Source organism: Myxocyprinus asiaticus, chromosome 39 (assembly GCF_019703515.2).
Source record: "Myxocyprinus asiaticus isolate MX2 ecotype Aquarium Trade chromosome 39, UBuf_Myxa_2, whole genome shotgun sequence".
Taxonomy (NCBI): Eukaryota; Metazoa; Chordata; class Actinopteri; order Cypriniformes; family Catostomidae; genus Myxocyprinus; species Myxocyprinus asiaticus.
In genome coordinates, this window is record NC_059382.1 from 28,086,395 (window position 1) to 28,205,232 (window position 118,838).

At 38.2% G+C, this 118,838-nt stretch overlaps 3 protein-coding genes and 1 long non-coding RNA gene across 6 annotated transcripts; 2 read left to right on the plus strand and 2 right to left on the minus strand.

Annotated features, from left to right (window-relative positions):
- Window positions 1-2,227: 2,227 nt before the first annotated feature.
- On the minus strand, window positions 2,228-47,623 carry LOC127429546 (striatin-4-like). Of its 2 annotated transcripts, XR_007895305.1 has the most exons (19): window positions 47,174-47,623; window positions 33,704-33,807; window positions 33,274-33,350; window positions 29,444-29,522; window positions 29,160-29,348; window positions 28,772-28,949; window positions 26,473-26,629; window positions 23,087-23,188; window positions 22,682-22,800; window positions 22,242-22,417; window positions 21,967-22,014; window positions 20,783-20,904; window positions 16,367-16,534; window positions 16,095-16,235; window positions 15,617-15,715; window positions 7,633-7,719; window positions 7,284-7,464; window positions 5,687-5,764; window positions 2,228-5,640 (listed from the first exon to the last, which is right to left on the minus strand). XR_007895305.1 is itself a non-coding variant. In XM_051678658.1 (18 exons), exons 1-17 carry the CDS (start codon window positions 47,465-47,467, stop codon window positions 7,295-7,297), a joined length of 2,310 nt encoding a protein of 769 aa, XP_051534618.1. In that variant the 5' UTR covers window positions 47,468-47,623; the 3' UTR covers window positions 2,228-5,764; window positions 7,284-7,294. The 2 variants fall into 2 exon arrangements, 1 of the variants encoding a protein (XP_051534618.1); XM_051678658.1 differs by having other exon boundaries at window positions 2,228-5,764.
- A 6,415-nt stretch (window positions 47,624-54,038) lies between these two features.
- LOC127429558 (ribitol 5-phosphate transferase FKRP-like) lies at window positions 54,039-59,980 on the plus strand. 2 transcript variants are annotated; one of them, XM_051678676.1, is made up of 2 exons: window positions 54,039-54,110; window positions 54,634-59,980. In XM_051678676.1, exon 2 carries the CDS (start codon window positions 54,929-54,931, stop codon window positions 56,537-56,539), a length of 1,611 nt encoding a protein of 536 aa, XP_051534636.1. In that variant the 5' UTR covers window positions 54,039-54,110; window positions 54,634-54,928; the 3' UTR covers window positions 56,540-59,980. The 2 variants fall into 2 exon arrangements, with proteins under 2 accessions (XP_051534636.1, XP_051534635.1); XM_051678675.1 differs by having other exon boundaries at window positions 54,104-54,183.
- On the minus strand, window positions 58,168-75,049 carry LOC127429556 (neutral amino acid transporter B(0)-like). Its single transcript, XM_051678673.1, has 8 exons — window positions 73,935-75,049; window positions 63,584-63,626; window positions 63,426-63,488; window positions 63,129-63,295; window positions 62,360-62,593; window positions 62,010-62,204; window positions 61,763-61,897; window positions 58,168-60,717 (listed from the first exon to the last, which is right to left on the minus strand). The coding sequence occupies exons 1-8, from the start codon at window positions 74,483-74,485 to the stop codon at window positions 60,480-60,482; spliced, it is 1,626 nt and encodes a 541-aa protein (XP_051534633.1). The 5' UTR covers window positions 74,486-75,049; the 3' UTR covers window positions 58,168-60,479.
- Window positions 75,050-87,596: 12,547 nt separating this feature from the next.
- On the plus strand, window positions 87,597-95,331 carry LOC127429598 (uncharacterized). The gene is made up of 4 exons (XR_007895322.1): window positions 87,597-87,867; window positions 91,228-91,359; window positions 91,562-91,995; window positions 94,980-95,331. It is a non-coding gene; the product is annotated as an uncharacterized LOC127429598 (long non-coding RNA).
- Window positions 95,332-118,838: the final 23,507 nt, after the last annotated feature.

Genomic DNA, 118,838 nt, shown 5'->3' on the forward strand with positions numbered 1-118,838 from the left:
AACGGGTATATAAAACCATGCATTCAATGCAAATATTTGAGAGCTAAAACCTATAATGAAATTAAAAGGGTTTGCTTACTAAAGCAATATGTTTTTTTTTTTTTTCGTATTCATTGTTCCCTGCAAAATTAGACCTTTGTACCAGACTTTTTTTTGTTTTGTTTTTTATGGTGTTGGGATTAAAAGCATTACACTGAGGGCTTAAGGAAGAAATGTTTCAAGAAAAAAAAAAAAAAAACAATCTGCTCAGGCGAGTCAGGTGACTTGAAAAACAAGACTAAAATAAAGGGGTCATGTCATATGTTTTTTAACATTTCATTAAACAGTCATAATTTTGTTTTAAATGGCCTCACTCTGACCTTTACAATTAAAGGGACTTATTTTGCAGCTGTGCATTTAATTAAGACTTCTATGTAAACACCCTCTTTTATGTCTGGCCAATCGCATCTTATCATGCATGTTTATTTAAAGGAATGGAAAGCCACAGTTTGATCAGAATTGTGTTTTATTGTAATAAATTTAGGAAAAATATTTTTTAACAAATACACGGTCATGCATGTATATGGGAGAAAAGAGAATGCCGCTAACACAGCGCATGTTAATGCATGTACTGTTTTCAAGTCATAAAGGGATTGTTTACCCAAAAATGAAAATTCTCTAATCATTTACTCACCCTCATGCCATCCCAGATGTGTATGACTTTCTGTCTTTAGCAGAATACAACAGAAAAGCAGCTATGTAGGTCCATACAATGCATGTGAATGGTGATCAGAAGTGAAAGTGGAGATAGAGTAAAAAAAGGACTTAAATTTTGGTTTGTTTCTCACCCACACCTATTATATTGCTTCTGAAGACATGGATTTAACCACTGGAGTCGTGTGGATTACTTCTGCTTCCTCTATTTGATTTTTGGAGCTACAAAGGTCTGATCACCATTCATTTGCATTGCATGGACCTACAGAGTGGAGATATTCTTCTAAAATCCTTTTCTGTGTTCTGCTGAAGAAAGTCATACACATGTAGGATGGCATGAGGGTGAGTAAATGATGAGAGAATTTTCATTTTTGGTGAACTATCCATTTAAGCAGCTTTCTGCTGGTCATATTGTCAGTCTCTTTTGTTTTTAAGACAAAATCAGAACACAGACAACTTTTGGACAGCGAGCTGATCACGAGAATGTATTTATGGAAAATTCTTGTGATCACTCACAGTTGGTCGGGAGGCCTCTTGGCCAATGATCAGGTAATTTGTGCACCTTGTCTGCATTCTAGTGTAGTATTTGTGCTGCTACAAGATGAGAAACCTAGTGCAATGTGAGCAATACAGCGATTCGGGTAGTTTGACAGTATAAAACAACACATGGTGTCAGGTTAATAAAACAATACATGCCTAAATTCACTGCACAAACTGAAAGTTGAGGCAGGTAATTGAGAAGTGTTTATAATTTTGATTCTTTAATTTATTTTTAAATAAGCCTATTGCCTTTAGTTTACTTCACAGCCGTGAACCATGATACTTGTTACTATTAGTCAGTGGCTGGTGGAATTAGGGGATCTCATTCTAGAGAACATTTTATTGGACAAAAACATTTATGTCCACACAAGCAAGATTTTCTTGGAAGACAAAAACTACATTTGAAATGTGTTCATCCGCTAAATGTTTATTTTGCAACATTTAGGTGTACACTAGCATATAAATTCCATCAAAGCTAATAGAAATTAAAAAAAAAAGAAAAAGAAAAAGAAAAAAGTTTGATTACATGGTGTCTTTAAAATTGGACTGAAACAATTGGGGACCTTGTTAAAATTACAACTCCAAAGGATCCTTCGAAATTGTATTACTTCAGAGAGAGTCTGCATCTGGGCGGGACAAACACACATTGTTGACATGTAAATATGTCAATGGGTCCATCAGACCTTAGAAAGTTGTGGTACTTCAGAACGAGCCATTGTGCAGCTTAGTTTCAATAGATGACCTCATTGAACAGGGACGTTTTGACTTCTGAAACCTGTTTACACTTAACTGTTCTATTTCAAAAGCTCAAGGAAAATGTTATTTCTTACTAAATGATCCCTAATTATTTGGATTCTCTTTAACTCCCTATTAATTTACAGTATTTAGAACCTCAATAAAAAGATCACTAATCCAAAGAAAATTGGTCAAAAGTTAAACCTTCTGCATATTCGTATAAGCCTTCTCAGACAGTCAAATTTAGATGAGACAAAAATGAAATGTCTGTACAAAATTGTTTTTATTTGTTTTTTTTTTTGTTTGTTTTTTTTTTTTACATACAACACATGACCTGCAAAGGAAAGAAAAAAACAAGAATAAGGAAAAGGAAAAGATGAAATTTGATAGGAGCTAGAAAGCAGTTCAAATATATGTATATTAAAACAAAAATAAATAAAAGGCTGGTCTTTATATCCCTTGTAGTTAGAGGATATTGTTTGAGTACAGCTTACTATGATGTACAAAATATCACACAGTGATAAATTGCTATTCAAAAATAAAAACACGTAACAAAAAGTAATTTTACCTTGGCTGTGGACTGATTTTTTTTTTTTTTTTTTTTTTACAATTTCCATAAGATTTTCTGTTTTTTAGGCTTTTTCACAATCACAAACAAGTCTTAAGCCTAGTAAAAAAGGTACTACCATCTTCTTACACCTTATTAGTAATCATAATGATAATATGTCTAGTAAAGAAAAGCAAATAAGTGAAAAAAAAAATGGGAAACATACATTTTGCATTGGCAGCTTGTCAAACCAACTTTTTCGGTTTCGTTCTTTTTACACTGATTCGCCCTCTCTCTGTAAGGCATGTGTTTTGACGTTGTAGTTTAAAGACTCATATTGCATCGAGGGGTGTGGAAAAACTGGTGTACAACAGAGACAGCAGGACTCGTCTAAACACCCATGCAATCGGCAGTCTTTGGAAGAGGACTTAATGATGCAGCAATAAATGGATGAACCATATCCTACACATGCAGTGTAGCATAAAGCAAACTGTTAGTGTGCAGTGTGAAGTTAACATGAAAAGAGGTAAGCAGCAAAGGATTATGGGATGCCACTGAACAGTTATGTGTGACATTCACTGACTGGGTAAGTACCCCAAAACAAATCTGTGGCCTCAACCATATACAAAGAAAACAAAAGACATACCTATGTCCAAATAAAGAATGCTTCACCCAAATATTACGTTATATTATTATTTTTGGGTGGACTATTCCTTTAAACCACTCCAAGAGGTTTCGTAGATTTGCGAACTTGCAAATCAAACCTGCTTTTCTCGCTAGACACCAGACGCCCCAAGTGGGAAGTCTTGTTTTCTATGTTGGATGAATGGGACAACTTTAGGTGGAGCTGGTCTTGTTAAGATCTGAAATGTCTCCATTATGCTAGAGCGATCTTTATGGCGCTCAACCCATCAGTCTTTCCATCTCTTCTATCCGTCCTTCTGGCCATCCATCTACGACCACAGAAATCCAGTAAAAGACTATTATAAACCTTGTAGAATGAAAACCTGCTAATATGTGATGTGACCTTTGATCTCGAGAGTTCAGAGCAGAAATCAAGGGAACTGAAGTTCAGATCTGGCTCCAACTCTTTAATCACCTTCCATTGCACCTTGACTAAAGCTGTTAGGTCCATCAAGCAGACTTTGGAATTTATCTCCCTCCAGTTTCAATTTTGCATCTTGATTTCTTGGGTAGTCATTAGAAAGCAACTTCACTTATCTGAGCTTTGTTTGAGCCGTTTTATCCAAAATACACTGAATAATCAATCTTGCCTTCGCACAATCCACAAGATGCATCTAATGGACTCTTTGATTTAGTTTCCCTACAGTTTCCAGTGTTGCATCTTGATTCATCGTTTAGTCAACAAAAAGCTGGGAGCTCTGCTTTCTCTGCACTCAAAGAGCCCATCTTATCTTTGCTTTTAGTCGTTGTAATCAGAATATCCTGAAACATCTTCTATATTGTCTTGGCTGAAGCCACAAAGTGCACCAAATTAACTTTTCCCATTTGTCTCCCTCCAGCTTGAGTGTTGCATCTTGATTTCTTGGAAGTCAACAGAAAGCTGGAGCATTGCTTTCTCTGCACTTAAACAGCCCATTTGAGCTTTGCTTTGAGCCATTTTACTTTGAATACCCTACAAAACCTTCTATCTCGCTAAAGCCACAAGGAGCATCAAAATACATTTTTGAATTTCTATCTCACCCGTTTGGGTACTGTGCATGGATTCCTTGGGTAGTCAATAGAACGCTGGGGGCAATCTTTTTCCTCACTCAAAGAGCCAATTGGACCTTTGCTTTGAGCCAGTTCACCCAGGATACCTCTAACCGAGACAAGCCTCCCACTATAGACACCTCTCAAAGTCCTGGATCACACATAGTGCACTTCTCAGCAAAAGAAGAAAGACCCAGAGCTTGAGATAATTGACATCCCAAGAACTCTGCAGTTACAGGATACTGATTTTATAATACAGCTATACACTGGAATTTGTAATGGGATTTGTAAAAACACTGGAATTTGTATTCATGTTCTTTGGCGACAACCCAAGATCCTCTAGAGTGCATCTGCTTTGTTGGACTTTATCGTCTTAAAAAATACCCTGACAAAAGCACTTCAGAATTCTGAAACTCTAGAGACATTGGCTGTAACTCTGAAATGCCAAAGAACTGTAGATTATGACTCCGAGGAACGGCAGGCATCAACCGAGATTTGATGCTTTCTGACCAGCAATGTAAACAGGTCCCTGATTCAGAAGAGATCTTAGCACCAAGATTGTGAGACAGTGTGCTATGTTCAGCACATTCTGTTTATATACAGAAAGAGTTTGAACTCCTGTGCACCCAACTGAAGATCTTCCAAAAAATTCTTCCGACTGATCAAACACTAGAACAAACACACTACTTGACAGTTGTTGAGTATTACAGATGACTTCACCTGACCGGATGATGTATGATGACAGTGATTACAAAGGCTTGTGTGGACACCGTCACAAACGCACACATGCAGGTACTTGTGTTTGGTTTTAGTTCATGATATACAAATGAAATGCAAGGATGTGATTATGAAACTCTGAAATACTAAGGCTCTTAGCTGTGAAGCTAAAGGTAAATGCTAAATAAAGAAACTCATCTAAAGTAGTCTTTGGAATGAAATGCATCAATCACCCCACGTTACCAGGCAACAGTTACGCGAGGACATTAATTCACAGATTAGCACTAATGCAATTTACATTGAGAAAATGTTCAGGATTGGGTAATGTCTTGTTTACCGAAAGCCTTCAAATCCTCAACTTAAACCATGCATGAAATTAAATCTAGGGTGTGTGTTGTGTTAAGGTGTGTGTTTGCATGTGTCCATCTGTCAACAGAGTGGACATCCATCTCTACACACTGTGCAGAGTCAGAAAGAAATTACATTTAATAGTGTTGTCTAACAATGTAATCAGGACAAGAGCAGCAAAATCATTAGTATTAAAAGAAGTACAATTCATATCACAATGTGAGGCATTGATAAAAGGATTATGGGTTATTGAGTTCCATGCCTTTAACACAGGCAGTGATGTGTAGAACATTGTTCCTTTCAAAGTTAGTGTGACTGTGTGTGTGTGTGTGTGTGTGTGTGTGTGTGTGTGTGTGTGTGTGTGTGTGTGTGTGTGTGTGTGTGTGTGTGTGAGAGAGAGAGAAAGAGTGTGCGCGCATTGTTGGATATTCGGTGTTTCACTCTTTTGGCCCAGTCATGAGGGTTGCTCCCCTGGAAAGAGATAAAGCAAAAATTAGCTCGCTGCTGCAGATATTACATGTTAACAAACATCTGTATGTACATACAAATACTAACAACTGCTAAATTAAAGCTGATGTATAACTTTTTTGGTGTTAAAATTAATTAATCAACTTAATACGCAGAGTTATCTATAAATAAGCAATTTGCAGGTTGATTTCACCTAAAAGCGCAAGCACTGCAACTCTTTGGCACTGTTAAAATATTGTTTGTTTAAGCATCACGACCAGTCCTACACAACAACATTGACTGGAGCTATCCGTTCAAGTTTTTTGTGATCTGTTTAAAACTGATTATATATGTAATTCCGTGACACTGTTGGTGCAGGCATTATATTGACATTATACTGTTTTTAGTACCACTAGACAAACTATAAAAAGAAATCATTATTTTTTTATGTATAATATTTAATACATTAGGCTTTAAAGGTCATTATCCTCCTGAGGCCCAGCAATGATTTTTTGTGTAGGACATTTGTTATTTAAGTTTTTCTTAGCCCATGCATGCTATAGTGGTAAATCTAGGGGTATTATCAGAGGACTCCCTGGGCTTTTCAGAGATACCAAATGTTTGAGAGTTTGGCCATGACAACATCCTCTCCTTGGTCAATAAATATGGATTGAAATGTATCACAGTTCAATTCAGCACATCAAATACTAATAATATATATATATATATATATATATATATATATATATATATATATATATATAAATAATGCACCAAACAGTATATTGACATTTAAAAAAGGGAAATTGAAAAACTTTTTTTCCCTGGGTCTCAGGAACTTATGGTAAGATGACATCATCGTAGCTTGTAATGTAAAATAATCTTCAAAGAGATCTTTATAATGACAGAGCAGGCTGCGTATATGACAATACACAGAAATACAGCATTAGTTCACATCTTAAATATATCTTCTAAAAAGTATGTCAGAATTTTCAAAATTCTACTTTTTTACAGTGGGTGTGAATCAGTAATGCTGATTGAGAGATATACCTCAAAAGCCTATTGTATCATATTTGCTACATGTAATTTCAACTGGCTTTGTCAATAAAATAACATACGAAATTTTAACCAAGTACAAGTTGCTTATATTCATCAAATACTAATTTTAAAATATCAGTAACAATATTACTGTTAATTTAACTTATTAAAATAAGCTGTAATTTATCCCAACATAAAAGTCCCTTTTCGTGCAAGTCACCATTTTAAATGGATCGATATAAACATTGAAACCACTTTTTTTTTTCCACAAATAACCACTAGATGGTGCCATAAACATGTGAAAATTACACACCATATGGTTTTTGGCTTTACAGCTTGAAAAGTGAGTGAAACAAGAGCCGCCTAACATTGTGTATTATATTTGATACACAAGGCATTACAGGGTTAAAAACATTTATATAAATATATTAAAAAATGAACTTCTAACACCTGTAACTTGTACTGATTCTTAATCCAATTTTAAGATACGGCAGAATGCGTTTACCGGTAAGGAAATCAAACAAAAATTTTGGCGAGCGCATCGGCCCCAGCGCTGGCGATGAAGGGCTGCGAGGGGTGGAAGGCCACATCATGGATGGCCTCATCATGCTTCTTCCTGTGTGCCGTGATCTCCTGCACACACGTGCGATTGTCCAGCATCCACAAGCGCACAGAGCAGTCATGACCTGAGAGAGGAAAAAAAACCAAAGATATAGATACAGTGAGTGAAAGTGTAACTACAAGCTAACAAACCATTCCATGCGAATGGTTTCCATTGACTTGTTCAGTTGGCTTGTCGTTTATCTCGCTGACTTCATACACTTGAGAATGCTTGCGTGTGTATATTTACTTACTGCCGGAGATGAGGTAAGTGCCTTTAGGGTCTGTGGTGAGACAGGTTACAGCATCCAGGTGAGCTACCATGGAATGAATCACTTTCCCTATGGCCACAGTGAGACAGAGAAAAGGAAAACATTGTCATTTTTTGTTGATGTCATTTTTTACTGTTAAAATATTTTCTCAGGCATACACACACTAGGTGGTGCTATAATTAGTACATTTATGTTTCTGCTAACAACTCTGGAACCTTAAGGGCTAGAATAAAAATGTAAACAAACCAAAAAAAAATCTGTCTATAATATTTCTCCACAATTTTAAATTTTTTCGAAAAAAGCTCCAAGGTCCGTGTGTCTGATAGGAATGAAATTTGGTATACATCATCTACAGACCAGAGTTTCCGCTAAGAAATTTTGGTGCCAGCCAATGTGTCCGGGAATGATAAGGTTTGCTGGACAAATTGGAGAAAATCCGGTCATCGAATTTCGGTGTTTATTTTGCACTGTAACGCGATGGACTATGCATAATAATGCAATATAATAATGACACAATCAAGTCAAATGAATGATAATGTTTGTTCATTATATCTGTTTTTCCATTCAAAATGTTATTTTGTTAATTTTTTACGTCCGTCATGGAAACAGCATCTAATTTAAATAAAAAACGTTCAACAGGGAGCAAAGCGGGCGATCAAAAAAACTAAACTGCAATTTGCCACATATTTTCGTTTACAAAGAAATATTAAAATAATTAATTATTAGGTTATGTCAATTAATTTCGCACCTAGGCTAATTTTCATTGGCTCTTTCTTTTTTGACTATTTTCCTCCGACTTTTCGTAGCACTAAAGTGTTTTGCTGCCAAAGTGAAGTTAAATATGTCCAGTGTTTCAATACATCTTGACAATCACATAAGCCTGATGCTTATGTGAAAAAACACCTCCTCTAAAACATGGCAACACAAGGCTGTTTTAATGTTGTAGGCTAATTCTTAAGTGAGAAGCTTCTCACTGCAGGCACGCAAGGCGGGAATAACGATTGGTTTTGCCAGTGTGCAGGATACAACGCGCTGTAGTGCGGACTAGGACTTCGCAAGCTCCGGGGAAGTTTAAATCTCAGTGGCACCCAAGCGCTGTTATCACTGGGATGACGGCACGCTGTGCACTTGTGGCATCAACTAAAGGGGTTGATGACCATTCATGTTAATATTTTCACCGGACATTGTGTCCAACAATGCTTGAATTGGTCTGACATTAGGATACGGTCAAAAACCGCTAATTACCGGCTAACAGAAACCCTGATACAGACCCTCGTGAAAAAAGCTATAAAATAAATAAATAACAAAACAACTTTATTTGTCAAAGTAATTTGGAGTAACAAGTCAGTGGGATTTTTGGATGTAGCCAGATTTACATATTGACCTGTATCTTCTTAATGCAAAGTCAAACTTAACTAAACTTTGTAAATGTTGACAAAGAGATTTTTAAGGATGTATGCTAAATTTCATTCAATTCTGTCATAACTGCAAATGTATCCTTAAAATTATGATTGAACAAAATCAACAAAAACGGCCAACAGTAGCCAATCAAATTTCTGTGTACCTAATCTTATGCCATAAAGTGGTGCTATAACATGCTAATTTACGTTTATGCTAATAACACCAAAACCATAAGGGCTAGAATAAAATACTGTATTTTCTCTGAATTCTTCAGTGTCCCAAATCAATCTGGATTTCCATTTCTGCTAGGGGTGCAATGGTTTATCGTGACACGATACATCGCTGTTCAAAAATGTGATGATGTGCATCATGGAGATGGGCCATTTTTGTTTTTTTCTATTCTATCCAATACATGCGATGTCCTAAGCCTACGTAACGTGGTCATACAAATAGAAATCGCTTCATTGCAAACTAGGAGTTCTAAAATATGATTGCAATTGAGTACAGCTGAAACTACGGAAAATGAAACCAGCAGCGGAAGAGGGATCGAATGCCCGTTTGAGGAGTGTGATTTGCTCTGTGTAAGAGAAAATTAAAGTTTACAAAGGTTTGATAATGACATATTAATCTACTGTATATAATGCTGAATATTATGTATTATAATGCTATGGGGGAATATAATCCTAATGACAAATGTCATGTCTGATATGATTATCAGTAAATTGTTATTATTTAAGTGGATAAGCATGCACTTCCATTAAATATGTATTTTGAAAATAATATTTAGATGTAATCAGAGACGATGTTATTTAAGAAAAATACAATGTTAATTTAAAATATTTTAAATGGATGTAATAAGTGACAGTGTGTAAGCAGCATATGTACAGTTGAAGTCAGAAGTTTACATACACCTTAGCCAAATACATTTAAAATCAGTTTCACAATTCCTGACATTTAACCGTAGAAAACATTCCCTGTCTTAGTTCAGTTAGGATCACAACTTTATTTTAAGAATGTGAAATCTCAGAATAATAGTAGAGAGTGATTATTTCTTTCATCACATTCCCAGTGGGTCAGAAGTTTACATACACTTTGTTAGTATTTGATAGCATTGCCTTTAAATTGCTGAACTTGGGTCAAATGTTTTGGGTAGCCTTCCACAAGCTTCTCACAATAAGTTGCTGGAATTTTGTCCCATTCCTCCAGACAGAACTGGTGTAACTGAGTCAGGTTTGTAGGCCTCCTTGCTCGCACATGCTTTTTCAGTTCTGCCAACACATTTTCTATCGGACTGAGGTCAGGGCTTTGTGATGGCCACTCCAATACCTTGACTTTGTTGTCCTTAAGCCATTTTGCCACAACTTTGGAGGTATGCTTGGGGTCATTGTCCATTTGGAAGACCCATTTGCGACTGAGCTTTAACTTCCTGGCTGATGTCTTGAGATGTTGCTTCAATATATCCACATAATTTTCCTTCCTCATGATGCCATCTATTTTGTGAAGTGCACCAATCCCTCCTGCAGCAAAGCACCTCTATAACATGATGCTGCCACACCTCTTCTTCACGGTTGGGATGGTGTTCTTCGGCTTGCAAGCCTCACCATTTTTCCTCCAAACATAACGATGGTCATTATGGCCAAACAGTTACATTTTTGTTTCATCAGACCAGAGCACATTTGTCCAAAAAGTAAGATCTTTGTCCCCATGTGCACTTGCAAACTGTAGTCTGGCTTTTTATGGCGGTTTTGGAGCGGTGGCTTCTTCCTTGATGAGCAGCCTTTCAGGTTATGTCGATATAGGACTTGTTTTACTGTGGATATAGATACTTGTCTACCTGTTTCCTCCAGCATCTTCACAAGGTCCTTTGCTGTTGTTCTGGGATTGATTTGCACTTTTCACACCAAACTATGTACATCTCTAGAAGACAGAATGCGTCTCCTTCCTGAGCGGTATGATGGCTGCGTGGTCCCGTAGTGTTTGTACTTGCGTACTATTGTTTGTACAAATGAATGTGGCATTTGGAAATTGCTCCTAAGGATGAACTAGACTTGAGGAGGTCCACTAATTTTTTCTGAGGTCTTGGCTGATTTCTTTTGATTTTCCAATGATGTCAAGCAAAGAGGCACTGAGTTTGAAGATAGGCCTTAAAATACATCCACAAGTACACCTCCAGTTGACTCCAATTAGCTATATCAGAAGATAATTGTCTAATTGCCTAAAGGCTAGACATAATTTTCCAAGCTGCTTAAAGGCACATTTAACTTTGTGTATATAAACTTCTGACCCACTGGAATTGTGATATAGTCAATTAAAATTGAAACAATCTGTCTGTTAACAATTGTTGGAAATTTACTTGTGTCATGCACAAAGTAGATGTCCTAAACGACTTGCCAAAACTATAGTTTGCTAATATGAAATCTGTGGAGTGGTTAGAAAATTGGTTTTAATGACTTCAACCTAAGTGTAAGTAAACTTCTGACTTCAACTGTAGCTAACATAATTCTGTATTTTCAGAAAGCAGAATTATTAGCTAATATTTCCATTTGTTGTCACCATTGCCCTGTTCTGGGCTGATTTTTAGCCCAATTACATCTCTGATAGATCATTTAGCACTTTTAAGAACAGTAATTTTAGCTACATTTTGAAGGAAACGAACTGCATATGTCTTTAAAGTAAAAAAAAATTCATTGATTCAGGCTTAGTTTAAAGAATCGTGAACCAAACAGTGAGTTCAGTACATGAACTGAAACAAATCGTGATATGAGTGAATCATTACACCCCTAAAAAAAAAAAATTGCAGAAAAAAATTATAAACATTCCTTCACATTTGCTTGGACCCCAATATTTGATGCTTGCGGCTATAATTATATACAGTATATATACATATATAGTAATGTTATATATATATATATATACAGGTGCTGGTCATATAATTAGTTGATTTATTTCACTAATTCCATTCAAAAAGTGAAACTTGTATATTATATTCATTCATTACACACAGACTGATATATTTCAAAATGTTTATTTCTTTTAATTTTGATGATTATAACTGACAACTAAGGAAAATCCCAAATTCAGTATCTCAGAAAATTAGAATATTGTGAAAAGGTTCAATATTGAAGACACCTGGTGCCACACTCTAATCAGCTAATTAACTCAAAACACCTGCAAAGGCCTTTAAATGGTCTCTCAGTCTAGTTCTGTACGCTACACAATCATGGGGAAGACTGCTGACTTGACAGTTGTCCAAAAGACGACCACTGACACGTTGCACAAGGAGGGCAAGACACAAAATGTCATTGCAAAAGAGGCTGGCTGTTCACAGAGCTCTGTGTCCAAGCACATTAATAGAGAGGCGAAGGGAAGGAAAAGATGTGGTAGAAAAAAGTGTACAAGCAATAGGGATAACCGCACCCTGGAGAGGATTGTGAAACAAAACCCATTCAAAAATGTGGGGGAGAACCACTACGCACAGACGTATGCAAGACATGGGTTTCAGCTGTCGCATTCCTTGTGTCAAGCCACTCTTGAACAACAGACAGCGTCTGAAGCGTCTCGCCTGGTCTAAAGACAAAAAGGACTGGACTGCTGCTGAGTGGTCCAAAGTTATGTTCTCTATGAAAGTAAATTTTGCATTTCCTTTGGAAATCAGGGTCCCAGAGTCTGGAGGTAGAGTGGAGAGGCACACAATCCACGTTGCTTGAGGTCCAGTGTAAAGTTTCCACAGTCAGTGATGGTTTGGGGTGCCATGTCATCTGCTGGTGTTGGTCCACTGTGTTTTCTGAGGTCCAAGGTCAACGCAGCCGTATACCAGGAAGTTTTAGAGCACTTCATGCTTCCTGCTGCTGACCAACTTTATGGAGATGCAGATTTCATTTTCCAACAGGACTTGGCACCTGCACACAGTGCCAAAGCAACCAGTATCTGGTTTAAGGACCATGGTATCCCTGTTCTTAATTGGCCAGCAAACTCGCCTGACCTTAACCCCATAGAAAATCTATGGGGTATTGTGAAGAGGAAGATGCGATATGCCAGACCCAACAATGCAGAAGAGCTGAAGGCCACTATCAGAGCAACCTGGGCTCTCATAACACCTGAGCAGTGCCACAGACTGATCGACTCCATGCCACGCCGCATTGCTGCAGTAATTCAGGCAAAAGGAGCCCCAACTAAGTATTGAGTGCTGTACATGCTCATACTTTTCATGTTCATACTTTTCAGTTGGCCAAGATTTCTAAAAATCCTTTCTTTGTATTGGTCTTAAGTAATATTCTAATTTTCTGAGATACTGAATTTGGGATTTTCCTTAGTTGTCAGTTATAATCATCAAAATTAAAAGAAATAAACATTTGAAATATATCAGTCTGTGTGTAATGAATGAATATAATATACAAGTTTCACTTTTTGAATGGAATTAGTGAAATAAATCTAATTCTAATTATATGACCAGCACCTGTACTAGTGCTGTGAGCGTTAACGCATGCAATTAATTAAAAACGTTTAACACGTTAATTTTTTTAAATTGCGATTAAGACGTACCGATTTGACATTAGATTCTGACATTTTATTCAGCTCCGTGTGAATTTTAACACTATTAGAGGGTGGGGCCTTTACAATGTGTTTAGTGGGGACATTACACTCATATACACACTAAAAACAAACACACAACAGCGAGTCCATGCCAATGATAAAGTGCAGGAGAAAGAATCTCTTATAAAACTAATGCTGAAGGGACTTCACGTGTCCTTTGTTAGTCAGCATTTTACCACATAAGCATGTCAATTCTTACAAGCCCGCTGTGCAACTAGTTTTTCTCCCTGTTGACGCTCAAACTTCATTAAATTCCAACTTTGTACCCGTTGCTGCCGAGATTTTGAAGTGTCAGCTAATGATCACCGGACAGTTCCGATGAATTATCTTTATACTGGAAGTGCCACCGCTAAAAGCAGAACAAAATGTGCTTTTCATATGGAGTTCAATGCAGTGCTGGATTCCCTGACACGAATCATGTGCATTCCATCTGAAGTGAAAAGACAGCCTGCCGACTGATTGATATTAAATGGGGGTTTAATGCGCATTGCAATGAATACTAGTTCTTTCAATCAGTCAACATCCCAGTTAGACTTTGGGAAATGTTTAATGTGGCTCCAACTGGAGATATTTTAGTGAATTTCTGTCTTTATACTGTGGAGTTTGGAAAATGTTAATAAAGCATTTTTGTGGGGCCTGGGTAGCTCAGCGAGTATTGACGCTGACTACCACACTGGGGTCGTGAGTTCGAAACCAGGGTTTGCTGAGTGACTCCAGCCAGGTCTCCTAAGCAGCCAAATTGGCCCAGTTGCTAGGGAGGGTAGAGTCACATGGGGTAACCTCCTCGTGGTCACGATTAGTGGCTCTCGCTCTCAATGGGGTGTGTGTTAAGTTGTGCATGGATCGCGGAGAGTAGCATGAGCCTTCCACGTGCTGGGATTCTCCACGGTGTCATGCACAACGAGCCACATGATAAGATGTGCGGATTGACTCTCTCAGAAGCAGAGGCAACTGAGACTTGTCCTCCACCACCCGGATTGAGGTGAGTAACCGCACCACCATGAGGACCTACTAAGTAGTGGGAATTGGGCATTCCAAATTGGGAGAAAAGGGGATAAAAAAAAATAAATAAAAAAAAATAAAAATGAAGCATTTTTTTTTTTTCATACTGTCTTGTTTTGCTCTATTGTGTTATTCTTTCCAAAGAACAAATAAATGCATTATGAAAGGAAATTATGTAAAAGTATATATAGAGTAAAATTTTACTACTTTTAAAATCTCCGATTAATCGCGATTAAAAAAATTATCTACTGACAGCCCTAATATATATATATATATATATATATATATATATATATATATATATATATATATATATATAAATTCTGTTTGGTGCCACAGCTCTCAAATCTTATTTGCATTTGCATACATTCAAATATGATGCTAGCTATTATTGAGCATAAAATGTTCAGTGTATAACGATTTAAATTTCAGCTTTTTCATCACACAAAGCTGAGAAAGTGCACCAGTCATATACTTCTGGGTAATTTTATGGTGCTTTTTGTCCTTTTGGAGCTTGACAGCCTCCCTCCCGTATCACTCTAAGGAACTGACCACCTGGGATATCCTGCTAAACTTCTTTTGTGTTACACAGAAGAAAGTCAGTAATTTTTGGGTTGAACTATCCCTTTAATACAAATTCAATACACACAGTACAAAGTAGTACACAACTGGGTTCCCTTTTCAGAAGTGTCTCTTCTACAGCAGCTAATCCTTGACACTGAGAATGCTGTTCACTTTCTTCAAGTGGTGAGTAAAAGTTGGTGTTTGGCAGATTCAATCAAGGCTTTTTATAAAGGAGGTGCTACTGTAACTGCTTTGAGCGATCCATTGTGACTGCGCGGTCGAGGGGTCAAATGGCTTTGCTGGTGTATTTATAGTTCAAACAGTGCACAGTGGGAAAATAAGTGGTGTTATTACTGGCCTTGGATATCCCTCAATATTGCTACTAGCTCTTGACACACACACAAACCTGTTTTGTTGTCCAGGTAGCGGATGGTGCGATTCTCGTGGGCTGTGATGGAAATCGGTTGGGACGGATGGCTGACAACGCAGTTAATCAGCTCGCTGCCTAGAGGGGGCAGAAAATACAAACAAAATATATTACTTTACATCATCACACAAGGCTTTGTTCACACTGCAGAAAAAATTTGATTTTCGCTTTTCCACCCACATTCGTTGTCACGTCGCAAACTTACGTAGGTTCACCATTCATGAGAATTTTGCAATGGATGGTTCGCCATTGATTGTTTTTTCACGAGGGCAGTATCTGAATCTGAAAACATTTGTCAAGCCATTTCCAAATTGTGTGAGCAATAATAAAAGTGATGCTAGCCTTAACAAACACCACTACTTACTAGAAAACATTATAGTACCAATGTGGACTGAAAATTGCTTGAACAAAAGGGGCATTTTGCTGGACACCAATTTCTGAATAAACTGGTGTTTACCATCCTTAGCCTGGGTCTCCAGAACCATGATGCTTTGCTCTGTGTTGAGGTCATAAAGCAGAGTCTCGCCCCCATCGAAGGACACCACGACCTGAGACGGGTCAGTGTTTACAAAGGCAACCGAGGAAGGAGTGCCATGTTCTGAGAATATGAGAAAGAGAGTTAGATACACGAATATATAGTATTAAGTCATTTATTACGTTTCTCTAAATAGTTTCCCATAATACTAAATACTGTCCAAACACACACAGCCAAATTCTCTCTACTCCCACCTTTCTCCTTGTTGAAGACAGACACACATGGAGAGGAACTGTAGGGGTCCCAGATCCGCACAGTGCCATCAGCTGAGCACGAGGCCAAACGCTTCAGGCTGCAGGAGTAGGCCAAACCCCACACTGCATCCTCATGCCCAGACAACGCGCTGCTTTCTACACCTGGATCTGCATGTACACACCAAACACATTCACTTAGTCTAAATTCTCTTGTGTTGGCTTATTCATTTGTAGGCAGAGCGGCCTCCAGTGGATTGTCATAAAAAGTGTAAGCTCCCAACACTGTTTTTGAGTGACATCTTCAGATTTAACACTGTGAGAAAAAGAATCATTTCATAAATCCTTATTTTTGCACTGATTGATAAACATCCTTAAAACAAGATACTTTTCCTTGAGAAACAAAATGACAAGGTATTGAGTCTTGTTTTAACATAAATATCAGATACAATTTTGTTGGATTCATGTTAAAAACAAGAAAAAATTTTTGCCAATGGAAAACAAATAAATTACAAATAAATTCAAAGGGAAAACAAGTTTATTTCTACTACCCTGCTAGCAATTTTTCTTTGTTTTAAGCATTAATGTCACTACATTTTGTTTGGTTTCTCTGAAAACAGTATTTTAAATCTTGTCATTTTGTTTTTTACTGAAAAACGAAATACTAATAAAATGCTGATTAATAAGATGCTTTTGCAGTGAAGACACTAAATGCACATGTAATTTTACAGAAATGGTTTAACACCTCCATTAGCAGTCAATGTACAGTATTGTATAGAGTTCCCATTTTTTTCCGGGGAAAAAAAATGTTGCACCAGAATAAAAAAGTCACACCTGATCAAAATTGCATTGTTGAGAGAAAAAAAAAAAAAAAAGAGAGAAGTCGTATCTTTGTATAAGTCGCACTGACAGAGAGAGGTTGCATACGGCAGGCATTAGGAGCCGGGAGCAGCTTCCCTTCCCTTAAAGGAATATTCCGGGTTCATTATAAGTTAAGCTCAAAGCTCGACAGCATATGTAGCAATAATGTTGATTACCACAAAAATAAATTTAGACTCGTCCCTCCTGTGAAGCTTATAATTTTATAAAAGCACTTACAATAATTCTTCTGTCAAGACTCATGTATTATTTGAGCTGTAAAGTTGTTTAAATTGTGATTTTTACAGTCATTTTAGGATTTTAGGTTTTGTTGACAGTACATCGTCATGGTAACGAATTTGTAAAATTGGCTATAACTTTAAACAGAAAAGGTTAGTAAGTGATTTTATCACACTAAAATCATGTAAACATGCATACTGTTTACATCTTGTGGCTACATTTTTGAAACAGTAAGTATTTTGACGTTAAAAATTGGCCCCAATCTCTTCCATTCTAAGTGCCTCACTGTCACCCAGATATTTGCTATTTTTAAAGAAAAGGAGGGATGAGTGAAAATAAATTGCGTTAATCAATATAATGCTACAAATCCTGTCGACTGAGCTTAACTTGTATTGAACCCGGAACATTCCTTTAAGAAGATTACCTCAATCTTAACGCATCGTTTCACGCAGTATTTGGCCTTGTTTTAATCGGGAGCATTTGCTTTGAGTAATCACATGTTACAGTTTTTATATACAGAAAAAAAAAAAAAACTTGACAAATAAGCCACATCTGCAGTGATGGGCAGTAGCTTCGCTACAAATAGCGAAGCTATTAGCTTAACTACATTTCTGAGTAGCGAGACGGTAGCTTCGCTAGTTTTTAAATCAAGTAGCTTTTTAGTAGCGAAGCTAAATTTTTGACTGGGTAGCGGCGTAGAGTTGAGAAAAGCTACACCGCTACATCACGCCTTGTTACCCGGTGTTTACTATCGCCAGATTTGAATCAGAACTAAAGATGTCCGATCACAAATTAATCGCTCATCTGATTCGGTTCTTTAAAATTAATTGGTCACATGTGATAGGAAAGCAGTCTGAATCGGATCGCGATTCACTCTGAATGACTCAGAAAGCTTGCGCTCGCGCTGCAGAATCATTTGTGCTCGCTCTCACAAGCCAATAAGCTCATGGAGTATTTTATAACACAGAAAATACAGATAACGCTGGTAGCAGTGGATCTACAATCAATGGAAACAAAACCTGCAAATGCGTCCTATCATTTGCCAGTGATGAAGAAGGTCTTTATAAAGTTCAACACGTTAGCAGCTTGTAAACAACTTCTGCAGGTAAATACATTTTCCAAACAAAAGAGTATCAAAACACGTATTAGCCTACACAAAAACATACATTTAGCCTCTGATGATATAACCTGCAATTCTGTGTCTAGCTGCTGTATTTCTGTATTGTATAGATGAATAGTATACTGTATGTTCTGTATGAGTTTTTATACAGGAATGTGCTAATTAAATTATGTTTAAATGTGTATGGGTTTGTAGAGGTAGTAGTCTTAATCTGAAAAATAAAATGTAAAAATAGTGACTTTAAATACTGAACACATGGGTTTGTATAAGTAACATGTCTAAATATAAATGTACATGTTTTTTGTTTTGTTTTGTTTTTTCCGTGCACATACCGGTACGTATGTATACACCATACTGTATACCTGTATACTGTATTGCACTAAACTGTAATATACTGTACCAAGGCTTTGATAAACATCATGTGAATACGTCTTTTAGATGCTTTGTCCATGATGGTATGCTCAGAGCATCTGCGGTTGAAAAAAAAAATATGAAGTAGCTTAAATGTAGCAAGCTACTTTTGGCGTGTAGCTTGTAGTGTAACTTGCTACTCTCTCTGAAGGGTAGCTTTTAGCTTTGCTTATCTAATTTTTCAGTTGAGTAGTTTGTAGCTTAGCTTGCTAAATTTTTTGAGTAGCTTGCCCAACACTGCACATATGTTTACAACATATTTGAGAAAACCAATATGCCTGTTGTATTCTATTTATTCATATACATTAGCGACTCTTTATCAGTGGATATTTCTCATATTTGCAACCCTAATTATCCGGTTCACTGACTGAATGTTTATACTACAAGTGTGATGAAATGTCGTTTTGTGGGCATGTGAGGAGTTGTGTTTGACAGCTTTCTAGAGTTTATTAGAACAATAATGTTATGATGGACAGAACATTTAAACTGGTTGCATAAAGTTCATTGTAAAGGCAAAATATTCTGTATAGGCTACTTTAAAACGCTACTAACATATCTATGACTGATATTTTCATCTGTTTGTGTTTTGGTGTGCAGCGTGGTTGATCGGCTGACATCAATCACATATACATTATGTTAATAAGTCGCTTCGAATTCTAAATAGCAGGACCTTTCAGATAATGAAAAAAATAAAGAAAAAAAAAAAAACACCACTTATTCAGGAAAATATGTATTTTGAACAGATGGCTGCTGGTAATCGCACTAGGGATGTTAAATGATTAATCGATGACCGATTACTTGTCATTAGTAATTTGATTGATTAAGCTTATCGACCGTGGATTAATCAATTTCAGCACAAATGCATTCAGTAATCATGCTAGCAGACCTTGAAAAGACTGTCTATTCAGTCATCCGCTGCTAGAGGGAGCACTGCTGCTTGCTTGCCATCTTGTCCACAAAACAGAATAAGAAACGGACAAGCATCCTCTCTTGTAAGATGAAGCAGGCTCAATGTAATCAATCGTGGAGCATTTTCTCTGTAGATGAACCTTATGTTTTGTTCATATACCTTGATAGTGTGTCAAAGTTCGTGACAAGAAGCACTGTTGATCCGTCGGTCTCCTTGTGTCATCCCAACCTTCAATTACGTCAGGGATAGCAGGAAAACCATGAAGGTACATTTACCGGACATCTCAGAAGAGAAGCGGTATGTCATGTAGGCGAATGTGTTTACGCAGCGTGTTATGATTTGACGTAATTTCAAATAAATAAAAAAAAAGTCCAAAAGCCCGAAATATCCCACAATCCCACAATGTATCTTCTATACAAGTTATTATTAACAGTAATTCATTGACAATAATTAAACAATTCACAAATTCATACTAAACATAGCCTAAATGTATTAAAATACACTGAACTAAGAATACTTTAAGAGGAAAATGCCAATACTTGCATTTATTAAGTGTAATAATTTAAAGAATTTTTTTAAACAGTAGGCTACCTGCTCATATTATCTGGAGTCCGCCATTCGCGGTTTTTTGGTATTAACGTTAACAATAATTGATCTTTAATTTCCATGACAATCTATTACGAAAATGTCTGAAAATTGGCATCCCTAGTCGACACATCATTGCGTGTCACATGCCACCACCAATCACACGAGACACACAGCTGACATAATTTCTGGAATGTTCAAAGGAGCAATCTGACAGTGCATATAAGTGATTCAACTTTACAAAAACATGTGTAACAAAAATGCAAATAGCAAGGGAAGTATTTGGTACACTTGCCGTAGTTGTCATAAGGATCCACATTAAGATCTGGAATCTTCCAGCCACGCACAGTTCCATCCAGACCACCACTGAAGCACGACTCCCCTTCCTCCCCCATGGCCAGAGACAGAACAGCACCACTAAAAACCACACAAAACACACAAAAATACATTAAAACCACCACTTCAAACTTTTACAAAAAGGACAGTTGAGTACCAAGGTAAAATAATGATATCAGACAGTAATACCATAGTTTGATTAACATATCCATATATCATGATACTGTGTCATGGTTCCGGAAGTATTTTTCCCATTAACTTTTTCCATAGGGATTTCATAAAATACTTCATAAAAGAGTTCCGAGGCATGAACGAAACCAACCAGCTCCGAAATAAATCACAAGATTGCAAGCTTGGATTTAAAGGACAGAAGTATTCAAAAATCAGACAAAAGGCTAAGGTACAAGACAGTGTACTTAAAAGGTATAGTCCACCCAAAAATGAAAATTCTCTCATCATTTACTCACCCTCGTGCCATCCCAGATGTGTATAACTTTCTTTCTTCAGCAGGACACAAATTAATATTTTTAGAAACATTTCTCTGCTCTGTAGGTCCATACAATGCAAGTGAATGGTGATCAGAACTTTGTAGCTCCAAAAATCACATTAAGGAAACAAAAGTAATCCATATGACTCCAGTGTTTAAATCCATATCTTCAGAAGGGATATAATAGGTGTGGGTGAGAAGCAGATCAAAATGTAAGTCCTTTTTCTTTACTCTAAATCTCGACTTTCACTTTTATATCTGAAAGTCACATGTGGTGCCTATTAAGTTTCACTTTCACATCTAAAAGTGAAAGTGGAGATTTAGAGTAAAAAAGGACTTAAATATTGTTCTGTTTCTGTAGTCGTATGGATTACTTTTATGTTTCCTTTATGTGATTTTTGGAGCTACAAAGGTCTGATCACCATTCACTTGCATTATATGGACCTACAGAGCTGAGATACTCTCTAAAAATCTTAATTTGTGTTCTGCTGAAGAAAGAAAGTCATACACATCTGGGATGGCATAAGGGTGAGTAAATGATGAGAGAATTTTCATTTTTGGGTGAACTATACCTTTAATATATTTAATGAGCGAATAAACTACAAGCTTATTATTTCATTTTCAATTGGACCTCAAAACAAACTAGTCCCACTCACTTGTGTGCTCTGAATGTATAAATGGGCTCAACGTCCAGCGCTGCATTTCTGAAACAGCAGAAACCAGACAGGGGTCCACATTAACAAGGCAAGAAAGAGAACTTGGTGAATAATTCATGCACCAATATTTCTAAGTATACTTTCGCAACACACCTACACAAACACAATGATAAAGACATAATGGGAACACAATCCAATATAGATCTTTTCAGTATTGTTTCTGTGTTTTTTTCTGGTTCTGGAAGAAAGAAGAACACTTGGAATGTGGCTCGTACTTTTTGGAGTGCATGGCCTTGTTGAGGTTCCACAGCTTGAGCGTCCCGTCCTCAGAAGCGGACAGCAGTACGGCCTGACTGGGGTGAAAGGTCAATGCTCGGATGGCGTCGAAGTGGCTTCGCAGTGTGAAGCGAGGGTTCCACGTCTTCTTGAACTCCTCTCGACTCTCCTGCAACTGAGAAGAGAGGAACAAAAGGAGTAAAATTAGTAGTGCCCAGCACAGTGTGGTCTACTAAATACTACACATTTTGACAAATGTAACAGATCATCCAAGAATTCAATGCATACAAAAAATTCACACAATTATGCACTGTATACATACTATATACTGCAGAAAGAGTAAAAGTAATATGATAGCTAAAGCACACATTTCTAATGTACAAACAAACTCTCAAACAGTAGTTGGGCAGGAAAGACTACCAGTACTTATAACACTAACGTCAATGGTGAGGTCATTGTCATTGGCAACAGTAAGGTCAGCCAGCTCTCCGAGGTTCATATCCCCTCCTCCGACTGCATCTAGTATGAAGACATCAGATGAGAAGCCTAGAGCGCCCCCTAGAGTACAGATATACACACTATTAGAACAACAACTAGACACTAGAGCAATTACTCTGCTCTATCAATCACACTGAAATTGGTATATTTAGCACAGATATACAATAACATAGGGCATATGAGGACAGAAGTACACTATTATCTTAGATGAGCACTCTCACACTTCAAAGTTTTCCACTGAGCAAGACAGTTGTCATAAAACAGCTCTCAGTGCTAAGTTCTGTGTGATCTTTCATAATAAAAAGGGCTCAGATTGGGTTACAGCCATGCATTTAGAGGATATTACCCTCACTGGAGCGCGCCTGGCCTGGGATAGAAGGCGGTGGAGTGGGTTTGGGGGGATAATCCGACATAATGCCCTGCAATTTGTTCCGGCGGTTCTCTGAACCTGAGCAGAGGAAGTGAGAGGAGTAAAGAAATCAGCCGACAGATCTCAAAATCGGCCGCTGCATGTCATTCACCCTGTGCTCTGATTTCAAGTTTGGAAGAGGTTGAGAAAATGTCAGGGAAACAGACAAGCACGTAGTGACGTTAGAACCAAACGGCAACCCTGTCAAGAGATTTTATCGACAGGAAGTTTCAAACTAAAGCAAGTTAAAAGTAAACAATGAGTGGTCACAGCATGATGATAAAGGGAAACTCTCACATCCACTGACAAAAAACACGATGAGAGAGAACTTGCATAGTAATACTTATCACCATCAAAATTTACTAAATTCTTAAAGGAATAGTATACCCAAAAATGAAAATTCTCTCATCATTTACTCACCCTCATGCCATCCCAGATGTGTATGACTTTCTTTCTACTGCAGAACACAAATTATGATTTTTAGAAGAATATCTCAGCTCTGTAGGTCCATACAATGCAAGTGAATGGTGACCAGAACTCAAAAGGACCAAAAACGGGGTTCGTACAGATACTATAAAGTGAAACTCAAGGACTTTCACTGACTTTTCAAGCACATTTTTATTTGTTTTCAAGGACTATGCAAGTGATGTCATTCATCAAACTAATTCTTCATTTGTTAATTTAAAATAAAAAATACATATTATATTTATTCAGGTGAAATTAAGATAAAAACTTAACTCAATGAACATTCAACGCACTGCACTGTATAGTGTGTATAATGAGCTTTCTGCATGTTTCTTGATGTAAATTCAGCAATGGCGCACAAAGCTGAATAGCGCTTCCAGAAACACTGTGGGGGGAATTCACTAAACAGTTGTGGCACTTTTGCGTGTGGTACTCTTATTCACTAATCACCCGCAATCAGTGCTGAAATTGCACTGCGTCTTCAATATTTAAATGAAGCCATAGGCATTCCTTTCCATGCAAACATGCCTCCTTTCTATGTAAATTAGGCTCATTGTAACTTGCGCTTCATTCAGAAAAATTGCACGGTGCAATTTACATCTCGCTATTACAGCCAAATGAAACAAGGCGGTAAACCAAATTTAGTTTAAAAGAGATGTTTGTGTACATTTATTAACGATTATTTCAGCAGTAATTCATCAAATAATGATTAAATGATGGAAACGAGCGTTATAACCTGTCATGTATTCAGATGTGCAGTGCAGTTGAGCACACTTTCGGCATGTTAAAGAGATGATGTGTCTGTATCACAATAGTGGATTAATGTTGTTCAGTCCTGGCACAGTGTGTCATTTCAATGTGGTCAGCTGCGTCCTCCGCTGTATAGCCTGCAGGATCAGAATTGCGTGTGCAATTTGCGTTCAGCATAGATTTTGTGGGTGCATTTGCGCTGTTGCCTGATCTGCATAATTCCTTTAGGGAATGGGGCGCTAAACCAGCACAGAGAGCACGTGCTAATTAATAGCACATTTACCAGGTGCAATTCATACTTAGTGAATTTCCTCATGTGTATTCCGTCCGCACCAGCGGAAGAATGCCCGTTTGAGAACTGTTAACGGAACCGATATTTTTTGGGGAACCGCATCTGAATGAGAAGCATACAACAAACACAAAGAGGTATGCAATAACATATTCATCAAATAAATTCTTTATTATATGATTCATGACATAAACAGTGTCTGTCTGTGAGAGCGAGAAGCGGGAGATGGGGGATGTGGTGTTTGTCTTTAGCAGTGGTGTCTTTCTGTAACAGGATTGTATCCGTGGTTTTCCAAAAATAAATAAACACATTCAAGTTATTTAATTATTTCTGCAACATATATAAAGTTGTTGTTTTTACAATTCAAGCATTTTAATCACCTCTTGGTAAAAAAAAAAAAAGACTATTCTCAAGGTCTTCAAGGTCTTAAATTAAAAAAGCTAAATACAAGTATTTTAAGCACCTTGTACGAACCCTGGCAAAAATCACGTAAAGGAAAAATAAAAGTAGTCCGTACGACTCCAGTGGTTAAATCCAGATGTTCTGTAACAATATGATAGGTGCGGGTGAGAAACATAACAATACTTAAGCCCTTTACTAATCTCCACCTTTGACCAGCCCCGACCAGTATGTGGCTGAATGTGAAAGTGAAAGTTAAAGTGGAGATTTAGAGTAAAAAAGGACTTAAATATTGATCTGTTTTTCACCCACACCTATTATATTGCTTCTGAAGACATGGATTTAAATACTGGTACTTATGGATTACTTTTATGCTGCATTTTGGGCCTTCAAAGTTCTGGCCACCATTCACTTGCATTGTATGGACCTACAGAGCTGAAATATTCTTTGTGTTTTGTAGAAAAAAGAAAGTCATACACATCTGCGATGGCATGAGGCTGAGTAAATGATGAGAGAATTAGAATTTTGGGGTGAACTATCCCTTTAATTTAATGGTGCACAAAATGTATTACTCATTAAAAAAGCTTTTTCACAAATGAATTAATAGCATTTTAAAAAAATATGTTTAAAGGTGTCATGACATGCCTTTTTTTTATATATATATTTTAATATGTTCCTTGAGGTTCACTTTTAGTATTAGTAAAGTTGTTGCACAAAAAACTATAAAAATTTTCCACCCTCATTCTGACCCTCTGTCTAAAACACTCGGTTTTGGTGCTACTTCTCCATTAAGAACTGACAGTAAACGCCCACCGCTATGATTGGCTCTCTACTCTTGCTTGACCTGCTCTCTCATTGCCATCTCACTGCTCACCGCTACTGGGTGGGGCTACAGAAGTGATAAGGTAAAGTAGGCGTTGATGTGTTGTGGAGGCGGTCAGATGCAAATGTCTACCACAGTGTGACATCACAGCGTTGAGGAAGTAGAGAACGAGTCTTTTTTGGCAGCTGGATTTCAACAAATGCTCTTTTCGCAGTGAAGAGGAAGTTTTGAGTTCTGAAACTTACAGTATGTTTTTCTAGTACAATGACCTCTTATATGTGAAAAGATCAAGGGAAATGTGATTCCTCATGTCATGACCCCTTTAAAATGATGTACTGTACACTCACATAAGATTATTTCACATGACCAACCAAATTCTGCTCACTTTGTCACAATAAATCTGTTATTAGACACTTTCCCGGCTGACTGCAAATAACGCATTTCTTCAAACGCTTTTGCATCATGCTGCATCCACACTACTAGATGTCAGTGTAAGTCGATGATAACTGCCATATGGGACAACATCACAAACAAATAAAATGAGTGCACATTTATTAAGTTTAAAAAGAACCATTTGTGCCATAAGGCCCTCCATACCCAGTTCCCGTCCATCTCCAGAGATACGGGCCTCTCCTGCCCCTTCTCCCTCCACTCCCGAGGCCAAGAAATCAAACTCGCCCAGAGCGTCCTCAGAATCATCTTCATCGTCATCATCCTCAGGGTCAAGATCTGTGGTCATTGGCTCTACACCTATCTGCATGCATACGGACAACAACATCAGTAAACTGAACATAATTTTCAATAGCGTGACAGTAGCTCTGCATTGTGACAAAAAGCTGTTCACTTTTTAAATTTCAAATTGTATTTTGCATGCAGCTCTATGGCCGAGCCAGCTCAGGCAATAATAAATCACGCTTTTCTAAAACAGTAACACTATAATAACTACGTGGTATATTATATTTAAGCATTAGTTCATTGTTAATTCAGACATAAATCGTCATTCCTACATTGTTAATACATTAATAGAGTATATACACGTAGTATGTTATTCATTTATATTTTCTGTAGCAAACAATAACATATACACTCACAGGCCACTTTATTAGGTACACCTGTACATCTATTTATTCATGCGATTACACTGCTGCCACATGATTGGCTGATTAGATAATGTATAAAATCATGCAGATATGGGTCAGGAGCTCCAGTTAATGTTCACATCAACCATCAGAATGGGGAAAAAATGTGATCTCAGTGATTTCGACCGTGGCATGATTGTTGGTGCCAGATGGGCTGGTTTGAGCATTTCTGTAACTGATGATCTGGGATTTTCTCTAGAATTTACTCTGAATGTTGTGAAAAACAAAAAACAACCAGCGAGCGGCAGTTTTGTTGACGAAAAACACCTTGTTTATGGCAGAGATCAACAGAGAATACCCAGACTGGTTTGAGCTGACAGAAAGGCTACGGTAACTGAGATAACCCCTCTGTACAATTGTGGTGAGCAGAATAGCATCTCAGAATGCACATGTTAAACCTTGAGGCGAATGGGCTACAACAACAGAAGACCACGTTGGGTTCCACTTCTGTCAGTCAAGAACAGAGAGCTGAGGCTGCACTGGGCCTACCATCTGCATGTCACAGCAGAAATCGAGATTCGTCAGACCAGGCAAAGTTTTTCCAATCATCTATTGTCCAGTTTTGGTGAGCCTGTGCCCACTGCAGCCTCAGTTCCCTGTTCTTAGCTAACATTAGTGGTACCCGGAGGGGTCTTCTGCAGCTGTAACCCATCCACCTCAATGTTCAATGTGCTGCATTTTCAGAAATGCTTTTCTACATAGCACTGTTGTAACCTGTGGTTATTTGGGTTACTGTCACCTTCCTGTCAGTTTGCACCAGTCTGGCCATTCTCCTCTGACCTCTGTCATTAACAAGCTGTTTTCATCCACAGAACTGCTGCTCGCTGGATGCTTTCCTTGCTTCTCTTTACACTCTAGAGACTGTTGTGCGTGAAAATCCCAGGAGATCAGCAGTTACAGAAATACTCAAATCAGCCGTATGGCACCAATAATCATGCCACAATCGAAATCACTGAGATCATATTTGTTTTCCCCATTCTGATGGTTGATGTGAACATTAACTGAAACTCCTGACGCATATCTGCATGATTTTAGACATTACACTGCTGCCACACAATTCATCAATTCTTTGTAATTTTTTATATATTTATTTAAAATGTTGCTTTATCCTTGTGCCTCTTGGATAATCAGTCATACGAATATTTTGTATATTATTTGGATGAATCTGTTATTCGTTTTGAAGTCATTATTCGTGCCTTTCCGAATAAGGTATTCGGCTTGGGGCACATCCCTAATATACATATATACTGTATATACACTGTGTGTGTGTGTGTGTATATATATATGTATATATAACAATAAAATATAAATATAAGCAGTTTAATACTGTTTTTTTTATCTTGTTAACCATCTCTAATATATTTCAGTTGATGCAAACATATGGTGAAGAAGTGTTTGAGAAAATTAACAAGGCGTAAATCCAAAATTAATAAAGAAAATATTTAAACATTGACATATGCAATGAATTGGACATATTAAATCTTACTTTATGTGTTTATAATGGTTTACTATTAAGACAATGCTTAATAAAGGTTGTAATAAAGCCCACTAAGTATTTTCATGACCAAATATAAAGTGAGAACCATAAATGCCTAATTAACATTTATTAATGATCCATTACTCTGAAAAGTTGAGAGGGTTATGTGATGGCCATGGCCAACTTAGAAAGTTACAGAAATTACATACAAAAATGTATGTTGTTGGCAACAAAACAGGATCTGTGCATGAGGGCCTTATCTGTATATAAACACACTGACCTTGCCCTTGGACTTCTTGTTTTTGCGGTGTCCGTCGATGCAGTCTGTAGTCATACCCTGGAAGTCTTCCTCTTCATCACTGTCATCCTCATCATCGTCCTCACAGCCACGGAGGAAAGGAATTTTATCTAGCACAGAGCTGCCCATCCGTTCTTTAGAACTCTCTTTCCCAGCACGCCTGAAAAACACATTCAAAACAGAGTATAAGACAGAAATGAAACCAAATCACACAAATTCAGCTGGCATTTGAATACAGATTCTTCCTTCAAGTAAAACTGTATTTTGGAGTTTGTCAAATTGTTTTAAGAGGTTTCTCAATTCATAAAGAACACTACATTTGTATACTGGGCCTTATTTAGACTGACAATCATGTCTGTGTTTTTCTAACCGTTTAATCTGCTCTTCTATCTGGCGTACTAGTAGTGATTCTCCTCCACTGCGGGGTGGTTCTGGTTCTGCAGGCGGTTCACTGGGAGGATGTCCATTAGCCTCTGGACTGTTGCGACCCAGCAGGGAACGAACACGTTTGGAGCGCATGTCCAGGATGGTGTCAGAGTAACCCACCTCTTCCAGGTACCTGCTCATGTACACACATGTGCACAGGGTTAGCTTATTTTAATAAGTAAATTTGAGTTTGCAGGCAGGATTAAAGACTAAAAAAAGCATGCTGACTTGCGCAATAATTGACGCCCTTCTTTCCAAGGCATCTGATTGGTTGGCTCAGAGTCTGAATCTGCAGGTCCATTGGGTACTGTAAGAAACAAAGAATGATGTCACTAAACCTACAGAAAACATATAGCTAATACACGAGATGCAGCACTTGTTCTCATAAACAGGGTTCCCACACCTTTTGACCAATGAATTTCCATGACTTTTCCAGTATTTCGCAATTGATGGAATTTTTTTTATAAAGTTTAGACTCATTAAGAGCAATAGAGTGCAACAGCGCCTACTTTTTCAACTGTCTTGGCTCCGGAAGTATTTTAACATAAAACATTTTCCATAGGGATTTCATAAATTCCTTCATAAAAGAGTTCTAACCCATGAATCAAACCAACCAGCTCCATGGAAAATGTCTCCATTACAAACTTTGATTTGAAGCAAACAAAGTATTTGAAAGGTGCACTCAGTAATTTTTTCCTCATTAAAAAAGATATACTCCTAAAGAAATTAAGTGTAATTTTGAAATACATGTATAAACTCACAAGAGATGAAGACATCAGTCATATCAGTTACCATATAAAAGCTGTTTTATGCTACATGGAGAGGGTCCCCTTATGGGGGCTGCCATGTTAGAATTACATGACCAGTCAAATAATACTTGCTTAATCTCAGTAACCACCCTGTAGTTTGACTCCTTTCACTCATGGATTAAATTAATCATGGCTGATTGTGAATAGTGAATTTTTACAATAGCATCTGCAACTGAAAACTAAGTCCAAAACAACACAAAAAGTCACTCTTAACGTCTTTTAATGAGGGCATGAACTACAATCTTAGTAAGCATTGCGAATTACGTAATTGAATTAAAAAACAATTACAAAATATATATAAACTTAGAAACAAAGTTGTTCATAAGTATACAAAATATTCAGAAATATAAAAATATATATGCATAGTTTGAGAGCGTAGGGAGACCGACTCAATTGCGTTATGGAAATGTGCGGTTGCTGCAGAGCTCTTTTGGCGCGCTTTGTTGGCCGCAGTTCTCCGATTGGTGAATCCTTCTCTTCAGGATTCATGGGTAGTGTAGTTCTTAAACAGGGATTCCTCAATAGAGCTATTCAGCCATGACATCAATTTATAGGTGAACCAAGAAGGCAAATTCGTCACGGGTTCCCTCTAGATTTTCGAATGGGTTGTTAATTGTTCGCAAATTGACAAGTCTCAAATGATCCTTGCTCTTGAAGGACTAGGCTGTTTTTGGAGGCTCCCTATACACTATGACATGATTGCCTCACCTGTTTAACATCTCCTGTTTCACATCGCCTTGTTATTTCAACTCGTCAAAATGTTATTAGTCTTAAATTGCCCCTGTCTCAACTTTTTTGGAGCATGTTGCAATCATCCGATTTAAACTTACTGTACATTTTAAAAAAAACTATAAAATTCACAAGGTAAAACATCATATAATGTTTAGTTGTAGTGCTTTCAATATATTAAAGGGTAAATATTATTTACAAATCACTCCTTTTTTCATACTGTCCCAACTTTTTCGTAATTGGGGTTGTACCCCAAGCATGTGAGTGAACGTGCCTGACGAAATAGTAAACTACTGAAGTCCTTCTCTAGCAATATACTTTTTTTTAAAACACGGTGGCTTCAAAATTCATGTTTTGTGTATGATTGTTTGTAATATTTATTGTAAAACAAAACGCCCAAGTATCTTCAAGTAATGCTTACCACAGACATTATTTTACTCATAAATCCAAAACTGCCATTATAAAAACCCATAGTAAACTCCTGAGAGAACCTATGGCTTGAAAATGCTTATTTTCTTCTAGGCCTTTTAGACTAAAACCTGAACAGCTCTAATAAAAAGTTTTACATTTTTTTTTTTTTTTTAAATGAAGGTGAAATATGCAGACTGATGGATTTAGCAGAAGCATATACCACCAATTAATAACCTTGGGGCTCACGGTAGGTCTGTTTTTATACGTTTATAAGTTACCGGGCCCTATGCCCCAAGCACAGCGCTATGCGATACATCATAAGCGCAAAGTCAGTGGGCATGGCCATGATGTTTTGAAATTTTCGCGAAATCATGCGTTAAGTCTAGGCACAAGTGGTTAGGTGAAATCGTGCATGTAAAGCATGAAAGGTTTTGGTCAAGTACAATTTTTTCTGAGGTTCTTCTTCAGTTATAGCACTGTCACAGTCCTATAATATAATCCATTCCCTGTCAAGCAACGTCGATATAAATGAAGACAACACATATATAAGAAATTGGTAGTGTAAATGAACTGTCTGAAATGCATTAGAAGAATAGAATATCTTACGTTCTTTTGCGTGATAAAGTCCTTGTTTGAACTCTATCTTGTTTTGTCTGCCATCATTTCAGCGCTATGGTGTTTAGCAGTGAAATACTACCAAGGATGTTTGTGTTTTCTCCTCCCTCCGGACTGCGATGTATGTGTTCTTTATTTATCGGCCTTTTTCGTCTGCGGCCTTGATGGTGTTACGGAACACTTGAAACATGCTTTGCTGCTCTCCTATTGTTTATTGTTTTGTATATATAATATATATTTGTTATATGTTTCTCTATATAATGTTGTAAGTTTAATATCTGTACAGTGTCCTTGAGCTCTGGAAAGGTGCTATAGAAAATAAACTTGTTATAATTATTAATCATTTTGATCTACTTACACACAAAGCATGGCTATTTTAAAAAGTGATTGATAAGCTCTTAATATCATCTGCTGGTAAAATCTCCAAACTGCAAATGCAGAAGCTGAGTTTATACTTTGCGTCGAGAGAAGATGTGGTTCTCAAACATCTTAGCGCAATGACCTATTTCTCAGGAAAATAGGATATTGTGCTTTGTGCCACTTACACCCACAGTTTGCGCGCATACACCCAAAGATAGCGCAAACCCTCCCACCCATGGCCACTTGCACTTTGCGCTGGCACAAAAATTGCGCTTAGAATGAGCGCTCTCACAAAAATGGGATATAACGCAGAGCACGGTCTTTGCGTGTAGCACTGCGCTTACCGCGATCACGAAATTAGAGCCCACCCTTAAAAATAAATTCGCCTTTGGAGAGAATTTATGTTATTTTGGAACCAGACTGTGGCTCTCTTTTTCTAGCCAATGAAATATTTTAGATTGGAGTTTAAGTACAAAATGTTATATTTATATAACATAATTTCAATGATGTAAAAACATCTTATTAATATCCAGACTTGTCGGGGGCCTGGGTAGCTCAGCGAGCAATGACGCTGACTACCACCACTGGTAGTCGCGAGTTCGAATCCAGGGTGTGCTGAGTGAATCCAGCTAGGCCTCCTAAGCAACCAAATTGGCCCGGTTGCTAGGGAGGGTAGAGTCACATGGGTTTTCCTCCTTGTGGTCGCGATATAGTGGTTCTTGCTCTTGATTGGGTGCATGGTAAGTTGTGCGTGTAGAACGCGGGCAATAGTGCAAGCCTCCATACGCGCGGAGTCTCTGCGGAAACGCGCCCAGCAAGCCACATGATAAGATATGCAGGCTGACTGTCTCAGAAGTGGAGGCAACAGAGATTTGTCCTCTGTCACCCGGATTGAGGTGAGCAACTTTGCCACCACAAGGACCTAGTGAGCATTGGGGAATTTGGCATGCCAAATTGGGGAGAAAAGGGGAAAAACTTCCAGACTTTTCAAGAATTTTAAAATTCCCTGATATGTCCAGGTTTTCCATGAGAACCCTGCATTAAGCAAGGCATGACTAATATGTTTTGGTAAATATGGATCAGATTTCACAGATATAATACAGTGTGTATAATGGTTTATTTGCAGGTTGTTACTTGTTTCAGCCTCTGTCTCTGGTTTCTTCTCTCCAGGACTCTGGTCAGTGCTGCTTTTTAGCTTCTGATGTTTGGCCCTGAGATAAAAAATAAAAAAAAAAATAAAAAAAAGAAACACCAGGATATAAACGATTAACATCATAGCAACTGCTTGCAAATGTCCTCAGATCTCACAATGAAGAGACTGGCAGCATAGGCTTAAATAAGCCAAGCTTCAGATTGCAGCCTGGAAAACATTACTCAAAAATCCAGAAAGCATTTTATTTGTGTACAAACATTTAATAAATTAAAAAGCCACAAAACTCCAATTCTCCAATTGTTTTTTTGTTTCCAATTCATTACGAGAGAAAAAAAAGTGCTTCAGGGTAGCATAATCTTTCATATTATCTTTCAAAAAAAGACGCTTGTGTGTGTGTGCACGTGCGCTCACCTCTCCTGTTTCAGTGCATATTCCAGCATCTTGATTCGCCTCACCAGATCCTGCTTCATGTTCTCCTGACCTTTCCTCTCACCCTGCAAAAATGCCACTTGAGCCTGAGACACACACAGACAGAAGACAGAGAGAGAGAGAGCTATATAAACATGGTACTGATTAAAAACAAGATACATTTGAGCGCAAATTAAAGGTTACATATCCCGATTCTCAATGATTTCACCACCACTGATGACATTCTGAGGGCAAGAGTTAACTACAGGCCTGCAATTCCACAACCTTTATTTCAGACATCTTCTGACCAGAGCCATGAAAACCAAACAAGTTGATGGCAGAGAAGCTGAAAAACCACAAACCGGTCATTTCCCACTCAGCCGTGGTTGTGCAGAGTGAAGGAAAAAAAAAGAGGCGAAAAACAAATAAAAATGGACGTCTAACACGTCCCCTAGAAGCCACTCAAAAACCCACATCAATCAGAAGCGCTAAATTGCAAAGTCAGCGTTCAGGGAACTAAAAGTGTGTATGTGTTTTTAGGCAAGTGAGTATTCTGATCTTATTATTTTCATGCACATTTTCCAACTCCAAACCATATAAACTTGAATGCTTATTGGATTCAATCATTTTCAGGTGGTATGTATTTGTGTAATGAGTGAGGGTGTGGTGAAAGTGACTAACACCTTATATCAAGGTGTGCATATTTATTAGGCAGCTTCATTACCTCAGGTAAAATGGGCCAAAAAAGAGATTTAACTGACACTGAAAAATAAAAAAATTGTAAAATGCCTTTCAGACAGATGAAACACTCTTGAAATAGCTAAACCATTGAGGCGTGACCACCGGACAATCAAACGTTTTGTTGCGAATAGTCAACTGGGGCGCAAAAAACGCATTGAAAAGAAGCACAAATTAACTGCAGAAGACTTGAGAAGAATTAAACGTGAAGCTACCAGGAACCCATTATCCTCCAATGCTACCATATTCCAGAACTGCAACCTACCTGGAGTGTCTAGAAGTACAAGGTGCCAAGTGCTCAGAGACATGGCCAAGGTCAAGAAGGCTCAAACATGACCACCACTGAATATATTCACAAGTTGAAGCATCAAGATTGGGCAAAGAAATACATGAAGACAGATTTTTCAAAGGTTTTATGGACAGATGAAATGAGAGTGACTCTAGATGGACCAGATGGATGTGCCCATGGCTGGATCACTAATGGACAAAGGGCACCACTTCCAGTCAGGTGCCAGCAAGATGGAGGAGGGGTACTGGTATGGACTGCTATCATTAAGGATGAGGTAGTTGGACCTTTTTGAGTTGAAGATGGACTGAAACTCAGATGGACTGAAACCAAGTCAAACCTACTGCCAATTTCTGGAAAGTACTTTCTTCAAGCAGTGGTACAGGAAGAAGTCCTCAGCATTCAAGAAGGCCATGATCTTTATGCAGGACAATGCTCCATCACATGCATCCAAGTACTCCACTGCTTGGCTAGCCAGCAAGGGCCTCAAAGATGCCCAAATAATGACTTGGGCCCCTTCCTCACCTGACTTAAATCCTATTGAGAACTTGTGGGCCCTTCTCAAATGTGAGATTTACAGTGAGGGAAGACAATACACCTCTTTGAACAGCATTTGGGAGGCTGTGGTTGCTGCTTCAGCGAAAGTTGATCGTGAATAGATCAAGAAACTGACAGACTCCATGGATGGAAGGCTCATGGCAGTTATTGAAAAGAAGGGTGGCTATATTGGTCACTGAATATTTTTGAAAGGTCAAAATGTTATTTAATTGTCATTTTGTGTTACTTATTTGTTGCACCTACTCTAAAAATGTAGAATAAACAATTGAGTTGGGAGAATTTTTTTTTTTTTTAATTTAGTTGCCTAATAATTGTGCACACTAATAGTTGCCTAATAATTGTGCACACACATATATATATATATTCCCCTGAGAAAGACCAAACTCACTTTTCTTTTGTTAAACATTCAGGTTTGAGGTTCAATACCATTTTGAATTGACTGAGAGCATTGTGTTTGTTCAACAATAAAATTATATTCCTGAGGAATATAATTTGCCTAATAATTGTGTACGCAGTGTATTTTTTGGTGCCGAGAATGTGTGTACAAGTGTGTCATCAACTACACAAAAGTTACAACCTAGAAACCCTGTCCTCAGGTAAAGAAAGACCTAAAATAATGCAAAGGGAATGGTGTTGGTCAACAGCACACAGGTTTGTACAGTCATATCCTCATTTTCAGTTAGCTACACACACCCACACAATCAGCGTACCACATGAAACACATTATAAACATTATAAAATATAGGTTTATATTTATATAATTTGATTCATTTGCATTGTATGGACCTATAGAGTTGAGATATTTTTCTAAAAATCTTAGTTTGTGTTCTGCTGAAGAAAGGAAGTCATACACATCTGGGATGGCATGAGGGTGAGTAAATGATGAGAGAACTTTCATTTTTGGGTGAACTATACCTTTAATGCTTATCATTGATAACTATTATTTATTGTTACATAATTTTATATGCATTTGTGTGTGTGCATGCGTTACATAATTTAATAATTATTCATTTAAATTATTATCAAATTTTTATAATTTAATGTTTATAGTAATATACTGTTTTTAACATATAGATCTTGAGTTTTTTTGTGCAATTAAAAATGAGCCATATCATATAAGCCTGTTATCATTTCACTCTTAAAAAATTAGGAATTTTTGTTTAGTTGTTAGTCGTTAACTGAAAAAGTACAGAATGCTTCCCTTCTAAAATGAAGAAGTGATGAGGTGTGCCAAGCCAACAAAACTGAAAATTCCCGGAAAATTTCTCTATTATGTCTTTCTTACCTCTTTCTTACAACACTTGTTTCCAAATCACTCCCTGTCTCCAAGGCTGACTGCCAGGAGTAAGTAAAGCATGACAAGTTGACACAGGTCTTCATGGAGACCGGCTTGACTGTGGTTGCCATGGTGTAGGCAGGAAACCTGTTATGGCAGGTCTTTAGAGCACTTTGATGACATTTTCACAAAGGAAAGTAATTGCCTATGTTTTAAACCTTTGATGCTGGGATGCTTGTCACATAAAAGCTGAGAATATGACATCATCGTCAAACAAGGAAATAGACAGCTTAGGAAATTAAATTACACCTTTAGAGACAACTATTCCCAATCCACTTAAAGGAATGTTCCGGGTTCAATACAAGTTAAGCTCAATCCACAGCATTTGTGGCATAATGTTGATTACCAGAAAAATTGATTTTGACTCATCCCTCCTTTTCCTTAAAAAAAGCAAAAAAAATCAGGTTACAGAGAGGCACTTACAATGGAAGTGAATGGAGCCAATTTTTGGAGGGTTTAAACACAAAAACATGAAGCTTATAATTTTATAAAAGCACTTTAATCCACAATAATATTACACATTTTATTATTAAATTGTTCTGTATTCTAATATAATAAGAGTTATTATCAAATAATATTTTTTTATCCTGTAATGGTTTCACGTTTCAATTGGTTACTCTACAGATAACCTATATGCATTTTGCAGCGGCGCTGCGCCACTGCTGAATTATGAGCGCCGCTGTTGGGATTTCACATGTTCATTTAATATTCTTGATGCAACATAACGCTTGCCAGCCCCAGTCAGCTGTGTGCTTTCTACACTGTGCAAGAGACCCCACCACAAAATATCTAAACTAGCTGCAAACTTGCAAATTTGCATGCACATGAGCTTATGATTCGCCACAAATGTTTGCCAGAAGTTTGCAGCTCTTAACCGGTAGTTGTGAACCTCCGGCAAACCTTTGGCAACAATGGACAATTTGCCGCAAGTATGCCGCAAAGCTCATTTGCATGTGAAAATTATCTGAGGTGAATTTGCGGCAAGTTTAACATTTTTGTAAGGGCTAAACACACTCACTTCAAACTCGCTTCATTTCAAGTGGCCTGCGAGCTCATTTCTCAAACGTAGGATGGCAGGGGATCGCAACGCTTCACTGAACAATCAGTTAGTGCTTTCCTCGTGAAAATAAATGAGCCTTCCCCTGTCATCTGTATGTTTTGGAGCGCATTTTGCTCACTTCAAAAGCGTAATGAAACAGCGCTAAACGGGTCAATTATCAAAAAGGATTAATCAGCACGAGGGCAGAGCAGGTGCAGTAATTCACGGACTGGTCTCAACCGCACAGACTATTTTAAATGCACTTGTGAACCAGTGAGATGTGCGGCGGGGATCGCGAAACCCGTTTGAATGCGGCACAGAATTGTCTGTTGCAAAACTCTTATGTCTTGGTGATGAAACTAGTTTAAAACAAACAGCCCCAACATTCTAAACAGCACTGGCAAAGAAAACAGGAGAAAACATTAATTCGAAGGCTTTTCAATTCTCAAATCACAACACTTACAAAAATGTATCATGGATTTACTGCAGTTACACTAACTGTACTATATTACCTATGGTAGTTGTGGCAGTAAAACTTTGTAAATGTATTTTGACTGCTGTTTTCTCATTACAAAAATGCCATAGTTCTTTATATAGAAACCATAGTTACTGACCATGGTAGTGAGGAGCCATGCATGGTTTTACCTATGGTTACCATGAACTATTACAAATATCATTGTTAAAACTAAGGATGTTATGGAAGAACTATGGTGCATTTTCATAATTATGGACCAATCTATCAGTTTTCCATCAGTGTAAAATCTGTGCTCATGTAATGCTCTCTGATTGTAGGAAAACACAACAGCATCGCTGCTGTTAAAAATCCTAGGGGAAACACTGATGAGTATTAACCTGTTGATGTGACCACCCCCCCCTCCCCTCCGAACTGATGTCACTTTGCTTAAAATTAGTTCACATATACTATATAGTCTAGTCAAAAAAGAGTTAATAATGTTGATTATAAAGATGTATAATTTGTCAACATTATGAACAATTTTGAACAGCACACTATATGGTAAATGTGAACTAATTTAAGCAAAGTAAAGTCAAACTCATGGGTGAGGTCAATGAGCATTAACAGGTTTTTAATAAATCAAAAGAAAATGCAAAATGTAGTCTTTTTAGAAGCTCATTTGAGGAAAAAAAAAAAAGGTGCTTCGGGTTGTCACAGATACAACCAGTGGAGTAAGTTCAGAGTCAAAATGGGTGTTTTAGGTTTAGGAAGGGGTCGGTACTACCACACTGACACATTAATATTCTTGTGACTTCCTACGGGTGAAAACAGTTCAAGGGCAGATACAAACTCACTCTCTCTCCTTTAACACTCCTTTGAGACTCACTTTAACAAGTAGAACAGCAGACTGTTTCTGGGACAAACCATTTTTAAGAGTATGTCCTCTGTGAACTTCTCCATCTTAAAATTTGAAATTAAGTTTTTATTTCACTACTGGTCTGTTTTTGTCCTTAATTCTAAGATTTACCAATGAGATGCTTTTAAAAGCACCAGAACAGGATGACAGGCTGTATGTCTATACTGACTTAAGAAGTTGACATAGTGAGACTACCTGTTGTTTGACAGTGTGGCTCTCTCACGTAAAAATTACAACACACATGAATGATATTTCCTTTTCTGAATGTGGCAGAGCAGCATCTAACTATAAAATGATGCAAGAGCCTTAATAATATAGTATACAGCTAAACACCTGTTGAGCTACTGTTTATCACTGCGCATAACTCGAGGCGGCGAACTATTCTACTACTTAGTTTGTGTGTCAGGGACCTTCTAGCAGAACAGCGTTAAAAGAAATAGCTCATTCAAAAAGGTAAATTATGTAATAATTTACTCACCCTTATGTTGTTCCAAACCCATATGACCCATGATAAATGAACCTAAATAACGCATTGAAAGCCAGGTGTTCTTTACCAACGTATCAAATTACACAGGCAGCAAAGTACGCGCACTGACAGAAGACGTTTAATTGCAGGTAGCGAATATAATGTGCATGGTGGGTAACTGCAAGACGTCTCGGATTCGGAATGACACAAGAAATGCTGTTAGACACACAGACACGTGCTTGAAGAAACACATTTTATTATATTTATAAGAACAGATGACAGAAAAGACATCTATGCGCATGTATGACGCGCTGTTTGTACGGAGGCGTGCAGTCTCGTGGAACACATGTATTTAAAGGGTTCTCACTCTTTCTTTGTTTCAATCTTCTGAAAATGTTTTGCAAGAATAGTATCATCTATAAGAATGCTGTAAATGACCTCGAACATCTCAGCTCAGGAGGTGCTTTGAGTTCAGTTCGCTTTATTTCCACAGAGCAGATCGTTATGAGCACAAGTCAGCAGGGTCACTTTATATATAGCCTATACATCTGTGATTAAATCATAAAATAATACAAAAATATGTTCACCTCGAACCATGACTTATATTTCAGTGATTATCATCATTATAATTATTACGTTTACATTTAGAATTGTTAATAGATCTTAATTTTTATTAGTAATTGTCCACCTGTTGTCATAGATGGATACTTGTGTGACGGTAAACAGAAAGGTGGTTATTTTTTAATTTTATTAAAAAATTTTGGACCACTTCATTATTTTAATAGCTTTTTCATTTCGTTTGAAGTGCAATTTCACTTTTTAAATAAATGAATTTAATTTTCAATGCAAAATCACTAAAGCAAGAATATTCACCGATCCCTCAGCCGTGGGGTGACGATGTAATTGGATATTGTGATATATATATATTTTTTCGAATAAAAATATTGTGAAAATATTTCTTGCATATCGCCCAGCCATAGGAGGGAACAAAATGAATTTATTCACACATTCAAAGTCATTACCCTTCCAAAGCAGCTAAACTGGGTCCTGGGATGAAAGGTAATAAAACACCAACATTAAACCCGCAACAATCCACAATACGTATTGTATTTGCCCAGACAATGAAATACCCGACTGGTAGCCCATGATGTAGAGAATGCACAGATGAAATTGGTTGGGTGCCAAAGAGATGTTGCCCTTCACAGCTGTTGAAAAGCCATCTTTCAAAAAGTTGAACACCAAACATTTTAATTGCACTTCAGCTTTTCAGTTTCATTTGAATTTTTAGTTAAAATAAATAAAAAATAAAGTTCAAAGTTTGAAATCAAGCTGCGTTGCGTTATTGTGTAGGCTATTGCTTAACGAAAATTACCCCATAGTACCACTTAACGTCCAACCAGCAGTAAAACCAGTGTTAGTCGTTTTGAATGATAACACCGCACCGGTGTGAAAATTATGATATTGTGGCAAGTCTACTAATACGTTAATTTTAATCGACTGATTGAGTAAACTCGTTCCCTCAACTGAATTGAGTAATGGCGTCTCCGAAACTTGTGTAATTATGTTCACTTAACTTTGTGTTCATGTAAAATGAACTTAACTGTTTAAGTTAAGGTAAATGGATGCAAGCAGACTTAAAGGGATAGTTCACCCAAAAATGAAAATTCTCTCATCATTTACTCACCCTCATGCCATCCTAGATGTGTATAACTTTCTTTCTTCCACTGAACTCAAATTAAGATTTTTAGAAAAATACTAGGGCTGAGCATCAGGACAATGTAATCAGATATCGACGATGTCTTATAAAGATCCCGAACATGATCGACAATATCGGGAAATGGCAAAACCATGGATCTGGGAAGTCACTAAATATATTAAACAGTGGCCAGGGTGTGAAACTAGCACCCGCCAAATGCAACGAGGCTGAATCCAGTTCGCGAGCTCCTCGTCCAAATGTATTTCATGCACGGGTATTTTGTTCCTCTACCCGCAACAGGCAGACAACCTGCTGCAAGACATCTTGGAGTGACACATGACATACGCTTGAAGAAACACACATTATTACATTTTTAAGAATAGACAAATGTGGGGGGCCTGGGTAGCTTAGCAAGAAAAGACACTGACTACCACACCTGGAGTTGCAAGTTCGAATCCAGGGCGTACTGAGTGACTCCAGTCAGGCTTCCTAAGCAACCAACTGGCCCGGTTGCTAGGGTGGGTAGAGTCAAGTTGAGTCAACCTCCTGGTGGTCGCTATAATGTGGTTCTCGCATTCAGTGGGGCGCGTGGTGAGTTGTGTGTGGATGCCTCGGAGAATAGCGGGAGCCTCCACACGCGCTAGGTCTCCACGGTAACGCGCTCAACAAGCCACGTGATAAGATGCGTGGATTGACATCTCAGACGCAGAGGCAACCGAGATTCATCCTCCGCCACCTGAGGCAAGTCACTACGCCACCACGAGGCCTTAGTAGAGCACATTGGGAATTGGGCATGCCAAATTGGGGAGAAAAGCTGTCAATAGCTGCGTTTCCATCAATGCTTTTTTTATGCGCATTTTAGGATATCACATAAAATCTGCTTGATGGAAACACCAAGATGCGAATAAAATCTCCAAAATGTGCATTGAAATCATATACGCACGCTTTTACATTTAGGATACATTTTTTATTCGATAAGAAGAAATGCGCATAAACTATGACGGAAACACATTTACCAAATAAACTCCTATTGAATTTAACAGGAATACAAGATGCACATCAAAAAAATAATGTGCATGAATAATTCATTCATAACTGGATGAACCAGCAGACCAATCATCGCAACTGAAATGTTGCCCTGGTCATTCTGAAATACTGTTGTCCTAAAAATCCAAAGCCTACATAGAGTTTGCAGAGCAAATAAGTTAAACACAAACTTGTGCTGTCATTTCCAGTCATTTCCGCAAGTATTTTATTAATAATAGAGTCACACAGTCGCTACAATTTCCCCAGAAGTGACAATTTTGTTCTTTTGAATGCAAGGGATGGAAACGCGGCTTTATCCGCACACTGTTTTTGAGATATTCAGATCTTTCGCATAAATTAAATTCACAACTTGGATGGAAACATAGCTACTGCTTGTGTCTGATTCGCTGTTTGTTCAGAGGCATGAAGCACAAGCCTGTCTCGTGGAACAGGCGCATGTAAAGAGTTTTCACTCTTTTTTTCTCTGTTTCATTCATCTGAAAACTGTTTGCAAGAATAATGTCATCTGTGAGAATGCTGCAAATGATCTCTGATCATCTCAGGAGGTGCTTTAGTACATTTTATTTCCATGCAGTTAGAATGCATTGTGAACACAACTCTGCAGGTTCAGTAATACATATCTTTGTATTAAAGAAACAAAGACGAAAGTGAATAAATCAAAGTAATACAAGACATGTTCACCTTGAACCTAAAATTTAGTATCATTTTCTTTTCTTTTGGAAGCAATAACTGTATTACCAAAACGCAATTCAAACACAAATTCGACAAGAACACACATTTAGCAGCATTATTTTGGGAGCGCAAGGGAAATTATTATTTTGATTATCATTGTCTTTACAGTTATAATTGTCTTTAGTTCTTAATCTGTAGGCTATTAGTAATTTTCCATCTGTGTTGATGGATGCTTGCGTGACGGCAAATGGATCCATTGGAGACGGTAAATGTTTGGATTTGGGGAGGTGGTTAAATAAGATTTTATTGCTTTTTTCGTTTTGTTTAAAGTGCATTTTGAATTTAGAAATGTCTTTTGTTTAAGTTTTTTGTGTTTCAATAAATGAATTACATTTTTAAAGCAAAATCAATGAAGCAAATAAATTTGCAGGTGGGTTGACGACGTAATCGGATATCGCGATATTTTTTAAGGCAATTATCGCTAAAAGAAAAAATTATATATTGCCCAGCCCAAGTCCATATATTGCAAGTGAGTGCGTGCCAAAATTTTGAAGCTCCAAAAATCACACAGTCAGCATAAAAGTAATTCATAAGACTCCAGTGTTTAAATTAATGTGTTCTGAAGTGATATTACAGGTGTGGGTGAGAAACAGATCAATATTTAAGTTATTTTTTACTTTAAATTCACCTCCCTGCTCAGTCAATCTCTACTTTAACTTTCACATTCTTCTTCTTGTGTTTTTGATTCAAATTCTTCATGCATATCACCCCCTTCTGGGCTGGGAGAAGAATGTCTAGCAAAAAAATAATAATAATTTTGTTCTGTTTCTCATCCACACCTATAATATCACTTCGAAGATATGGATTTAACCACTGCAGTTGTGTGGATTACTTTTATGATGCCTTTATTTGCTTTTTGGAGCATCCGAATTTTGGCACCCATTCACTTGCATTGCATGGACCAAAAGAGCTGAAATATTCTTCTAAAAATCTACATTTGTGTTCTGCAGAAGAAAGTTAAGCACATCTGGGATGGCATGAGGGACGGAGATCACTCTTATGGTGACATCACACAAAACAACTATTTGCAACAAAACAACATAAATAATACTACAAAAGAGCTAAAAACCTCTTTGAATTCTTAATAACTATATAAATGCCCCCATAATTTCCCTTTAACCAAGGAAACATAATTAATGCAAGTGCAAGGGATTATGGGTATTCCCCATTTCTTCAATTTTGTGCTCAATCGTTAGTTATTAACAATTAAAATCTTAAGTCTATAGATTTTTCAGATAAATCAGTTCAATGAACATAGATATGAGTTGAGTCCAAAACTAGACATTTCAAGTAATGTTTAATTAAGACAACTTCATTTTTCCAGTAATGACAACATTAGGGTTAATTATCTTGTGCAGCTCATTAAATCACATTAGAAGACCAACATAAAGATCAGGCCTTTCCTAGCAAACTATTTTCCTCTGTAAACCAACTGCACTTTAGAGGATGCCATACCCATGCAATCCTGTCCTGCCTGTCACAAGAGAAACACAATGGCACAGGTGCTCCACATAAAAACATCATGGACGTTCCACAGCAGGGAAAACGGAGTAGGCGAGCTGCTGTCACTACAACTGTCCCTTACCATCCTTTTTATAGGCCAAATAAAAAAATGTGTGTGTGTGTGTGTGTGTGTTACATAGAAAACAAAGCAGTTGGTCCCTGAAGCCTGTGCACATAACTACGGGCACGTCCAGAAGGGGCCTGGCATAAGAACAGACACAAGTTGTTCATGAGAGCCATAGGGCCTATCCTTTTATAGAACACACTGGCAACTTCTTATGTAATCCACAGGCGCTGTTTGAATGGGGTCACTTAATTGCAAAGCTTTTCCAAGGCCAAGATTTCCTGCTAACTGGGCCAGTGAACTCCAGACTCAAAAAGATGGTCTAAGCAAATGTATAACGGGCTAATCTCTAATTCTGGGTCAGAAAAATGTTCTCCCCTTTCTAATATGTTCTTGAAGCGTGTACAAGCTATCTTAATAGATTTTATGTGTCCAGGTTTTACATGGATGAAAACGTATGCATCACTCATGGACATTTAAATCAACCTTAAAGGAAGAGTTCACCCAAAAATGAAAAATTCTCTCAAGGACCTCTTCAATCTCGTGCCGTCACAGATGTGCGACTTTCGCTCAACTGCAGAACACAAACAATAATTCCTAAAATAAAAAAATATCTCAGCTCTGTAGGTCAATACAATGCAAGTGAATGGTGACAAAAACTTTTAAGCTCCAAAAAGCACATAAAAGGCAGCACAAAAGTAATCCGTATGACCCGAGTGCTTTAATTAATGTCTTATGAAGCGATACAATAGGTGTATGAGAGAAACAGATCAATATTTAAAACTTTTTGTAACTGTTAACCTTCGCTTCCTGCCAGATCTCCTATGCGCGTCTACAAGAGGGTCAGGTTCACACGGCCTCTCACGTCACGCAAGCATGTTAGCATGTACACGAGAACTGATGCGTGCACGAAAAATACGAAAACGCAGTGCTGTTTACAACAGAGAAGGAAAGCTGTACAGAAGTATCGTTGATTTTGCTATAGATTTGTATCAGTTTCTTTTTCAAAAATGGTGTGTACATGTGCTTAACCTTGATGCCTCAACCTACAGAAAGGCGTTAGATTACGTCCTCACGTGAACATGCCAACACACTTGCGGGACGAGAGAGGCCCCTTGAACTCGACCCTCTTGTGGACGCGCATAAAAGATCTGTCCGAAAGCTAAGATTAATGGTTAAAAAAAGGTTCTAAATATTGATCTGGTTCTCTCATACACCTATCATATCGCTTCAGACGACATTAATTAAACCACTCAGGTTGTATTGATTACTTTTATGCGCTTTTTGGACCTACAGAAGAGAATTTTCATTCTTGGGTGAACCATTTCTTTAATGTACGAATTTCACTGCATTAGATAACAAAACAATCAAACCAAGGGGCATCTGCAAACAAATGATGCTTTTCTCAGAACTTCCATCACTTTCCTGAGCTACTTTTGTGGTTACTTCTAACCAACTGGTCTCAAGTTCATTTTATGTAGATTTATAAGGCAGTACCCCTCAAGTTAACACAGGTGTCCATGCAAAGTAACCACAGGTGTAGTTCAGCACATTAACTCCGAACGTGTTCCACTAATGTTTGACAACCAGAAAAAGTCCCAATACTCATTTTAATTGTGAACATTTTATATTATTAATCATTTAAAACCTAACAAACTTATTTGTATGACATGTTGTTTGAAAAGAGTGCTTGTGCTAACTTTCTTTAAAATAAATGCCACTTAGATTGATATTTTGCAATGCAATGACATTCATACATTTTTACCCTTGGCTCAGTTCTCCAAATATTGGTGCCACGGTGTATTGCAATGCAATAAATCCAAGTAATAGCACTAAATGATGAAACTGCTTGACATCTGCTATTGTGGAAGTACTAAAGGGAGCCTTGGGGACCAAAATATGATTAAAAAAATAAAATAAACAAACACACACACACACACATTGGCTCCTTTAGTGGTTGGGGAAAAAAACACTTGCTTGAATACTCCTGCAGGACGTCATTGCATGACTTTTGACAGAAGCTATACAGATTACAAACGCAGAACTCAATCACAGTAGTGGTCAACGGGTCACGTGACGCCACAATGTCAATAATTAGAACGTTCGTTTGAAATTTAAATTTGAAATTTGCAATAAACGTCGCCCAGACTTTTAGAATTATTATTGAGACTTCGCTGATCCTGGAATGCCTTTATTGTGATTCTTTTGTCCAGTATTTAATGCTAGGGATGAGAAAGATGCAATAATACGCTGTAATGCCGAGAATAATAGAAAATAATTTCAGTGTGAATGACAGGATATCAAACCCCAATGTAAACCCAATAAATACAAGTAGTGCGTGTGTATATGCATCCATGGGTGGCTAAAATCACTATTCCCGTCCAAGTAATAAATCTACAGACACTTGAGTTGGGAATGTGTTCCTGATTGCCTTTAAGCATGTATTATGGTGTGCAATATAATTTTTGCGATCATGATGGGCAGCTGCTTGTTTTCAAAGGTTACATTCTGAGCACTAATACCAGGCAATCGTGAGATCGTGACTTCTCTTAAGTCTTATCTTTAAACGTGCTCTTTTCCCTAAGGAATTCGTCTGGAAGAGACCAAAACAATGGAGATTAAAGGAAACCCTGCTTACCCTCAGCTCGTCTCGTTCGGCTTCCCAACGGTATTTCTCGGCCTGGAAGCGACTCCATTCATACTGGATAAAGTGTAAGATCCCGGGCAGCGAGAGGCCCGCTTCGCCGTCCTGCGTTTCCCGTGTCAGGGAGGATCCAGCCATCGCCCCGGACGCGGCGGCGGCGGCTGCTGCTGCTGCGGTGGAAGCGGGACCTAGCACAGCCTTCGGGCCGTTCGGATTGCGCCCCGCTCCGCTTCCTGCAGGGCTTTGATTTGTTCCGCCCGCCACCCCGCCGGACCTTTCCCCCTCCATCAGAGCGTTGGAGCTGTCGCTGGAGCCAGGAGGTGGAAAAAACAGCGAGAATTTGAAGAATAAGCCACCACGTTACTTGCAATTTCCACCGAAGCCCTCTCCCGTTTTCCTTCTCGATACAGATAGGCGAGTACTCACACATACAGAACGGTGCCAAATAGTGATCCACTGAATGGCTGCTACGAGCTTACAACTGTTGCTTATGGGACTTAAAGTTTTCTTCCTCAAGGGGGCGCAACGCGGCTCAGAAAGCCGAATCTTCCCTTGAGCTGTATTCAAATCTCGGGGCAGTTTTTGTCTAATAGGAGATATTTGTACACAACAAAATATAATCTTTTAAATCCAAAAAATTCACAGTTTTGTTTCTGTCGTAAATGAGGGAAATCCGCTTCATAAATTTCTCTACATTTTTTAAATTAGTATTTAATCTGTGATTAGTCCATCCTGACCAGCGGTGAGAAAAGTTACAGTTTTCACGTGAGCATTCGGAACGCGCTACCTGATTGGCCGGTGAAACGTTTAAGGGCGTTCACGTCATGTCGGATTTATTATTTTATTTTAAACATAGCATAGCACATTAATATGTTATACCTATATTGATATTACAGTGTAACAGGGGAATTGAAAATTCTGTCATAATATTTTATACAGGCTTTGGACTTTTTGTTTTTTAACAGTCTTATTGAAGACACATAGCAGTCAAATTCAAAAGAAAACACCTTTATCATAGGGGATGATTTTATAAATTTTTGCTTATGTTTATAAAATGTTGCCATTAAAATAAAAAGGTTAACAATGAAGTCTTTGTTACTTTTGTTTTCATAGAACAAAATCACATCCTTTAATGTAAAACAGTAGTCAGCTTTCACTAACTTAAAGATAAATTCTGCCAGTTCAACACAAAATCTGTTGACAAATTTACAATCAAAAAACAAATGAGTCAACAACTCTTTCTCACTTTTACAAAAGCAACATAAATCATCAATATCAGTATATCTTGAAATTAAATATTTAATAGGGTTGATGGTATGCAAAATTTTGAAGTGTACTTAATTATTAGTACAATATTTAAAGGGGATTAACCAAGCACTCTTCCAGCTAGTATTATCAATTATAGAACTCCAAAAAAAAAAAAAAATTCCTCTAGGAAAATTTTTATTTATTTTGTTTTTGAAGAATATGACAAATATGTTTGTTATTGCATTTTTTCTCAGTTAGTTCAACACTGTCTAATATTAGTTTTGGTTTTGTCACTGTTGGAGAGCTATAGCAAATATGACGTTTGACAAGCTGAATAAGGGTTAGAGGAATAGCTTTAATGACTAAATTAAATTCCTTAAAATGTACAGGGAAACTGGGATTAAGCATGAATTGTTCATAAGTTAAAAGATTCCCATAATTGTCAAACATTTTCATAATATGATTAATGTCTCTGTTAAACCAATTTCTTAAAAATAAAGATTTATTTGCAACAGTTATATTAGAATTATTCCAAATGAAGGAGGTGTGAGGAGAGAAATTGTGAGAGTAGCAAATTTTCCAAGCGAGAAGAGCTTGCTGGTGAAATTTGGATAATTTGAGAGGGATTTTTAAATATTATAGTCACATGTTAACAGAAATTTTAAGCCACCTATTTGATTAAAGAGGCTATGTGGGATGTGGTTCCAAAGGGAATTAGGGGTGATCAGACATCTTTTAAGTCAACTGGTCTTAAAAGTCTTATTTACATTGTCAAAATAAAGCATCTCCAGACCCCCTTCAGCTTTCTTATTAGTAAGTACCCTTTTCTTAAGTCTTTGGGATTTGTTTTTCCAAATAAAAGAGTAGAACAAGTTATTAATATCTTTACAGTTAGAATCTTTAACATATAATGATAAAGAGGGATAAACAAATCGAGATAAGCCTTCTGCTTTTGATAATAAGACACAACCATAAACTGAAAGATCACGTTGTAACCAACAATTTAATAATGTTTTTGTCTTTTTTAATATAGAGGAAAAATTTAAGTTTTGTCTTTCTAGAACATCTTTTGTTACAATAATTCCTAAGTATTAGACAGAGGGTTTCATTGGAATGTTCATAATAACTTTATCATTTAATCTGTGTAAAGGGAGGATTTCACATTTTGATACATTTAAAGTTAAACCCGAAGCCGTTGAGAAAACATTAATAAAGGAAATAGCACTGAGAATAAAAGATACGTTTTTTAGAAATAAAGTTGTGTCATCTGCCAATTGGGATATCTTGAGTTCTTTACCAAAAATTCTGAGACCTTGAATTTTATCATTATTAACAATACCAATGGATAATAATTAGACTACCAACAAAAATAAAAAAGGGGAAATTGGACAACCTTGACGTACTCCACGATTAATGAACCTTTTAGAGGTGGAAGTATTAAGTATCACAGAACTATTAATATCAGTGTAAAACATTTTAACCACTTTTTAAAAAATTATTCCCAAATCCAAAAAGCATTATAGTTTTAAACAAGAATTCATGTTCAATCATGTCGAAAGCTTGGTAAAAATCCAAAAAGAAAATGATAGCACCATCTTCTACATTCTCAGCAAATACTAAACAATCCATCAGCAAATACTAAAGTAATTAGTTTATAATCAATTGTTAGAAGAGAGATCGGTCTCCAATTTTCTATCAGATGTGGATCTTTATCTGGTTTAGCAATTAATGAAATGATACCCTATTTCATAGTAGTAGTCATTTCACCACTATTAATACATTCATTATACATATTATAAAGAGGATTTTCAATCTGTTCCCAATAATGTAAATAAAATTCTACGGTCATCCCATCTATACCCAGTGCTTTCCCTTTTTTCATTCCAAGAAGGGCATCTTTGATCTCTAGAGAGGTTATATTTGATTACGTCATGTCGGATTAGACCTTTTTCACAGACTGTGATGACGCGTTTCCGCCATATATAGCAGCATAAGTCTCGCAATTTTTTATATTATACATTTTTTAAATATTGAGTGTAAGTTTATAACATTATGCTTTGTGTTCTATTACCCTGGAATTAGTTTAAAAAAACGAATTACCACAGCTGCAAGGGGTTTCTATTACAGCTGCTGAGAGAGTGACAGTAAATTTGGCATCTTCTCCCATTTTACTGTCTTAATCTACCACTCTCTATTTTTTTCTTCTTCTGGAAAGTAATTCAAATGCAATAGTGGAATTTTTCTTTTGCTCTAGGAGCAAATGGGTAAGTGAAAATAATATTTGCTGTGGTTTCCCATTCACTGCTGATGAAGTTTACACTGCAAACGTTTACTTCCAGAGTGTGAAAAACGTCTATTATGCTGCATTCCATTCATCTCGGAACGTCGGATTTTCCAATTTCCTACTGGGAAAAGTGCAATGGAATGCCACTTGAAGTCGTAATTCTAACTTGGAAAGTCGTGCAGAAATTTTTAAACTCCGATTTCACCGAGATGCAGGTGTGTGAGACGTCACACAAACATGTCAGCACCCAGGAAGATGTACAAAATAAGTGATAAACATTCACTTGTATTAAATGATATCGATAAATGAGTCATAGTTCCTACATTACATATTATTAAAGCGTGTTTAACAAATGTTAGCAGAGTAGCAGGTGTTCAAAACACGGTAAATTATACTCTCTTTTGATAATCATACACCTGTAGCACAAGGCATGCTATCGTTGCATATTGTTTCTGAATTGGGTTGCCTGGAGACATCTCTGGTGACAGTCAAACACCTGCTAATCTAATGGGATCGTTGCAGTTTTGTTTCTTTAAACGTCATCTTCCGATCTTGCACTGGAATGCATATGGCTGGAGATCGTAGATATCAAGTAGGAATATATCCCACATCAGATTAGAATGGAACGCAGCATTATTATGAGATGGGAACTCGGAGCCATTCACGTCCTCAGACCTCGTAAATTATTCATTTCTATGGCAACACATAGAACGCTAAAACGGCTTTGTTGTAGAGAACAGTCAAATATTTATCACTTCATTAATTCACCTCTATATGCCTTTGAAAAATGTTTCTGAACAAAAATAAATGCTCCAGGCATCAATGGCATAATAAAATAGCGTATTAAACAGAAATATGTTCACTGCATTCAACGGTTGAGGCCGCTGCCATATTGGTTCTTTTCACATGACGTCACGACTGTCAAGTCGGAGCTTTCATAGAATTCAGAGTTTACAACGTGTAATTCCAACATGTAGTGAACGCACCGTGAGTGTAGGGTTAAGCTTTCTTCCAATCTGGTGTTGCTTTTCTCATGAATATTAAGGACTCTTACACTGCTATCCTATGTTTCGGAAATTCCCCTGCACCAGCGGTCTGAGGAAAATGAACAAATGATGACAGTGAAGAAGTAAAACAAAAAAGTATTACTTAAATCTATTGGGGAAAAAAAGAAAAAAAGAAGAAGAATAAAAAAAATAACTTAGACCTTGTATCTGGCCAATCAGAGACAATGGGTTGATGAAAAGCTCACATGGAAAATTCATCTGGAAAAAGTTCATCAACATACTTCATTGTTTGTCAGGACAGGAATGGGGAGCAAGTAGAGCATCTCTGCAAAATATATACTGGGCACTCATGAGGTCTGTCTTTGATTTAGAAGAGCGCCATCTCCACTCCTCTAAATCTGTTTTTTTAACTGTTCCTCAGACTCGTTTACGCTGTATGGGTGACAGGGCCTTCTCTTCTTATGCTCCGAAACTATGGAACTCTCTACCCTTAGAACTTAGAGAAGTTCAGTCTTTTAGTGAATTTAAATCATATCTTAATATTTATTTTTTCTGGGAGGCTTTTAATTGATACTATTGCATTCAATTAATTTAATACTATCACTTTATTTACTGTGTTTTATCATTAGTTGTTTTGAGATGCATGTTTTATCCATTTGTATTAATCTCTGTATTTTTATATTTTATTTTTATTTTTCCTTTCTATGTAAAGTGCCTTGAGAGGCCTCTTTAAAGGCACTATATAAAATAAAGTTTATTATTATTATTATTATTATTGATTATGGATGTGTAGCTTACATGTCAGCAGCAGAGTCAAACCTCAAGAAATTAGATGTGTTACAAGCTGAGGTCCTGAGAACCTGTAGTAGATCATTCAAAATATCTCCAGTATCAGCGATGCAGGTGGAAATGGGAGAAATGCCTTTAAGAATCAGAAGAGTGAAGTTAATGCTGGCATTCTGGGTTAATCTCCAGGGACAATGTGATACACATCCTGTCAAAAGTGTTTTAAAAGACTGCTGGGAACATAATGAGACAAATTTTTTCCAGTTTTGGGTGGATAGGTGATGCGAAGGCAGGAAACCTAGGGTTACACCAATTACAGTACAGCCACACAGTCTCAATTTCTTCCATTCCTATCTGGTTATTCCCCTTGCCAGTTGTTGATCTCAATGTACAGCAGGAATTGAAGGACAAATCTAAACAACTTCCAGTATGGTATATGGTCCAGAATTATTTTGAAAAGCATTTTTCAGAATCAATGTTTTTATTCACAGATGGCTCCAAAAATCCTGATTCAGGGTGTGCAGGTGCAGCAGTATACATCCCAATGAGTGAGTCTTATATTAAGAAACGGGTAACTGACCATTTGTCAGTATATGCCACAGAGCTATTGGCAATATTATTGGCCCTGCAGTGGATAGAGCAGAAGGAAATAAATAACACCGTCATTGCATCTGATAGCTACTCAGCACTTGCAAGCATAAGATCTGGCAGGTCATCATTTAGGACGGATATTATCAATGAAATATTCCTTATGATGTACAATATAAAAGTTAAGGGGATATATAAACGCTTCCTTTGGGTTCCTGCTCATGTTGGTGTGGAGGGAAATGAGCAGGTGGATATTCTGGCCAAACAAACTCTAAGAATTAAACAAGTAGATCTACAAGTCCCATTAAGCAAAGCTGAAGCTAAGGTACACATTAGGACATATGTACAATCAGTATGGCAGAAGTATTGGGATGACAATGAAACCGGAAGACATTTATATAATATACAAAAACATGTTGGTGCTGGGAGGGAAGGAAATATCATCACTCATCTGAAAATAGGTCATACTGGACTTAATAATACATTGTATAAAATAGGCAAACACCCAACTGGGAAATGTACATAATGCAGCCAACCAGAAACAGTCGATCGTGTATTATTTCATTGTAGGAAAAACAATACTGAGAGATATCACCTTCTTCAGTCACTAAGGAAGGCAAAACATCATGACTTTTCTTTATCAGATCTCTTAGGGAAAATAGCTGGCAAGATATATGATGACATTATTAAGTTTATAAAAGAAACTGAATTAGTTAAAAGAATATAGTTGTTGTTGTTGTTTTTCACCTGCATAATCCATATACCACACTCCAGTCCAGTCGGTGGCGGTAATGCACCTATAAGCTGGTTTGCCAACCGCCAATAAACACCAAAGAAGAAGAAGAATCAGTGCTAAGCTAAGCCACGCCTATTTTAGAGTCTCAATTCATGCTCATACCGATTCTACCCTCTTGTTCTAGTACTATGAGATTGATCGAGGCGACCCAATGGCGCTAGCTTCCTGCTACATTGTGCGCTGATATTCAGCTTCCTGTGCTCATTTCCGAAGCAGCATTGGGTAAGTGGCAAGAATAATTTGCAGGTAGCAAACAATCTGCTGATGAGGGACATACAGAATCAACCGTAAAATGGTAGTTTTTAGTTTTGTGAATTATACCTCTTTGCATAATAAGGAATCGTAAAATCCCGCTGCTGTGTAAATATGTATACGATTTAACAAAAGAAAGGCTTATTATTAACATTGGCTGCCGAGATCTCAATTAATCTGTCACTGTTGACTCTATTTGGGTTTAACTTTGTATGCATGCTCTATATATGGAGGCACTGACTCGATGAAATATATGAATGTAGCTTATCAATAGCGCATCTCTAATTGGAACAGAAGCATTGAACATCTCCATACGTTTCTGTGTCATCTTTGTTGGCTAGACTTAAAAATGTAGTGATGGCTTGGAATAATTGGCCTTTAGAAACTCAAAAAATAAAAAAATAAAAAGCTTTTTCAGAATTCTTTGACTTTGAAGAGCTCCAGTTGGAATTGCTAACATGTTCTTGCTTTATTTTGTGTCTGAACGTTTCAGCATTTAACAGACTGGTCGAATATGGGATCTTCCTGTCAAGATTTTTTCCTGGATGGAATCAGCTGACACAGGAAGATGACAGCGGGAACTGATCTGAAATGAAGCCTCTACATAACAATATTTACTTCCCATCCACTTTCCACCTTAATTTATTCTTGGCCAGACCAGAATGTTAATGTTCAAGATTTCAGAAATTGTGACATGCTGTGATAATCAAGGTTGTTCATTCTCTCTCTATTTTAGATTTTGTCACTTGGTTTCTGTGTCATAATAGCGTTTACCCATAAGAGCCACAATGCGTATCAGTTTTTGTCAGGCTCTGTTAACTGGAGCAATCGTTTTGAACTTGCTCATCCTATATTATGTGTCACGGGCTCAGCAACAGATGATGGAGAAGCGTCGAGAACAAGGGAAGGGCTTAAAGAAAGCCTCTTTGCCTGTTTCAGGACTTGGCGCTATGGGTAGTCTGGTAGGTGGAAGTATGGTTGGCGGCGTTAAAGTGAGTGGCCTTGAGGGCAACTTGCGTGGTCCCAGGGTGACTATCCTTGTTCGCGAGTTTGAAGACTTTGAGAACTATGTGGTTGATGTGGCACGCTCCTTTTTGCACCAAAGACCAGAGTTGCCCTTCCTTGCAGTGTCCGATACTGCACCGTACCCTCCTCTGGCTCTTCCTGAGGGAGCACGCCTCCTGGTGTTGTCTCCAAGCCCTGACCAGCCTCCACAAACTCACCGGCCTGAGTTCAATGTGCAGACGGAGTTTGCTTTGTTGGTTCCAGATGGTGTGGAGCTGGACCATGGCCGACAAGTGGAGCGGCTTATCCGGGAGCTAGAAGGGGAGGGTGGCGGGCCAGTTCGGCTGGTTGCCGCCCCCGTGCTGACCCGCTCGGCAGTGCAGTGTCTGCACCTGCGAGTTAATCTTCGAGAATGGATGGCCACCTACACCCCAGGAGCCTCTGGGAGCAGTGGTAGTGTCTGCACAGCCCTGCAGGGCGATGCCGTGGTTCTTATCCGTACCGAGGACCTCTTCAATCTCTCGGTTCCATTAGGGCGCCCCCTGATGTCTTCCTTGTTTGTACAGACGTCACTGCGGGGCTGGAAGGTCAAGCTGCTTGAAGGACCTTCGTTCTCTGCTAGTCATAGACCGCTCTTCAGCTCGGCACATAATCAGTGGAAGGCGGATAGTCGCTTGAAAGATGCCACCAATCACCTTATGCGCAGTTTCGGCCTAAAGCGCATAGTGCTGCCTGATGGCCGAGATCAGTGGTTTGGTTGCAGCAAGGAGACGCCGCGATGCTTTGGGACAGTGCGTGATGACACTCCTGAATACCTCTACCTAGAACGCTGGACTCCACCTTGTTGTTTGCGTGCCCTTCGAGAGACCACTAAATATGTTATCAACATCTTGGAGAGCTCTGGTGTGCGTTACTGGCTGGAAGGGGGTTCTTTGCTGGGAGCTGCCCGACATCAAGATATAATTCCTTGGGATTATGATGTGGACTTGGGCATCTACTTGGAAGACGTTCCGAATTGCGACTACCTGAAAAGCCTGGACTCTGGATCACTGGTCGATGCTAACGGCTACGTATGGGAGCGAGCAATAGAGGGCGATTTCTACCGCGTTCAGTACAGTGAAGCTAACCATTTGCATGTGGACTTGTGGCCATTCTATCCCCACAATGGAGTCATGACTAGGGACACTTGGACCGAGCACAAGCAAGATGTGGAGTTCCCAGAGCACTTCTTGCAACCTCTGGTGCCAATGCCGTTCGCCGGCATCACTGCTTATGGACCTAACAACTGCCGTGCCTTCTTGGAACTGAAGTTTGGGGAAGGGGTTATTGAGAACCCTCAGTATCCCAACCCTGCCAAGAAGAGGCTGGACAGGAGTCGCACGTTAGGACCATAGCAAACAGTAACGCTGAAGATGTGCCACAATCACACAACACTGAATTTCTGACTTCTGAAACCTTTTATCATTGTAAACTTTGTTGAGAATCACTATCAGGCACAATGTCTCGGACTGTATCTGAACACTTGAATGTCAGTATTTCTTGCCAATTGTATTTATTTGTGTGTGTTTGCTTTGGGGAGTCATGACTAAATATACAATATGTAATAATGCTAATAAAGTCTGAGAGTATTTACATGTAATAGTGGACACTGCGATGTCTGAGGAATGCCTCAGTGACTTTAAAGATCAAAGCTTTTGCAATAATACCTCCATATTAACATCCACATTTTCTATGGAAATTTTATGGGAAAGAAAAATAGAATTTTCAAATTGAATGGCGAGCAACAGTCCAATTTTAAAGAGTTTGCGGTTTGATGGTAGAACTTAACATTTATTCAAGGTATGGATTTATGTTTGTAGGTGCATAAGTGACTCATTTAATATGCAACCCAGACAAACTTAATGAATCATGAACTTTGAAAGGACTGAACTGCTTTTCAACTCCACTGGCATAATGATCATTATTATACCACAATGGACTCTTCTTTTTTTTTTTTTTTTTTCCATGTGTGGTGACATAGGTATTTTCTGATGTCAAGTTAGGTCACTCTGACTTTCATGATTTGTTTTTAAACAAAAATGGTATTACGGTTTTAACTGGGGTAAAAAAAACTGCTACGCATGCTGTTGAAAAGAAGCTACTGTTTTAGCACACATTCACTTTACTGACTGATATTTGCACAAGTAATTTTGTGTTGATTATTTTGACTGAATACTTCAACCAGTATGGTCTTGTAAATGGCCTTTTCCTCTGTTCTTTTTCTATTTTATTTTTTATAAAAATGTAAGTATGTTCTACCATAATAACCATATTATTGTCAAGTTATTTGACACCAAGTGTTACTCAAATGTTATTACCTGTGTTTAATATAATACAAGTATATAAATGATAAATTAAGAATATGATTCAGTTCTTTAAATGCTTCAATGTTGAAAAAACTAGCAAACTAGCCATGTGACACAAACCAAATGTCTTACCACTTGCTATGGTGTCTCTTAACATTTGTCAGTCTCATGTGACAATCTCACTTGTCTGGAAATAATCACAGCTGAGTGGTAAATTGACTGTTCATTTTAGAAAAATACAGATGTTGCAGACAAGCACTTCCAAATGTTTAATAGACCACAAGGTGGCTCAGTAAGCTATGGAGTAACATTCAGAGATGTTAACCAGTTTGTTTTGTACAGTATTGTTACCAATCAAATATTTGAAGCCTCTCTCATTAAGATGTATACATTTATAAAAAAAAAATGTTGTTTGTATTGTCAATTATGTTACAGCTTTTTCAGTGCATTTAAAAATGCATTCTAGAGTTTGATATACACAAGTATCATTCTGATTGACTTAATGAATAAACCCCTATTGGTTGGCTAATGGAAAATATCTGCCAAAGGCATCTTCTTAACATAAAATGATCTCACCCTATAAACAAAGAAATTTAGTTGCAAAATCTTTTGCCACCCAATATACACCTCATTTTATGATTTGAACTGACAAAACAAAGAGAACATGCCAAACTTGATATATTTAAAAAGATTTTATTCTGCAGTTAGTGTGGAGTACAATCAATGGTTCTCTTACCAGTACACTTTGGCTCCATTGATGACATCATCAAGCAACCATTTATGACAGTCACCCATAGACCTCACACACAGACACATATACGCATCACTCAAGCAAGTACACTAACACCACTTGGAATGATAAGCCATTGCAGTATATTGCTTACTATGGGCTTATTAAACACATTTAAACAACATATCTTAAGGAGTGATTTCAATTACAAACAAATCCTGTGATTGGAAATAGATTGAGCACAAACTGAAAATGAAATGTGACTGTTAATAGTGCAGATTATGAGCACCAATCCCCTCCCACCCCCAATGAAAATGTCAAGAAATTAAAACGGAACAGAAATAGTTTCAGGTTTGGTCCGTTTTAAATCGCTTAATGGCAGTTCTAAATCAACAAATGGAAAGACAAATTGTTAGTGACTCCTGAAACAAATGGGTTTCTATGTGGTTTCTCATTATCAGTATGTTTAAATGAGTGATATGTGGTCTACATACAATAGAAAAATGATTTGCTAATTTCTCACCCTGTCGTGACATCTTTCTTCTGCTGCTGTTTTTTTTTATATTATTCATTTACAAAGCATCTCTATAAAAATGTGCCTAAGTAATTCAGTCCAAGTACAAGTTGTACTATTAAAACAGTCAACCAGTAAATGGTGTTCACAGAACATATTGTACACGATTCCCCCTTATAAAATGAACTAACTTTGGAAATGTCCAACATATTTGTGCTCCTCTGCAATTACATAAAAAAATACCAACAGTCAACAGGTTGTTCAAAATCTTCATGATTATATTTTGTAAAAGCAACTAAAAATACTATACTTCATTGCCGTCTATATTACAAATAAAGAGGATTATTGGAACTGCATATGCAAAAAGCTTGATTTTTATCCTAAATTCTATGCCAACACTAGACAAAGCATATTTAACAATAAAAATAAAAAACACTAAACATTTAGGTTGAATACAGTGCTCCTACACCAAATGAAAAACTTGCCTGACTTTATTCTAGTTTATTTACAGCTTCCATTTCTCAGTTCCAGCCCATATTCAGATGCACATCTATGGGTTTTCCACTGAAACCGATCATTCAGGCATTGCCTTTTTCAAAACTGAGCCGTTTATACCTCTCAACAGAAAATAGTTGCTTATCAACCCGCAGAACAGCGCATAGTGTATCCTCTCACCTGCAGGCTACAAGGTTGTTTCCACAACCTTATCCAAACAGCCTTGGAACTTAAGACACAAGGCATACTTTGCACGTGACCCATATTTTATCGTGCTGCTTTCCTTGTCTGACCTTCGAGCGCAACTTGACCCTAAAACGAAATGCTATCTGCATAAAGACAAAGAAGAAACTTGAAAGTACACAGCAGAGGGCAAAATGTCAGTTCTAAACAATCTTTTAGCAGTCAAGGTCAAAGATCAGGCTACCAACTCCTTTCTATAGTGTCTTCTATCAGCTAGATGGACATTTGAGGTTGCTTGTTTTAAGGGAATCAGGTCTCCATGAATGAGGTATTTCAAAGCGGACTATTGGAACATCAGGCTATCTAAAACTTATTTGGTGTGTTTTAGGACCGTGACCGATGCTGAGGTTCTGTGTGTGTACTTTGGCTTACAAGGACCTAATTTGAGTGGGAACGCTGCAGAGAGAATTCTGAGCGTTTTAATAGGGAGCTAGGGGTATAATCAGAACAAGAGGGCACTGAAACTATTTAGATAAAAAATAAAAAAGAAAAAAAAAAAAAAAAAAAAGCACAAAACAAAAACACAAAACAAATGAAAAACAAAAACAAAACAAAAAGACAAACAAAACAAAAACATACATCAAAACAAAACAACCTAGCCTTTGAAAGGCCCGAATGAGCTGTCTGCACCCACATAGATGTTTTTTTGTATATATAAAAAGGAGTATAACGAACATAAAAAATAAAATTAAAAAAAGGCTTAAAAACCAAGAAGCGACAGTACAAAATAAAAAGATACTACAATTTCCAAACTATCTGACCAGCATCTAATAAATAATTGTTCAAGCATTTTTCCAAGGTCCTCTATCTAAATCTCTGTGCATGTGCTTTGGCAGACTCCATTCATAAAGAGTTGGGTGTCGAGGAAAGTCGGAAGGATATAATCTTAGTCTTGTCCTAAACTAAACCTGCATCTCTCCAATGGCCTCCGTGTAGATGCAGAGGTTGATTGCGGGATGTTTTGGCAGGTAGGGAAGGAAAGTTTGTTAAAAAAAAACTGTGCAAGTCTACATGACGGACTCCTTTTCACAAGGTTTAGGTCCGGCGACCTCCTCCAATTCAACGTTGTCCCGTTTCTCGATAAGCGGAGAACTTTCTGGCTTCGACATGGTGTCTTCTTCCTCCACCCGCACCTTTTTGAGCTCCGTCCCCTCATTTTTGCTGGCTGTGCGATCCACAAAGTATTGCAGTAGACCTGCTCCATAGGCGTCACCTTCAACGTTGATGACGGTACAAGTACGGTCACTAAATGATAAAAAAAAGAGAAGATATTATCTTTGCTGTTTACATTTTTAAGGTGTCCTTCCTCCTGTTCAGCGCACTTAAATCAGTTCTTAATCACTCTCATCTAAATATCTAAAGGTTTATCTAGAGATCGACCAAAATTGTTAATGTCCTATATACAATACGCAGAATTATATATCGAAATAAATTATTAAAATATAAAACAACTGTAATTATATTATAATAGTAATATTTTTAATTATTAAATAATAATAATTGTTTATTATTATTATTAGAGGAATTATTTAGCTTAAAATGCAACGTGTCAAGCATTTCTGTTACATAACTCAAGCATGCATTGCTTGTAATGTTATGTAAAATTTTCAAATAATGTATGTAAACAACCCTACATTTTTTTTTTATTTTCTCCCCAATTTGGAATGCCCAATTCCCAATGCGCTTAAAGTCCTCGTGGCATAGTGACTCGCCTCAATCCGTGTGGCAGAGGACGAATCTCAGTTGCCTCCGTGTCTGAGGCCATCCATCCGCGCATCTTATCACGTGGCTTGTTGAGCGAGTTACCACGGATGTGTTCTGCGCATGTGGAGACTTCACACTATTCTCCGCGGCATCCACGCACAATTCGCCACGTGCCCCACTGAGAGCGAGAACCACATTATAGCGACCACGAGGTGACTCTACCCTCCCTAGCAACCGGGCCAATTTGGTTGCATAGGAGACCTGGCTGGAGTCACTCAGCACGCCCTGGATTCGAACTCGCGACTCCAGGAGTGGTAGTCAGCATCAATACTCGCTGAGCTACCCAGGCCCCCAATAACCCTAAATATTAACAAAATATGACTGTAATTTTCCTGCCATTGTTGGCTGCTATTCCTTAGAGACTTACCAGATGACATTTATCGGTAGACCCGAAATCAAAACACAATAGAGGAAGTAGAAAATCTAAAAATAACAGACCAACCAACCAAACTTGTCTTCCCAACAATACTAAAGCTTCACCACACCATCCTTTGACTCACAAAAAGCATCAAAACCAATTACTTACACAAGCCAGTCCACAGCCAGGATGAGGGAGATGTCGTTGGTGGGAAGTCCTACTGCTTCCAAAATGATGGCCAGTGTCAGCACGCCTCCAGCAGGGATACCAGCAGCTCCCACACTGGACGCAGTCGCTGTCACTCTGAAAAAGGTTAGGGAGAAAAAAAAAATTCAGCCCAATAAGTCATCTGCAGGTCACTTTGACTAGCAAAAGGAGAGTATGGAGGTGTTTTACAGACATCCAATGAACTCACAGAATGGTGATGACTTGGACGAAGTTCAGCGGGATCTTGTTGAGTTGAGCGATGAAGACCGCAGCTACACACTGGAAGCAGGCGGCTCCGTCCATGTTGACTGTAGCTCCGATGGGCAGGATGAAACGGCTGATGTGTTTGGACACACCGTTGTTCTCTTCCACACACTTCATCATTAGGGGCAACGTGGCAGAGCTGATCAGAATAGTTGATGGTTATTTAATTCTTGCTTAAGCTTACTTATTCAGTCAATTTGTTTCTTTTTTACCCTCAGATCCAAGCAACATAATTGGGGCTATCAAAGTTAACAGCTGTGCAAAGGCTATGAAGTTATTCAGACATGTGTTTACCTAGAGGAGGTTCCGAAGGCGGTAGCCAGTGCTGTGACCAATCCCAGCAGGAACGTGTAGGGGTTCTTCCGAGTGATAACGAAATAAATGAGCGGCAGCACCAGCAAGCCGTGGATGGCATGGCCAATCACGCAGCAGGCAATGTACTTCCCCAAGCTGGCAAACAACAACCCCACATCCTCCATTTCCACAATCTTACCGGCAACCAGGAACATGATACCCAAAGGTGCGTACCTTCAGGCAGGAGGAGAGAAAGAAAGAAAGGGATACATGGATATGTGAGACAAAAACAAAAAAACAAAAATGAATGGATACAAAAGATGTGAGATACTACAATCCACAACTCAGTATGCAAAATCTGAATTTCAAATGGAACAAACAATGGAAAAAACAGGCAGTAAGTTAGCCAAGTCGAGCTACAGTCTTTATCTGTCTGTCCAATTATGCATGACACAACTAGCAATTGAATATTTAAAAGCAAGGATGTCAGCTGAAGAAGTGCCTGTAATACACATTGCGCATCATCTCTGTCTTTTGGAGCACACTCATAAGTTTGAGGCCAATTGTGGTCTGATTAACATGTATACATGTTGGGCGAAGCCGAGCTACAATTGCATTTAGATCTGTTAGTCTGTCACAAAATTCGACTGGTACCATTTCGCTGGACTAAAGCATTTACACAACAATTAACTGTTTCAGTCCAACTGAAATCTATCTTTAAAAGTGCATGTGAACGTACTGACAGAGTGAGGACATGATGTTCCCTTACCACATGATCCAGGAGACCAGCACCATGGTGGCCTCATTGAAAGAGCTGAAGAACTTAATAAGGATCTCTCCTTCCTCTCCAAGTTTCCTCAATGCCACTCCAAATACCATGGCAAACACGATAAGTCCCAGGATGTTCATGCCATCCACATCTGAGCCAACTGGAACCTACACACACACAAAAACTCACACTTAGTGATCTATATCCACAGATAACTATTTATTATAGTATGAAGTTACTATAAATAACGATATAGTTAAATTATTACTAAAATGAAGATTATTTAGAAAATGGCACCTTTTCCAAAGAGAAGTTGGTCGAGTTGGTGTCATTTTTCACAAACTTGTAACCTGTGGCATACTGTGATGGAGAAAAATTTTATGATTGGCAATCTAATAATCACACACATCATGCATAAAGCACATAAAACTTTGAAAATCTCCAATAGCACCCACCGACTGAAAGGCAGCAGCTACCAGGTTGGAGGGGAAGATGTTTCTGCAAGACACAGACAAGGAGGAGTTATCTTATACAATTTCAAGAGAGACATTCAACTTTTAGTTTCAGGCCCAAAACACCTTTTTTTTTTTTTTTTGAAGGTGCAATACATTTGACGCAATATGTGAATGCACGAATGAGATTTGGACACTGCAAAAATCACTTTCAAAACAAGTATTTGTGTTTGGTTTCCAGTAAAAATATCTAAACATTCTTAAAATGTGATTTATTTACTTGACAAGCAAACTGGCATAAGATTTTAAGTCTTGTTTTGAGAAAAATCTAACTGAATTTAGTGAGATTTATGCTTAAAACAAGAAAAAACTGTTTGCCATGGGGTAAGAAAAATGAACTTAATTCAAAGGGTAAACAAGATAATTTTTCTTACCCCATTGGCAGATTTTTTTTTTCTTGTTTTAAGTCTAAAGTTCACAACATTTTTCGATTTCTCTTAAAACAAGACGTAATATATGCCATTTTGCTTGACAAGTAAATAAATCACGTTTTAAGAATGTTTCAATAATTTTACAGGAAAACAAGAGAAAAATACTTGTCTTGAAAATATTTTTTTTGCAGTGGAATCATATAACAGAGATATACTCTAAGGTTTCCTTTGAGGCTTTAAATACATGTTAAAAATATTGTTTTTCATATCATTCATATCAAAATATTTCCAGAAACATTTCTTTTTGATCAACTTTAGTCTTGGTCCATTTTACAATTACACTGTTGTTTTTGGAACCCATCCAACCTGAATAGCTATTATATATTATATTATATTATACTATATATGCAATAGTAAAATATTTTGGTCCTAAATTCTTCACTTTCACACCACTGAATGAGACACACTAACGCGCCTTTCGTGGCATTTTTAAAATGGTATTGGAATTTGAAGTGTATAATAATTGTGATTATCTTAACCGCGATCAGACGATTATTGATCATCGCGACAAGCCTATAGTACTTTTATGTTGCTTTTTCGTCATTTTAAGAACTTGACAGCCCCACAAAAGGGTGAACTATTTTGTTAAACTGCTCAACTACGAGGCCTCAATCATTCAAACCTTGGAAAACACAAAATAGTGCCAGGAGAAAAGGTCTTTCCCCCCAGAAATATCAGTTATCCGTGTGCAGCCAAGGGCATTTTTTCAAAATGTTCAAAGCATTAAATGAATTCCATTCAAAGATTATTGAATGAATGGTAGTTATTTCAAAACTAATCCTAGCCTTAAGGTTAAATTCAAGAAGTTGAAGTTCTAATCTCATGATGACCATTCAAATATTACAAACAAGGTATTGCGAGAACAAAGATTCAATTCTACCCCTTATACATTTATCCTACTGGCAATAAAAATCCTCACATTCCCAGCCAGCCAATCCCTGAGCAGCCTGGCCTCACGAGGTGCCTCATGTGAAAATAACTTGGCAAATTTAGTCAGATTATATCCCTTCACTAATCCCAATTCCACAACCTCCAACCCCTGTAACACAGTTCCCTCAAATGAAGAGGAACTCGAGGGCACTAGGACCAGTGTGGTGATGGGGATTTATGAACAACACTGAATTCTACTTTGGGATATTCCAGCATCCCTGACCTTAATATCTTCCGCTTTAAGAGGAAGTCTTCACTCTGATGGAATGATAATCCCTGGAATCATTTACCTAACAATGATAATATGGTGCCTTTGCCGCCTATTTCAAGTGGAACATTTTCAAGAAATGTGAACCAACCACCATAAACTAATCGGACTTTAAACATGCCCAAAAGGAGTCTGACCAAAAATTTGCTGTAATCTCCTGCTGACACTTTAAGAAGCCTTAAATGTGTGATGAGACACTAATTATCATATTAATGCCAGAGCCAGATGAAACTGGAAAACCGGGAGAGGATCTCTGCTTTGCAACAGGCAATGTCAAAGCAGGTCATTACCTAACACCTGCATAGATGCCAGGGGTCTTCCCCCTCATCAAATTCTCCTTCGTCTGAACATTCATAGAACAGTCAGCGCCAGGGCCGATCATTTCCAGACACTTTCACAACTGGTTTTGCTGTTGGACCCAGATTTGACATTAAACATTAAAGGCCGAAACATACTCTGCAAGCACGTGAAAGCAGACTAGAGGTCGACCGATAGTGGATTTTGCCGACAGACATAGCCGCTACCATAGTCCAAAATAAAAGAAATCCCAGATGTACTTTATTTAACCAAAATTTAAATAATAATCAGAAAAAAGATTTGGTGCACAATGCAGGATTTTAACTATAAACAAGCCCAAAAAACACCGGGGACTCTTATTTTGAAATGATGAAGACTTGGCTCTGTTACCATGCTCTGTATTTGCATATTAAGCCAATTATTTATAGCCAACATATTCACCAGATGAAGGGTTTTATATATACAAACTGTATGTTTCACCAGATGAAGTTTAATGAGGAATAAGGTTTATTATTAAGGACATTAAGTTGGAGACACTACATATTAGGGGTGGGCAGTGAAGCCATTAACTGTATCTGTTCATATGACAAAATTATCCGTATCTGTCTCTGTATTCGGGTAGAACCGGGTGTGGGAGGGGCTTGAACCGTAAGTGCGTCAAAACTAAATGAAATGCCCATTACTCTTACATTTATAGTTTCTATTAATAAAATATGCCTTGTATATGCCTTTTCATAATAATATCCTAATAATTATCCTATTTTAATACTTTTTTTTCTTACCAGATAAAAAAAACCAGATGAAGGCGACCGGAGACGGCAGTTTGAGAGAGAACTACAGGCAGCTGCCCTGTATGTGTTTATGTTTTATCATTAAACTTTATTTATATTGTCAAGCCGGTTCTCGCCACCTCCTTTCGCTTATAACCCCTTTACACAGATAATTACCTTAATTGCTGATGTGGACATAAATGTGGTCAACTTTAAGAGACGGATAGACGAGCTCCGACGTGAAATCATCACTTCAGGTCAGGAATTTAACATCGCGCTCAGGTTTAGGCTACAAATGAATACAAGGGAATCACGTGTGAATAGTGTGATACATAAACATAGACATTTCAAGAAGTGGAAAGTGTATATGATGTTGTATCTTAGTTAATGTTACACTTGACAAGCTCCAGATGTGCACAATTATCAGAGACCACAAAAGGAGTTGAGACCGCACCCGTCCGATCTGAAATCACACCGTGCGCATTTCTATTCACTACACTTTCGAAATATTGGGTGCACAGATTCATACATTTGTTGTCATTTTGGATATGTTTATTTAAAATGTCACTTTATCTTTGAGCATCTTGGATAATCAGTCAAATGAATATTTTGTATATTATTCGGATGAATCCGTTATCGAGTCATTATTCGTGCCTTTCCGAATACGGTATTCGGCTTGGGCCACATCCCTACTACGTACCCCGATCAGCCACAACATTAAAACCACCTGCCTAATATTGTGTAGGTCCCCCTCATGCCCCCAAAACAGTGCCAACCTGCATCTCAGAATGGCATACTGAGATGATATTCTTCTCACCACAATTGTACAGAGTGGTTATCTGAGTTACCGTAAACTTTGTCAGTTCGAACCAGTCTGGCCATTCTCTGTTGAACTCTCTCATCAACAATGCGTTTCTAGCCGCAGAACTGCTACTCACTGGATGTTTTTTGTTTTTGGCACCATTCGGAGTAAATTCTAGAGACTGTTGTGCGTGAAAAATCCCAGGAGATCAGCAGTTACAGAAATACTCAAACCAGCCATCTGGCACCAACAATCATCCATGCGTTTATCTAATCAGCCAATCGTGTGGCAGGAGTGCAGTGCATAAAATAATGCATATATGGGTCAGGAGCTTCAGTTAATGTTCACATCAACAATCAGAATGAGGACAAAATGTGATCTCAGTGATTTGGACCATGGCATAATTGTTGGTGCCAGGTGGGCTGGTTTGAGTATTTCTGTAACTGCTGATCTCCTGGGATTTTAAAAGTGTTTTTTATTTTGCTATCCTAACCATGCAAGTATGTGGTAAATAGCATTTTATTTTTTGATTATATTGTTTTCCCTGCTGTCCGTGACCCTATCAGAACAGACTTGATACAAAACCAAATTTCCCCATGCGTCACATTGTCAGCAAACTTTTCATTTTCATGTTACCTGAGATACCGGAGAAAAAAAGCGTAACAGCGCTGGTGAAACCAGTCTATGTCAGTGAAACATTTGGTTAATGGCACTCAGGTTGTCACATTTTCAAAACAATACAGTTTCAGTGCTGGCTGGGCTGAGCATTTTCTGCATTTATAATTCTGGGTTTACAAACGTCATGAAAGAAAAAATGTGTAGATGTTTAATGACTCTCTGACTCAATACATTCCACGTGTGGCTGTGAGGCATGACGGAAATTCCTGCTCTCAATGGCATGTCAAACAGGACCTGTAAGAGTTTATTGTGTATACACATGAAACGTGGCACACCACACACCTTTATCAATGCTTTCTTTACAGTCTTATCTCAATTCCTGTATTAACTGACATACAACAGCTAGTAGTAACTACACTCTGAGTTTTTCCTCAAATGTCTTTCAAAACGTGAGGGTACAAAAAAACAATGTATTTACAAAGAAAAGTGTGGCTTAAGGCCAAAGTATACTTTGGTTTTCCGCATGCTGCTACGTCTTATGCACAGTGCGCAACACAAATTTAGTCATTAGCACAGTATGTCCTAGGTTAACCGATATATCGGCACCAATAGTTGCTTTTTGCCAATCAGTTATCGTTTTTAAGTAGATATAGGTTAATCAAAAGTTCTGGAATATCAGACAATTATGACCAGTGATCACTTTTGACATATTATTGATGAATTGCTGCGCATACAGTATTTATAACTCAGTATGACAATGTTTACTTCATAGTGTTTATGTTGTAATACATTGTTGATGATTGTAAGAGTGCATGTTTGTTTCCCTAGCGCATTTGTGTGAGCAGCTGGGAGCACATATATTTCAAAATAAAGTGTATTTTGGGCTTTTCATTGTTAAAAGCATGTTGTCTGCACATGCCTATGTCTGTACTAAAGAGTATCACAAAGCAGTCGTAGTGTGCATGTGTCGAATGAGTCCATACAGGCTTCTAGCCCAAAAAAAAAAAAAGTGTACTTTAAAAAGTCTATAGCAATCCACAGTGAGCAACAGGTAACAGCACACGGAAAAACAAAGTGTACACATGTGTTGTTTTGTTGTTAAACGGGGGAAGAGGGCTTGTTCCACATATGGCCTGATAAGGACATGAAACAGCTGATAACATGCTAAAACAACTGTAAACTTGAATAGAAAAAAAATCAAAGTGTAGGCCAGCTAAACAAGTGCCTCCTTAAAACCTATATGCTACTGAGCAAGCATGCTGTACATGCCAGCACCCGCTGTTTGTTGACCCTCTATAGAAAGGACGTCCAACTGTGCACTTAGTAGAGTGTGAAATTAGGAAGGCTCCATGGCAGTCCTTGCCGTTCTAAGGTAGCATTTGGTCAAACCGAGATAAATAATGGTCCCTTGAGAGAGGAGCCTTTTGATGAATGACACAAGCCACCTAATTAACACTACTTCTATTGTGTACTATGAATGCATGTCTGTGTGTGTTTGCATGTGTATGTTGCCCTCATGTGGCATTGGCTCATTGACTTCCCCTGGAGATGTGGCCAAACATGACAAAGGCCACAAGTATTTCATTTCAGCTTTAAATTAAGGGTGTGACCACAGCAAATTACATTCACCCAGGGTTTGCAATGCACAAAACTGGAAACAAAATTTTAAAAGACTGCCTTTGAATTGGGATGATGAACTTCTGGATTCTGGAGAACTGGTAATGACGCACCAAATGACAAAGAACATGGAAACTAAAATTAGTAGCCCCATGTAGAAGGTGTAAATAAATGGCTGTTACGGTTTAAATTTAAGGAAAAAAAATACAAACGCAATTTTAGTTGAGAACGTCTCAGTTATGTACGTAACCTTGGGTCCCTGAGACAAAGGGAACGAGACATTGCGTAGTAAGAGTCCCTTCTTACACAACCTAGTTGAAACCTTTCTACAATAACGGCAATATTCTAATATTGGCTATGGTGCTTGAGCCCCACCTGTTTTGGCGCAAAACTGTCCACTATAATAACAGGTGCACAAGCACCATTTCCTCAGAATTTCTGACTGAGAACAAGGAGGGCATTGCTCGTGCCACAAGAACTCTGAGTCTTGTAGTGCGGCTAGAGTTCGCAATGTCTCATTCCCTTCTTCTCAGGGAACAGATGTTATGTACGTAACCGAGACATTCCCTTACGACTCAGTACACTCGACATTGCATAGTAACGCATATGGGGAACAGAATCCCATCATGCCGCACTACACGACTTAAATTCCCAGAGAGGAAACATGGCGCTGCAGTCTTGTGGGACGGTGACCAACATAAGTATGCCGCAGTGAGTGATCCTCGTGTTGGTCAAGAGGGGAGCACTCATAACGAATATGAACTATAGTCATATATTATGAATTAACTCCTTATGAACCCAGTCGGGAAGGGAGTTATTTATAATGAAAGTGCTTGTGACTTTATGGTAAATTATAACAGCCTGAATGCAGGCGGTTGTGTAAATGATGGGGAGCCCGTAAGGGCATACATATATATATATTTGGCCAATGAATAGCAAGTGCTCTAAACAGAGAGGACTTGTGAAGAGACGTTACGTCTAGGTTGTAAAACCTTGCGAATGTGTTTTGAGAGGACCATCCTGCTGCAAAACAGATGTCTTGTAAGGACACACCATTCGTCCATGCCCATGAGGAGGCCATGCCTCCAGTTGAGTGTGCTTTAACACCAATTGGGAATGTCTTACCCTGCAACTCATAAGCCAGGGCAATCGCATCGACAATCCAGTGAGAGAGACTTTGCTTGGAGACGGACATTCCTTTTGTGCATCCTCCATAGCATATAAAGAACTGATCAGACAGTCTGAACTGGCAAGTACACTCAACGTATGCACGTAGTGCCCGCACAGGGCATAACAAATGCAATGATTGCTCCTCATCCGAATTAAATGGAGGGAATAAGGCCTGAAAGTAAAACACCTGCGCTTTGAAAAGCGTGGTTAGGACCTTGGGTCCGTAGCCTTTCCTGGGTTTGACAGTGGCTCTTGAAAGACTGGGGCCAAACTCCAGACATGGATTGTCGACTGGTAGTGCATGCAGATCACGTACCTGTTTTACTGAGGCCAGAGCCAGCAGTAGTGCGGTCTTAGCGCAGAGCATGCGCAAATCAACAGAGTCCAAAGGTCGAAGGGTCTCCTGAATTCCGCCTTGGCAGTTTATATATGCCACAACTGTCATGTTGTCTGAGCGAACCAGGACATGACAGCTCGCTATTTCTGACTGAAAAGCCATTAAGGCTAGAAATAGAGCCGATAGCTCTAGGTGCCATGTGACAACTTGCCCCAGTGCGACACCACGCTGGTAAAACGCAGGAGCTGTCCATGGTGCTAAAGCAGCAATACAGTGATGCGCATGTGCCCTTGGCGCAAAGCATGTTGTGGCACACGGCGAGTCAGCCAGCACTGAAGAGGTCTCATGTGTAAGAGACCTAATGGAATGCCGCCGCCATAATTCCCAACGCTTACTGAAACAGCTTCAGTGGAAGTGTTCTCCCCAGTTTGAACTGAGACAGACACTGTAGAATGGCTGAAGCAGTAAGCCTCTGTGCTGGCATAACAAAGCCTCTGATTGCGCCAGTAACAGCCATCGTCGAGGTAGTTCAAGATGCGTGCGCCGCTCAGTCTCAGAGGGGTGAGAACCACATCAATGCACTTTGTGAATGTGCGAGGAGCCAGAGACAGCCCGAAGGGCAGGACTTTGAATTGATACGCTGTTCCCTCGAACGCGAATCTCAAAATCATCCTGTGATGTTGTACAATTTGGATACGAAAGTATGCATCCTTTAGATCTATCGACGTAAACCAGTCGTTTGGCCGTACATGTGATAAGATCCATTTTGAGTAATCATTTTGAATGGGCGCTTTATGAGTGCGCGATTTAAATGTCTCAGATCCAGGATTGGCCAAAGTCCACCGTCTTTCTTTAGAACAAGAAAATAACAGCTGTAAAACCCTTTTTGTGCTTGACAATTTGGCACAATCTCTATTGCGTTTTTCACGATGAGATTGTGTTTTTCGGCTTGTAACACTGGCGCGTCCTCGGGTGAAACCATGGAAGACAGAACGCCGTTGAAACGGGGTGGCTGGCGTGCAAATTGGATCATATAACCATGTTCGATAGTTTTTGCACCCATTCTGAAATGCCCGTTAGGGCTCGCCACGCATCCGCGTAATGGGATAGAGGGCAATTCGGTTTGTTTACCGTATGATATAATGCATCGCTCACGATAGGGAAGCGGTTGCGCATAATGTGTGTGCTTTGAAGAGGAAAAGGCTTCTTTTTTGGGAGTGTGTGAGCATCTCGTGCATTTGCAACAAATGCTGTATTTTTTTTTGCACTTATTGCATTTTTTATTGCATTTATTTGAGTGTAAGACACATTACTACGCATTGTCGAGTGTACTGAGTTGTAAGGGAACTACCTTCTACTTAAAAGTTAAACTGTAACTTTATTCAACATTAAAGTTATAAAAGGTCTCAAGGCCATTATAAATCATGATTTGGTGGTGTAGTTCCTGGGTTACTTGGGACTGAATTTGCAACTTTTGAGTTAAGTAGCTTAATCACAACCATTATTCTACTAGTCTGCAATCAGTAACTGAAAACTGGGAGAGAGGGAGGAATGTGCAATTAGGGTATATTTGTGTGAAGTAGATGGTTTTTTTTTTTTTTTTTTTTTTTTCATATTTATATGCTCATATTAGGTAGTAGTTGTGAAGATGTTTACAAAGTACTATTATGGATTTTGTGTTGTTTTTGAAGGCAACTCAGGACAGAATGTTCTCCTATCATTCTGACAAACATGTGGTGAAATTTGACCCTTTTATGGGACAAATCCAAAAAACCCATCCCATAAACTTTTTACTCCTTAGATGCATGGGATATTTGCCTCTGTTAAAAAAAAAAACCACACATTTTCCAAAGAATCAAGTATCTCTATAGAATATCTTTTCAGGTGTATTACAATGTAGGCCTACATCTCACTTTATCTCATGCAACAGATCACCACCCACCCTTAATAAGTCATAAATTAGTTCTCCCTGCCTTTTCTGTGTGTCTTGTTTAAATAATTCAAGAGAGAATAAACAGCAAGAGCTGTTCACTCAGCACAGAACATCCTCTTCAGAACGGATTATATGAGTCAACACGCGACGGGCAGCTGATGCAACTGAAGTGTCAGCTTGCAGCTATGCAGATCAACGTCAAGCCGACCCCGAGTGTCACCATTTCCCGCATGCGGTTTACACAGCACCCGGAGTTCAGGAACAACTGTCTACAACTCAGGACGTGCCTCCTGGTTTCTCTGAATGAATACACGTGTATCACAGCAGATATTAGTGGAATTAAATAAAAAAAATATAATTTGTGAACACGGGTTTTAAATGTCGTTCACACCGAACGCGTCAATACGCTTAAACGCTAGACGCAACGCCACGAACGCAGGTGTCTCGAGACGCGTTTTTAACAGTTGACGTTCTTTTCAACGTAGGAAAACAATGGAAAACAGCGCGAACGGACGCAAAAACTATATATACACAACAAACGCGTAGTTGCGCTTAAAAAAAACAACCGCAGCGACACGAACACAGAAAAATGTGTGTGTCTTGAGACGCGTTTCTAACCGTTTTAACTTTACATGGCGTTTAAAAAACGCGGCGCTCCTGAGCGAGACGCGACGCAGCGGTCGAAGCTATATGGAAGGACGCAAAAACGTGTTCGGTGTGAACGGCCCCTTCGTGAGTAGTTCTGGCTTTCTGAAAAGATATTGGAGACTGTTTTGATTCCAGTTTAGCTATAACTAACGTTGTGGCTATATGTTTGTACACCATTTCCTTTTGAGTCTAGTTACACAAAACGTAAAAATATAAAATTAATAAATAACCCATCCTTGTTCGTTGACATAATTACTTAATGTTCCTTTCCTCCTCCTTAATAAGGAGCTGGATTCACTTTAGCGCGTTAATAACAGTTAACAATATACAAGTATTAAAAACGTGGCGGAGCGAATCAGATACATAATGTGAACACGTGTTCATAAGAATGAGCTGACGTAACTTTAGCATTACGCACCACACCGCATATAGGTTGCTGTTGGGGTACTTCTAACATTGTGCTCTCAACTCACCTTATTAAGTCTAAAAACGAATCCATGACTTCTTTAGCTTGGGGAACATTGCTGTCGTCCTGTGTGTTGAGTTGGGATATGGAGTTCCCGTCACTTGAACCGGGCTGTATGATGAAAGCCATGATCACGCCGATGGTGGAGGCGATCAGAGTGGTCACCAGAAAGAAGAGCATCGCCCAGCCGCCTAACTTGCCCAGGGCTTTGGGGTCGATGCTGGCCGCCCCTGACACCAGGCTGCAGACCACCAGAGGAATGATGATCATCTTGAGCAGGCGGATCAGGAGCTCACCGGGGAATCCGAAGTAGATGACCTGCGTCCGGCTGAGTCCGGCGCTCCGCACGCCGAGCCCGATGAAAACGCCGATGATGACAGCAGACACCGTCAGGATGACCAGCAGATTAGCCATGGCGATCCGTTTCAACCTCTGAGCGGTAGTCTCCGGTTCACTTTTCTTGCGGTCGCTCAAGCCATTGGCGAGGGTCGGGTCGTCCAGGTGCGCTTCCCCGTTGGAAGCCTTTCCATCTTCTATGCAGATCTTTTCTTCTGCCATTGTGTGATCAGACAGATTTTGGTCCAGAAGGACTCCTGAAGTTGAAGGAGTGGATGTAAAAGCTTGATGAGTCTTTGGTGCCAGCGTGGAAATGACTATGCGAGTGTGCGAAAAAACGCACAATGAAGTATATTGGAGGAGTTCCGAACGTCATTGGGAGGAGCGTGAATGCAAATTAATTTAAGGCGGACTTTCACGTAGGGAACATATATATTATGGAAAACATAGCCTATATGCTACTTATCTGATATGATGTTCTCTTGAGACCCAGCAAAAAATCTTTTGGCATTTAGATACGGTATATAATATAGAATATATAGTCGATGCAGTAGATATATAGTAGCCAATATATTGTAAACAGTGGCCCCAAGAAGTATTTGGACACACATAAAAATGAATTAATATTGTTGCATTAGATAACAAAATATCAAGTACCAAGTTATATTTATTTTAAAGGAAGTTTTAAAAGCAAAAACAAATAAGAAAAAATATCAAATATAAAATATAAAGCAACTGATAGGCTATCTTGTTCAAAGTTAACATGAAAAGTATTTGAACACTTTGTCCACACAATGTCTATATTAATGTTAGTGATGGATGTGTTTGGAATTATTTAATCACAATCATTTATTAACGTTTTCAGCAAATAATTGCTGTAAAAGCATTGTCAGTTTTGCTACATAGTTCATTTCAATAAATAATAAAAGTACTTAATTGACACTTTCCTTGCTTTTATTGATTAATTAATGTATTTAACAAATTCATTCATTTATTTCTAATGTAAAAAAAAACAAAAACATAACTGAGTATATAGAGGGGTAAATAAAAAAAAACTGCTTACATCAAAAAGGTTCTTCATAGCACTACTGAGGTTCTATATAACATTTTCAAAGCATGGTTCTTTATGGAACCTTTAAAAAAAAGGTTCTATTTAGCGCCAAACTGGGTTCAGCTATCTGAGAGGAAGAACACTAATAATCTGGCACTATTTAGAACCATTTTCCTTAAAGGTATAGTTCACCCAAAAATGAAAATTCTCTCATCATTTACTCACCCTCATGCCATCCCAGATGTGTATGATTTTCTTTCATCTGCTGAACACAAATGAAGATTTTTAGAAGAATATTTCAGCTCTGTAGGTCCATACAATGCAAGTGAATAGGGTCCAAAACTTTGAAGCTCAAAAATCCTAAAAAATGAAAAGTAATCCATATGACTTGAGTGGTCAAATCCATGTCTTCAAAAGCAATATGATAAGTGTGGGTGAGAAACATTAATATTCAAGTCCTTTTTTTACAATAAATCTCCACTTTCAAACAGCCCTCCTAAGCGCTCTTCTCTTCTAAGAGTTCATCTTTTGTTTTTGCCGATTCTCATTTTTTGTGCATAGCGCCACCTACTAGGCAGGGAGGAAAATTTATAGTAAAAAAGGATTTAAATATTGATCTGTTTCTCACCCACACCTATCATATCACTTCTGAAGACATGGATTTAACCACTGGAGTCATGTGAATTATTTTTATGCTGCCTTTATGTGCTTCTTTGAGCTTCAAAGTTTTGGAACCTGTTGACTTGCATTGTATAGACCTACAGAGCTGAAATATTCTTCTAAAAATCTTCATTTGTTTTCTGCAGAAGAAAGAAAATCATACACATCTGGGATGGCATGAGGGTGAGTAAATGATGAGAGAATTTTAATTTTTGGGTGAACTATCCCTTTAAGAGTGTGGATAATGTGATGCACTACACTTGTGGTTACTCAGCTAGGACACCTTTGTGAACTTGAGAGGAACTGACTTCATATATTCCCAAAAATGATCTTTAAAAAGAAATGCAAAGTTAGTTCTGAGAAAAAATCTAGCGAAAATGGCAAAAGAGAAGTTAGTTCCAAGAAAAAGTTTGCAATCATTCTTGCCTGAATGACAGCTTCTGAGCAATTCTGAAACTTTGTATTGTGACACTTTTCATGCCACTATACCAGGGGCGGATCTACCGGGGTGGCATAGGGTGGCAAATGCCACCCTAAGAAAAAGCATTGCCACCCCTTCTGCTACTCCAACATAAGTATCCAAATGTATTAAATATACTGTAAATGTAAGTAAATTATAGTTGATGTTGACATTGTGTAGGGGTTTATTCATGTCAAACTGCATAAACTCTCATGGAATGCACAAATAACTACAGACCCATAGTGTGATTGATTACAGCAGCAACCAATCCTGTGATTGTTTACAGCAACAGCCAATCGCAGCATCGATCAGTTGCCTACCTACTGTTGCAGCGCGTGTACAGTGTTTGGGCTCTCGCGGGTTGATGAGCTTATCTCCTCAGCAACAATGACCACATGACAAATATGTGGAAAAAAAGAGGTAAAAGATACATTTCTCAGTTGTTTCCAAGTATTCACTGAATAATTATTAAATACTTTGCTGACAGTTATGGGTTGAGACTGGTGAGACATGTCCTCACCACTTTTTGAAATAGCTGTATGTGTATAATCCAGATGAAACATCTCCAGTTCTTGAGTTGGAGTTTCTATTTCATCTGTGTGTGTTTTGATTGGCGATCCGGCGCTGGAATGTGTTATTTTGAACGTTATGAATGTGTTTGTTGCGGCTGTTATCAGTGTTGTTTAGTGTCTGCAGTTTTTCCGCAGCTCGCGCTCTTTTCCGTGTCCCCCATTGTGATGACCTTCTCAACCGTATTGTTTGTGTGTCTGTAGTGTATGTGTGTGTGTGTTGTCTTTTTCTCTGTCTCTCCTTCTCTCTTAATCACTCACAGGTGTGATAACCAGGTGAGCTGACTGTTGATCGGGTGCACTGGTGCACAGTGTGTTTCCTCCCTATATAAACTGAGTATTTCACGGCTGGGTTATGCTATGGGAGACGGTTATTTGTGAGCTGTGGCATCTCGTTCACGGGCGCTCAGGCGTATATTGAAATTTTTCCGTGTTCCTGCCGTTGGAGCTAAGAGTTTTTGGTTGTTGCTGTCTGAATTTCGGAGTTCGCTGATTTCCATATACAGAACTGTCAATAAATGTGTCTGTGTTACCGCTACTCTCGTCTCCCCACATCTGTTATTGCATTTTAAAAGTGTAACACCCATCCACTGACGTACAGATGCAGTCTTGTTTTATTAAAATAAAAGGTTTTATTTGGGCGAATTAGAATTCAAAACCTCTAAAAACTAAAGGCAAAAAGTTACCACTAGATCAATCAGTCATGTTCTTAATCAAAGTGCTGATCTACATATTCATCTGATTAACAAAATCTCAAGACTGATAGTAGCATTTGTAGAGATGAAATATTATGTGAAATATTATTTGGGTGCTTGAATCGGTCATTAAGAATGACTGTTGCTCAAAACAGGTAATTTAAAAGAATCTTTTACTGTGCATTACATTATTAATATTCAAGTTTTTCAGCAATGCCCACCACAGTACAATTTTCTGTACAGTTTATTTTTATTTAGATCTAACTTTGTGTTAATCTTTGTTTTCAAATGTATTATTTCAGCTGTTACAAAGGTGATAGGCCTACAGGACTTTAGTAACAGAACATGGGATATGAATGCATTTTCCATCCATGGGTACACTTTACAAAGGTGGTGACGTTTAGTCCAGATTGCCGGTTCTATACGTGAAGCTTAGGAACATTTAGAATTTGTTGATGTGTTTAATAGACAATGTCTTTGTGCTCTGGAGATATACATTTTGTTGCTTATTTTTTATTGTGCAAAAAAAAAAAAAAATCAATAGCAAAATGGTTACTATGTGTGGTTCCTGTGGAAATGCAGTTGTATTGCAAATTCATGGACATTTGTAATTTGATAGTGACTCCAGTTAATTAACTAGTACTTGTTGCAATGAAGCTTGGAAGCTTAATCCATAAGAACTACGCATGGGCGCTTGCTTTGCCTCTTAGTCTGCATGCCACTGTCTTGCCACCCCATAAAAACATTTCTAGATCCGCCCCAGCACTATACCTTCCCAGGTAGTATCACTTACTGTATGTTGTAACAGCAACGAGACATGATTTAGCCAAGAATATTACTATTACAGTGTCTGAGCGGTCAATTTCATAGTGTTGCCATTGCCAACGGTCAATATTCAGAAATATTTCACCACTGAATTCCATGACCAATGACCAATCAGAATCAAGCAGTCCAGAGAGCTGTGTAATAACAACAGTTATTTCATCAGCACAATGAATGGTGACATATTTCATACGTTTTTTGGTTGCGATGGGGATGTTCAAAAATACTGAAAATATAAATCATAACTACCTTGAATCTACACTATATTGCCAAAAGTATTCGCTCACCCATCCAAATAATTGAATTCAGATGTTCCAATCACTTCCATGGCCACAGGTGTATAAAATGAAGCACCTAGGCATGCAGACTGCTTCTACAAACATTTGTGAAAGAATGGGCCGCTCTCAGGAACTCAGTGAATTCCAGCGTGGTACTGTGTTAGGATGCCACCTGTGCAACAAGTAAAGTCGTGAAATTTCCTCGCTACTAAATATTCCACAGTCAACTGTCAGTGGTATTATAACAAAGTGGAAGTGATTGGGAATGACAGCAACTCAGCCACGAAGTGGTAGGCCACGTAAAATGACAGAGCGGGGTCAGCGGATGCTGAGGCGCATAATGCGTAGAGGTCGCCAACTTTCTGCAGAGTCAATCGCTACAGACCTCCAAAGTTCATGTGGCCTTCAGATTAGCTCAAGAACAGTACGTAGAGGGCTTCATGGAATAGGTTTCCATGGCCGAGCAGCTGCATCCAAGCCATACATCACCAAGTGCAATGCAAAGCATTGGATGCAGTGGTGTAAAGCACGCCACCACTGGACTCTAGAGCAGTGGAGATGCGTTCTCTGGAGTGCCGAATCACGCTTCTCCATCTGGCAATCTGATGGACGAGTCTGGGTTTGGCGGTTGCCAGGAGAACGGTACTTGTCTGACTGTACTGTGCCAACTGTGAAGTTTGGTGGAGGGGGGATTATGGTGTGGGGTTGTTTTTCAGGAGCTGGGCTTGGCCCCTTAGTTCCAGTGAAAGGAACTTTGAATGCTTCAGCATACCAAGAGATTTTGGACAATTCCATGCTCCCAACTTTGTGGGAACAGTTTGGGGATGGCCCCTTCCTGTTCCAACATGACTGCGCACCAGTGCACAAAGCAAGGTCCATAAAGACATGGATGAGCGAGTTTGGTGTGGAAGAACTTGACTGGCCTGCACAGAGTCCTGACCTCAACCCGATAGAGCACCTTTGGGATGAATTAGAGTGAAGACTGCGAGCCAGGCCTTCTCGTCCAACATCAGTGTCTGACCTCACAAATGCGCTTCTGGAAGAATGGTCAAAAATTCCCATAAACACACTCCTAAACCTTGTGGAAAGCCTTCCCAGAAGAGTTGAAGCTGTTATAGCTGCAAAGGGTGGGCCGATGTCATATTAAACCCTATGGATTAAGAATGGGATGTCACTTAAGTTCATATGTGTCTAAAGGCAGATGAGCGAATACTTTTGGCAATATAGTGTATCTTTGAGCCCTTCAGAATATCTTTCATAAATGTGATTATGGTATCATGTGCCCCTTTGTATTATGATTGTGAAAGAAAGAGAAAAAGTCAACCCAGTCTTAAAAAGAATAACTGACCCAACCTCCATACAACCAGGCACTCAGCTTTGCCAAGAAATTTGTTTGCAGAGTAGAAAAAATGACAATATCTCATTATTAGCAGAAACCTGGTCTTTGTTTTTGCCTTGACACCATGAGTAATGAAATATTCTGAAGACTGAGAGCTCCGCATGGAGCCAGAATCATTTCAGTCAGCTTATCCTTAATAAACACAACCCCACATTTTCTTCAAATTTCCATGTATCACATTATGGGAAACCCTTCTATGTTAACAAGTGCAGTCCACGCTCTACAAACAGTGCTGGTGCACCTATCAGGGCTCCCCTTTTGAAACCCAAGTGTCTGCTTTCATAAGGTTCATCTGAACTGTGTGAACCATATTTGAAAGAAGCACAAGGTTTTTTGTGCACTAGTCTGAGAGAGAGATTTGAGTGCCAAAAATCTATACAGCAAGAGGGGGTGAAGTGAGGATCACTCGAAGCAGGGGGCTTCCACTCTGAAAACACAGCGTTTGCTCAAACACCGGCTCTATCCTGTGTATGTGTCACAGATGCCGCAACCTTGCGACCTGGATGCTCCTGAATAAACATCGCTGCCCTGTCTGGCTCCATATAGCGACCTCCTAGAGTTAACCAGCTCTGGGGCTTATTACATTCACAAAGGGATTGTACAGTAGAACTGGACAAAATTCCCAGGTGTTCTACTGTATATTGCATTCGTGAAGGATGTTGAAGGGTTTTCTGTGCCACTACTATGTCATCTTATTGAACTACTTTGAATGTTGCTGAGTCATTTTACAACTGTAGTGGCATTTCCATCTCAAACTTTTTTGAAACTGAAGCTTCAATCAATCATGCATTAAACTTACTGTGCTATATAAATCTACAGTATATGTTCTTTCATATTTCATACAAGGACATAGTAATTTATTGTAGGATTTGAAACATTTATTGGCTAACATGGTCTTTTTGGTGTTACATGTTATACCTAATTAAAGGCAAAAAATAACTAGTAACAAAAATGGATCACAAAAACTAAAATGTTAGCGTGGATCATGATATGTGTTAATTATCAATATTATAAAATAAATGTTGAGTAACAACCTATCATACAGGGTAATAGGATTTTCACCAATAAATAAATAAATAAATAAATAAAAATTAACGCTTTTAAAAAAACTCTTGTTTTTTGTTTTTTTACTTAAAAAGTAAGTGTTTGTGCTGCCTTACAATTAGTAAGTTTTTGCCAACTTAAGAGGGAAAGTTGTTTAAACAGAACATAAAGTTGACTTAAATCAATATAACTTGTTAAATGAGATTAATGTCTTTTTAATAAACTTGACTTTCTTAGTTCAAGCAACTTCATTACAATTCAATTCAAACTGAAAATAGAAGTTCAATTACCTATATTATCATTTAATATTACTGATGATAATCACAGAAGATAGGACTATCCCATTTTTAGAAGCGAAATAAACCATTTGGTGTTATGATCAGAGACCAATGTCTTATCTTAAGCTTGTCAAGGACCTTGTCCTCAACACATTACATGCAGATCACAATAATGTGATAATCTTAAAACATATCACTGAGTAAAAAGATGAGCTTTGAAGTATTGCTTCATGACAAATAACTGAAAGTGACAACAAACACAATGACCAACAACATAAATAAAAGCAGCAAAAAGTAGAAAAACATAAAGACATAACACTGCAGTTTGCATAATTTATTCATGCCATGTGCATGCTTTTGAAATATATATATATATACATATATATACACACACACAGTGTTGAGAGGGTTACTTTTGAAACGTATTCCACTACAGATTACAGAATATATGATGTAAAATGTCATTTGTAACGTATTCCGTTAGATTACTCAAGGTCAGTAACGTATTCTAATTACATTGGATTACTTCTTCAGCACTGGTAGATTTTTTCACTTGTTCTGATTATAAAACTCTGCCAGTACAGTAAGACAAAATACACATGTTAAAAATACATTCTCTGAAAAACCTAAATATCTCATGCAGTGTTGTTTCTAAATCAAGATTAATCAGATTAATCTTGTTTTAAAGATTTTTAGATATTTTTACAGGGAAACAATACAAAAATTATTATCAAGAATATGATTTTTGCCCTAATATCAAAGGTCTTACTAGAAAAAAAGAAATTATGATCCAACGTGAATTTTCTTGATAAAAAACTATGATCGTGCCTGGTAACGTGCATGTAAAATGGCTAGAAATAGCATTTTAGCTTAGCGTAAAGCTGCCAATTTACACAAGGTTTATTTCTATTTCTTCTGCTCCAAACTTACTTCAAACTTACTTCTCTGTCTGCTCATATGAATGTAACACATCATAAGAAAGTGTTTCACCGCTGTTCAAATGCACTTTGGATCGCATCATTTATATGTATAAATGTTTTCCATCTAAAAGGACTAAATATTAAATGAAACAAATGACAATAAAATGCAAAGTAATCTCTTCAGTAATCAAAATACTTTTTGAATGTAACTGTATTCTAATTACCAATGATTTAAATTGTAACTGTAGTGGAATACAGTTACTTATATTTTGTATTTTAAATACGTAATCCCGTTACATGTATTCCGTTACTCCCCATATATATATATAAATATTTTGCTACCTTTATTTTATTTTATCCTGTAATAATGTGTCTACACATAAGAAAGAAGTGACAATTATTTTCATGCTGTAAAACACTTTCAGAATTTAAATAATTGTAAATATTAACAATACAGCCATTTGTACCATACCAAGGTACAGTTAAGACAATGTTATAAAACATATGTCATTTTCACTATGAATTGTGTTAATGGCAGTTTGCTATCTTTAAATGAGTGACAGCATCTGTTGCTACAACTGTAGAATCACCCTGCCATGTATAACCATTATTATTATATTTCACAGTCTGTTAAAATGTGCCCAGCAATATGTGTTTGTGCATATCAGTGGGCCGTTCTCGTCCTACTCATGCTGCCGTTAGGTGCAGTACTGGCAAAACAAAGTGTGCAGGGTAAAATAACCTGAGAGTCACATGGCCTTTTAAAACAGTGAAAGGAAGAAGGCGCCACACAATACAGCAGGTTTTCATGTCATGGGAAAGCAAGTCCAGGCATAGAGCTTGTGAATTAAAGCACCAGAATGGCATCGGTGGAGAAACCAGATACTGTACATTTATCTAAAAAACCTGGCACCCTTCTTTTCGTTCTCCTGGACCGTTCCCCTGTATAAAGTTGACATAGAGACTGTATTGTTAGGAGAGGTACAAGATAGCACCTGAGAGAACTACAGTACCAGTGTAAGCCAAAGAGTAGAGGACTTAAAAGGCAGAGCAGGTTATATATGGAGATGTGTGGCAACATGTTCCCTGGACAGCATGAGTTGAATGTTGTTGTGGAGTCTATATGTGTTTAAGAATTCCATACATCATAGAATCACGTGATTTTAAAGAGCGTTGTACTATTCTAGTACTCAAAACATTCCAGTCAATCAGAATGCCCATGTCACATCCACATGTAAACAAAACAAAATGGCACCATGACTCAACAAGACAATTGAATTTTCTTCAAACATAAAAACCTTATGGTAAGATTATGTATTAACTAGCATATAGACATTTAAATGATATCAAATGGCATTTCTCACTCAAGTTGTATAAATAGCAAATTAACTTAGCAACTACATTGTTAAAAAACACAGCACTTCACAATTCACATTTAAGCTATGTTTTATCTTGTAGAACAAAACATGAAAGGTACTTATACATAAAAACCACTTTCTATAAACTTATTGGAAATGCTGGCACAAAAATGCTAATTCTCTTCCAGGCTTTGTTTGGGACTACAAACCACCTTTATTGAGATGTGGTAGCATGACTTGCATTGTTCCTTGGAATAATCTTTTCTGCTTGTATTATTCTCAATTAGATAAAAGTGTCTGTTAAATTAATAGTCCCCTGTGAGAGTTGGCCTTCTCCCTGAAGCCAGACAATGTAAATTGCTGAGTCACCCTTACTGAGCTGAATCAACTGATATCTCTTTCATTTACTAAGCATTTTTGGCACATAAACTATTCTGAATGGAGCTTATTTCAGAATTATATTTAATTTAAGACTCAGTTTTGATGTCTTTTACTAAAGCTGAGCCAATGTTACATAATAATTTATCTTTTGCTTGTCGGTCAAGCTACAAATTCCATCCAGTCATGCCAGAAAGTACATTCTTTGTTTTGCATTCTTAACTTGGAGACCCAAATTGCAGAAAAAGACATTACAAAATCATTTTACAACACAAAGAGGGGCATGTGGCTCAATTTAATAACACGCATATTATAAAAAATTGCTGAGTCATGGCATGTTTTACACCTACACCCTACTGGGCACTTCCACCATTATTGACCAAGAAAACAGATACAGATAATTGAGCATATGTTGGCCTTTGTGACTAAGTTGCCACAATGACACCTGCCATTAAATGGTCTATTAAAGACCATTAAGCAAAATTAAAAAAGTTAATCAATTATGAAGCACAAAACATCATGAAACAGCAATAAATGCATATAATATAATATAATATAATATAAAACCATTGTTTTAGCCAACACATTTTTGTAATTAATAATTTAGGCTTTAAATGTATTATAATTAAAACTCATATGACACTATGCCCCAGTAAAATTTAACAATTTGCCCCAGCCTGAAATGTTTGTAAAATACCCTTGTCCTGAAAACATAGTACAAACTTTCAGTTAAAATCTACCTTCATTATATAGCTGACACTTGCCTGAATATATGCCAGTATGGTTTTATTGTGTTCACTTGTTTACCCAACAGCTATAAGAAAAATATGTATATATTGGAATACTGGAATTTTATTTTGGATCTTCAAAATTAGAATTCTAATTTAATTGGGTTTTGAACTAGGTGTTTGAAACCAACATACAAAACCACTCCTAAACGCATTAAGGCCCATCACACTTTGTGTGTGTGACGTCATTTAGAGCAAAATCTGGTCAAAAAGAAGGTGTTTTTGTGTTTGTTTTGGTGCAAAAGCTTGCCTTTCAGGAAAACTTCTTACCGGCTTTTATACACCTTACTGCCATTGGTCTACGTCATCGGTAGGTGTGACCTGGAGCTCCACGAACTTTGAGGCGACAACACGTTTATGCTGCGTTCCATTTGTCCAAGTCGGAGCTCGGGACTCTGATCGACGTCATATCCGTAAAAAAAAAAAACAAGAAATCCGAGTTGGATGCGTTCCTTTTACACACAACACGACAAGTCGGAAAAAAAGATGGACGCCTCCAGGAAAGTAATTGTTGCACTAGCTTTTGGAGTACAGAGAGCTACAAAATAATTATGCCCTTCACCTAAGAGACCTCAAGGAAGATGACAGAAAGCGGAGAAGGTATGTTAATGTTTCCACATATTTGATTGTATCAAAACATGTTAACAACCTTTTAATCGAACCAGCGGTGTAAACAAAGGGCAATGCCCTATGGAAGTACAAACGTATATTTGCAATATAAATTTGCCTAACTGTGTTATGTGTAAACTGTTTTACGGTTTGCAACGTTAGGCAGTGTTGTTGTAGCAACATTGACCATTGTTCTTGTAGCAGCAGCGACCTAGCCAATTTTAGCTGTACCAGTTTATAAACAACACATTACACAGTAATTCACGCATAACAGGATCGTAGCAACATGCCTATAGGCAACGGTAATACAGTATTGTGTATACGACTTACTAAATTGGACACAAAAAAGACAAAAGTGCTAAAAAAAAACTTTAAACCCACAGCATACTACAGTCGATGCTCTTCGCAGCCATCTTGCTTTCTGAACTCGGGGTCCTCTGAGTTCGTCCGACTTTCTGAGTAGGAATTCCGACATTGGGGGGTGTTTCCATTTGTCAGTTCCGTTATCGGAACTCAGAAAATAACTCGGAGCTCCGACTTCCGAGACAAATGGAACGCGGCAAAGGTGGGAGTTTTTCGTGATGGGAGAAAGGTGCCATTTGTTGTTCCTGGCAGGGTATTCTGCCTTACAGGCTCCATATGATTAGGATAAGGGTGGGTGCGGGGTTAGGGAATCTGCTGCCTGCCGTGGCCCCATTGAACAATGGGCTACCTTTTTGCTTGGTAGATTTACAGTGACACCTAGTGGTGTGGATGCAGCATCATTCAAAATCAATAGTTACTGAAATTATTAGAGTCCTCATCTCATGTGAGTGGTCATGATTTTATCCATATGTTTCAAAATGACTTAATTTCTTTAGGAGTAAAACTTTTTTAATGGGGAAAAAAGAGTGCACTTTTAAGATCAGTCAACATGAACACACCAGCGTGCAGAGTTATTAGCGAGCTGGTGCAAACTTACCTGCATCTGTACGATCGTTCGTGTAGAGACATTTTGCAAGAACATGTCAAGTGATTTTTTTGTTTATTTAGTCATCCAAAGGAATCAAAACTACTCAAATTCTCTTTAAGTGCGCATTCACTCATGTGCCATCTGCAGCAAATAGCCACACATCGGCCAAAAGTAAGATGAGGCCAAATTAAGAAAGTGCCTATCATCATTCTTTCATCTGTATTCTGCCCATTAACACTACACAACCATCTCTGCAGGAGTATCAGGTCATTATAAATTACAATACCACAGTGTAATCGGTGCATATTATGGCCATATTATGGAATATTAGTGCGTTAGCGTCATGAATGCAAAAGGCAAACATTACAAATTACACATTATCTACTGCATATTTTATTTATATCACCACTGAGTGGTTAAAACAGCTTCTTTTACTGATCTCGTGTAAATTACACTCAAAGAATGAGGCTTGACATAATTGATAACACATTTTAATGTCATATTAATTGTTGTTTATATGTAGTCTTGAGCATCCTCATATTTAAATGCTTCTCTAAATGCCTCCCCCAGCGGTGTGGCTGGTGTCTGAATATTCACAAACAGTATGTTGTTACTCAGCTGTTTTAAACTTCTTTTGGCTCTGAGCAAAGAACGAAGAACCACTTCACTGTGAGTGTGCTGGGGCCATTTGTGCAACTGGACTTTTGTCTCTTTACTGAGATGTAGCCCTTGGTGACAACTGTTAAGTGTCCAAACATAATAGATTAATTGTGATTTAAATGAGTGGCATATCTATGTACATCCTTAAATGTGAAATCCATTAATGTAATCACATTTAAAGCTGTTTGGTTTCTGATACTGTATATGCCTGAGAGATTGCGGCTTTCCTCAATATGTTGGATATTACCCACATGAGAGGTGCTGCAGTCCCCTAAATCCAGTTTAATCTGGCCTGAGCTGTGCTTGAACAGCACTCCGCCCAACAAATTTACACGCTGTAACCAGACTCCATCACCCCTTGATATGCGGGTGTATGTACCGTATTTCACTTCAGCAGAACACCAGTTGAATATGGGTCTAAATTAAAACAGGATATTTGATGAGATGACATTATTTTAGAATGCAGTGACGGGAATGTTATCCAGGAACTGATACTAACATGGAAATATAGAAACTGTCCAGCAAGTGTTTTCAGAAGGAAACTTCCAACAGAGACAAACTTCCTTATGGCCTACAGTTATTTTCGTGGTGTTACTCAAATGAACAATAATCTGAGAGGGAAAAATACGAAACCATATAAGGCCCAGTTGCTTTGCAGGACTGATTTTCTTTCCTCTCCTGAAGTAAGTTAATGCCTGACGCATGTTTCTAGTTCATAATAAACCATCTGCTGAAGTCACTGTTTTGGTGGTCTGTTTGAGCCAGAGGGTGTGTGTGTGTGTGTGTGTGTGTGTGTGTGTGTGTGTTTGTGTGTGTGTTTCCCTTGTTTTGATCTGGTTCATGCTTAATAACTTAAGAATAAAAAGCTGACATAGGCACATAAGTAACTGGCAAATGTTGATGCTCCTTTATTAATAACTATGTGTTTGTTCTTTGTTGTTGTTAATTTCTCTGTTAGTTTTCTATTAGTGACCAAAGTGTAAGGTCCATTGGAAATGCATATGTAAGGTTTGTTGTCACTTTTTTGTCTGTTTGGTTGCCTTTTCAGATGTAGTTTGAAAAAATACTGGGGAAAATTACTATTGGAGAATGCTGATAAAGCACTTATGATAATCACTGGAGAAAGTTAAAATAAAATATAGAATAAATATAATTAATAAATACATATATTACAATAAATAATACATAGATTTTATTTTATTTGTTAATCAAATAAAATTAACAAAACAATTTGTTATTGTATTTATTTATTTAGTATTTATTAATTGTATATTATATATTCAGTACCTGTAATTAAATTAATTAATACATGAATAAACAAATACTAGGGCTGTCAATCTAATGCGTTTATTTAGTGTCATTAATTGTATAAAAAATAAAGTGTAAAAAAAGTAACGCCATTAATCATGTCCCCTGACGCGTATAAAAAAATTCCGTAATAAAAGTACTGATTTTCTTACCATACGAGCAATTCAAGCTTGAAGTACATCTTTTTTTTTGAGCCCTGTCAATAGATGGCAGCATGCCTCAATGAACCTCACAGTGCAGCCACTTAATGAGAACCACTCACTGAGGAGAAAGCACAACAGGTGGGCGAAGCACGACAGAATACAGGAGTCCTGAGATGTGATTTTTCAAAGTTTCCGCAACTTTTAACCTGACACAACACCCTAAAAATGCGCCATTTATGATGCTATATACCAGTGAAACACTTCAAGCGCATCCTTCTGAGGCATGCACATGTACATAGAGTGACAATTAAAAATAGCGCAGAAGGAACGCAAGAGTGAGTACTGTAAGAACAGGACAATATCCATGCAAAATAGATTGCCGTCAACTGTAGGCTTGTGCTATGATATGGAAATAAAACAAACAATATAGAGTTCTTAAGCCACTTTTTGTATTGCCTAATCAATGCTTTATTCATTTGCCACAATAATGCAATTTATTTCAAACTAAATTTCAATCCGTATTATACACTACCAGTCAAAAGTTTTGAAACACTTGACTGAAATGTTTCTCATGATCTTAAAAATCTTTTGATCTGAAGGCGTATGCTTAAATGTTTGAAATTAGTTTTGTAGACAAAAATATAATTGTGCCACCATATTAATTTATTTCATTATAAAACTAAAATTTAATTTTAAAAAAAAGTTTTTGAACTTGGACCAAATAATAAAGAAAAGCAGCCAATAAGTGCCCAACATAGATGGGAACTCCTTCAATACTGTTTAAAAAGTATCCCAGGGTGATACCTCAAGAAGTTGGTTAAGAAAATGTCAAGAGTACATGTCTGCAAATTCCAGACAAAGGGTGACTACTTTGAAGATGCTAAAATATAACACAGTTTTGATTTATTTTGGATTTTGTTTAGTCACAACATAATTCCCATAGTTCCATTTATGTTATTCCATAGTTTTGATGACTTTACTATTATTCTGAAATGTGAAAAAAAAAAGAAATTATAATAAAGAATGAGTAAGTGTTTTAAAACTTTTTGAAGTGTATACTTATAATAGGCCCTGCATATTTTATTTATTATAAATGTCTGAATTATTAGGCATTATTTATAAGAATTATCTTTATTTGGGGGCCTTTCTCAGCAAATAATGATGTATGTGATTAATTGCGATTAATTGCGATTAATTTGATTAATTAATCGTCATGTCATGTAATTAATTTGATTAAAAAAAAGTATTAGGGCTGTGAATCGATAAATTGTTTAAACTAATTAATCGCACATTTTTCTGTGGTTAATCGTGATTAATCGTGATTTAATTATGGTACACAGTACATTACAACAAACATTAAAACAATCATAAATCATAAATATATTTACTTTATACTTTGTCTCAGCGAACTTGCAAGAAATTGGTTAGTCATCATTTATTTTAATTACTTAAAAATATGCACGTTAAAGTTTTTTTTTTTTTTTTTGCGGATAGAGTTATTTAGACACATTAAAATTAATTAGACACAGGAATTAATCTTTTATACAAGTATGTGTATACGTGCCATAAAATTTAGATTTTTAATAATAGGTTCAAATGAGCAGATGAAACTTTCATTGACAAGAGAAACTTAATTGTACATTGCCAATGTATTTTTAGACACTATACCTGTACATACAGGTATAAAACATATTGAATGCTGAAGTTTAATTTGCTGAAGTTTAAAATCTCAAAACTATTATGTTCTCTGGATACCATTCAGTCTCTACAAGTATACGTGGCTGCAACTTGCTGAACGACCAGGTCCTTTTCAGTCTGTATAGCACAGTATGCGCACGTGCTGGATCTCCCTCGGACGGTTTTGCTTTTGAAATGGGTTCCGATGAAAGTCAGTGAGCATTTTCGAATGATGTGAAGAGATACAGCAGATTGCCTGTGTCCCCCGCTCACTTGCAAATGAAGAATCTTTATTTTTGTACAGTAAATGCGCTCCCGTGTTTATTATGAATGGGACATGCAATGAATAAGCATGCACTGCTTCACATAATCAGTTTCTGTGCTAGGATGTGCAGTTGGTAAAGCATGTACCTTCTGAAAATATATGTATGCCAATGTAAGCCACAGAAAGTGGGGAAAAACATTAGTGAAGTTTCACCAATTGTTGAAAAGTGCCTGCGTTTGTTCCTGCCAGGCAGCAGATGCCCCCACCTTATTCGGAGCCTGTAAGGCTGAGTAGCCTGTCAGGAAAAACTCTGGACATCTTTCTCCTATCGCGTGTAATTTCAGGAAGGAAAAAATAAAAACGGATACAGCATTAATTGTGTTACATTTCCCAGCCCTAATTTTAATTGATTGACAGCCCCAATAAATACATAAATAAAAAGTTTACAAAATGGCTTTTGCACAGCAGTATTTCGAGACAAGAACTAAAAAAGGTATCTAGGTATAGGGCTGCTGTTGTCCCACACACATGCCACTGTCTATTTTATTACTGCTGATAAAAATAGTCTTTGGCTACAAATGTATTTCATTCTGGTCTGTCTTACACCCCCAACCTCTCTTCCTCTCTCTCCACTTTTCTTACTCCTGCAGGCTGTCAGGATGAATTACCCGATGAAGGTCACACTATTTATCACTTTGTTATCAGAGATCACTGGCGAATCTAAACAGTTGTAATTTGTGATGTAGATAGTGTTGGGTAGACTACTTCTGAAATGTAATCAGGTACTGATTACAAATTACATGACTAAAATTGTAATCAGTAATGCAATCTTTTAGATTACACCTTTTAATCAATCTATTCTGATCAGATTACTTTTGGATTATACTCATTGTATGTTTTGATGAAAATCTAATCTTTTTTTATTTATTTTTTTTGTTTATCCTCTTTTCTCCCAATTTGGAATGCCCAATTCCCACTACTTAGTAGGTCCTCGTGGTGGCGTGGTTACTCACCTCAATCCAGGTGGCAGAGGTCAAGTCTCAGTTGCCTCCACTTCTGAGACAGTCAATGCGTGCATTTTATTACGTGGCTCGCTGTGCATGACACGCGGAGACTCACAGCACTGGAGGCTCATGCTACTCGAGATCCACGCGGAGCTTACCACGCGAGACAGAGAGAAACATTAATCATGACCACGAGGAGGTTACCCCATGTGACTCTACCCTCTCTAGCAACCGGGCCAATTTGTTTGCTTAGGAGACCTGGCTGGAGTAACTCAGCACGCCATGGATTCGAACTCACGACTCCAGGGGTGGTAGTCAGAAAATCTAATCTTTAATCATAAATGTACTATGTAATCAACACTCCTTTCATCAAACATTAGCTACTGCAACTAAGAGATTGCCGCTGGTTGAAAGGTAATGTAATCAATATGTAATCATGTAATCCATAAAAAGTAACTGCAATCTGATTGTGCAATGGTGTGAATGGTGTCAGTCAATACCAAGGCCAGAAACTAATGCATATATGCATTGTTCATTTATATACTTTTCTAACTAGACAGTAATTTCCATCAACAATGTACTGTAAGATTTAGATAATGCATTTCAGATGCATAGCTCTCTTTCTAGGTATCATTAAAGGTTGCGCATGTCATGTCATGTTGGCTTGATTAAAATTCTCTGCATGCAGATGCAACATGCATGGAGGAACGTCATTGATCTCTTTGTCCAGCCTAGGTGTTGTCCAACTTGGACACAGGGTCAGCTTTTCTACATTGTTGCCTCCATTTTGCACGGTCTGCTGCATCCTCTTTGTTGACACTGGCTGCATGCATGTCTTCCTTTATCTGATCCAGCTATCATTTCTTTGGTCTTCCACGCAGCCGCTTGCCTTCTGGGCTGAGTGCTAGTGTTATTTTGGCCACTGAGTCTTCACTATTTGGTAGCACATGTTCGTACCACCTCAGGTGTGCTTCCTGCATCTTTTCTCAAATTGGGGCAACACCGAGGGTCTTCCGTACATGGATGTTTGTAAAACAATCAAGCCTTGTCAGCCCAATTGACCACCTAAGCATTCGCATTTCCATGGCACTCAAGACTTGTTCATGTTTCTTGGTTATCGGCCAACACTCTGCTCCATATAATGCCAGTGGTCTGATGACAATTCTGTAGATCTTGGATTTCAGACGTGTTCGGATCTTGCGTCACAGAGGACTCCAGAAGATTGGCACCATTCTACCCATACTGCATTCGCTCGCATTCGTGCATCTCGTATTGTGTCACCATCAACTGAGACATAGGATCCAAGGTATATAAATTCTGTTACCTTGTTAAGTTGTTGTCCATCTACATAGATGGTGCCATCTGTCAAGTCTCCACATTTGAGTTACTCTGTTTTCTTGATGTTGAACCGCATCCTATATTCGCCCAGTCTTATCTTACACGCCTGAGCTCATTGTTCTAAGACGTGTCACGTTTTGTCTGCCAGCATGACATCATCTGCGTAGAGAAGTGTCCATGGGTGTCTGGTTTGGATCGCTGTATCCATGCAGAGTATGAACAGCAGAGGCAATAGTGCAGACCCCTGTTGGACTCCTACCTTAATGTCAAAGGTTGGCGAGACTCCTGCTGCATACCTGACTGCACTGGTGACATTTTTGTATGGCAGTTGGATCCATCTGACATATGTTTCCAGTACTCCACGGGTTCGCAATGACTTCCAGATCAGCTCATGTAGTACACGAAAGCTTTCTCTAGGTCTAGGAAGGCCAGGTGGATGCTTTTTCTCTTTTCGCAATGTCGTTTCATCAGTAGATGAGCTGCATGGATAGCATCTGTTGTCCCTTTACAAAGCTGCATTGAATTGCTGCGATGATAACAATGTCCCTGATGCGCTTGTCCAGTACTCATTTGAATATATCTTCATTGTGTGGCATAGGAGGTGGATAGGCCTGTAGTTGGAGCATTCATTGACATCGCCTTTGCTTTTCCAAATTGGGATTGTGGTGCTGGTTAACCAGGAGAATAGTGCTTCATCTTCATTAGTAATTTTGTTGAACAAAGCTGCAAGGAATTCTGCTCTTTTTCTCCCCATCAGTTTCCATATCTCTGCGGGGATGTCGTCAGGCCCTATGGATTGGAATGTCATTGATCTCTCCTTACTTAATTCAAAGCAGAGCCATTTGAGCCCTCTGCGTGACATCTACAGCATGCATGTCTATGGCTCATACCACAGGTGCATCTTATACATTATATATACAATATTTTTACACTTAAACCACACGTATGAATTTCGTTGCATTACATTATAAAATAATAAATGATGCTTGACCCTTTCTCAGAACTAACCACTTTTCTCAATCATTTTTATATTTACTTCTAGCCAGCTGATCTCAATATGATATTTATAAGATGTATGAAGTCAGTTCCCTGCAAGTTCACACTAGCAGCCCTTGCAAAGTAAACACAGATGTAACTGATCATATTAACTATGAACATGTTCCATGAAGTTTGACAACGTTAACATTTGCCTTAATTTTGCACATCTATTGTTTTATAACTGAATACCTAATAAACTTCTTTCTTTCTTTAAAATAAATAGCACTTATAGCACTCATAATTAGCACTCATAAATAGTTCAGTTTGCTATTTTGCTATTTAATGTGATGGCATTCAAGCATTTTTAAAGGGATATTTCACGCAATAATGACAGTTCTCTTATCATTTAAGTGAATGGTGGCCAGAACTCTGAAGGTCCAAATCACATAAAGGCATCATAAAAGTTATCCATAAGACTCCAGTGGTTTAATCAATGTCTTCTGAAGTGATCCAGTCAGTTTTGGAGTCTTTCAACGTGCATCTTGCCACTGCAGTCTCTAGGCACGATCATGATTTCGAGTTCGATTACACTCGCTATAGTGCCATCTAGCACTTTAGGCTGATGATGTCAAGATTTAAACTGAAAAAGGAATTACATTTTGGTCTGTTCTCACCCAAAACTGATTGGAGTTGTTTGGATTACTTTTATGATGCCTATTCGTGATAATTGGACCTTCAGCATTCTGGTCTACATTCACTTGCATTGTTTGGACTTACAGAGCTGAAATATCCTTCTAAAAATTTTCATTTTTAGAAAATGAAAGAAAGTCATACACATCTGGGATGGCATGAGGGTGAGTATATGATGAGAGAATTTTACTTTTTGGGTGAACTATCCCTTTAAGGATAGCTTTAAGTGTCCAAATATTATTTGGGACCACTGTATGAACACAAATGCATGCAAAACACAAAAATCTTACTCCTTCCTTTTATTCTGTTACAGTGCTCTCAAATTTTCTTAGAACTTAATGATCTTCTCTGTTTCCCTCACAATCTCTGCCTTTCTCTTATTCCACACACAGTGGACATCCTGGCTCCAAGGGTATCTTTCATCATCCCAGCATTTGCCCAGAGTGATCTGCCAATGCCAAACCAGTGTACTAAGAGAGAACTCACAACAAATTCCAGAACGCTTACTTGAGCAAATGTAATTTGTGGTAGAGGGAAGCAGATCTATAAAAGCACATGGATCTAGGGAACAAAACCTTCCCAGAGGAAGTCACATAGAAATATACAGTTGTTGCCGTGTTATTGGGCCACAATAGAAGCCACATGATTGGCTGAAAAAAACACACCCACACTTTCATACCTCAGCCCTCATCCTGCAGGATCATATTTCATCTCTCATAGACTCATCTCTCAAGTTTAGTTTAGTTTCAGGTTTTTTATATATATATATATATATATATATATATATATATATATATATATATATATATATATATATATATATATATGTCAGGTTTACCAGTCTATGGTTGTTTTGATATGACAAGGAAATGCAAAGTCAAGTAAAAGTAAAGTTACAAATGTAAAGTCAAGCCTCCACTTAAAACATCCCAACTGGACTAACTGATTAAAGCCACAATTGAATGTGAAGCATACAAAGCAAGAATCAGATGACTTGGAGAAAGACATTGCATTACTTTGACTAAATTACAATGATGTGACTTGATTCAAGGCACTATAATTAGCAGAGATGTAAAAGCAAGAAATGGGATCTCTTTTTTTTGTCACATGCATAATGGTACACTTCAATACAAAGGCAGTTCATTATATGAAAGGAGAATACAGTATATGTAAATGAAGATTATTTATGTACAAATAAGTAAATAAGAGATTAGAAGGGAAAATGTGCATTTGCATAGAATAGAATAGAGCAGAATAGAACAGACTGGAACTGAATAAAATTAAATAGAAGCTTTTACTTATCCTCTTGACAACCGCAACATTAAGATTTATTTATTGTCACATACTGTAAATTGTGAATGCGACATTAATCATATAAAGGAATAAATCTCAGTTATCTACAAAGTAAAAACTTTAAATTAATAAATTAACAATACAGCTGTTGGCCCAAAGACCTCCATTGTAAGTGCATTTCTGAAGTTTAAGATACAGAGTTTTGCGACACCGGCCCGCTTTCTGGCACTCTCTCGTGTTAAAGACGTGAAAACATACGTTGTGTGGGAGAGCTCCCGGTTTTGTTCATTGTTTGATAATTCTTTGGGTAAATATAAAATTTTGCACAAAATGTTAAATTGCATTAAAGATGTGTTCAGAAGAGTCATATGTATTTAGTGTTTGTTATGGATTATTTTTGAAGGATGCATAATGATTTATAGCCCAGAGTGTTCTCCAAATAAGTTAAATATGTGTTATATGTGAAAATATGAGAATTTTATTGTTTAAACTGTTATGTATGTCCTTAAAGCCTGGTTAAAAATGCATAAAATGCTTTGAATGATTTAAGCATGTGTTAAATGTATAAAATGCTGAAGCATGTATTAAGGTGATGTAAGCTGAAGTATATGGGTAGGCTAATGCCCAGTTTGTGTTTTCTTTTGACATTAGCCTCTACCATATTTCATTGAACCATATCTCTTTTTTGTGTTTCATTTTTTATTTTTTTATTTTTTTTCTTGAATCCCCCCCCCCCCTTTTTTTTATTTGGCCCCATCGACTGCTGTATTCCTGTTAAATAGTGAAACTTCTATTCCACTCATTCTATGATGCCAAAATATTGCTCTGTTTATTTTATAATATATTTTATAATTTTATAATAACAACATAATAACACCATGTATATATTACAAACCCTAACACAAGGTTCCGTGTAGCAAGCTGAGGTATAACCGAGTCCCAACTCAGACGTTATGTTCTAAAACAGAACCCACTTGCACAATAACTGCCCTCTCATCTAACTACTGTACACACCAGCTGCATGACATAAAACACGGCTCTGCAGAACAGTAAGCATGTCCATGTCAGTGCCTCTAATCATGCACACAATGACACACACAAAACACATATGAATTACTCACTTGTATCTGTCATGCGCACGAGTCACCTCCAAACACTCAGCCATCAATCAAACTCCCTCCCCTCTGTCTTTCTCTCTGATACGGAAGCCCTAAACCGCAAGGTGAAAATCACTAGGTGACTTAAGGTAACTTAAGTAATTGAGTGATAATATGTAGTTATCTTCATGTGTGTGTTTTTTTCTTTTTCAAATTACATTGTGTGATATGTCTGAGATGGACAAAGTTACAAATTTCCCAAAATTCCAGTTTCTGTCTGGTTAGCACTCATCATATTGCCTCACCATCTACACTAAACCCGAGCTTTCAGGTCATGGGAACCTTATGAAACACCTTTTTTTTTTTTAAGGACAGTAATATCTATAATGCAATGACTAAAACACCCAGTGCTACAGCTAATAAAGTCAAAAGCTAATAAAAACATGAACTTAGAGAGACGCTCTGATTTAATTTATTGTGTATTTTTTCCACGGCCCTGGGGATATGCTGTGAAATGAAGAACTAGGCTGTCTATGCTCCCAAGAAATCCACAGGTGGTCAGCTCCTACCTTGCTAGACTAAAGAGACAATTGCCTGGCTTTTGAAAAACCTGGTGAGTCATTATTGAGTTCTTAAAGTAAGTAAAATAACTTCTATAGCATCAATGCTATAATTTAGTTTGATTTAGCATCAATGCTATAACTTAGTACTGCTTTGAATAAATTCCCAAAGAGTTGTTCGATTACTGACCTTTCCGTTGAATGATGGTGTTCATGTCGTTGATGCTGCTGGACTTTTGGTTCATGCACAACACTTTATAGCATTTGTAAATGATTTGGCACAATTTAATGTTTCCCGGGCCACAGGGAAGCTTAGCTAACTCCGCTAACCAGGGGGTACTTACACTTGTTTTTACTCATTGGACAGCTAAACAATCATGAAAAGACAAAGTCTAAATGCCCTCCAAGATGCATTCAAGACAGATAGCAATCCGATCACACAAACCATATACAGGACGCGACTTGGACAATTGCAAATATATCTGGAGTTTCAGGTCACATATGTAAACCCAACTCATGCGGAGTACTGCAATTCAGCATTAGCATAATCACAGAAGCAACACAATCAAGGGAAATCTGTGTGCCAGTTCCACATTTTTTCTACCTAAATTCAGACCCAATATGCCGAGTTCAGCCATACAAGGGACACTATGTGACGAATGTTCATTTCCCAAAAATTGCCGACACTGTGCCTTTGACGTTACATCTCTTTTGATCTCCGGGTAGCGAGATACTTCATTTGCAAAGAAGTAGGTGAAAGAACACATTTTGGTATCAGTATTAGGGTTTAGGGTTAGGGTTCGGACTATATTAATGTAATAACTACTTAAATATTTCTGAAAATCAGATACGCTGGCCGTTTTGGTCTCAGTACTGTTGCGTATTCACATGACTATAGTTCCAGCTTCAGCCACTGGGGGCTGTACAGAAATTCGTAAAGCACAGAATGTTTTTAGACCAATTTTCCTGTGATATAAGTCTAAAACAAGAAACAAAAAAACAGAATACACACAAGGTCAGTAAAAGAAGCTGTTTTAACCACTCAATTATGATTTAAAATAATGTATATGCAGTAGATAATGTGTAATTTGTCATGTTTACATTCTGCATCCATGGTGCTAATGTGCTAATCCTATAACATGGTCTTCAAAAATCTCTTTGCACAAACAATGTAGCTAAGTTTGCTCCAGCTCGGCAACTCTGCACTCCAGCGTGTTCATGTTGACTGACCTCAACAATGTGAAGAAATCAACTGGAAAAAAGATTTTGGCAAAGTACAGAAGGTGGAGCACCAGCAGGGTCACACTCGCCAATGACGTGAACCAATGGCAGCAAGAAGATATTTAGCATCCGGTATGAAGTTTACCTGAAAGTTTGTGCTGGCAGGCTGTTTCGAACCACCTCAACAAACTCAAAAACACCTTCATTTTGTCCAGATTGTTTTCTGGAACACACGTTCTTTCTTCAATTTTGTGACTGGTATAGTGGCGCCTTTGCTAATGATGGCTTGATTGCAGTCTAAACTAACTGTTAAGACCAAAGTATACTTGGCGTGTCCATGTTGCTAATCATTCCGCAAACAGTATGCGTGACGTTAATTTCGTCATAATCCTGTCCGCGCCGGCCAGATTTTCTTGACTCGCAGACGTGGTCATCGTCTATGCACATCATCGGCGCATGTGTTGACCATTGAGTCTACTATGAGTATCACAGATAAGTTGTAGTGGGCATGCGTCAAATGTGTTCGTATTCGCTCGGGGTCAGGAGAGTATACTCACAAAAGCAACGTGGTCGACCAGGCATGAGGTGATCCTGAACACACAAAAACGAAGTATATCTGGGCCTTTAGTTATTTTTGTTCTAATCTTACTACAGATCAATTTCTCTTTGTGGCACAGCACTTATGGCACTTTTCCACTTCGACTCTGCTCACTTTAATTTTCTGAGCTTGCTTTTCCACTGCAGTTTAGTGTCGCCTCAACGTGGGTGGGATTATAGGCTGATCGCCATAGTTGTGCTGCCTTTACTGCCGTGACATAATCTTAAACGCGACACAAACATTACTGACCATAAACAATAACACGACCGCTAGCTGTTAGCTACTAGCTCATTGTGCTGCATAAAGCAGTTGTTGCATGGTGACAGTGTAACAGTTAAATTGGCCTGGTTGTTTTAGAAGCAAGCTTTCCAGTAGCTGGTCAACTAAATAAAGTGAAGCTTTCAAAAAGAATATAGAGTTAACGTAACAAAACGTACCATCTTCCATCGTGGACCCCAACAATGCCGAGTCCAGGGCACTCTCCCTCCCGTTGCTCGCCGGTCTATTGCCATAGATAGCGTCCATTTGGTCGAACCACTTCCACTTTCTTCTGTTTGACGTCACATTTAGTATCGACTCGGCTCGCTTGGAACCTTGACCGAGGTGGTACTAAAAAAAGTACCAGGTACCAGGTACTATCCACAGTGGAAAAACCCCAAAAAGCAAGCAGAGTCGAGTTGAGCTGTACCGTGCAGTGGAAAAGCCCCATTAGATTTGTTAGTATAAAGAGATGTGTGCGAGAGACTAAATGCATAAACCCTGATAAGCCTTTGATAGGTCCCCAAGAGAACAATAATACCGATGTATTGTAGCAGAGTATGATGGTATCTCTCTGTCTCTCCTGGAACCATATGGAATCTTAATCCCCTTATTCAAGGCACCTGGTCAGATGTGATTGCAACTGTTGCTCCACTAGCAAGTGGCCCAGTTTCCAGCACTAATCCTGGACTAATACTAGCACAGCTGATGTATAAAGGCCTGCAGGCCTAAGCAAAGGGAACTCTCTGGCTGAATCAGGGTGTAAACAGTGTGATTTATACTACTTGTTACATGTAGGATTGTATGATATCAGTCAGATCAATCTGGGTAAAGCCCACCGCAAATTGTGCCACAAAAGTGACACAACTGTTTAGTGAATTTGCCCCTTAGTATTTAAAGACAAGCAAGAGCATGAAATAGACTACAAAATCTTTTTATAATAACTGGAATGTTTTATTTCGAAGATGTAGGAAGAGAGGAGAACAGAGGAATGTTAGCATGTGGGAAGCGTAATAGTCAGAGGGTCATAGACGGGGTCAGTCTGTCTGAAACTCCTGTGTGAGATTTGCTTGGGGGAAGGTGCTCCACTGTTCTGTCCCATGAGAACCTGTACCAGCTAACCTTCCATTAAAACCCACAGAGAATATGAAATTGAACAAAATTTCACTTACTAAACCCTTGCCATTTATGTGGGCAATAATCTGTGGGTTTTATGCTCTGAGAATAAAGGCCCCCAAGTGTTTTCTAGAAGTTTTCTACATACATACACTACAGCAGCTTAGTGAAATTTGGAAATATATTGGTCACTAGACAAACCTTGCAAATTCAACTGGAGTTTCTTTTGAAATATTTACTTGAAATGCTCCAAGCAGACATGGATGATGAACTATAATATTAAGCCAGACTTTTGGATTAGGACTCTTTGATCATTTTACATAATTAGTCTGATTTACTAAAATATTTAAATTTATTTAAAGGTCTAAGCCAAATTACTTGTAATTTTGAAGAGAACCCAAATTCAAATACAACAAGCTTTGTGTGCCTTTGTTTTGCAGTCAAAAGAGAAAGTGAGGCACTTAAGTAAAGAGTTAAAAATGATAAAAGAAAAAGGATGATGGATGTGGAAGATGATGGTTTCATTACACACACGCACGCAACCACGCACACACACACCTAGAGGAGTTGTGAATTACTTTGTCTCTATTATAAATTCAGTTGTAGCATAGCAGTATTTCATATTTTCATTTTCATTAATGATTCATATTATGTTTAATGGTGGTGGGGATTTTGATTCATCCCACTAACTCGAGTCTGTAAAATCTGTTCACCAAAGAGAATTGTTTACTGATTTGTTCAGTCACCATTTCTGCAGATTACATCTTTACGCCAGTTGGCGTACAATTGACAACTTATACGGTAACTTTCTTAATAAAATTTTAAAAAGAGGTCACGTGACGCCATGCAAGAAGCAGATGTGTGAGCGACGAGCTCTGTGCACTTTGCTACATTTTTAATTATTTTCATGTTATAATCTGGTCAAATTTGATACACCCAGTTACACATTTTCTCTTTGAGGCAAAATGTGGCAAAGAAGTCAAAATCTTTGGGCTTTGGAGACATTAAAATACACTTACGTGTTCAGGATGAAAGCCCCAACAGGCCTACAGACCGGGGACTCGATTTGAATGGCACGGTGGGAGAGGTGATCCAGTGTCAGTTGTCCAACATGTCGGTGATGCTGACAAAGGTTCTTGCTGACTTGGAGGATCTCACTGTAATACGTCGATCGATTACAGCGATGGAAATAAAATTCTCTGAGTTAGTTACAAGAGTGACTGATGTTGAGAGACGAATTGATTGTATGGAGTCTTCAGAGAGGGAATTAACTGCTAATCTGCCTGCGACCAAAGTTGATTTGGAACATCTCCTTGAAAAGCTTGAAGATCTTGAGAATAGAAGCCGCAGGAATAACGTTCGAATTGTTGGAATTCCTGAGTATGAGGAGGGCAGAGATATGGTGAAATTCCCTGATGAGCTTTTCCCGAGTCTGCTCGACATAACAGGCCATAAACTGGAAATCGAGCGAGCTCACAGAGTCCCAGCTCACAGATTTGCTGAAGGAGAAAGGCCCCGATCAATCCTGGCCAAATTTCTGAGATCATCCGATAAAGATCTTGTGTTGTGCCAGGCGAGGAGCAAAGGGAAGCTTTCTTGGAAGAACCATAATATTTTCTTGTTCCCGGACTTTGAGAGTTCGACAAGAGAGAAACGCGATTGGTTCAAGGAATGTAAGAAACTCTTACATCAGCGAAAGATCACTTTTGCTCTGATGTTTCTGGCCAAATTGAGAATAGAAACAAAGGACAGTCGCAAAGTATTTACATGTCCCAATCAGGCAATGTCTTTTATAGCCTCAATAATAAACCACTGGGTGTTTCTCATGTGAGTGGGTCGACTCACTGTACTTACTCTGGCTTTTGAGGAAGCTGGGTGTCATTTTGGTTTCTTTTTGCATTGGCTCCGCCGAGCGGCTGGAGTTTGTTTTGTGAATAACACTTTTCCTTAAAGAAACTATTGCATTGACGAAAGATTACTTTTGCATTGAAGTTCCCGGCCAGTTTGAGAGTGGACACTACGGATGACCGCAATATATCTACATGCTCACACAAAGGATGTCTTTTATAAAGTTGACGGATTGTGTAATCATGGTATATACTTTTATGTGGCCTCCGAGTGAATTGACTCGACCATCCGGGGAACCGGGATGCCGGTTTTGTTTCTTTTTGTATTGGTTCTGCCTAGCGGCTGGAGCTTGTTCTATTGAATAACACTCCTTTGGAACAGCTGTGGATTAATCTGTTCGTTCTTTGTGCTTATTCCTCCTGCTGGCTGGAGTTTGTTTTGTTGAGTATTTTTACGGGACATTGGAATGATTACGTCATCCGCTGAACTCATGACAGCTGGCTCACTGAAAATTCATTTGTCTGTCCGAGGAATCTGAACGGTTTTATATCAGCTGGAATTTGTTTTGTGGAAGATCACACCTTTGAGACAGTTCTGTGAATGAATCTACACGTTCATTCTTCCTATTGGCTGGGGTTTATTTTACAAATTTGTGAGGCAAAATTGAGCAATCCGATGGCAAAGTTGTCGTGGGGGCTCGTGGGCATTCATGGACCTTTTGAGTTTAGAGGGATTGTTGCCGGTTGGCGCTTTCAGAATCAGAATCAGAATGAGCTTTATTGCCAAGTATGCATACACATACAAGGAATTTGTCTTGGTGACAGGAGCTTCCACAACAATACAAAAACAGCAACAAGACTTGCAAAAAATTGAATAAAATATAGATAAATATTGAAAAGAACAAAGTATATATAGAATACACAATAGACACACATACACACATACATATACATATACATACACATACTGTATATACACATATACACATATATGAATCTATATACATACATTTGCATACATACCTACATACACACACACACACACATATTTGTAGTCTTCTGATGTCTGATTTTGTAGCTGAACCAAACCAGACAGTAATTGAAGTGCAGAGGACAGACTCAATGACCGCTGAGTAGAACTGTATCAGCAGCGCCTGTGGCAGGTTGAACTTCCTCAACTTTTGAGTTTAGAGGGATTGTTGCCGGTTGGCGCTTTCAGAATCAGAATCAGAATGAGCTTTATTGCCAAGTATGTTTACACATACAAGGAATTTTCTTGGTGATAGGAGCTTCCACAACAATACAAAAACAGCAACAAGACTTTTAAAAAATAATTAAAATTGAATAAAATATAGATAAATATTGAAATGAACAAAGTATATATAGAATACACAATAGACACACATACACACATACATATACATATACATACACATATATACACATATACACATATATGAATCTATATACATACATATGCATACATACCTACATACACACACACATACACATATGTAGTGCAAATCTAAATACAAATCGGTTATGTACAGAGCAAGGGAATGTAATGGCAGAAGAGGTAGGATGTGTTGGTTAATAGAAAAAGACTAAGCTGTGTATTGCACATTAATTATGCTCAGAGCTCTGAAGCGTCGGCCAGAAGGCAACAGTTCCAAAAGGTAGTGGGCAGGGTGAGTGGGGTCCAGAGTGATTTTTCCAGCCATTTTCCTCACTCTGGAAGTGTATAGTTCTTGAAGGGGGGGCAGGGGGCAACCAATAATCCTCTCAGCACTCCGAACTGTCCTTTGTAGTTTTCTGATGTCTGATTTTGTAGCTGAACCAAACCAGACAGTTATTGAAGTGCAGAGGACAGACTCAATGACTGCTGAGTAGAACTGTATCAGCAGCGCCTGTGGCAGGTTGAACTTCCTCAACGGGCGAAGGAAGTACAACCTCTGCTGGATCTTTTTCGCAGTCAATGTGTGTCTCCCACTTCAGGTCCTGTGAGATGGTAGTGCCCAGGAACCTGAATGACTCCACTGCTGCCACAGTGCTGTTTAGAATGGTGAGGGGGGACAGTGTTGGGGGGTTCCTCCTAAAGTCCACAATCATTTCCACCGTTTTGAACGTGTTCAGCTCAAGGTTGTTTTGACTGCACCAGACAGCCAGCTGTTTAACCTCCCTTCTGTATGCAGACTCATCGTCATCTCAGATGAGGCCGATGACAGTGGTGTCATCTGCAAACTTCAGGAGCTTGACAGAGGGGTACTTGGCGATGCAGTCATTGGTGTAGAGGGAGAAGAGTAGTGGGGAGAGCACATATCCCTGGGGGGCACCAGTGCTGATTGTACAGGTGCTGGAAGTGAATGTCCCCTGTCTCACAAGCTGCTGCCTGTCTGTCAGAAAGCTAGTAATCCACTGACAGATGGACGTGGGAACAGAGAGTTGGTGTAATTTAGTCCGGAGAATAGCTGGAATGATGGTGTTGAAAGCCGAACTGAAGTCCACAAAAAGGATCCTTGCATATGTCCCTGGTCTGTCCAGATGTTGCAGGATATGATGCAATCCCATGTTGACTGCATCATCCACAGACCTGTTTGCTTGATAAGCAAATTGAAGGGGATCTAGAAAGGGTCCAATGATGTCCTTCAGGTGGGCCAACACCAGTCTCTCAAATGACTTCATGACCACAGACGTCAGGGTGACAGGTCTGTAGTCATTAAGTCCTGTAATTTTTGGTTTCTTTGGGATGGGGATGATAGTGGAATGTTTGAAGCAGCATGGGACTTCACACTGCTCCAGTGATCTATTGAAGATCTGATGAAGATGGGGGACAGCTGGTTAGCACAAGATCTAAGACATGCAGGTGAAACACCATCTGGGCCCTGTGCTTTTCTTATCCTTTGTTTTCGAAAGACGCTCACATCATCTTCACAGATTTTAAGTACAGGTTGAGTAGCAGGAGGGGGGAGGAGGAGGGTTGCAGGAGGTGTTGGTGTTTATGTGAAGTGAAGGTCAGAGTGGGTGTGGGGTGTGAGATTGGGCCTTTCAAATCTACAGTAGAACACATTCAGGTCGTCAGCCAGCTGTTGGTCCACCACAGGGTTGGGGGTAGGAGTCCTGTAATTCATAAGTTGTTTCATGCCACTCCACACTGATGCAGGGTTGTTAGCTGAAAACTTGTTTTTCAGCTTCTCAGAGTATCTTCTTTTAGCCACTCTGATTCCCTTATTCTGTGTGTTCCTGGCCTGATTGTACAAGACTTTATCCCCAACTTTGTAAGCATCTTCTTTGGCCTGACGAAGCTGCCTGAGTTCCGCTGTAAACTGTGGTTTGTCATTGTTAAATGTTATATAATTCCTAGTAGGAATGCACATATCCTCACAGAAACTGATATATGATGTAACAGTATCTGTGAGCTCGTCCAGGTCTGTGGCTGCAGCCTCAAAAACACTCCAATCAGTGCAGTCAAAGCAGGCTTGTAGTTCCAGCTCTGCTTCGTTGGTCCATCTCTTTACAGTCCTTACTACAGGCTTAGCAGATTTAAATTTCTGTCTGTAGGTTGGAAGAAGATGAACCAGACAGTGATCAGATAGTCCCAAAGCTGCTCTAGGAACAGAGCGATATGCATCCTTTATTGTTGTGTAGCAGTGATCCAGTATATTTCTGTCTCTGGTTGGGCATGTAATGTGCTGTTTGTATTTAGGCAGTTCATGTGTGAGGTTTGCTTTGTTAAAATCCCCAAGAATAATAATAACTGAGTCTGGGTATTGTTGTTCTGTGTCTGTGATTTGATTAGCCAGTTGTTGCAGCGCGGCATTTAAACATGCATTTGGCGCGATATACACACTCACCAGAATAAACGAGGAAAACTCCCGCGGCAAGTAGAAAGGCTTACAGTTAATAAAGAGCGCTTCCAAATTAGGACAGCACATCATCTTTAATGTTGTTACATCTGTATACCAACTTTCATTGATGTAAAAGCATGCTCCACCGCCTCTCGTTTTCCCTGTTAACTCCGCGATGCGATCCGCTCTGAACAGCTGAAATCCCGGCAGATGTAATGCACTGTCCGGAATGGCTTCCCTCAGCCAGGTTTCTGTGAAGCGCAAGGCAGCAGAGGTTGAAAAGTTCTTGTTTGTGCGGGTGAGGAGATGTAGTTTGTCCGTTTTGTTAGGAAGAGAGCGGAGATTTGCAAGATGAATGCTCGGCAGCTTTGTTCGAAAGCACTGCCGACGGAGCTTGACCAGTGCGCCTGCTCGTCTCCCTTGCCTGCGTCTCATAGCGCGTTTAAACAACACAGCCACGCCTCTGACTAAAATGTCAAACAAAACGTCCGAATATTCAAAATCCAGGAAAAGATTGACTGGTATATGCTGTGGAATGTTCAGCAGTTCGTCTCCGTTAAAACTATTAGATTACTAAACAAAAACAACAAAACAATAGAAGCGCTCCACACCGAGGCGGCCATCCGTGGCGCCATCATGATGTAACCTGCGTGGGGTTAATGTACACTTTTTCTTTTTTCTGTTTGTTTTGTTCGGGGGGAAGTTCGGGGTTTGATTGTTTCACTAATGGGGAATGTGGTCTGTATAATTTTGTTTTTGACACACAATTAATTTTTTCTACTATATCAAAATGTCAAATGTTAATATGAGTGTACTATCTCTCTCCAAATGGAATGTGAATGGGTTGGGGCATCCCATAAAAAGAAGGAAGGTTATTACTTTTCTTAAACGTAAGAAATATGAAATAGTGTTTCTTCAAGAAACACATCTCTCCCCACAGGAAGCTTAAAAATTTGGGAAGATATGGGGTGGACATATTTTCTTTAGTGCTGGCTCAAGTAAGAGCAAGGGAGTCATTATATTGATTAATAAACATCTACAATTCAAATGTCTCAAACAGACTAAAGATAAATTAGGGAGAGTCATTATTGTTTTAGCCAAAATTCATGGGCAAAGGTTGATTTTGGCTTATATTTACGCACCTAACGCTGATGATCAGGGCTTTTTTATAGATCTTGAAGGAATGTTGCAAGCCGCTGGCACCCCTCATGATATAATATTGGGAGGAGACTTTAATCTTTTGATGGACTCAGTCCTTGATCATAGTGAAGCAAAAGTGTGTAAACCCCCTAGAGCAACACTGACGCTTCACAGGATGTGTACAAGTCTTGGTCTTACAGATATTTGGAGACTTTTGAACCCATCTGGTAGGGACTATACATTTTTTTCATCAGTCCATAAGATTTATTCTAGAATAGATTTTTTTTTCTGATATCCAAATCTCTCATTTCATCTGTTGTTGATTGCTCAATTGGAAATTTCTTAGTCTCAGATCATGCCCTGGTGAGTTTAGAGGTGTTGCCATATACAGAGAAAAAGAAATCATATAGTTGGCACCTTAATGTGTCCCTTTTGCAAAATCCTGATTTCCAACAAATGTTAAAGACTGAAATCAATGTTTATATGGAGACCAACTAATCCTCAGTATCCTCTGTGTGCGTGGCTTGGGAGGCACTTAAGGCGGTTCTTAGGGGTCGGATCATACAGTATGCCTCATTCACCAAAAAATCCAAAGCACAAGAACTTGTGGAGTTGGAAGGAAATATTAAAAGTGCAGAGGCAGAGCTGAAGCACCGTATGTCATCTGATGGCCTCAGAGAATTGACCCGATTGAAATATAGATATAATACTATTTTGTCGCGGAAAGTGGAGTTTTGGTTATTCAGGGCAAGACAGTCATACTTTGAGTCGGGGGACAAAGCAGAAAAACTTTTGGCTAGATATATAAAGCAGAGAGAGTGTTTTCTACCATTCCCTCTGTGAAATATGCGGGTGGTGAAATATTTACCTCGGCCATTGATATTAATAATGCTTTTAAAGAATTCTACTATCTCTATAGTTCCACGTCTTCGTCTACTGATGAAGATATTAGGAACTTTGTGGAACCATTAGATCTTCCTAAACTGATGACTGAGCAAAACAATTCTCTTGATTCTGAGATAACCTTGGAGGAGCTTGATGAGGTAATTAAGGCCTTTCCTACAGGCAAGGCTCCGGGACCTGAAGGCTTTTCCTCTGAGTTTTTCAAATTTTATGCTACAGAACTGGCTCCACTTTTGTTAGAAGTTTATACGGAATCATTAAAGAATGGAAAGCTTCCGCCAACCAAGACACAAGCCCGGATCAGTCTGATTCTTAAAAAGGACAAAGATCCAAGCAGGTGTAAAAGTTACCACCCTATTTCCCTGATCCAGTTAGATGTATCGATTAAGTAAAGTAATGACATCACTTATACATATAGATCAGGTGGGGTTTATTCAAGGCCGTAGCTCTTCTGATAATATTAGGCATCTCATCAATATCATATGGTCAGTAGCGAATGATCAATCTCCGATCGCTGCCATCTCATATGATCTTGATATGGTAGAATGGGATTATCTTTTTAAGATTTTGGAAATGTATATGTTCGGGAGTACATTTATTGGTTAGATTAAGTTACTTTATAGACACCCTGTAACAGCGGTACAAACAAACGGATTAATTTCAGATTATTTTACTCTGGATAGGGGCACCTGATAGGGTTGCCCTCTTTCCCCATTATTGTTCTGTCTTGCCCTGGAACCATTAGCAGCCGCGATAAGAAAGGAGGATGATTTTCCAGGGGTGATTGCGGGAGGTGTGGCGCATAAGCTTCTACTTTACGCAGATGATATTTTATTATTCGCCTCCGACCTTACTAGATCTATGCCTTGCCTCCACAGAATTATTAATACCTTTTCTAAGTTCTCAGGATACAAAGTCAGTTGGTCTAAATCTGAAGCTTTGGCTTTGACAGCGTACTGTCCATTAATGGCCTTCCAGCCGGGTGGCTTCCAGTGGCCCTAACAGGGAATTAAGTATTTGGGAATTTTATTCCCAGCAAATTTGTCTGATTTAGTCAGAGTTCATTTTGATCCCTAAATAAAAAGGTTTTCGAATGATGTGGACAGGTGGGCTTCATTACATTTATTGATGATTGGGAAGGTTAATGTTATTAAAATGAATTGTATTCCAAAATTCAACAACCCGCTACAGTCTCTCCGTGTAGATGTCCCCCTCTCTTATTTCAAGCAATTTGATAGCATAGCAAAGTCCTTCATTTGGCATGGTAAGCATCCCAGGTTAAATTTCAATAAGTTACATAGGCCGATTGACAAAGGTGGGTTAGGCCTACCCAAGATTTGTTTTATTATTATGCATTCAGTCTTAGACATTTGGCTCATTGGTCACTTCTACCTGAGAGAGCCCCTCCCTGGTTTTGTATTGAAAAGGACGTTCTTGCCCCTATCTCGCCACTGCAAAGCCTTTCGATTAAACTAGCCGGAGAGGTTAAGTCGCACCCCGTTATTTTGCATTTGCACTCGATATGGACAAAAGTGTCCAGAATGTTTAATTCTGATATTTATTTAAACGTAGCCTTGAGCATATGGCTGAACCCTAAACTATGTATTAATAAGTCCCCTTTCTGTTGGTCAGATTGGATTGTGAGGGGGTTTAATACACTTGGTGACCTATATGAGAGTGGAGTATTGAGACCTTTTGAAAATTTAGTTCAACATTTTGCCATTCCCAGATCTCAGTTTTATAAGTATTTACTCTGCTGCGCAACCTTTACTGCTGCGCAGTACCTTTACTGCCCCCCCCCAGTGCGGCAGATACTCTGGGAGTGGCGATTGCTGCTTTTGGGAAGGGTCATGAGGCATCAGTGTATTACTCCCTGCTAATTCAGAGTCTGGGGGACGAAATTTTTAATTCTCTCAAAAAATTATGAGAGAAAGATCTAAACTTGACATTGAAGGAGGGGGTGTGGGCTAGGATCCTAAAAAATGTCAAGTCTGCATCTAGAGATGCAAGGGTTCACCTTATGCAATTTAAGATTTTACATTGATTTTATTGGACCCCCTCCAGATTGTATAGGCTTGGTCTTAAAGACACACCCACCTGCTGGCCTTGTCAATCAGAGGTTGGAGACATAACTCACGTCTTTTGGGGGTGTGTTGAGATCCAGGAGTTCTGGTTGAAAGTTCAGAGTCTTATATGTGATGTATTGGGCACTCGGCTTTCACTTCGCCCCAGACTCTGTATTTTGGGCGATGGGGTGGTCATCGACGTTGAGAATCGGCACATAAAGGGTTGGGTCCTAACGAGCGTCATGATCGCCAGACAGGTTATTTTAAGGGGTTGGAGGTCGGTTGGAGCGCCCTCATTTCATGAGTGGTGCTCGGAGATGGGGAGAGTGGTGGCCTTTGAGGAAGGGATGTATAGAAGGCTGGGAAATCTAGGGTTATTTGATAGGAAATGGGGCAGATATTTGGCCTTTTTGGAAGGCTTTTGGGGAGGGGTAGTGGAGAGGGATCTCTAGTTTTAAATACGTGTGTGCAATTTGATTGTTTTTTGAAAATATGCTTTTTATTTATTTATTTATTGCCTGTGATTGTTTTTTTTTTTTTTTTTTTTTTTTTTTTTATATTTATGACCACTGGGGTGAGTGTTTGTGTTGGGTGGGGGTGTTCGGGGGTAAGGGTTTAATTGTACATAATTTGATTCTGCATTTTCTGTGATGTTTATTTAATTTGTTGAATGGAATCAATAAAAATTGTTAATATATATATATATATATATATATATATATATATATATATATATATATATATATATATTAAAAAAATAAATAACCACAGTGCAGGTAGCAAAATATACAGTCAGTGATTGGTAATCTTTAATAATATGGAAAATTGTCTTTGAAATTTGACATCCTTGAAATCACCTTTCCTTTGCCGGTAATTATTTGATATGTCTCCACAGCTTCTTTTTCTTTGATTTTCTGAGCTCTTATGTAGCTGGTGGTTGTAAAGAAACAACACAGGATACAAAAATGTATTTTTGGTATTTTATTCTGACTGCTGTTTAAAAAAAATAAAAAAAATAAAAAAACAGCGGTCGAAGCGGGCCGCATTGTGTTTATAAAAAAAAATGAAATGGTACAACAACATTCGGTAGAGGCTAATGTCAAAAGAAAATACAAACAGGGCATTAGCCTACCCATATGCTTCAGCATCCATCACCTTAATACATGCTTATATCATTTACAGCATTTTATGCATTTAACACATGCTTAAATCACTCAAAGCATTTTATGCATTTAATACATGCTTAAATCACTCAAAGCATTTTATGCATTTAATACATGCTTAAATCACTCAAAGCATTTTATGCGTTTAACACATGCTTAAATCACTCAAAGCATTTTATGCATTTTTAACCAGGCTTTAAGGACATGTAAAACAGTTTAAAACAATACAATTTCTCATTACACATGTTCACTTAATTGGAAAACACTCTGGGCTATAAATCATTAAATAAGATATGATTAATTCTAAACATACCCAGTTCTCGCATGTGCACAAAATATCTCCACATATGCAATACATATGCATCCTTAAAAAATTATCCATAACAAACACTCAATTTTAACATACAACTCTTCTGAACACATATGTAATGCAATTCATAAGCATTTTGTGTCAAATTTGATATTTACCCATATAATTCTCAAACGATGAAGAAAACTGTGAGCTCTCTTGTGCAATACAAGTTCTCACGTCTCTAACGCGAGAGAGTGCCGGAAAGCAGTTGTCGCAAAATCCGGTGTCGCAAAACTCCGGTCTTAAAGGGGCCAGGTCCAATTTATGACTAGATTTAAATTACATGAAATTTCTCCACTTGGCTACACATAAAAATTTGATGGAATTTGGAGGAATTTATCTGAAGTATTTTCTCACTTCCTTCTTTATCAGAAAGCACAGCTTTAAGGTGTGTTTCGGCTTCTTGTCTTGAAGAATGAAGATACTTATGATAAACATATGATAAAATGCCATTGCTTTCAAATAAAACATGGTAGCCATGCTGCTTATGACTTGGAAAGAATTATTAAAGAAATATTTCCATCATAATTTCATGATTTACTCACCCTTCTGTCATTTGAAACCTGTACAACTTTCTTTCTTTAAAAAGAAAAAAATAATAATAATAATATTGGGTCTGTTTTTCAATACAATGGCAGTTGTTACTGACTCACTTCAAAACTTAAAAAAAGTACACAAACGTATCATAAAAGTCATCTATGCAGCTCATGCATCAGTCATCTTATTCCAAGTCTTCTGAGAGCATACAATAGGTTTTGTTGAGAAACAACCAGAAATGTAAATAACTTTTTTTTTTTTTTTTTTAAGGGAAAATCTTGACGTTCTTTGCACCTTCTTTAGCAACATGAGAGAAGCTCGTTCACATGAAAATTTGTGTTGTTTTTTATGCTAAACTTAATAGTACTTTTAAGCTGAGGTATGCTCCATTAAACTGAAAGGATCTTGCTGTTTTTAAGACTTGTAACTTAAATGACTTCAAAATTGTGAACTTCCATGGTCCCCCTTGGCCTTTCTGGCCTTGTTCTGCCTTTTTGGGTGCAAAGTGCATAAACATACTTGCAAAATTTTGTATTAAAGGTCTTACAGATTTCTCTGCATTTTATAAAATTATTAAAGGCTGTTTTTGTTTTTAAATAACTGGAAAAAAAATTTCCCCCTTAAAATGCTGATCCACTACATTCAGAAATGTCAAGCTTCCACAACCAGCAGTTTTTGACTCTGTACATTTCAGACATTTAGATTGCCTGGGCTTAAGATTAAAGTTCCATTTTTAAAAATTGCCATTCATTTATAACTATCAGCTAATATAATGTATGTTAATTATACAAACTATTGACTGTTAAATCAGCTAAAATATTAAGGTAATTAAAAGTGACATTCCCTATAGATATTGTTGTATTGTTTTTCATCTTGTTTCTGAATGGCCTTCATACATCTAATAACTGTTATGATATCAAAGATATCAAAAGACATTTTGCACAGATCAATATGAATAGGATCTATTGTCTGCTTATAAGGCTTTGCTGTGAGGGTTTAGGAAATGCTGTGTATTTCCTCAATAAGAAGAGCAATGTAGAAAAGCATGTAAAACCAGAATTCTTAAAGTTCTGAATAGATGACTTAAAGGGTTAGTTCACCCAAACATGAAAATTCCATTATCATTTACTCACCCTCATGTCGTTTCAAACCTGTATGGCTTTCTTCCGTGGAACACCAAAGGGGAAGTTTAGCAGAATGTCCACACTACTCTCTTCTATCCAATGAAAGTGGATGGGGACCAGAGACTGTCTCTTTAAAGGGATAGCTCTCCCAAAAAAGAAAATTATTTCATCATTTACTCGCCATCATGCCATTCCATATGTGTATGACTTTCTTCTGCTGAACATAAACAAAGATTCAAGAATATCTCAGCTCTGTAGGTCCATTCAATGCAAGTGAATGATGGCCAGAATTCTGAAGCTCCAAAAAGTACATAAAGGCAGCATAAAAGTAATCCATACGACTCCAGTGGTTTAATCTATGTCTTCAGAAGTTATACGATAGGTGTGGGTGAGAAACATCAATATTTAAGTCCTTTTTATAGTAAAAAGACATTTTGTTGTACTCATTAATCTGTTTCTCACTCACACCTATCATATCGCTTCTGAAGTCTTGGATTTAACCACTGGAGTATTTTATGCTGCCTTTATGTGTTTTTTGGAGCTTCAATGTTCTAGCCACAATTCACTTGCATTGAATGGACCTACAGAGCAGAGATATTCTTCTAAAAATCTCTGTTTGTGTTCTGCAGAAGAAAGAATGTCATACACATCTGAGATGGCATGAGGGTGAGTAAATGATGAGAGAATTTTTTTTTATGGGGGGGGGGGGGTCTAAGGAACAGAGGAGAGGAGAGTCAGAACTGGAAAGGGAGAGCATGGGGTTGAAAGAACATGGGCTGCTTAGGAATCACTGTGGGCGGTAAGCAGTCATTTAGTAGACAGTAGCGACTTACAGTACACTTTTTACAGGGTGCCTTGCTCAGTGGCACAAAATGAATCACACCTTGTGGGGTCTGAACCCACAACCTTTTGGTTAACAGAACTACTATGCCACACCACCCCCACATGAGGGCATTTAATCAGGAAGTCTCACTGACTTACCAAACATAAACAAACTAACCATTATATCATACCTGAGCAACTTCATATTGGGTGTGAAAGGTAACTATATGCATACTAAGGGTGTGTGAGCGTTAACGTGCTGTGAGTTGATCTGTGGAATGTGAAAAACTACAGAAACCTTCCTGCAGCCTGACAGACACAGAAAATTTCCTTCAAAGCCTAACATGTTCTTTTGTGTTCCTCAGAAGAAAGAACATTTTATGAGTTTGAAACATTGAACATGAAGGCGAGTAAATAATGACAGAACTTACATTTTTGGGTGAACTATCCTTTTAATATGGGTCATAAAAGCTGTATTAAACGACACCTCCTGTAATGTCCTTTTCCCGTGTGCTCACCTACATGCCACCTGTTATGTCCAAGTACCACCCAGTGTGCAACAATGATTATACAAGAAAACATGCAATATAATAAAATATGTAATAAAGCAATGCCTCCTACCTGATCCACATCTGACCTTTCCTTTAAAAGGTTCTGAGCAGATGGATGTGGAAATGGTCAAGCTGACCCACAAATCTGAACACACGAAAGAAATGTGGTAATAGACCTTATTCACACTAGCGCCATCTTTGATTTTTAATGGTAATGACAACGAGGCTGTGAGGGATAGAAGCTGCTGTTGTATTTGTTGTCACTTTCAGTTATTTGTCATGTGGTGATTATTGAAAACTCATAATTTTTGGTTGACAGCATTATTGTGGTTTGTGGGTAAAATATCGGGGTCAAATTGCATTAATAAATACTACACATTTAATTCATAAAATCTTTAGAGGCTACCTTCACATTGCGATGCATCAAAATCAGTCCTGATAATTTAACCTTACCCTTACCACGCCGAGGTGCCTGCCATTTTATTTATTTCCTAGCTCTGGGCGCAGAACTCTGGGCGGGAATATCAGGTATCTGGTCAAGCCCCCTACTTTATGTAGCGGAATCATTTAGTAGTGTGTGACCTGCTAGGTGGGTTGGTTGAGATTCAGGCTGGGGCGGAGCTGATAGTTCACTCCAGGGAATTGTTTGGAGCTAGAAATATGGTGTGCCCGGTAAGGCTGGTTGGTGGGAAGCAGAGTGGGCCCTAAAATGTTTAAGATCTAAAGTATATAATGTCAAGCACCTTGTTTTTACAGCAGCACTTGGCTTTTTAGACAATTTATAAAATGTGTTAATTAATTAATAGAGATTAGAGACTATTTTGCATCATGTAGCCTATAGTGAACACTTAAAATAATTTTGGAAATGAATCCCAAGATGCTTGCCATTGACCCTTTTTTCATTTAGGACCAAAAGTTATTAGAACCAACAATAGTACCCCTTAAAGGTGCACTCAGTTTTTTTTTTTTTTTTTTTACTCATAAAGAAATTAATAGTAATGTTGAAACATCTGTATTAATCATGAGCATTCACATGAGATGAAGACTTCAGTCATATCAGTAACCTTATAAAAGCTGTTTTATTCTATGCAGAGAGGGTCCCCTCATGGAGGCAGCCACGTTAGAATCACATGACCAGCCAAATACTACTTGCTTAAAGCTGAAGTATGTAATTTCAGTGACACTATCACAGGCGGAATTGCAAAAATAAACTTTGATTTCAAAACAGCTTTCTGAATACGTCCCCATCCGCCGTTGGTCAAACAGTCCCACCCACAACTCACGCAATTGGCTGAGTAACGTTGTTGGGGCGGGTCTAGGCGGGTTGTTCAAAACAAACAGAAATTTTATAGTGCCACAGAGACAAAGTGTTTACAGTTTTCGAGAAAATTAACCTATGAATGGCTTAATTAGTTGTCTCTGTATATTAAGATGGGATAGAAGGTATTTTAACACTGAAAAACTTCAACTTTAATCTCAGTAAACAGCCTGTTAATTTCTACAATGGCATCGGTAAATGAAAACTATTGCGTTTGAATGATGCTGCATCCATGCCCCTAGTTTAAGTCCAAGATGACATATGAAAAAATAAATACTGAGTGCACCTTTAATTAAATTTAGGACCACCAAATGTGCTTAGAGCCTTTATTACATGTAGAACCAACAGTTATTTCATTAAGGGTCTTTATTACATTTACAACTAAAAGTTATTACATTTAGACTCAGCTATATTTAGGACTAGAAATATTTGCATTTAGGGCCTTTAATTACAGTTAGGACCCAAAGATTTTACATTTAGGGCAATTATTAGCTACATTCATAGGACCAGTTATTACATTTGTGCCCTCTACAAGGTCGGGTCAACCTAGGTCCTAATGCACTACAACTGAAGTATGTTAACTTAAAATGAAGTAAAATAATTTTTACACATACTTTCAATATTTAACCCAACCTTGCAAATGACATGTGCACAAGCACTGCAATATCCTGAATATATCTTTTAAATAAAGATGTCAACATTTTAATATTATAGTCAGTGTAATAAGTCTTTTTCATAAAAGATCAGTCAAAAGAATCATGCTGTCTGTATTCACTGTCTACTTAATAATGCCCTCTTGTGGCGCTTGTTGTGACTACCCTGGATTTTTTGATGAACTATTGATAAAACTCAGCAAAAAAAAAAAAAAAAAAAGAAAAAGAAACATCCTCTCTCTTTCAACTGCTTTTATTTTCAGCAAACTTAACATGTGTAAATATCTGTATGAACATAATAAGATTTAACAACTAAGACATAAACTGAAGAAGTTTCACATATATGTGACTAACAGAAATGGAATAATGAGTCCCTGAACGGGGGGGGGGGGGGTGTTCCAAAATCAAAAGTAACAGTCAGTATCTGGCTTGGCCACCAGCTGCATTAAGTACTGCAGTGCATCTCCTCATGGACTGACATTCCTGTCTTGCAGGAAATCACACACAGAACGAGCAGTATGGCTGGTGGCATTGTCATGCTGGAGGGTCATGTCAGGATGAGCCTGCAGGAAGGGTACCACATGAGGGAGGAGGATGTCTTCCCTGTAATCTCCCTGAGATTGCCTGCAGTGACAACAAGCTCAGTCTGATGATGCTGTGACACACCGCCCCAGACCATGACGGACCCTCCACATCCAAATCGATCCCGCTCCAGAGTACAGGCCTCAGTGTAACGCTCATTCCTTTGACGATAAACGCCAGTCCGACCATCACCCCTGGTGAGACAAAACTGCGACTCGTCAGTGAAGAGCACTTTTTGCCAGTCCTGTCTGGTCCAGCGAAGGTGGGTTTGTGCCCATAGGTGACGTTGTTGCCGGTGATGTCTGGTAAGGACCTGCCTTACAACAGGCCTACAAGCCCTCAGTCCAGCCTCTCTCAGCCTATTGCGGACAGTCTGAGCACTGATGGAGGGATTGTGCGTTCCTGGTGTAACTCGGGCAGTTGTTGTTGCCATCCTGTACCTGTCCCACAGGTGTGATATTCGGATGTACCGATTGTGTGCAGGTGTTGTTACACGTTGTCTGCCACTACGAGGACGATCAGCTGTCCTTCCTGTCTCCCTGTAGTGCTGTCTTAGGCGTCTCACAGTACGGACATTGCAATTTATTGCCTTGGCCACATCTGCAGTCCTTATGCCTCCATTCAACATGCCAAACATCACTGGGCATCTTTCTTTTGATGTTTTTCAGAGTCAGTAGAAAGGTCTTTTTAGTGTCCTAACTTCAGTCTTAATCACACTAACTTTAGAGATCATTTATTTCATGATTTAGGACAAGAACAAGTGTCTAATTTTTTTTTATTTATTTTTTTACATTTTAAAATAAATAAATAAATAAACATATTTATAAATAAACCATTTTATGCTGAAGTGGTCTTTATTTTGTTTGTTTTCCCTGTTTTATAGTGTTGTAGTTCCCCCAAAATTTAAAATTCTCTCATTTATTCACCCTCATGCCATCCCAGATGTGTGTGACTTTCTTTCTTCTGCTTGACACAAACAAAGATTTTAAGATGAATATCTCATCTGGGATGGCATGAGAGTGAGTAAATGATGAGAGAGTTCTCACATCATTTGGGTGAACTATCCCTTTAAGCTGGGTTACGAAAAATCAGCTTTAAAGAAAAAGAAAATGTACACGTGCACTCTGGCACTCTTCAGCATGGTGCATATTGAGGAACTTCATCCCAGTTGCAATAGAGTGATGACCTTGATGTTGGTTACTATT

Coding starts and splice junctions, on each gene's coding strand:
- LOC127429556 (XM_051678673.1), bottom strand. CDS start 74,485: ATGGCAGAAGAAAAGATCTGCATAGAAGATGGAAAGGCTTCCAACGGG. Junction 61,898..62,009: donor GTCCAAGTCATCACCATTCT/GTGAGTTCATTG, acceptor AACCTTTTTCAG/AGTGACAGCGACTGCGTCCA. Junction 60,718..61,762: donor CTGGCTGTGGACTGGCTTGT/GTAAGTAATTGG, acceptor TTTATCATTTAG/TGACCGTACTTGTACCGTCA.
- LOC127429546 (XM_051678658.1), bottom strand. CDS start 47,467: ATGGAGGGGGAAAGGTCCGGCGGGGTGGCGGGCGGAACAAATCAAAGC. Junction 23,189..26,472: donor TGGAGATGGACGGGAACTGG/GTATGGAGGGCC, acceptor TCCTCTGCTCAG/GTTCAGAGAACCGCCGGAAC. Junction 16,535..20,782: donor GGATCCTTATGACAACTACG/GCAAGTGTACCA, acceptor GTGTACATGCAG/ATCCAGGTGTAGAAAGCAGC.
- LOC127429558 (XM_051678676.1), top strand. CDS start 54,929: ATGCGTATCAGTTTTTGTCAGGCTCTGTTAACTGGAGCAATCGTTTTG.